The sequence below is a fragment of the Emys orbicularis genome, chromosome 1, assembly GCF_028017835.1.
Source record: "Emys orbicularis isolate rEmyOrb1 chromosome 1, rEmyOrb1.hap1, whole genome shotgun sequence".
NCBI classification, from domain to species: Eukaryota; Metazoa; Chordata; order Testudines; family Emydidae; genus Emys; species Emys orbicularis.
In genome coordinates, this window is record NC_088683.1 from 71080031 (window position 1) to 71224209 (window position 144179).

At 43.3% G+C, this 144179-nt stretch overlaps 1 protein-coding gene across 1 annotated transcript; it reads left to right on the forward strand.

The window, feature by feature from the left end:
* Window positions 1-2763: 2763 nt before the first annotated feature.
* TPH2 (tryptophan hydroxylase 2) lies at window positions 2764-74910 on the forward strand. Its single transcript, XM_065409335.1, has 11 exons — window positions 2764-2868; window positions 7795-7947; window positions 9600-9783; window positions 9881-9981; window positions 17734-17801; window positions 26162-26358; window positions 28475-28610; window positions 39758-39884; window positions 65337-65432; window positions 74510-74643; window positions 74736-74910. The coding sequence occupies exons 1-11, from the start codon at window positions 2764-2766 to the stop codon at window positions 74908-74910; spliced, it is 1476 nt and encodes a 491-aa protein (XP_065265407.1).
* Window positions 74911-144179: the final 69269 nt, after the last annotated feature.

The window sequence follows — 144179 nt, forward strand, 5'->3', positions numbered from 1 at the left end:
AACCTGCTCTTGAAAATCTCCAGTGATGGAGATTCCACAATGTCCCTAGGCAATTTATTCCGGTGCTTAACCACGCTGACAGGAAGTTTTTCCTAATTCCAACCTAAACCTCCCTTGCAGCAATTTAAGCCCATTGCTGCTTGTCCTATTCTCAGAGGTTAAGTACAACATTTTTTCTCCCTCTTCTTTGTAACAACCTTTTATGTACTTGAAAACTGTTATCATGTCCCCTCTGTATTCTCTTTTCCAGACTAAACAAACCCAATATTTTCAATCTTCCCTCATAGGTCATGTCTTCTAGACCTTTAATCACTTTTGTTGCTCTTCTCTGGACTTTCTCCACTTTGTCCACATCTTTCCTGAAATATGGCACCCAGAACTGGACACACTACTCCAGTTGAGGCCTAATCAGCGCAGAATAGAGCGGAAGAATTACTTCTCGTGTTTTGCTTACAACACTCCTGCTAATACATCCCAGAATGATGTTCACTTTTTTTGCAACGATGTTACACTGTTGACTCATATTTAGCTTGTGGTCCACTATGACCCCCAGATCCCTTTCCATAGTACTCCTTCCTAGGTAATCATATTGAATGTGATAATCTCAAACTCTCTTTGACAAAATTAATTAAAATGAGCTCCTTAAATCTATCAGGCAGTTTTTTTACAGTCCTGGAATAGTTTGTATGGCTCTTCTCTGAACCATCTTCAATTTTTCACATAAAAAGAAAAATTAAGTGAGTTTCCATGAAGAAAAACTTCTGCATCTTGAGTTTCTTTCTAAAAGAAAAAAAATCCCCATCTAAATCCCTGGCATAGAAATTTTCCATGGAGAAAATCCTCTATAGAAACTCTTTTGCACAGAAACTCATTGTGCAAAGGATTTTTCTGTATGTTGCCTACTTTAAAAAGTTTTCTGTTTGAGGGGTTTGATTGTGTGGGTCAATGTTTACTCCCTTTGGGACCAGCCTCATATGGTTTAATAATTCCAGCATAGTTTCTTACAGAATTCAGTTCTACTGGCTTTGTAAGTTCCTTAAATGGGGGCTATTTGACTCATGGAATTTACGCATGTCCTTGGGTGTGCCTGTACAGTTTGTGAGCTCATATAGCCCTGGTCTACATTGGGGGGGGATCGACCTAAAATACGCAACTTCAGCTACAAGAACAGCGTAGCTGAAGTCGACTTATTTAGGTCTACTTACCGTGGCATCTTCATGGCGCTGAGTCGACTGCTGCCGCTCCCCCATCGACTCCACTTGCGCCTCTCGCGGCGGTGGAGTACCGGAGTCGACGGGAGAGCGCTCGGGGATCGATTTTATCGTGTCTACACTAGACACGATAAATCGATCCCCAATAGATCAATCATTACCCGCCGATCTGGCAGGTAGTGTAGATGTACCCTTAATGTAGTTAGTGGCCTATAGACTTTAGGAGAGTCATGGGGATAATAGCAATAAACACAGCCCACAAGTTCTGCATAATCATCCCACAAACTTTGAGAGTATCAAGCCTTGCTTGTGATCCTACTTAGCAATGCCTGTGGACCTTGAAAGCTCTGTAGTGCTAAATGTGATCCTTATAGTGAGCAGGGTTAGGCCTAGTGTGTGGGTTGGACTGTAGCCATGGACCTTCTAGGGTGTGTAGAGAACACCTGAATGTTCAATAACAGATCTTTGGTCCCTGAAAGCTCGATAATGTTAATTTATTGTAGGGAATGATTATGCACGCTAGCTGGAGGATGAATTAGGATGAAACCTTTAAATCAAGATTGGATGGCTCTCTGAAAGATTTGATAGGTCTTTCCCATCTCTAACAACTGTGATTTTATGCACACTGGAAGTAAGTTGAGTACCATTCCTCTACAGCTCTAGTTTAAACACTACTGCTGGCATTAACTGAGGGAAACCTGGGAGATCATAAGTGCAGGGCTGCAGGCCACAACTCAGGCTGTTGTGCTGTGTTTTTAAAGTCTCTTCCCCCCCCCCCCCCCCCCATGTCAGTCTGAGTGAAGGAGGAACTACCTACCTGACTTGGGGCTGTGTTGTGCTGGCTTCTGTTCATGTTGCCTCAGGACGAGCATAATGTTAACTAACATTTAGTTCACTAATGTTTAGGTGCGTAGCCCAGTGAGGGGGACAAAACAGTGTTTTACAGAAGTAAATAGGGGTGAGGGAGGAAGTGACAGGACAGAAGTATTAGATTACCGGGCAGCCTGGCAGGGGGCTGGGCCCCACAGGTGTCAGGCAGCCCGGAGTGGGGCTGGGTCGCTGGGCTCCTTCCACAGCTTCCCCGGCTATCAGCCCAGATGTGAGCAGCTGCGGAACGTTTCCACACCACAAGCAGCCCCACTAGCTCCCGGACTGGGGCGGGGGTTCCTGGCACAAGTGGGACATGCACCAGCCGCGGCCTGGCAGTCACGCCGGCTCGGGCATTGCTGGGGCCCCTTTGCCCGCAGGTGAAGCCACCCCCCAGGATCGGTCTAAAAACCTAACCCAGCCGCTCCCCTGCTGGGCTCCTGCCGGCCGCTCCTCCGGGCTGGGACAGCGCAGCCAGCGCGTGAGCGAACCAGCTCCCGCCCCAGGGAACCTGCGCTGGCATCCGCCCGCCGCCACCAGCCACACGGGAGCCTCCCTATCAGCCTTCCATCAGCTGCCGGCCAGGCGCATAAAAGCCGCCGCCGCCGCCAGGGGAGAGCTCACAGCGCGCTGCCTGCAGCCGGTTCCCCCTGCTGTGGCGGAAGAAAACTACACACGGGTCCCCATGCAGCCCGCGATGATGATGTTCTCCAGTAAATACTGGGCCAGGAGAGGGCTCTCCCTCGACTCAGCCGTGCCCGGGGAGCACCAAGGACTCAGCAACCTGACAGTAAGTATCGCGGGCTGTCACGCTGCAGCTGCCCAGAGCATTCGTGTGATTGATAACGATTGACTCCGATTAACATACATTGTGCGTCCAAACTCTATCCATTACTGTTTGGAGTATGTACATATTCCCACGCGGTACTTACCGAGTGTAAACCTCTAATCCAATGATGTTATAGAGATATGCAGGGGGGAAAACAATAACATTGCATCGCTCTTGGGATGTGTTTTGTGCTCAGCTGGTGGGCTGGCATGTGCTCCGTATTTTAGGGCTTTTTAAATGCTTTTGCTTTTTAAATGCAAAAAGTAGCATCAAAGGTTCTGCCCGTTTTTAGTACGTGGTTTCCAAAGCAAGCAACAGAAGTTATTGAGAACTCTCGAAAGGAAAATTGTTGTAATCTTTGTTTCAATATTTAAGAATAGTAATTAAAAGACACTTGGTGATAGCAGCAAAAACAATAAAGAAAGCAAGCATACAAAGAAAATAACATAAGCACAAATATAGAGAGGAAAAGCAGATAATATTATTCTTAGATTCTTCTAAATAAGTCATTTTTATTCAGCTAGCTAATGCTACAAATAGTTTACAGATCTGGGGACCACCCTGAAAGCTACATATTGGTCTTGCTTTTTAATAATTAAAAATATCGAATGACATTCAGTTTATTTGTAACTAGGTTTGATCAATTCCTTCTAGTCCTAATCACCACTAGTACTTTTGTATAGTGTCTTCAGATAAAATATAGCAAAAAGCCTATTAAATTCCACAGGCAATATCAGAGCGAATCATCATATTTAGTACTCCTAAAATCAGTAGTAAATGAGTTTGGTCTCCATTCAGCTAGTTAGTAAGTGTGTGCCTAATGTTACCCGTGTGAGTAGTCCCAGCAAAGTCACTTGGACTAACTTGCACTCTCAGAGTTAGACATGTGCTTAAGTGTTTGGTTGAATCAGAGTCAATAAGAGGAAAGTCATTGTATAGACCCTGATCTTGCAATTGATGCTCCATGGACAGCGCAGTCTATCCTCACAGCGTCATTTGCAGGTTTGGGACCAATTATTTTGAGATCGTTTACAAATCAGATACATTTACACTGAATTGGTGAGTCCAGCATTTTAATACAGTGTGCAAATTTGGCTTTGAAATATTAGAGCTTTGATTCCTCGACTGGCAGAGCTGCAATATAATATAGAAAAATATGTAGCTAAAAATGTCTCCTCAGGTAAAAATACTATCGAAAGATGTAAACTAATCTTTGTAATCTGATCTGAAGACCCAGCAGATACTTTGGTATTTTCAAAGCGCTGTTACACCAACCGCTTCATGATTGTAAACAAATGTTATCTGTATATTTTTGTATTTATAATGCTAACATAATTCATACATATTAATAATCTACTTTGACACTTGAATAATTAATAGTAAAACAGAGAGAGACAGAGTTGTATATTTATAGTTGTAAAATATATCTCCTGTGGAAAATATGAGGCCAGTCCCTCAATTGGTATAAATCAGCATCACTTTATTGGATTCACTGGAGTTATGCCATTTTACACCAGCTGTGGATTTGACCCATTGTCTTTATAGTAAAGATGAAATATCCCCATTTGTTCTACTATCATATATGAATATTTAAGTGTTTACTCATCTCTACCTGTTTTATTGGCATTATTGATATCACTGGGAAATGGACTAAATGGAGTGAATCTGTTCTAATGCCTATATACGATGTTTTAGTGTTTCTCTCTTCACTAGGATTCTGCTTTAACTCTATGATTTCTTGAATATTTGCACTGGCTCCTGATAATATGTCGTCATCATTAGGAAAAAACATCTACAAGTCATTATTTAATCACATACAGTAGTAACCTGCATTGCTAATAAGGTTAATTCTCACAGTATCACAGCTTCTTCTATGATGTTCATAATGTTTAGCTCATCTAGTTTTCACAGGCTGAATTGTGGCTTTCAGCAGACACTTCAGATATTATCCATTTGACACAATTACAGGAACTCAGGGGGCTCAATCTTGGGAGGTGCTGAGTACCATCATTTCCCACTGAAGTCAATTGGTGCTGAGCACCTTTCAGGATTGGGAAGTTAATTAACATGCTTCTCTGTACTTTCCTTCTAAAAATGGACACACACAGACAAGTCTAGATAGAGTGCAAAATTAAAAATAGCATTTTTGTCAAAGCATATGTAGGCTGCATGCTTGACATATAAGCTATCTCCCAAATAATAATTGGAAAAAAATGTTTAAGTATAACAAAAAAAGATTAAAAACAAACATGTAAGGCTCCAATTCAGGAGCACATATTTCAAGTTAAGCATGCACTTGAGTGCTTTCCTGAATCAGGGCCTAAAAGAGGCTCACTAGCTAAAGACAATGGGGTGATCCATTTCATAAGTGCAAACTCATGCAGACCCTGTCTACACTTGACTTTTAATCATGTTATAAAACTGTTTTAACCATTGAGCGTGGACACAATCTAAACATAGTTCCAGCTGGATTGATTTCAGACAATCCTATCACCCAATATGGGGCGAAACATTGTTTAAAACTGTTTTTTTTTTTTTTTTTTTTTTTAAAGTTTGAGCATAAAATAGGGAACTAGGCCCACACATGGTTATTGAACCACTTGGCCCTTTCTACAAGTTCTAGATAAACTGGATTCAAACAAGTTTTGACTGGCCAAAAAAACTGTGTGCGAGCCTAGTTTCTTGCTAAACTGCACGCAGCACTGGTGCACCTGCACTTGTTGCTGACACTCAGACAAAGTCATCACTAGAGAAATTAAATTGGTTAAAGCCTCTAGGACAGTGGTGGGCAACCTGCGGTCCGTCAGGGTAATCTTCTGGCAGGCCTCCAGACCGTTTTTTTACATTTGCACCGCTGTCCACAGCTCCCATTGGCCGGGAGCAGCGAACCATGGCCACTGGGAGCTGCAGTCGGCCGTACAAATGTAAACAAACTGTCTGGTGTCCCACCAGTGGATTACCCTGGCAGGCCGCAGGTTGCTCATCACTGCTCTAGGATGTCTGTGTCCACACAGACAAAAACACCCCAGATGATTTACAAAAACTCTAATAAATGGTTAGAATAGGCTACAGTTTTTAATTGGTTTTGTAATGAGTTAAAGTTTAACTGGTTCAGCTTGTACTGCTTTAGCGCCAGTGTGGACTCAGAGAAGCTGAAACATGTCAGTTGTCATCTCTCTACCTTCCCACCATTTATGGTGGCTGTGTGAAATATTCCAGAATGCCTAGCTTCTGGGAACTGACCTGGGAATTGCAGGCTACTTACCCAGAGGATATTGTAACTTAAATGGTTTAGGACACTGCTAGTATGGACAGCCTAAGGGTAAAACTTAAATCAATTCTGCATGGTTAGTCTAGATGCACTGAACTGTCTGTACTGAAACTGTGTCAGTTACAGATTAGTCCTTGTTGTCAGCAATGGAGATTTGTTTTAGAAAGGATCTGATCCAATTTTAAAAGGATTTAGCATAAAATAAGTTTAAAATACTGTGCCTGGTCAATGAGGACTAGGCAGAATCTTATTAAATCTGCTTTTGAACACTGTGTTTGGGACTCAGGGCAGATCCTCAGTTGGAGTACATTGTCACAGCTCCACTGGAGGATCTGATGGAAACAAGGAGGTGATCTGCCTCAGGGTTCCCACCTATTCTTAAAAATAGTGGGGGGTTTTGGAACAGTTTGAACATGGCTTTAATGTTTCAAACCTTGTTAGCTGCCCTCCTGTATTGTTGGCTCCCCCCTCCCCAAATTGCTGGTTCATTGTTTTTATCTCAAGAACAGAATTTACCACTGAACAATAAAATCTGAAATGGACACAGTGGCCAAGATAGTCATGTTTTTTGGTTGCAAACATCTGAAACACTTTTAAAGGGGTCTGATTTTCATAAAGTGCAGAACACGTGCCCTCTGAAGATCTGTCTGCATTCAGGTATCTCAAGCACGACACCCAGTGCTAGTCACTTTGGAGAATCTTGGCCAGTATTACTAAAGCTCTTGATATAGATGGACGACTTAGGCATCTCAAAAAGACTTAAGCTGTGGATATTGTACTATTGGAAAATATAGAAGGAAATTCAGCGCAAAGAGAATCTTACAGGTGTGGGAAGCTCAACAGTGTAAAAATAAAAAAGGAAATGCTCCTTTGGGATAAATGGACTGTTCTCAGGAGGTCAGGCTTAGTTGGATGGAACAAATTTTTTAAAGGTTCAGTTAATTCAGATTTCTTCAATGGCTAGACAGAGCCTAAACATCTCTTCCTTTTTAATTTGTATAATCAGTGAATAGCTTTTAGTTCATTAGGAGCAATGAAAAATAGGTGGCAACGTTAAATCTAGTGCAACGGAGAATATGAAGTTTCTGCTTGTGGCTTTTACGGACAATTCAAATAATTTCAAAATTCTGGGCCAGATCATCAGCTGGTGTCAAGCGGCACAACTCCATTGCAGTCAGAGTTACAACAATTTAGCCAGGTGAGGAATTGGTCCATCCAGTCTTTGTTTATTACCTATAATAACATTGCTTTAACGTTGCATCTGAAGAAGTGAGGTTCTTACCCACTAAAGCTTATGCTCCCAATACTTCTGTTAGTCTTAAAGGTGCCACAGGACCCTCTGTTGCTTTTTACAGATTCAGACTAACACGGCTACCCCTCTGGTAATTGCTTTAATGGTGTCATGATATTTGTGTCATATTTCTGTATTGGTCTCTTATGTCTCTGACATTTGCCTGTTACCTTTTCTGATTTTGAATATGCTGCTTACCTTTTTTATAGTCTGGATCACTTTCATTCAGATGTTTTCTGACAAAAGCTGTCTGTGTGAAAGGAATGTTTGATATTTTTCAGAAATGCGCATTGGAAACTTGTGTTTTGTATCTACTTTCTTGTAGCCAAACACAGCCAATTCTGGTAAAAATGATGAGAAGAAATGGAATAAAGGAAACGGCAAAAGTGAATCAGTTTCTGAAAGCGGAAAGACAGCTGTAGTGTTTTCCTTGAAAAATGAAGTTGGTGGATTGGTGAAAGCTCTCCGACTCTTCCAGGTAAATATTACAAATCATTATAATTATTGGAAAGGTTAGGGACATTTGGGTCAATTGTCAGCTGGTGTAAACTGGTGTAGCTCCGCTGAAGTCAAAGAAGCATGTGAAATAACACTTTCCATTTGATTACTAACCAATCCAGCAAAGTATTTAAGCATGTGTTTGACTTTGGGCACATATGTAGTCCCCAGTAAGTGAATGGACTGCTTATGTGCTTAAAGTTCTAGCTGTCAAAGGTCCTGATCCAGCAAAGCACTAAAGCTTGAACTTAAGTTTTAAGCACATGAGTCATCTCATTGACTCTAATGTTGGTGTTGACTCCAGAAGGAATATCCATGTGCTTAAAGTTAAGCATGTGCTTAAGTGTGTTGCTGGATCAGGGTCTTAGGCAGTAAAATGGGAATTATGAAGTCTTAATACACATTGAGGCCCTGATACAGTTGATTGCATATGGGCAGAGTGCTAGTACAGCAGGCCATCCAGACGCTATCAGTTACAGGAGTGAGGCTGTGATGTGCCAGTAGGCATAGTGCCAGGGGAAACGCCAATAATGCAACTAGGTATGCATTCAATACCAGAATACATGTACCGAAATATCTTATTGAGTTTACAACAAGTAATCAGGGTGGAAATTTCTTTTATTGTGAACATAAGTATTAGATGCAAATGTATTAACCAAGGCCAGAGGGAAAACTGCATACCATTTAAGCCCCTGAAGGTGCATAGGGACTAGCAGAAACTTGTGCTTGGCCCTTTGCCCTGGGGTGAATTTTACCCAGAATGAAAATACATACAGTGTAGGGGCCAAGTGTAGATAGCAGCATAGATCTCTTCAGATTTGGCATCCTTTAATGGGTGGGGAGGAAGGTAGTCAAAAGTAATGGGTTGGTTGACAGGTTTGTGCCTCATGCATGCAAAAGTAGAAATCATTATGAATGCTTTGCAATCTCCTCTTAACACCCATTTACAGATCAGCAGTTGTGGTGGGAGAGTTCTACAATGGGAAGGCATCATTAATGTTTAAGCCATTTTGACACCCATATTCACTGAGGGTTGTAGATCTTGCCAGGGTCATTATTCTAGACAATCAGTTGGTCTGGACTTTTATTTTGTTACTCTTATTCCAAGTCATTCATAATTAGTACAAGAAGATAGATGAGAAATTAAATATAATTATCACAAAATAAATGTTCTTTTAGCTTGTCAAGAGAGATATTGAATAAATGCAGCTTCTTGTACCAATTGTGTTCTTAGTTGGAAAAACTAAAATATACTGAAATTAACACCAACAATGCACTGAATATTTTATATCTATCTTTGATATCAATGTAGCATTGTATTATCATTTTTAAAACAATGAACATACCATCCTTTGTAAAAGATGGTCTTGGTAAATCACATTTAAATCCCCTGTGAATATTATAGTTATCATAGTCATCTAATGAGAGAGAACAATTTTTACCTTAACCTAGCAGCATTTTTTTTTCTTTAACACACTACAAATCACTGGTTATGCATTTAGTTGTAGGCTGAGTATTTTTAATGTAAACTTCTATTACTTTTAAAATATATTTAACAGAAATTCATGCTACCGATTTTGTTTTCTAAATTAATTGTTTATGTATAGAGTCCAATGTTTCGTGTTCCCACAGGAGAAGCATGTGAGTATGGTTCACATTGAATCAAGAAAATCCAAGAGGAGGAGTTCAGAGGTAGAAATTTTTGTGGACTTTGACTGCAGTAAGAAAGAATTTAATGAACTAATTCAGTTGCTAAAGTTTCAGACTAACATCGTAACTCTTAATCCACCAGAAAACATCTGGACTGATGAAGACGGTAAAGCTGCTTTATTTAGAAATTAGTAAACATTTCATTTAGGAACCACACCAGTCTTACTCTCTAATATTTTCAATTTCTACTCTATCTTCCACAGAACTTGATTGTGTCCCTTGGTTCCCCAGGAAGATTGCTGAATTAGACAAATGCTCGCAGAGAGTTCTAATGTATGGCTCTGAGCTGGATGCAGATCACCCAGTAAGTGTGAAATAAAGTCATTATCTTATTTGGATTTTAAATCCTAGTTGCAGGGCAATTTGTTATCCACAACAGAATTTAAAAATAATTTTGTAGATAATTATTCATATTGTTTAACCAGTCAAGTTATAAGCACCATGGCAAAGATTTTCAAAATTGATTAGCGATATTGGGGGCCTCCATTTTTTTGGCACCTTAAAGGGACCTGATTTTCAGCAGGTGAGTGACCAGCACTTTACAAAAATCAGGTCCCTTTAAAGGGTGTCATTGAATGAATTCATTCAGTTTCTCAAGTTGGGAGACTCAAAAACTGAGGCATTCCAAAATCACTTTTGATCCCCATTTATACACTACATTCGTGTTTTTAAAATAGATGGAAGATAGAAGCTTTGATATTCTAAACAGTTTGGGTTATTATAAACCTAGGTTCTGCCACAAATCAAAGAATATGGACATTAAATAAAAATTCATATTAATGTGAGTGTAGGAGAACAAAGCATTTGAAAGAATGCTCGCCCTCAAACTAGGATAGTTACAAGGTACAATAGCACAGTACACTCAAATCTCAGCATGAATACAGTGCATGGATAGGTTTCTTACTGTGCTTTCTGAAATCAGTGCCAGTGTATAAGTCCCTATTTCGTACCTTGTGTAATGCCTAAATATTCCAAATCTAAAGCTGACTATGAGTCCTTAGTAATTATTTGTTTTAATTCAATCATGGTTTTCTTCAACATATGCCTAACCTAAGAGACCTTAAGAATGAACTATAATGATAGGCTGCTAGAAGAAACTCCTCTGTTTATATCATCTGCATTGTCGTTGCTCTAATAGATGGGTAATCATCCAAGTGAATGGAAACAATCAAAAACTTTCCACAACTGTTTCAGATGATTTGCTTCTATTTGATTTTCAGACTGGGGAGAGGGGCTATATAGAGCATTTGAATTTAGTAACTGGGCGGGGCGGGGGGGGTAAACATTCTGTAAGGTATATCACTCATATATATTTGAAGCATTTACAGATTGGAAAAATTACTGTTTCACATGTTACTACCTGTAGTTCAGAGTCATGTTATAAACTTGTCGTAGATTCCCCTCTGTATTGAGGCTGCTTTGCTTTGTGCTTCTGGTGCAAAGTGGCCCTATACTGTAGGGAGGATCACCTCAGCGTAGGGGATCTTATAAGGGTATAGTGCCAGCACATCAACTGCTTTGTCAGCCCCTCCCTATTACCTATGTTGGGGAAGAGGCTGAGGAATGGCCAGGCATTACCAGGGCTTCCCTGTGCCTTGCTGACCACTGGCTTCTGTATCAGTCCCTAGGAACTCTTGACACCTGGTTTAATTTACATTTGTGTAGTTCATAATAGCTGAAGGCTGCTGTATTGGATCATTCCCCAAGGGGGAGCACACCCCGAAATCCTGAGTCATTCTGTGCACTTCTTTATCATGGACAAGGGTAAGAGTCTGCATCTTCGGAAACTCTCAAATCTGCAGATTACTTTCAGCCACTAACAGTAACTTTTCTTCAAATAGAAGCATTTTAGCCTCACATGACCCATCACAATTATGAATTTAATAATGTTTTATATTTTGAGCTGGTGTCTACACTGAATACATAAGGTAGGTTTCTGCAGATCACCTTAGTTTTATAGACAACGAAAAAGACATTTGCATGACATGAAAGCAGAGTATGTGTTACACTTTAGAGAACTCGGATAGGCATAATTTACACTACATTTGTGATCCTACACAGAATGCTAGGTCTTAGAAATGGGAAAAAAACCTGCTGTTGGACACCAATAGATTATTTCTGGTCCCACCCCTCTGACCCCTCTGTGGAGTGTATAGGGGCCATACAGGAGTCATAAAGGGCCATGGAGAACTACCCTGATGCAGGGGCAGCACAAGGCCACCGTGGGTATGTCTACACTGCAGTGTAAGACCAGGGTTTTAACTCAGGCTCAAGTCTAATCCCACTTCTGTCTGCACACAAATCATGCTCACCTAGTGCTTGGACCTAGTGTCTCAGGACCACATGGAAGTGGAGGGTTTGAGCCTGAGTCAAGTCAGGACCCAGGGTTCAAGCCTATTGCTTTGCAGTGTAGACACTGGACTCACCCTACTGGACTCATGCATGAGAGTCCACAATCCCATGGACTAACTTTCTTTGTCCTCTGACAGTCAAGTTCAGTGGACAGTCAAGTTTTCCCACACTGCACCATGAACAAAGGGGTAGATCCGCCACATTTTGGGAGACCACTGGCAAGTCTCGACTATGAGTAGTGGGACTTGGACCTGCATAATGCAGTGTAGATGTTGGAGCCCCAGATTGGGACCCCAAATTCAAAAATTCTTAACCTGGGGTTACAAATGAGTGTAGGTGCTCAAGCACTGGGTTAACAAACCCAGTAGGGGTGTGAACAATGGGGGGGGCAAGTAGGGGCATGGGCCTCCCCAATAATCGTTGGGGGCACAGAACTCCTCCTCCCTGGGACCACGGACCAGGAGGAGCTCACTGTCCCCGCCACATGGGGAGGAGAGTGAGCTCCTGCTGGGGTGGGGGGAAGGGAGGGAGGGAAGAGTAAGCTCCTGCCGGAGCAGGAGCCAGGGCAGGGGCAGGGCCGGCTCTGGCTTTTTTGCCGCCCCAGGCAAAAAAGCCTCCGGCCGCCCCCCCCCTGTGGGGGGGTGGGGGGGAGGGCGGCCGGAGCCCCGGGGGGAGGGCGGCGAGCCCCGGCGGGGGCTCCGCTCTCCCCCCGGCGGCCAGAGCGCCAGGGGCAGGGCGGCGAGCCCCGGCCGGGGCTCCGCTCTCCCCCCGGCGGCCAGAGCGCAGGGGGCAGGGCGGCGAGAGGGCGAGCCCTCCCCCCCCAGCCGCCGGGGGGAGAGCGCCGGGGGGGGGGGGAGGGTGGCGAGCCCGGCCGTGGCCCCACTCTCCCCGGCGGCCGGAGCGCCGCGCCGCCCCCCTCCAGGTGCCGCCCCAAGCACAAGCTTGGTGGGCTGGTGCCTGGAGCCGGCCCTGGGCAGCGGGGAGGGAGGTAGGGAGGGAAGAGTGAGCTTCTACCAGAGCTGGGAGGAGGGGGGGAGTCAAAGTTAAATTTCTGCACACCCTGAAACCCTGGATCTGCTAACTCAAATTCTACTAATGCTAAGCTTACACTGTCACGTAGACCAGGGGAGGGGAACCTTTTTTCTATGAGGGGCCATTGACCCACAGAAAAAATCAGTCGCGGGCCACACACAACCCCGTGGGGGAGGGGGGGCGGAGGCTCAGGGCTTCCCCTTAGGCTCCAGGGTGGGGCCAGAAGTGGGTTCAGGGTTTGGGAGGGGGTTCTGGGCTGGGGCAGGGGGTTGCGGTGCAGAAAGGGTGAGGGCTCCAGCTGGGGATGCGGGTGTGACGGGTTGAACCCCCCTGTGATGTCACCTCGTGTGCTGGGACACCACTGAGGCAGATTATTCTGCCAGCCCTGGGCCCCCTTTTACCTGGTCTTGCTGGGCTTGGCTCCCCAGCCTTTTCCAGCCAAGCACACAGGCAGGGCCACAACCAGCTGCACAGAGACACAGAGAGACGGAGATCCGCTCTGAGAAGGCTCAGCTTAAGGGGCTTGCCACAGCACGCAGAGGTCCACCCCACCTTGGAGTACAAACCCAAAATTATATGAACTCTGCCTCTTCCCTCAATGTGGAGGAGGGTATGCCTCCCCCCCAAGTTAGAAATCACATAAATTGGGTTATATTGTAAACCAGAAATAAATTTATTAACTATAACAGGTGTATTTTAAGTAGCTAAGGAGGTAGCAGACAGAACAAGGCACATTACTAAGAAAATAAAACGGAGCACGCAAACTAAGCTTAATACACTAAAGAAACTGGTTACATGTAAATTCTCACCCTAAATGTGTTTCTAATAATCTTCTTCACAGGCCAGACACACTTCTAGCCTGGGTCCAGTTCTTTCCCCCAGTTCAGTCTTAGTTGTTTCCAGTAGTCATCTTGGGTAGGATAGCAGGCGAGAACTGATGACCTGGATTACCTCACTACCCACCAGGGCCGGCTCCAGGCACCCACTTCAGAGAGGGGCGGCACGTCCAGCTGTTCAGTGGCAATTTGGCAGACAGTCCCTCACTCCTGCTTGGAGCGAAGGACCTCCCGCTGAATTGCCGCCGCAGATCGCGATCACGGCTTTTTGTTTGGCTGCTTGGGGTGGCCAAAACCCTGGAGCCGGCCCTGCTACCCACCCTTAAATAGGATTTGCCTAAGGCGGGAGTCCTTTGTTTCCTAGTTTGACCCCCACCCCAGCTTCTTGTGGAAAAGTACAGAATTCAAGATGGGTTGCAGTATCAGGTGACTTGGTCACATGCCTCTGTAGGGCCTCTGTAGTCATTCTTCACAGGATGACCCACACATTCACAGGAAGACTAAGCTCTTTTACAGTCTATTGTCTCTTGCTGATGGGCCATCAGCACTGTCAGGATTTTTCATTGTTGTACCTGACGTGTTAGCAGGGGACATCACACAAAGTAACATAGTTGAAATATAGATACATAGTCAATATTCCTAATTTCAGATACAGAAATGATACATGCATACAAATAGGATAATCACATTCAGAAAATCACAACCTTTCCAATGATATTTCACGAGCCATCTTGCATAAAGTATATTGTAGTTATGTCAAACCATAAAAGCATATTTTCATAAAGAACATGGAATGACACATCACAGTGGGCTCTGGGGTGGGACTGGGGATGAGGGGGTTGGGGTGCAGGAGGGGGCTCTGGGCTGGGGCTAAGGGGTTTGGAATGTGGGAGCAGGCTCAGAACTGGGGCAGGGTGTTGGCATGCGGGTTGGGGTGCAGGGTGCAGACTCCGGGAGGAGGTTCAGAGCTGGGGCAAGGGGTTGGGTTGCGGGAGGGGGTGAGGGCTCTGGGAGGGAGTTGAGGTGTGGAAGGGGGTTCCAACCTGGGTCAGGGGGTTCAGGGTGTGGGCTCCAGCCGGGCGGCGCTTACCTCAGGCGGCTCCCAGTCAGCAGTGCAGCATGACTAAGTCAGGATCCCTGCCTGCCCTGGCTCAGCGCTGCTCCCGGAAGCAGCCGGCATGTCCCTGCGGCCCCTAGGCAGAGGTGTGGCCAGGTGCACGCTGCCCGCACCCGCAGGTGCTGCCCCTGCAGCTCCCATTTGCCGCGGTTCCCCGATCGCACCTGTGCCTAGAGGCCGCAGGGACATGCCAGCTGCTTGCGGGAGCTGCGCAGAGCCAACCGGACTTTTAATGGCCTGGCAACCGTAGCTTCCCCCTCCAGCGGGGTAAGCTGATGCTTGCAGCTCGAGCCCCATGGGGGGGCACCAAGTCTTGGGGCTTCTGGCCCGCGGCATGGAGACTTTCTGCAGGCCAGATGAAATTAGGCAGTGGGCTGGATCCGGCTCACGGGCCGTAGGTTCCCCACCCCAGTGTAGAAATATCCTCTGAGCTCTAGGACCAGTCCTGTTAACTGGTTAACAGGAACAGAATTTTGCTACATGTGACACACTCTTGAGTCACAACAAACCAGTTATACTGCCATCTGTCCCCTTCTACCTGGGCCTACAAAACCATTTGCCTCTCTTAAAAGAGGGAAAAGGTATTCCCCTACCCATTTATCTAAAGTCTGCAACTTATTAACTCAGCACTTGCTTCATAAAGGTTTTAAACAGTCAAGGTAACTCCAGTAAGGATCAACAACTTTATGCCTGTACAAAACCTTTTCCATAATTTTCCATATAATAAGTGATCTCTCTCCTGCCATCCATCTCCACCCTCTGACAAACAGAGGCTAGGGGCACCATTCCTTACCCATGTTCTTATGTTCTTTCTCTCTGTAGATGTACGCTAGATAAGTCATCCAAACATCTGAAGGATGTTGCAAGGCCTCTGCTGCCTTGGACTGTGCTTGAGAGTAGGAGGCTTGAATGCTTTCTCTCCTACATCCCCCAGAAGTACGTGTGTGTATACACACACACACATACGTGTGCATGCATGCACTTTATAGTGGCTGCTTCCTACCACTATGAGTGCATTAGTTGCTGCTGAGAGCCCCATGATAGTTACAAATCCAAAATTTTCTGGAAGCTTAGGCAAGCAAACAATATGCATTTTAATATGTAATTATATGCATCTAGGAACAAAGAATATAGGCCATACTTGCATAAGGGGGATCTATATCCTGGAAATCAGTGACTCTGAAAAAGGTGTGGGGATCATGATAGGTAATCAGCTGAACGTGAGCTCCCAGTGTGACGTTGGGGCCAAAAGAGCTAATGTGATCCTGGGAAGCATAAACGGGAATCTTGAGTAGGAGTAGAGAGGTTATTTTACCTCTGTATTTGGAACTGGTGCAAATACTGTTGGAATACTGTGTCCAGTTTTGGTGTCCACAATTCAAGAAGGACGTTGATAAACTGGAGAGGGTTCGGAGAAGAGCCATGAGATTGATCTAAAGGATTAAAAAACGTGCCTTATAGTGATAGACTCAAAGAGCTCAATCCATTTAGCTTAACAAAGAGGAGGTCAGAGGTGACCTGAGTACAATCAATAACTACCTATGTGGGAACAAATGTTCAATAATGGGCTCTTCAGTCTAGCAGAGAAAGTTATAACATGATCCAACGACTGGAAGTTGAAGCTAGACAAATTCAGACTAGAAATAAGGCGTAAATTTTTTTAGTGAAGATAATTAACCATTGGAACAATTTACCAAGGGTTAAGTAGGATTCTCCATCACTGACAATTTTAAAATCAAGATTGGAGGTTTTTCTAAAAGCTCCGCTCTAGAAATTGTTGTAGGGAAGTTCTCTAGCCTGTGCTATACAGGAGGTCAGAGTACATGATCACAAAGTGTCCCTCTGGCTATGAAATCTATGAATTGAAGCTGTGTGGACCAACAGCCATTTTTCTACCATTTTTGTGTTTTTGTCCATGCCTAGTGACGGAGGAGAGTGGTATTTTTTCTGGTTACACTACTGCCCAGTTGAGTGGGGCGAGTGCAAATATACTTTCTGGGCTGGTATGCCTGTTTGAAATGAAATTTAAACCCACTCCAATCTTGCCCTTGAAGTTGATACTTACTACTTAGCCTGAAAACTGAAGTGTGTCTGAGTATTTTGTGTATAAAGAAGAGATGTTGCATGTGGTTTAGAGTAACGGAAAGTAGTATAGCCCACAGGTGTTTACATTACACGTACCTCCCTCTGTGGCTGATCCTCAAAGAAAATAAGTCCATTACAGCCACAGTTACAGGACTTTAGCTCAAGCTGTAGCAACTCATGCTTTAGCTCTGGAGGTTTTTTCTTCAGTCCCCAGCATGACAGCCTAGATGGTGGCCATCACAGTAGTATTTTCAAAACAAGCTCTTCATGAATTCTGAGACACTTCAATTTTCAAGCCATGAAAGAAGTGTGATGCATGAACCTAGCACCCAGATTCTTGCCTGCTTGGGAGACTCCAGTCAGGTCATGGAGGTGTTTGGGTGGACTGAAGTTGAGTCATAGCCAGTTTTCCCATACTTAATATTTTTGGCTGTGTGATGGCACTAGTTCACAGCACCTCTCCTGGAAATGTTCCTTTTGGAGGAAGTGTGACACTAGTTTATTTTTCTCCACATTAAAATAGATGCTGTTAATCAGAAAGCAATATAATTAAACACTAAGTAAACACTTTAATGATTTATTTTAAAATTTTCTTTGTCTTTGTTATAAATTAATCTTGTCTTCCTTTCTTAAGGGATTTAAGGACAATGTATATCGACAGAGAAGAAAGTATTTTGTGGATGTTGCCATGAGTTATAAATAGTAAGTACTGGTATATTTCTTTTCTGTGCTGCTATGTTAGAAAAAATTCCACTCCACTTAATTCTGTTAGCATGAAGTTTTGGAAAAGACAAGTGACCAGTTTAGTATATGTTACAAATGACAAACCAAAAGCTTGAAATCATATAATTTTCAGTATAATTATAAGCAAGTGAGGCGTTTAGAGGCTAAGTGCTACATTTTTACCATTATGTTCCTGGCTAGTTTAATGTAAGGAGCTATTTTACAAATGTTTGCATATCCTCTAATGAAATGAATCCATGTGCCATAGACACAGACCCCTCCTATAATTGGCCTAGAACCCTGGTCTTTTAACACCAGAACACAGGCCTCTAGCACTTGAGCCAAAGAAGAATTCCCCCACTACAAATGGAAACCCTTGTCTCCCTCCGGAACAGCCACTAGAGGGCAGCATCATACGAAGTGTTTGCACTATTAGAGCCGATTGGGAATTTTCTGACTAAATATTTTTTTCATCAGAAAATGCTAAATTGTCCAAAATGAAATGTTTCATGGAAACATTTAGATTTCTATGAACTTCTGCTACAGGCAGACGTAGGCTGCATGGCAGGAAGTTTGGAAGCCCTGAGGCCCCCAGCAGGAGGTTCCAGCTGGGACTCCCAGAGCTGCTAGGAGCCTGGAAGTCCTGTTGTCCTTGACTCTGAAGCAGTCGGCATGATGGGGCTGCCTCAGGGCTGCAGACTCTGGAAGCCTTCAGTGCTCCAAGGCAGGCAGGCTTAAGATGGGGATCTCGGGCTTCCACATTCCCAGCCATGAAGCCAGGAGCTTGGCAACCCAGGAAGCTGTGGCGGCTTAACTGGAGTTGGGGCTCTCAGGGTTTATAGAAGGGATGGGGAACGTCCGGCCTGTGGCAAGTCTCCACACCGTGGGCCGAAAGCTCTTAGCCTCCGCGCCCCTCGCCCCCCATGGGGCTGGAGCCGCAAGCGCCTGCTCCCGCTGTGGGGGGAAACCCCGAGCCTCCATGCTTTCCCCCCACGGGACTGTGTGTGGCCCCTGCCTGATATTTTTCTGTGGGTCAGTGGCCCCTGATAGAAGAAAGGTTCCCCACCCCTGGTTTATAGACTCTCTGCTCCACAGTGGGGAATTCATGTAAACCTAGGGGATGCCCTGGGCTGTTCCCTGAGGAGTTGGTGGCAATGCAAGGAGTCTCTGAGTCAGGACTGCTGTTCGCTCTGTTTTTGTTTAGCAAAAATCAAATGAAAAGGCTTTGATTTTTCTGAAATGAAATATTTTTAGTATTTCCTCTCCCCTGGGAACTTTGAAATTTCGAGTTTTCATTCTGATTCAGAATGCAAACTTTTTTGTAATGTCGGAATGTCCTGTGGAAGGGAAATCACAAGTTTCAACCTGCTGTATGCACTATGTAATTGCTTAATTAGACAAACGTCATCCCTTTTACCTGGGATTCACAAGAGTTCAAACCCTACAACTGTCACAATTACAAAGTAAATCACGCTCACGTCTGCAGAGCTGGGAGTAGAATGCTGATTCTAGACGTAAGGATACTTATTTCACAAAACACTGCCTAGCACTTGAGCTAAAGGAGATCTCTGTTAGCTGGCAATAGGAGTAGCTGGTAGCAGGAGGGGCTGCAGAGATGGCACATGCCGTCCTTGGGCAAAGGGTAAGAGAAAGAGGAAGAAAAGCCTTACATTGCACCTCTAACCAATTAATGAGTGCCAGCCAGTCTGATGTATGGGGAAGAATGAGGCCTCAAAGGCAGGTAGAGGAAAACGGAGGGGATATGTATTGGGGGTAGGGTGATAGTTATGTGCCAGCCCCACAGAGAGAGAGAGAAAAAGAGAACCAACTTATAAGGCCAGAACATAGAGCAAAAGTGGGGAAATGGTCAGTTACAAATTAATTTAAAAAGACAGGATGAGGTTTGAGGCAGCTGATTGGGAAAAGAACTTCTAGAAAAGAATAAGGGTATGTGAGAATTATCAAAGAGGCAGCAGGAATCCCACCGGAGGGTAGCATTAAATCTCTGAGTTTCTTATCAGAACTGTGAAAGGGCAAAGCAAATAATTTAATCCACAGAAGTAAGGAAAAACATTAAAATCTATGGTACGAAGAAGGAAAACAAGCCATTTCAAAACTTATATTAACAGGAACCTGAAAGCGTCAGAGGAACAAGCAAGCCTAAACATGCTGAGCATTGCCCATAGATTTCTGTGTCTGCAGAGGAACATGATACACACTCACTGGAGTGCCTATGTCACTACCTAGGACTAAAACAAGCTGTTAGAAGTATTACCCTGTTCGCACATACACAGCTGAGAGAACATTCCTGAGGTACAGGAAATAGAATCATAAAATGTTTGTGAGGAAAAAGGCCTAGATCATTGATTCCAGCCATAGATAGCACATAAATAGGAGCATTAGAAATATCTTAAATCCTGCAGTGGCAAGATGATTTATTTAGTCCTCCGAGACAGGATGCTTCAGCTATTAGACATGTGATGGTTCTACAGGTAATGCATTTGTTTGCTTGCAGTGTGGGAGACAGCCAAATTCAAAGCTAATCTTGTAAGACCTATTTTACCCCTCTATAAAATGCAGAAAATGGTGGATCTGGCTTAGCAGGTGCATGCAAACATCAATTGCAGTAGTTTAGTACAAAGTTTTCACAGGTTAAAGTCAAGTAGTTGGGGCAAAGAATTCTTTGAGCCTGCTCAAAGTTACTTCAGTGCAAATTACAGTGAAGTCAATGGAATTATACCAATCTATAACCAGTGCACATGAGCTGGGCCCTTTTATAATCTCCTGTAGTTGATGATAACCAGTAGAATCCTGGTGGTTGGTTTTTTTACAAAAGTTCCCTAGGGCCAGATTCTGCTCCCATTGCTCACAAAGAAAGGTTCTCATACGAAAAGGCTCAGGCCTGCTTCTATTGAAGTCAATGGGAGTTTACTATTAACCTCAGTCAGGATTTAGCCTACAGTTTTATGTATATGCCTCATTCTGTTTTGTTCCAGATCAGTTAAAAATGTAGCATATTCCCTTTCACTTCTCTCTTGCTTCCTCATATTTTGGTGGAGTTTCCTCTCCCCATTCTCTGGTATTGGAAGCTAATGAGACCATTCTAGGCCTAATCTTAAGCAGTCCTTTTGGGGAATTTCCTAGGGTTCCAGATATTTGGCTCAAGCTTTTTCTGTATCAGGTATGTTACTCTGCAAATATTTTGTTGCTATCTGGACAGTTGAGTAAGTGAGATATTTCATAACTTGTCCCCCACCAACATGAAAAACTCATCAATAAATAAAATGCCTTTAAGCTGTTAGGATCAAGTGACCATGGTCTGATTAATATTTAAATCACTAGTTAATATCTTCAGCAGTGATTCACAAACTGCAATTCGTGGTATGCTTGGTGCTGGCTAGTTGCATTGTGCTGGCTCTCTTCCTTGTTTCCAGATGCTAAGTCATATTAAAACAAGATAAAAATCTATTAGCTATTTTCTTAGTATCAGAGGGGTAGCCGTGTTAGTCTGAATCTGTAAAAAGCAACAGAAGGTCCTGTGGCACCTTTAAGACTAACAGAAGTATTGGAGCATAAGCTTTCGTGGGTGAATGCCTTGCGTCTGATGAAGTGGGCATTCACCCACAAAAGCTTATGCTCCAATACTTCTGTTAGTCTTAAAGGTCTCACAGGACCCTCTGTATTTTCTTAGTGTTACTTTTCCATGTAGTTATCGTCACAAAGTTGTTGGGTTTTTGAATGGGTTTTTTTTTTGGTGTGAGCGTGTGTTTCACCAAACGCAGAGTAGGTGGTACATGCAATCCTGAATGGGGTGGGGGTGTGGGTGGGTGACAAGACCATTTCTTAATTATTAGAATGACATTATATGGAGAAAGAAGTGATTTGGGACTATTTAGAAAAGCTGGATGAGCAGAAGTCCACGGGGCTGGATGCACTGCATCCGAGGGTGCTAAAGGAGTTGGCTGATGTGATTGGAGAGCCATTGGCCATTATCTTTGAAAACTCATGGCGATCGGGGGAGGTCCCGGATGATTGAAAAAAGGCTAATATAGTGCCTATCTTTAAAAAAGGGAAGGAGGAGGATCCGGGGAACTGCGGGCCAGTCAGCCTCACCTCAGTCCCTGGAAAAATCATGGAGCAGGTCCTCAAGGAATCAATTTTGAAGCACTTCAAGGAGAGGAAAGTGATCAGGAACAGTCAGCATGGATTCACCAAGGGGAAGTCGTGCCTGACTAACTTAATTGCCTTCTATGATGAGATAACTGGCTCTGTGGATGAGGGGAAAGCAGTGGACGTGTTATTCCTTGACTTTAGCAAAGTTTTTGATACGGTCTCCCACAGTATTCTTGCCAGCAAGTTAAAGAAGTATGGGCTGGATGAATGGACTAAAAGGTGGATAGAAAGCTGGCTAGATCGTCGGGCTCAATGGGTAGTGATCAATGGCTCCATATCTAGTTGGCAGCCGGTATCAAGCGGAGTTCCCCAAGGGTTGGTCTTGGGGCCGGTTTTGTTCAATATCTTCATTAATGATCTTGAGGATGACGGGGATTGCACCCTCAGCAATTTTGCAGATGACACTAAACTGGGAGGAGTGGTAGATATGCTGGAGGGTAGGGATAGGATACAGAAGGACCTAGACAAATTAGAGGATTGGGCCAAAAGAAATCTGATGAGGTTCAACAAGGACAAGTGCAGAGTCCTACACTTAGGATGGAAGAATCCTATGCACTGCTACAGACTAGGAACCAAGTGGCTAGGCAGCAGTTCTGCAGAAAAGGACCTAAGGGTTACAGTGGACAAGAAGCTGAATATGAGTCAACAGTGTGCCCTTGTTGCCAAGAAGGCTAACAGCATTTTGGGCTGTATAAGTAGGAGCATTGCCAGCAGATCAAGGGACATGATCATTCCCCTCTAATTGACATTGGTGAGGCCTCATCTGGAGTACTCAGGGCCGTAGCAACAAAGAACGTGGCCCCCTCCGAACGGTGGCCCCCTCCGAACATATGTCCGGGCAGGGCCCCTTACAATGCAGAAACTGGAATGCGGTATTTATTTTGCCACTTTTAGGGGCCCCCTTCCTTGCGGGGCCCCCTCCGGTCGGAGGTACAGAGGGCCCTTGCTACGCCTCTGGGAGTACTGTGTCCAGTTTTGGGCCCCACACTACAAGAAAGATGTGGAAAAATTGGAAAGAGTCCAGCGGAGGGCAACAAAAATGATTAGGGGGCTGGAGCACATGATTTATGAGGAGATGCTGAGGGAACTGGGATTATTTAGTCTGCAGAAGAGAAGAATGAAGGGGGATTTGATAGCTGCTTTCAACTACCTAAAAGGGGGTTCCAAAGAGGATGGATCTAGACTGTTCTCAGTGGTAGCAGATGACAGAACAAGGAGTAATGGTCTCAAGTTACAGTGGGAGAGGTTTGGATATTAGGAAAAACTTTTTCACTAGGAGGATGGTGAAGCACTGGAATGGGTTACCTAGGGAGGTGGTGGAATCTCCTTCCTTAGAGGTTTTTAAGATCAGGCTTGACAAAGCCCTGGCTGGGATGATTTAGTTGGGAATTGGTCCTGCTTTGAGTAGGGGGTTGGACTAGATGACCTCCTGAGGTCCCTTCCAACCCTGATAGTCTATGATTCTATGATTATGGGACAGTCTGATCTCCTGTGTACATCAGATGTTTTTAGAATGGTCCTTGACTTTGTGTCCAGGCTCAATAGTAAATTAAGGATGGGTTCTTTCAAAAGGGCCCTAGTGTAGTCAGGTGCCCAGCCCCCTTTTGACTTTCTACCCCTCATTAGTCTCCACAGTGCCAATAGCCTTTCAGATGTACCTCTTAGTTAACCAAAGGCTGAAGTGCTAACTCTGTTTTTGCTCATTCTTTAGTCTCATTGATTTCAAATAAGTCAAGAGTGAATTAGCACTTCAGGATTTGGCCTGGTAATAGGAAAACTAAAGTTGGCCAAACTCTCCCTGTTGTTATCAAAGTTTTCCTTTCTTGTCATATGCTGTTTTGTTCTCTGCTTTTCTTATTCTGGAGATTGCAGAGTACCCTTATTAGTCTTGATTGATTTAGTGAATTTCTCTGGAGTTAATGGTATCTGTTCCTTCACATACAAATACAACACTTACATACTTCTAATTTTGTCTTGCCAAATCAAGCCTATATTTTGAATTCATTACCATCCCCAGGAGTTAGTAATTTTTCTGCGCTACCTACAAATACCTGCTGTGTTGTAATTTTCTTGTCACACAAGCTTCCAAGTCAAACTAATTTCAATCACATTCTAATTTTATTTGTAATAGGCCTAAGTCCTAGCACGTAGGGGAAGGCACATATTAATTTCATGTTCTTTTCAACTTTATGCATCCCTTTTTAGATTTTTCATTTTTCTTGTTTGTATCTACTTTGATTATTTAAGCAAAAAAAAAAAAATCAGTAGAAAAAAACAACTTGGCAGGAAAAAAAAACCCTTGAAAACAGCCTGTAAAAGTTATGGTGTTTTTCTATAAAGCTAATAACTATACAGTGAGGGAGGAGGGGAGGGCATTTGTATCTTGTGATTAGTTACAGAATACATTTTCTCTCTCCTGCTTACACTCTCGTTCACTGTTGCCTATTCACATTTTTTACATAGATATGAACCTGCCAAATGCTCTAGGTTGGTCTGACCTAGCCATCTGGGTGGGGTATATCTGCACTGCAGCTGGGAGATGTAATTCCCAGCTTGGATAGACATACACATGCTATCTCTGCCCAAGTTAGTCTGTTTACAAATACCAGTGTGACTGACTGTGGTGGCAGTGGCATAGGCTAGCCCTGCCCAAGTACAGCCCCATCCGAGATCCAAGGTATATATTTGGGTGGCTAGCCAGGAAAAAACCCTTAGCTTTGAACTTAGAGATGGATAAAATCTTGGTCATCCTTAGTCATCAGTTGGCGTAAAGCCTCCACTATAACTAAGGGTAGTAAAAGTTCAGCAACACATAATTCAGGTTTGGGGCTACACTGTTCATTGCACAGATTGCAGATTCATAATGCACCACCACTTTCCTTGTGGTGCAAGCAGCTTGTGGGCCTCAGAGCCTGTGGACAGAGATGCTGAAGTGGAAGATTGCAGTGAGATGGAATTATTTGTAGATGTGGCATGTGTAGACATGGTAGAGCAGGCTCGACTCAGAACTGGCTTCACTCATCCTTCAGCTGAGGAAATTGGTGTCATGATGAGATGGAAAGAGGGAGGAACAGGTAGAACAAACTCACATAGACAGGATGCACCTTCTGATAGGGAATTTAAAGGCGAATGAACTTTAATTCAGGGCCTAATGGATTAGTTGGGACAACAAGTAAATTACAAAACACCCAAGTTTAAAACGCCCCAAATTCTTGGCTTTGTTGCACCTCTCCAGTGACACAAAGCGGATATGAAGCCAGCTTACATGACCAGATGAGGCTTCCCTTTTTGCTGAGAATTTTCTAGTGATGTTGCTGGATCTGTGCCAACCTCTACCTCATGGTTCCCCAGCACAGAGTGTGGCGGAGGATATGGCCAGAGCATTGTGCTCTGGTGATCCTTGGCTGATAGAATGGCCCCACAGGTCCATTGCAGCTGACGCAACTTGGAGCAGCTGTTATGCTCTTCAGGATCAGACTGGCAGCCTGAGGATGGGTGGGGCATTAAGGTGGCTTACAGGCGTTTTAGTGGTGCCCTCCATCCTAAATTGAGCTGGGTGCCAGATGGCTAATTCTGAAGGTGTGGTCCAATATGATATGGACAAATTGACACAGCTTCTTTAAGGAGATGTGTCCCTCTCCAATCTATTAAAATTCTTTGGGCACCTCAACAAAAGAATGGATAAAGGAGAATTGGTAGATTTAATTGTTTGGACTTTAAGTGAGCGCTTGGCAAATTCCTCACAGGGGGCTACTAAGGAAAGTAGTCTAGGGTGACCGATACAATTCTGTCATGGATGAGAAAGAGAAAGCAAAGGGACTGAATCATGATATTCATGCAGCCAGGTATGAAAGGATAAGTGGCCTCACGTTCAGAAATACACAGTTTATGTGGTGCAAGGAGTCCTTCCTGATACCACAATATATTTATTATTAATATAGAACAAAAGCAACTCCAGGAAACAGCCCAATAATATTTGTATTTGTTTTAACAGAAGGCTTGATTTCAGGTTTTTATTATTTAGATAGGACCATTAATGCACACAGTTATTTACTGATGTAGAAATAAAAGATACATGGAAGTGACATTCCTGCTCTGAAGAATTTACTGTCTAAAATCAGTCTAGCAACTGTGATGTGTTTAAGAATATTTCTCCTTCTTTTTAGTGGTCAACCCATTCCCAGAGTGGAGTACACAGCCGAAGAAATTAAAACTTGGGGGACAGTATTCAGGGAACTCACTAAACTCTATCCCACTCATGCTTGTCGTGAATATTTAAAAAACTTCCCTTTGCTGACCAAGTACTGTGGATATAGAGAGGATAATGTACCCCAACTGGAAGATGTTTCTATTTTTCTTAAAGGTAAGGTTCATGTTTGATTTTTGAATAGCCATGATATCATGGAAAAATGTTGTCTTCTCTTAGGACCTGATCTAAAGTTCGCTGAATGGAAGAACCTCCATTGACGTCCGTGGATTTTAGATCAGGCCATTAGTCAACACACACTCTCTCATTGCAATGTTTTCCACAGGAGAGAAATAGTTGGAGTCAGTGATAGTTGTTTTAATAGGAATGTAGGAAGTTCAGAGAGGTGGCTGGGTAGCACACCTAAATGAGTTTGCATGCTACACATCACATAACATTATACTGGAGGTAGAGAAAGGTCTTGTGGTGTGACATGGATGGCGAGCATAGATAACTGCTGTTGTAATGAACACACTGAAGGAACACTGCTTCTCCTGTAGCTCCTCCTAGTGTGCAGGAAGAATGAAATGTTGAGATAGTAGAATTTAAAGATGGCATCCTCGTTCATTACATTTTCTGTATCTGTGCCAAGGGTTGCAGATGGTGGGAATGCACTTGTCCAGATGTGTTTGAATATTACCAAATGAACTTTGCAGGATTCTAGTACAATTTTGAAGTTCTGGATTTGGAGTGACAGACCCACTTTAACAGGTTTCAGAGTAGCAACCATGTTAGTCTGTATCCGCAAAAAGAACAGGAGTATTTGTGGCACCTTAGAGACTAACAAATTTATTTGAGCATAAGCTTTCGTGGGCTACAGCCCACTTCATCGGATGCATAGAATGGAACATATAGTGAGGAGATATATATACATACAGAGAACATGAAAAGGTGGGAGTTCCTGAGCTATTGTCAGCAGGAGAAAAAAATTTTTTGTAGTGATAATCAAGATAGCCCATTTAAGACAGTTTGACAAGAAGGTGTGAGGATACTTAACATGGGGAAATAGATTCAATGTGTGTAATGGCTCAGCCATTCCCAGTCTTTATTTAAGCCTAAGTTGATAGTATCTAGTTTGCATATTAATTCAAGTTCTGCAGTTTCTGGTTGGAGTCTGTTTTTGAAGCTTTTCTGTTGCAAAATTTCCACCTTTAAATCTGTTACTGAGTGGCCAGAGAGGTTGAAGTGTTCTCCTACTGGTTTTTGAATGTTATGATTCCTGATGTCAGATTTGTGTCCATTTATTCTTTTGCGTAGTGACTGTCCAGTTTGGCCAATGTACATGGCAGAGGGGCATTACTGGCACATGATGGCATATATCACATTGGTAGATGTGCAGGTGAAAGATCAAATCTAACTTAAAATAAATACACTGTTTGGTATGAAAGAATAACCTTACCCATTCCCTTCTTCCCTGCTACATGCTTACCTCTTGTTTATGGTCACCAGTATTCAGCAACAATTGGCTCATCGCTTTTTGAGTTTGGTCATATATTCCTAAGTCACTCCTATATTGTTCTCTTGGTCTGAGGGAATGGTACTGAAGCATCATGATTGTTTTTTTTCCTAATGAGAAGCTAAAAACAGCAACAGAGCTACAGAAATACACTTTCAGACCAGTCACAAGTTTTGTGGAAACTGAACTTGGAATATTTTCCTGTAAACACCTTGAAAACAGCCGCTAATGAGTAGAGAGAGAACTTGGGAAAGAACTGGCCTGTTCAAAGTCACCGAGAGTTTGAAATAACTCCCCTGTAGGACTAATCTGACGAAGGAATACATTATTAAATGTAAAAATGAGCATCTGATATATTCATGTCACCATATGTTTATTTAAATAATTTATAAGATAGTACTTTAAATGTATGATTTTTTTTATATAGTTTAATTTCAGTAAAGGTGATTTACATCGTATTTCACAGAATTCAGCTTCTGTGTTGGAAACTTCTATATTATTCTTGTTTGGTGCCATACATAAAAACAGATACTTCATGACGTTATTACTCACTATAGACTTGACTTCTTTTCTAGTAAAAGTTCTTAAGCTATGAATTACTTCAAGCTGTTTTAATTAAGAGTATTTTAGCAATGCAAGGTGGGTGTAAATAGTATAGCAGTTTTGGCCAAGGTTTTCAGTGCCTTGTTTTGGACAAAATAAATAACTACAAATCCTTGCTTGCTCTCAGGTGTTGATATATCCAATTTGGTCTTTTCACTATCTCCTCCACTTTAGAAAGGTCTGGCTTCACAGTAAGACCAGTTGCTGGATATCTGTCTCCTCGAGATTTTTTAGCAGGATTAGCCTATAGAGTTTTTCACTGCACTCAATATGTACGGCATGGCTCTGATCCTCTCTACACACCAGAACCGTAAGTATACCTTGTCCTGTTCATTTGTTGTTAAAATCAACTATAACTAAAACTTAATTTTCTAAATTTTTATGTTGATTCAGCCCTTTCAACAATCCAGGTTTTTTTGGTCTACAAATCAAATGCATGAAAACCAATTTCTTCCCCTCCCCAATGTTTGGCCAAAAACTGAAATCTTTTAATATAGCTATACCACCATGGTGCCTCATGGGAGTTGTAGTTTGGGTATCTCATGTCCCCGTTCTACTCTATGGGCTGGACTTCCCAGCCTGATTTAATTTCTCATACACCTCAGGCATGGTATTCCATGATGCATTGCCTCCCCTCACCAACAGAGGGGACTGTGGAGCAATATGGGAGATGTAATCTGATCAGAGAACCTCGGCCATAGAAGAGAACTGGAGTGTGAAGCTCTCAAACTATGACTCCGATGAGGCACCACACCAGCATTTTCATATTGAAATGTTTGGGTTTTGGATGAAATATATGGGGGGTTGATTTTTCACTGAAAACTCTTAATATCCTTAAAAAAATTCCAACTAGCTCCTCTAGATTTTTTTTTTTTTTTTTTTTTTGGTATTGAATGTTTCCTGTTCTATGCAAGTAAATAATAGAATAGTAATTCCATCAAGGGACACTGCTGTCTTCATAAACCATAAGGGCCATGTTTGAGCAGTTTATCAGTTACCAGATATCAAGCATGAAACGACGGCCTTTCTTTATTCAGTATGTACCATTTTGGTGTATTTTATTTTTGTATAATATAGAGCAACAAAAACCAAAGCCAAAGCTTACACAAATGAATTAATATCTGCGGCCCTAATCCTGCAAACACTTAAGCCCTGCATAACTTTGTTCACAAGAGCAGATCCACTGAAGCCCTGGGAAAACATCTTAAGATATAAATCCAATAACCTAGCTGCATTTTTTTTATTTTACAGTTAAAAGCTATATCTAAAAATAATTTAATGTACTATCATGGTGGGAATCCCCAATTAGCACTCTTATACATCATGCTAGAAGTTCTCTTTCTTACGGTGGGAGCTTTGTACAGCATTTGAAGAAATGCTGGATTGCTAGTTTTCTAATGCGGTATCTTTTGGGGGGAAGTTGTGGCAAGCGTCAAAAGAATTTGCTCTCTACCTAATCTCTCTAACGAGAGTCAGTTCTTGAGGCAGAGCTGCTGCAAAGAAACTGAGCATTGGTGTTTTGGTTGAGATTCCTGAAAAGGAGGATTGATTGCATGCTGGTTGACCACCTCTGTGTGTATATAGGGCATGTATACACTGCTGCACAGTTCAGACTATGGGGGTCATGAATAGCAGTGCGCACCAAAGTGCTCTGCTGTAACTCCCCCATATACCTACTGTGGGTGTGAACTAAAAGGTTCCTACTCTGCATTAATGTAATCCTGTGTGAAGAAGACTACGTTAATGAGAACTAGGAACCTTTTAGTTTGCACCTTCAGCATGCACACGAAGGGAGTCCCCCCCCCCAGTCTGAACTGCAGGGTAGTGTAGACGAACCCATAGCATAAATAAACAAGCTGCTCTAAGAAAATACAAGACTCTGCTACACTGATCTTTCCAATGGGAAGACAACCTGCCAAGCCCCAAAATCTGCTAACACTCAGCAGAGGAGTGATGATATTTATGAAATAAAAACAATCGGAGTATATTCTTATCCAATTCAAGGGGATTTATGAGTGTTATCCCAGTAAGTGCAAAGACCCTGAACCAGCAAACGCTTTAAGCATGTGTGTAACTTTGCTCACATGAGCTGTCCCTTTGGCTACTATATTTATGGTATCCATGCTTAGTTTGATACAGGCTCCGAACTGTGCAGCAAGTCTTCGGAATTAGGTCATAATATGTAATAACTAGGGTGGCCAGATGGAAAGTCCGGTCGAAAAGGGGACCTAATGGTGTCCAGTCAGATCAACTGACCAGACACCCGAAGTCCGGTTACTGCCAGCATGGGAGGCGGGCAGGCGCCAGGTCCTCTCTTGTGCCAGCCCTGTCTCAGACGGGGCAGCCCCCTACCTGCATCGGGCAACTGCAGCTCCCAGCCCCAGCTCCACAGGCTAGTCCCTCCCGACCCATGCAGGGAGGAGGGGAGAGGGGAAAAGCAGTGAGTGATGGAGGATGGGGGGAAAGAGGAGCGAACAGGGGGTGTTCAGGGGGTAGGGCAGGAGCGGGGCCTCAGGGAAAGAGGTGGGGGCAGCGGGTGAGACCTGGGCGGGAAGAGGCAGGGCAGGGGCGGGTCTTCAGGGGGAAGAGGAGGTTTTGGCACTCCTGCTCGAGTGTCCAGTTTTTAAATATTACAAAGTTGGCAACCCTAATAATAACAGGAATTCTTATGATAAACTGCCCATTCATGGTGTCCTAAGAGTCACTCTAATAATTCTAGTGAAATTAAAATTATTACTTTTGTTTCTGAATTTCATGGGAAATCCTTATTGCCTTGATGGCTCCAAGCATGAGAACTATATAAATTATATAGGTACAGTACTAGCATTTGAAACACTGATAAGAAGCTAATTATAAAAAAGGAACTTTATTCTTTTTGTGCAGATCTCTTTGCTCTAAATAATAAAATTTCAGAAAAATGAATAGCAAAAAATGGTAAATACCTTGTTAACTTTGTCTGATTTTCATAGGATTTTGCATACAGCAGATACTCTCGAAAACTGAGAATGAAATTCTGGCTCCATTAAAGTCAATGACAAAGCTCATATTGACTCCAATGGGGAGAGGATATTCACCCTTTTGCAGTACAGTAATTGCAGTGCCCTGCTCTCTCTTCTTTGATGTATGGAAACATATTGTGGTTTGTTGCAGGTGTCTAAGGCTGCATGTTGCATTTGAATACGATCAACCTGAGGAAATGACTCCCATTGATTTTAATGGGCTTTGGATCAGGCTTCCCACCCACACTGTAGAGCCAGATGCAAATTAGGGAATTCACTTTGCTTGATTTTTATCATCACTATCTGAATTTTAAAACGTTTTCTTTCCTGGTTTTATGATACAGTATTTCTACTACCTTCATAGAACTATATGGATTTCCTCTGCTGGCCAATTTGCTCGTACAAAAATCATTCACAGTGAAAACTGTATTACTGAAATCTTTTCCTCTCAATGTGTATGAATAAATTAAAGCCACTTAATTATTTTTCAAATAGCACAAAACAAAAGAATTGAGTCTGGTAGTTAAGAAAAGAGTTATATTGTTTAGACTTATCTATAAAGGACCAGACTTGCTGGGAAAACTATGAGACTGTTATGACAATTCCAAACATCGGTATATGATTCTGACGGCAGGATACTGTTTTTTTGTTTTGTTTTTTTTAAAGGCAAATCTCTGTAACATCACAGGTAAAAAAAAATAAAAAATTTCCCCCACAGAGAAATATATAAGCCAAAAGTGGGGTGGGGAGGAGGGGAACCTTCTGCCTCCTCTTGCTAATGTAGCAAATTGGACAGGGCTAGATTATGTCTACCCTTTTGTGGGTGTGCAAGGATGTAAAGAGTGCAAACAGCCTCTCATCAGACCTGTTGCCATATGCATGGCTAGTCCATGTGCAGGGCTAGTCCTTGTATTCTCTGGTAGTATAGACAACAGTATTAGCTTCTCCAGCGCGGGTGGAGAGGGCTAGAAAAGGGGTCAAGGTTCTGCACTGGCTGACAGGGCTAGACTGGTATGTTGGGGATAGGGCTAGACTTGTGCTGCTTCCTGAAATCAGTGACCCCTGGGCACAACAGTATCACTATGGGCTTCTGCTCATCACAGACCTTGGGTCTTTGGTGCCTCCCACAGACCTTCAGTAAGGATCTTGGCATGGCCCTCGATGTATTAGGATCTCTGATCAACCTTCAGAACCCTCATGAATCAGTTCGTCAGTGTCTCAATGCATCATTGAAATGGAGCAGCCCTTGACTCATCAGACAAGGTCTCAGTAGGCCTTTGATACTTTGGTGACTTGAGGCATCAGAGCTTTTGTGATGGTCAGGCCCTTGATAACTCTGGTGGTGTCCATTCCTCAGTACCTTTGAGAGGCCCTAGGTGAGTCATCATTATTCTGAAGTCTTAGAATCTTGATAAATTAATGCCTCAGACCATCAGCACACGAGGCCTCTGTGCATAGTTATCTTTGGTCAAAAAAGGCCATAGTAGGGCCTTGATGTGGCAGTAACTCAGTCTCACATTGCATTGGGATCCTAGCACCACTGTTGATGCCCTGGCCCTCAGCACATTAAGTTCTTCTTCCATAATAGCCTCAGCCTATCACCACAATGAAGTGGAGCTCAGCACAGCTCTGTATGCTCAGAATGGCCCTTGTGCGTCTACGGAGTCTTGGCACTTCACTGCCTATGTCGGGACACATCAGCACTTCAGAATAACCCCAACATCTCTATTAAGAGTTGGTACTTTGGGGCTTTAGAGAGCTCCGGGTGCTGAAGCTGCTCTGTTGCAGTTTAGTTTAACTATTTTGGCTTGGCATTTTGATAGGGTGACCATCTTTCCCTATGCTGAATACGGGACACCTGGTAAAATTACTCGTATTCAAGTGAGTTCAACGGCAATCAATCATACAAATATTCAAATTAACATCAAGTTGACTGAGCCCCCGTAGTTGGATTCTTTTTATTCATCTTCTTATTTTTAAGGCTTTAGGGTTTACACAGGGAGGGGTGACGCACACACACACCCGTACCCCTCTCTCACACAGGGGTGGTGACCAACCAACCCTCCCTGCCTGGCGTTCTCCATCCCCCATGCCTGGCTGGGCCCCGGGACGGACCCACCTCTCCTGACACCTGGCACCATGTCTTCCCAAGGCAACACGGGGGGGGGGGGGGGAGGGCACGCAGGGTCACATGCCCCCTTCCCCAGATTTTTGCCAGGCTTCACACCAGAATGTGGCCAGCAGCAGCCTTTCGGCACTGTGCAGGAGGGAAGGGATGGGAGCTGCTTCCAGCAGCAGGGGAGGAGGAGGGGGGAAGGGATGACCTGACCTGTGTCTTTGCAGAGCTCATCTTTTCTTCTCCCCACCCTCACCACTCCCGTGTGGCTGGAAGCAGCTTGTCCCTTCCTGCCTGCACAGTGTCGAAAGGCAGCTAACACCTCCAGGCTGCTGCTGGCCACTGACATAATCCCTAGCCACCTCCTGTCCCCTGGCTACAGCACGGGCAGGAGGGGGTTAAGCCCTAAGGATGCATTGTGCACCAGGACCCAGGGAACCTGACTGCAGGGACTTCAGCTACCCTGGCCAGAGAGGTGGCTTGGCAGAGGAGGGAGCCTAGGGGACAGAGCAGCCCCACGCTCCCAGGGGGCAGGACCTGCGTGTGTGGGGGTGGGTGGAGAGGGTGCTAAGCCCCTGCCCAGGGGGCTGCTGTGGAGCTTGCAGGTTTGCGGCGTGAACAGGCTGGAAATCGTTTTCCCTCCCCCCCCAACTCCAGAGCTTAGCTGAGGGGCAAAGAGGCTTCCCCATGCTAGCGCTGTGTGGGGCTTTGGCACATGCAGGGCTCGGCTCCTCCTGGTCAGTGTCCCGGGCCGGAGGGTCTTGGGGTTTTCTGGGGTGCCAGCCCAGCCAGAGGCAGTGGGGGAAGGAAGGAGCCTGCTGGCCAGGTTGCTAGTGAGCTGAGCACTCCGACCAGGGCTGGTTCAGTGCACAGTCCTGGGAGTGGGATGCGCCCCCTGGGGGGTGGGGGATGGAGGAGCTATGGGGCTGGGTGTGTGTGTGTGTGTGTGTGTGTGTGAAGGGGCAAAGCAGGGAGAGGACAACAAGAGGGGGCGCACGTCAGCAGAGCCAACATGTAACTGGCTGCCACCTGGCACCTGCCACCAGTCCCCAACTACCGCAGCTTGCAGCGCGCAGCCAGTGCCAGCTGGAAACGGGATGGGGGGCGGAGCCCTACTACCAGAGAGCCGGCACGCAGTGGGGGCTGTGCTAAAGGACCAGCAGGGGGAGCGGCAGGCCCTGCGCTCTGCAGCTTTGCCCCGCCACCAGCCTTGCACACCCACTCCCATTGTCACCGTTGGTGAGCGAGTGGCTGGAAAGCAGGCATCCAGCCAGCAGCAGGACCCACCAGTACTGATGAGCGGGGGGACAGAAAATATGGGACAACTTACCCGTTTTTAAGAAAAAGTTGGCACACCTGCAGGAGGGCTTAAATATGGGACTGTCCCATTAAAAATGGGATGTCTGGTCACCTTATATTTTGATGCTTCAGCATGGCTACAGCCCCCATGCCAAGGATTGGTACATCACAGCTTCAGAATGAGCTGGCATTGCTTCTGGGCCCAGCTTCACTGGCACCTCTGGAAGATTATGATGATTTGGAGCTTTCTTTAAGGCATGGCACTTTGGCACCTGGATGGAATTAGTAGTTCAGCACTTACTTTGGGACATGTTACTTCAGCAAATGGTTGTATCACCTCTATTGATTTGCATCGGTACATCCTTTGCAGGCAGGTTGCACTAGTTGAGGGGGGAAAAAGGGTGCCGGGTTGCTTTCTAGGGAGCTTAGCACTGAAGTTCTTCTTTTCAATAGAGGTACTGTGGGATATTGTCTTCCTTATGGAGTGCTCTCTCCTGGACATTGAGTTTCAGAGATTCCTGTGGGGTCTGTGCATTAGTGCCTCTGGCTGTGCTCATGGCCTCCCACTGGATCTGATAGTCTGTTCCTGACTCTAGAAATAGTAAGGGCCTCAATCCTGATGGTTGCTTCTGTGTATTCCATTACCTCTTCCATCCCTCATTGTTCGCTTGTTCATGCTGCAGCTGTCATCCGGGAAATGAGGTGGACAGACTTTGGTGCTTTAATCATGATGACCAGGGATATTGTAGGAAACAGAGGGAGATTAGGATTGCTAAAGCAGCAAATGTTCTGCTTTTGGGGGAGAATGAGTAACTGTGCATCTCAGACCTGGAATTCTCTTAATGGTGTAGCTCTACTTTACCTCATATTTACATTAGGGTAACGACTCTTCCAATGTCTCCTACTGCTTTTGGCCAGCTGTGTCGTAGGTGTTTTGTATCAGGGGGTAGCCGTGTTAGTCTGTATCCACAAAAACAACGAGTCCGGTAGCACCTTAAAGACTAACAGATTTAACCTGGACCAGTCCACACAAGCAATCCACTTCCTGGACACTACAGTGCAAATAGGTGATGGTCACATAAACACCACCCTATACCAAAACCTGCTGACCCCTATACTTACTTACATGCCTCCAGCTTCCATCCAGGACACATCACATGATCCATTGTCTACAACCAAACCCTAAGATACAACCGAATTTGTTCCAATCCCTCAGACAGAGACAAACACCTACAAGAACTTTATCAAGCATTCTTAAAACTACAATACCCACCTGGGGAAGTGAGGAAACAGATTGACAGAGTGAGATGGGTACCCAGAAATCACCTACTACAGGACAGGCCCAACAAGGAAAATAAAGAACACCGCTGGCCATCACGTACAGCCCCCAGCTAAAACCTCTCCAGCACATTATCAATGATCTACAACCTATCCTGGAAAACGATCCCTCACTCTCACAGACCTTGGGAGGCAGGCCAGTCCTTGCTTACAGACAGCCCACCAACCTGAAGCAAATACTCACCAGCAACTACACACCACACCACAGAAACACTAACCCAGGAACCAATCTCTGTAACAAACCTCGTTGCCTACTCTGGCCCCATATCTACTCTAGCGACACCATCAGAGGACCCGACCACATCAGCCACACCATCAAGGGCTCGTTCACCTGCATGTCTACTAATGTTATATATGCCATCATGTGCCAGCAATGCCCCTCTGCCATGTACGTTAGCCAAACCGGACAGTCCCTATGTAAAAGAATAAATGGACACAAATTGGACATCAGGAATGGTAACATACAAAAGCCAGTAGGTGAACACTTCAATCTCCCTGGACATTCTAGAACAGATTTAAAAGTAACTATTCTTGAACAAAAAAACTTCAGAAACAGACTTCAAAGAGAAACAGCAGAACTAAAATTCATTTGCAAATTTAACACCATTAATTTGGTCTTGAATAGGGACTGGGAGTGGCTGGCTCATTACAAAAGCAGCTTTGCCTCTCCTGGAATTGACACCTCCTCATCTATTATTGGGAGTGGACTACATTCACCCTGATCGAATTGGCCCTGTCAACACTGGTTCTCCACTTGTGAGCTACTCCCTTCTCTTCATGTGTCATTATATAATGCCTGCATCTGTAACTTTCACTCCATGCATCTGAAGAAGTGAGGTTTTTTACCCACGAAAGCTTATGCCCAAATAAATCTGTTAGTCTTTAAGGTGCCACCGGACTCCTTGTTGGTTTTGCATATGTGTTTTGTATTTGTAGAGCAGAAATGGCGGGCTGTCATTGTGGATTGAATGTATCCATGTTCCCTGCATAGAGATCACTTGACCTGGTGGTAATCTAGAAATCAGCTCAGTTCACAATCACAATCCAGAGTGTTGAAGTTATTGTGTTCATGTTCAGCTCCCCAATTTGCCAATTTCTTCTTTAGTGCTCAGAAGAAAGTAACATTTCAAGGCAATACTCAGTGCTGGAGGAGAATCTGGAACATTGTTCAGTTGGCCAGGAGACATCACCCAGGGCCGGCTCTAGGATTTTTGCCGCCCCAAGCAGAAACAATTTTGCCCCCCCCCCGTTTTTTCTTACCCCACCCCCAGCCCCGCCTCAGCTCTGCCCCTTCCCCAAATCCCCAGCCCTGCCTCCTCCCCACAGGCTCTCAAGCCTAGGAGGGAGGGGGAGAAGCGGTGCGCGTGCCGCGGCCACTCGGAGTCTACCCCTCCCTCCCAGGCTCTCAAGCCTGGGAGGGAGGGGGAGCAGCGGCGCGCGAATCAGCTGTTTCGCGCGCCGCGGCCACTCGGGATTTCCCCCTCCCTCCCAGGTTTGAGAGCCTGGGAGGGAGGGCGAGCAGCGGCACGCGAATCAGCTGTTCACAGCGCGCGAGCGGCAGCAGCGGAGGTGAGCTAGGGTGGCCGGGGCACATTTTTAGGGGCGGCATTCTGGCGTTGGCCATGCCGCCCCTAAAAATGTGCCGCCCCAAGCACCAGCTTGTTTTGCTGGTGCCTAGAGCCAGCCCTGACATCACCAGTCTGGTTTTGCAAGCTGTGAATGCTCAGACCAGGCTATGAATGTTGGGTATTAAGGCTGCAACTATATTGGTAATACCTAGGGCATATTTCCACGTTGTCATAGGAAAGTGTATACAAATAAAATAGACATAAAGAAAGTGAGATTCTAATTCTTTTGTATCATATAACTAGCCAGTCGTGTACATGCATAGCATTACAAAACTAGAGACCTAGGCTTGTCCCACTAGGAGCAATAGTGAGTGGGGCAGTGTGAATACAGCTTGTCCAGCCAATACTGAGTTATGCTGTTGTGACTGAGGACATCTGGGATAACAGGCCAGAAAATGCAACTGAATCAATGAACTCTTGGGGTGGAGGGGAGAGAGTAACAAAAATGTTAACATTATTTTGTGTGAAAACAGGAACTACTTTCTACCTTGGGACAGACACCACATATATCTTGGTGAAGAATAGTGCTTACGAATAGGAGCCTTTAAATTAAATAGAGAGGAGTTTTTTCTTTTTGTGATTTATCTGAAATGTCAGATTCTGTGTCATTTAGCACAAAACATACCTTATAAAAGACAAATGGGATGATTTTGGATAGAAAGCAAAAACCTGATGTTCTCTCACTGCCTTTAAAACATTTGTTTACAGCCACAATAAAAAAAGAAACATCTTTAAAGAGACAAAAGGAAAGGAAATGTCAGATTAGATTTTAAGTTGAACTTTATTACCAGGTCCATTATTTTTTGGAAGCAAATATACTGAACATTCTCAGATCTGTGTAAGAGCTTTTTTAGATGCTGTACATACTCTCTTTATTTGTGGATATGTTATTGGGTTTGTGGTGACTAACATTGTACCTACAGTTGTGTGGACTTCAAAAGATCCATGGCTGAGCAGACACCAAGCCTTTTTGAAACAGGCTAGATTCTCTGCTTTGGCTAAGCTGTGTTTAGTACAAAACTGAAGAAGGGTGCAAAAGTGAATTTAAGCCCCGAATCCTGAAGCCAACCCAGTGCCAGTACACTTCCCATCACAAAACAGAGCAGCCTGAAGCTATTTCAGCAGCTGAGGATCATCTAGGTGCAGGGACCTCCTGTGCTGCAGTGGAGACAGGAGGTGCTGTAGGAGTTGTGATGGCAGTTCTGTACTGCCTGAAGATTCCCTAGGGATGGGGGGTAGGGGGAGATCCTCAAATGGCCAGTTAAGATAGGTTTATGCCACTAGTGGCACAAAGCAGGCCGTGAATCTGGCCCATTATGTTTTATGGTCTAAATTTCAATATGGGATCTCAGGGGTGTGTGTGTGTGTGTGTGTGTGTGTGTGTTCAATCACTTTTGTGCCCAGCAAGAGGATCCAAACAGAAACAGGACAATTTCACAACCATATTTTTCAACCCCCAAATAACAAAACACAGAGCTCGAGAGCTGAATCCAAGAGAGCTGAGACTTTATTTATTTATCTATTTATTTATTTGTAGTGCCGGGTTCACTCCACTTGGGCAGAATTGGTGAAAATTGTATCAGTGGGTGGGCTTGATTTTCTTTTCTTTTGGGCAGTTAGGTCTTTGCTGCCCTCTTGGCCGAGTTACACAATGCTCAGACGCTTACTGACAACTTGATAGCGATTGGTGAGATTAAGGGGCAAGTGGAGATAATCGACACTTAGATTGTAAGCTCTTTGGAGTGGGGGACGTCTTTTCTCTATGTTTGTACAGCGCCTAGCACAATGGGGACCTGGTCCATGACGGGGGCTCCGAGGTGCAATGGTAGTATAACGAATAACTTAATCTATTTATTTGTAAAAGCAAATGCATTCATCTATATAGAGTTATATACATTTGAGTGTGTTGGTACTGCAATAGAAATATTTAATTGTAAGAATATTAATGGTACATGTACGTTTGAGGGGCAGTAACCGTGTATAGAATGGCTTGTATCAAACTGCTCTCAGTGATAATATATTAGCTAATGCTATTTCTATATGTGTAACATTCTCTTCTCCTTCTGATTCCTGTCAGAGATACGTGCCATGAACTCCTGGGGCATGTGCCTCTACTTGCTGATCCCAAGTTTGCCCAGTTTTCACAAGAAATAGGACTGGCCTCACTTGGAGCATCTGATGAAGAAGTTCAGAAACTAGCTACTGTGAGTCAACCGCTGCATCTTTTCCCTGACTTATGTTTCTCTTTGGTTACTAAAGTGAAGAGTTGTCTAATGGCTTCTAAAATGTATTCTTCAGTTTTCAGATGACGACTGTGCTATTACAATTACAAGGCCTTATATGGCTCCTATTGAAGTCATTGATATTTTCCCATTGTCTTTAATAGGAGCGGGAACAAGCATATGGTCACTGGATGCTTTGTAACACTCTGATATTTCTCTATTGTACCACCTAAGCTCAAGGTTTAGTTAACATTGATTATTCCTGTTTCAGGTTCTGGAAACAAAGCAACTAAGACATTTTTAGGGAAAATGTCTTCCTTTGTATGTGCGTGCAGCTCCAACTTCTCCTAACTGGGAGCTGTGTGTGTATATAGGGGAGCTGATGTGGCCCTTAGTGGTACCACTGTCTGTCTCCCTCTTTCTGATCTGTTTTGAAGGTGTGCAATATAATATAGTATATGATGGACTAATGAATTTAGAATGAATGTATTTTGCTGATACTCCCCCTAGGGCACGTCTAATAACAAGATGCTTTGATCCATTTTATAGTTTGGTTTTAATTTATTGTACCCTTCATTTTTTATCCCTGTAAAACAAATACTATAAATAATTTTGTAAAACATATTCTTCAGACAACTCAACAAACATGAATATTTTCAATATCTAAAAATTTCATATGCAGATGAACCTACAAGAGAACATTAAATAGGCAGAAGGTAAATGCCCAAGTTAGAATTTAGCCAGGCAACTGGAAATAACACCCTCATTCCTGTGAGATATGTAATGAGATTTTAATGGCCACAAAAGATCAGGACCTTGGCTTTAATCCTCTTGTGAAAGATGACACGTGAGAGGGAAGAGAGCCTAGTGAATCACCAGTACCATTTAGCAATCATTGCCTCTTTAGAAGCTGTCAGTCCTTCAACGTTTATGGAGAGAACAGAAAGCACTAGTCTCAAGGAGGACTCTTGGTGTCCAGGCTTGGATGCAAGTTCTCGTCATTGACGTCTTCCTTTGTTTTGTAGCATCACAGTAATAAGAAATGGGAAAGTGGTAGTACGATATAACACCAATATTGAATCGACTGAAGTCACAACAAAGTTTTCTTGCCATCGTTAAACCCCTAAGATTGTCACCAAGGGCTCAGTTATGGCAAACAAAAATAAAGAACGAACCTGCCGATGATGTGCTCCGTCTTCCACCAGTTGAGCGCATATCACCCAGTGCAGATCACTCCTGGATTATATAGTGTTGCCTTAATCGACTCCACACTAGAGTTGGTCAGTCTAGAGACTTGCTCATCAAGTGGGGCTACATCACTGGCCCCAATACCTAATACTGTGGCAGAGAGCCTCAAAATATGAACCATTTCCTCTGATACCAGCTGCTTGAGCATGAATGCTCTTCCAGTGACCTGCCATAGTGCCATGATTGAGTAGTCGCATCTGTACGGGAGTGGTGGGAAACAGTATGAGGACACGACAACAAGAAGACCAATACCACACTCTTTCTGCAGCTCCTAAAATTTGCCTTGTCATCTCCCATACAGGGAAAAATCCTACACATTATTATTAATTAATAATTATTAATTATTAATAACGTGTAGGATCAGGATGTGGGAGTCTACATGAGGGCAGGTGGAAAGAATAGGGCCTTCTACCACTTCTCAGCAGTCAGCATGGGGAGGCAAAGGGAACAGCTTTAATTCTATCCATTAAATCACATCCAAGTTGCTATTGATTGACATTTACAACAACATTTCCATCCTCGGTTAAACATATGAAAACAAAGTGAGCTGCAGAATATCAGCCAAAGATCTAAGACAGAAAACAGAATGAGATTCCAGCTAGGCAGCTTCAAAGTAAATACTGAAACAGATGAACTGACCTAGAGCATGCATACTAATGTGCCTGGAGTAACAGGCTGAATGAAGCAAGTAACCCCTTATCATGACCTTTTTCAAAAGATAATGAGATTAACAACTGAGACATCACTGAGAAGGAGAATGGCTTTAGGAAGAGAGGAAAAAACTCAGGAATTCAGACCAGAAATGGGGAAGTTTACTACAGGTGATTTTCTAATAGGTGTTTCCATGAACTTAAAGTGAGGTTCTGTTCTGAAAAGCAACTGTGTAAAAATGGCACCTTCTTACTCAGCAGATCATTCTGTGTGTATTACAGGCAAAAATAAGTTTATTGATTTTTTTTTTTTTTACTCCCATTCGTCCTGCAGCGCTAACACAGCTGAGAGAATGTGAGTGGGATTCTATTCCTTGTACATCAACAGAATTGTTCACTAAGTTCCAGTTAGTTACTCACCCGTCCATGCCCATTAAAGGCAGTGACACTGCACTGGTGTGATTGAGAGCATATTTTAAAGACTGATATTTTATAGGTGTCAGTGTGAAAATGGTTTCTCTGTTGAACCTCTATTAGTGGTGGTGCTGCATGAGAAGGCAAGGACTCAGCTTAACTCTCAGCTAGGGTGACCAGATGTCCTGATTTTATAGGGACAGTCCCGATTTTTTTTTTTTCTTATATAGGCTCCTATTACCCCCCACCTTCGTTCCGATTTTTCACATTTGCTGTCTGGTCATCCTATTCTCAGCTGGTATTTGAAGCTCTGGCTGCTAGAAAAAGCCTCTTTATTTGTAAGCTGAGCATATTTGTGTTATGAATCCTTGAGAGAAAATAAATATCAAAAGAGGCCCACAAGGTCATTTTTACAGTCATTTTTCAGAGTGGATTTTCTCTTTTAAGAAGTTCTAGGGAGGGAGGAAACCAATAAATTTTCCACAAAGAGAGAAGCAGTGTAGAAAGCAAGTTGCTAACACATAAAGCACCATAAAAATACAAACCACTAAAACAGACTATTTTACTGCTTGAAGCACTATGGCTTCATGTTTCTAATTTGCTGACCTAATTTTACTTTTATTTATTTATATATATATTACACACACACACACACACACAATATTTTGGATGGAAAGTGTTAACTGTGAGTACTCCAAAGTAGGCATAGTACATACAGATATTGCCACCCCTTTTCCTTAGATTTGTCAACAAATCTGTCTAGTTAAGGGCATGGCCATTAGAGACTAAGTGACACCATTAAGCTCTTTCCTGTTGTCTCGTACTTGAAGTTGCATTTAAACCTTGAAGTCTCCAGAGGTGAAAATCTGTCACCTTTCCCTCTTCCTCTGTAATATTTATTTTGACATTTTGATAGTAGAGCATAGTGGAAACCAAGCAATTTATCCTGTTTTTGCTGGTCTGTGTGCAGAAAACTTCTGCAATGAATTGCTTCTGAAACTGGAGGAATTTAATATGATGAGGTTTCATAAATTAATTTCAAGCTTGTTGTTATAAATGTAAATGATTTACTCTCCACTGAATAATAAATGAAGCCAGTGATGTAGTCAGTCTTTTTAAAGCAGACTATATTATTTGTCTATATATGTGTGTTAGATACATGTATATACAAAATACTGCATGTATGCATATTAAAAATGACCATTCAGAAATATCTTAGTAAGGATAGACTAAGTGGTCCATTGGGTTAGTCCATTTGCTTTTCCTCATTGAAGATCTACATTATTTGAATTGGTTGGCTTCATCCTAGCTCTTTTGTCCAGACTGAAGAGCAGACACCTAATTCAGGACAAATTGCCCACTGTAGCAGCTAAGGAGATAACCAGAACAAGAAAAATGGGTTGCAGATAAGGACTGGGTTGCCTTGTAACTGCTCTTTCAGTAGGCTTGCATAGTGTCTGCCGGAAGTATGTCTGCCTATAGGCAGAGCTGGCACATTACCTCAATTTCGGAGGATCCTCATTCACTCTGAGTTGTAAGAGAGGGTTAAAAGCTGGGCAGCTGTCTTTCATTATGAAACAATTAATTCAATGAACTAAAATTCCCATAGGCCTGTGGGACTGCTGTAGCCTTCAAAAAACTCCACTGATCAATGAAAGCAAGCTACTCTTAACATGTATTGCCAGGGATGAGCACAGTAAAAATATACAACACAATGAATAAGTGAAGTTGTTTCTTATAGAGTTCTTGCTTCCAAGAACACCTATAAATAGGGAAACTAGGAGTTGCAAGAAGAGTTTGAAGTAAATATGACTCAAACTCTACCTCTCTGCCAAACAAAATTTGACTGGCTCAGATGAGAAACCCATAATGAGCCAACTTGATAAAGGCTAGAGAGCGTGATTCTAGATATTTGGACAAAAGGAAAGGCCCAAGCACCTCCAATGATAAAAACTTATTAGGACAGTAGAGAGGAAACTGCCACACATGATGGGATACACTGCATAGGACATTGTCATACTACACCGCATGAGGCTGAAAATTCTAAGCATGATCCACAATGCCTGTCTGATTGAGAAGTACAAGAACACACCTGAGCTATTCTGTTCTGGCCAGGCATAAATGCTTCCAACTGGATTTATTTGGAAATGTATCCAAATGCAAAATCTGCAATAGATACAAGAAATGGAATACAAAAGAACTCCTGAAACCACATGAGATTTCCAGTCACTCCAAGGGTGGCATAGATCTCTTTGAATTAAAAGAGAAAGATAACCTCTTATTAGTGGGTTACTCTTGTTTTCTAAAGTGAGCTGTAGCACAGCACATCGAGTAGCAATCTAATAGCACATTGCAATGTGGAGTTTTCTCATTTTGGGATTCCAGTTGAGTTGTTAATATTCGCAGGTGGCTCATTTCAGCCAGCCTCTCAGCTAAATCAGTTGCAGCACATCATGTAAAGTCCTTCCTAAAGTATGCACAGGCAAATAAACTAGTAGAAAAGAACTAGTCTAAATGAAAAAGACCTGGTGGATTCAAGGAATCAGTGTTGCATTATTAGAATATTGCTACAATCCTTACAATGCTTTATCAAGGATGCTAGTTCAGAGATGCACGGGCAGAGAAACAAATGCTTAGTGGCAATATCTAACAAGCTTTGTGAGTCAAAAGCAATTAATCCTGAGGCAGTTATTTAAGAAAATCATACCAAGACACTAGAAAAAATACTATAGCAAGAACACCAAAGGTACTCTCATTGCAAGTGGTAGAGAATGTTACACTTCAAAGAAAATTTTGGGAAGCCCAGCCTGCTAAATTCCTCATTCTGGACAGGAGCAGGGTACAGTGTTGGGCTTTGATTAGGAAGTATCGAGCATTTAGAATTAGGAAAAGAAAGGAGAGTGAGAGATACAAAGGCTAAGACTGCAAACAAGAGAGTGAGCTACTGTAAACAAACCAATTCCAAAGTGGTTTGGGTTTTGATCACGAATGGTGTTGAGGGTTCAAGCCAGATTTTATTTTATTTGACTCGTACCGAGTTTAGAAGTGGGGTATCCCATAATCTCAAAAAGCCAAATCCTGCTCTCTCCTCTGGCTACAGAGGGCCCCCGGTGTAGTGGAACTGGCGTGATTCTGCTGGAGAGGGAAGAAATGGCTTCTGGATACTATGCAGGAGGCAAGCCTGGTGGATCAATTGCTGTGTGGCTCTGTCAGTCACCGATCCCTGTGGAATGGGTTCCTGTAGCTTCAGGGCAGCAGTAGGGACTTCAGAGCAGCTCTTCTGCTGCTCTGTGGTAGAGACGGAGAAATTATTCAACATGTGGTGAAATGACCTGTGCCAAGCCTTGCAACAGTGGTGGAGAATTGGGCCATTGCTGCTGCTGTTTTTATTATTTATAGGGTGCAGAGTAAATGTGTTTTGCAAAACACTTAAAAAGACAAGGTTCCTGCTTAGGTAGTTTATAAGCTAAGTAGGTCAGTCCTAGCAGGACATGCTTTGCACGTGGAAATAAAGCATTTATGCTTTCTAAAATATCATTCAAAAGTAAGAGAAGGAATAGAAGATTATTTATTGTTTTGAAGGTAAGCAGTAAAGATTTCTGTGAAGTGCTTAAGCAATTGTTCAGACTGATAGCCTGATGGTTGAATGGGCCTCCAGTTTTCAGGCACAATTCTGCACCCACAAATAATTACAGATTTTATAGATTGATCATGTGCATGAAATCATGTATACGTTTAGCTCCTTAGGCCCCAGGCCTGCAATCAGATTCATGTAGGTGTTGCAGGGATCCAACTGTAAGATGAAGGCATTGATTTGGTGTTGTAATCAGGTAGGTAGATGTATAAGAGGACTACTTGAAAATTAGTTACGGGTCACAATTTGGGGTGTCATTGTAGATATAAAATTGCTCCTGCAAAAATGAGATGCTGTTTATGAAAATCAGGCCCTAAATAGTTAAAAATGCAGAAAAAAATTTAGAAGGCTGAAAATGTACAGGCTATACAGAAACTTAGCAGTGTATTGTAATAATAGTCTAGACAGTGTTTATAGATCCGAAATAAAATTTGTCAAATAATAAAATAATTTGTAAAATAATAAAAATTGTCCAGTGAATTACTGAACTGCAAGTACAAATTTACAATCTCAAAAGTAATATATTTTGACATTACAAGATAATAAGAGAATGGTGTGGATTTGACAAAACATTTAAATGTTATGGCTACTTATTTTCAGGAGAAACATTCTTATAATTAAGAAAGTACAGATTTTGCAATCAGTCCTTGCTGGCAGTTCAGTAGCTAATACAGTGAGTTTGTGCTCTGCCAGAGTGGTAATAAAAAAAAGATACTCTAACAAAATAGCTCTGTGAGAATTTGTATAATTTAGGTGTGCACATAAATAATGAACATCTGCCGCTTCAGCATTGGTGTTAACTGGCGTAGATTGAAGTTCAGATTAGGTAAGAGGGGGCTAATGTATTTTGATAGAGTATTTTTTGTTTTGTTTTGTTTGCTTATTTTCTTTTTAGGTGTAAAGAGCAGGAATCATGCTAGCAAAGAAGCATGAAGGGTGTCTTTTGTAAACTCCATAGAATTCTGTAGAAAAAAGGGCACACAGCAAGAGCCACTGGTGAGCAGCAATTGCACAAGTGTCTATAGAAATTCCAGGCTCTAAACACAAAAATCACATAAATTAGAGGGTTAATGGCTTCCATAAAGAAAAAATTGTTTAACTGTTTTATTAATTGAAGGGTTCTAAATCTGTTGCTGTTTCTAAAATTATATATATATATTTATTGACTGCAAGGTTGAAATGAAGATCCCACCACGGCAGAGATTTAAAAAACTCAACTACCTTCATCAGAGTAAAATTCTCTCCTAGTAGTTCTGTGAGCCGCAAATATCCATGGGATTGAAGTTAGTGGGAACCACAAGAGAATATCAGAGTGGAATTTGACCCTTACAGTTAAAAATTGCATTTGCGCCCGATCTCTTCCATGCCTCTGCCTTATTATTATTATTAGTAGTAGTATTACAGTAGCACTTAGAGGCTCCAACAGAGATTGGGACCCCATTGTTTCAGGCACTGTATAAACACATAGTAATAGACAGTCCTTGTCTTGAACAGTCTAGATAGTAAAGTGTGGGAAGGGAAATGGGCACAGAGAAGGTTGAGCTCACACAGAAAGTCAATGGCAGAGCCGAGATTAGAATCCAGGTGCCCTGGATCCCAGCCCAGTGTTCCGAACACTAGACCAGGAGGCCCCTTCTTGCACAGTTTTAGAAAGGGAGATTTTTGCTGGGTAGACTTTGTATAATTAGACCAGCAGAGGCTCATCAAATACAGGGGACATATACTCCACATCTTACACACGTATCAGGCCAACAATGTAAAAAGAGGAAATGCCAGCAATGAGATTACTTGCCCAGGTAAACGGTAGCTAACTCTCATTAGTGGAAGGCCTGAACAAAGCAAAGCTCATTTTACCACGTTGTCTGACTGTGGTCAGTTGCAGGGTCAGATGGATTTCTGGCAGGAGTGATTTTCAGAGGTGGAACCCCTCCCCCTGTCTTCCTGAGCTCACCCGTGGGACTGACTTCTGAGAGTTTCTGCAAAGTTCATGTGCCATGCCATGGAGTAGTAGGTTTTTGAGTAAACTATATCCATTAAAGCAAGCAGCATGATACTGTTATACACCACAGTGAATTTCTTGAGTTTGACCCCGAAGTGAACAGGCAACCAGTGCAGAATGCTGACCTTACCTATTCTAGTTAGGGTGCACTGCATTGGCTGTAGCTTCCTTCTCTATGGAAAATGTATTACAGTCATCTGGTGTTGAGCTAACAGGGGCACAACTGGCCTGTATCTAAAGGAAAGGCTGTCTACTGGCTAATCTATGACCATCATCCAGTCAAAACAGCTCTCTTGTAGTCCAGGAGCAAAGAGGATTCTAGTAAGAATTTAAGATATGAAACAATTGATAGACCCTCAACTGAGGGAATGAGTATTGGGCTGGCTAGTTCTTCTTTACAACACTCCCTGCCCCGTCAACAAGAATCACTTCTGAATTTTTCAGCCTCTGCTAGATTTCATCTAGATTCTTATGCCTGTCAGCTGCTGGGAGAACAGAGAAATATTTCCACTTGGGCCTGATGAGGAGGAGGATGTTTAACTCCCCTTGTCCTTCACATATATGTTGAGAGGGAGAGAGAGAGAGAGAGCTCTGTGAATATGTAATACATGTTCACACTGCTACTTTTTTAAATTTTGCACTTAGTCACAGCGTTGTGCATGTTGAAATCAGTACTGTGGACGTCTAAGTCACTAAGACTTTATTTGTGTAACATATACTACAGTACATTTACCAGTACATTAAAAATTACTATCAGTTGAATCTATAGATGTCAAAGTAAGTGAGCAAAGTACATTTTGTGATGCAGCATACTTGCTTCTTTATTGTGTTTGCTAAATCTTACTTGCTAAATCTGCAAGATTCAGTTACTCACAACGGTCGTTAGCCGGAGTCATTAGTGCAAATAATTGAGGTCTTCCTGCAGCAGTGTGTAGGTATAAGGCAAAGTTGGAGATTAGGGAGATAGCAGCTCAGACTCCCTTTACTGTTAACACTGCAACATTTATTAACCATATCAACAACAGATCCGAGCCTACTTTTTCTATGCTTGTGTATATATACTATAAAAAGATTGCCTAAATGAAAGATGTGCCTCTCAATGTTCTACTCCAGCCACTCAGGAGGAAATCTATGCCTCCCCTGGGAAATAAAACCCTTTCATACATACTACTGCTACCTGGGCCTGCTCTGCTCATCCATAGATCAGCGCCAAGAATTTCTGTTCTAACTTTTTCTAAGGTATGGACTGAGTCAATAACGGGTAAAGGAAAGGTCTGCAAACCACACGGTAGCCTCGTTAATGTCTGGAATCTTTCAGTAAGTAATTGCTCCCAAAAGGAATAATCATAGTTGTGTCCACTAAAATTAGCACAAATGCCATCTTTTTGCGGAAAGATTCTGAAAATCCATGTTTCTACACAGCTGTGTCAGTAGGAGTTTTATCTTATTGCTGAAAGGAAAAAGTGCTCATTTTAGTATTCACAATTGTGCATTTGTTTAACCATTGTCTAGCCAGATTGGGCACAACAAAATGTACCAAACGGATTCTGTCACCCAGTATGTTGCTGGACATCATCTTTGCATGTGTAGATAAAATAAAGAAGTTCGACAAAATATGGTTGATATCTGTAAGGAGCTGACTGTGCCTGATACTTAACTACTTAGTGCTACAGCTTTTGAACTGGTTCTAATGTTTGTTGTCATCTTAGTATCAAATGGCACCAAAGTGCGGGATGAAATGTGCTCTTCCAGATTGTTAGTTGAGATCTTTTTAGGTGATCTACCATACTTAGCAGGTCCAATTCTGCCCCCATATAAATGAATGGGCGTTTTGCCAGTGACTTCACTGGGTTTGGATCTCTGCGCCAAATTCTGTTTTCACATCCAAGTGTGCAGCCCCATAACAGTCAGTGTGATTCCATACATGTATATGGGGATGGAATTTGACCCTGCATATTAACTTTAATCCATTGCTTACCAAAAACCATTGTAGGCATGTGGGTTTCTACAATGAATGAACTGAATATAGAGAAGTGGTGGCATAGTGCAAATCTTTCTCTCTTTTTCTAGCCAATGCATGATTTACCTTCCTTCACTTCTTTCTCTCTTCCATTGTTCTTATCCACCCACCAACTCTTTCCTTCCTTGCTGCTTGACTCTGCTGTTATTAGTCAGCTTCAGTTAGTACTAATTCAGCAGAGTCTGTGAGAGGAAAAGCAAACTTCTATGAATATCTGGGACAAGAGAAATCCATTACACCACTAATTAAACTGATGCAACCAGCAGGTCTTCGCACACTGCTCTGTAGGCATAACTGGCTGTAATGCATCCTTGTGGCATCCAGTAAGATTGTATTCAGTAATAACTCTATATCATTATGGTTTTTAACTAATTAGCCATTTTGAATTTCTCACTTTTTAATATTTTCCTACACTTAAACTTTCAACTTTGGGGGTTTGCAGTTTATAAACAATTTGTTATACTTTTGCAGTTAATTTGGGCAAATTACAGGACAGATCTTATCTACTTGTCTGTATCTGATGATTAGTGATGACTTCAGTGTGATTTTCATTTGGGTAGCTTACTATGCCTCTGTTACTAGATCCTAGGTATTGTATATTGTTCAGGCCATTTTGGCAACACAGTGAATTACTGTGATCTTTGTAATGGCAAGCACTTCCTCAGTATAACTTTCTTCCACTTTGTTGAGTATATTCAGATCATCTATAATACGTTTACAAACTTCTGGCAGGAAACTCAATGGTGACTCACCCAGCTAATCTGTATTTATGACAGATTTTTCTTATGTGCCCTTACTGCTGAAACTCATGCTGGGAGATGCTCAATGTAAATTTTTTTTTTTTAGAGGCTGTGAAAAACATTTCTTGTTTGGGTATATTTTTTAGCAACATAATTAATAGACACTTAAAATTCCCCAAGTTACTATTCTCCCTTGGTCTGTTCTTCAGCTAGAAACTGATACCTTTGCACTAATGTCTTCCATTTTTTTCTCTCAAAGGAGGCTAGACACATTCATCAAGAGCCACAGAAGGTCTCTGGGGTCCACATACGTTCACATAAAAATGGTAAAAAAAACATTGAGTTTCCAGTTTAACTACAACAGTAAAACTCCTTGGAATCTGAGATTTTTTAAAAAACAAGGAGGTACTGTCTGGCTCTTGAATTAGCTCTTAGTAATGTGACAGACCCAGACCAGTGGGATACAGGAGTCTGGTAGAGGGCAAATATACCGGTTACTGGATGAGTAGTTTTCTGTTCCCTGAGTGACCAGAGCAGGGGCTGCACTAGAGTAATCAGGAACCTGCTAGAACCAGTTAAGGCAGGCAGGCTAATTAGGACACCTGGGCCAATTAAGAAGAAGCTGCTAGAATCAATTATGGCAGGCTAATCAGGGCACATGGGTTTTAAAAAGGAGCTCACTTCAGTTTGTGGTGTGAGTGTGAGGAGCTGGGAGCAAGAGGTGCAAGGAGCTGAGAGTAAGAGGGTGTGCTGCTGGAGGACTGAGGAGCACAAGCGTTATCAGACACCAGGAGGAAGGTCCTGTGGTGAGAATAAGGAAGGTGTTTGGAGGAGGCCATGGGGAAGTAGCCCAGGGAGTTGTAGCTGTCATGCAGCTGTTACAGGAGGTACTATAGACAGCTGCAGTCCACAGGGCCCTGGGCTGGAACCCGGAGTAGAGGGCGGGCCCGGGTTCCCCCAAAACCTCCCAGTTGACCTGGACTGTGGGTTCTTCCAGAGGGGAAGATCTCTGGGCTGTTCCCCAGCCCACATGGTGAATCTGAGGCAAGAAAATCCGCCAATAAGCGCAGGACCCACCAAGATAGAGGAGGAACTTTGTCACAGTAAATAGATACAGTAGATCAATATGATTTTTTTTAAAAAAATATTTTAAATTTAAATTAAATTTTAAAATGGCTAATTAGTGCATGATTTATTATTATTTTATTAATTTAAATGTATTAGGAAATTAATAATATTTTTTGTAAACTGAGGTTTTTAATTTAGTAAAGGAAGATTACCACCAAAAATATTAAATGTTTTCCCCTGAAATGGGACACACAACCCAGAGAGGTTTGGTAGAGCGAAAGGTTCCCTTGTTTACTATATTGGGCTAACTTCTGCCTGGTTTTTGCCTCCACAGCTGCAGAGCCTGCAAAAATCCCATGATCCTCCCAGGCTCCACGGTCCATAGAGGCTGCTCATAATTCTGAGGAGGTGGTTTCTCCTCATTAGCAGATAAATTAGGCTTTTCTCTGCTGACCAAGCCAGATGTTCATGAATCCCATTAACCCGCAGCTAATATGTCAGGGGATGCACTCAGCAGGCTCAGTAACTCTCCTGACACTGTTCCCTAGAGTGCAATTGCTGTGGGTGGTAATTGGTCTGGCAGTTAGGTGGGGCACAGTCTGCCCTAGGGAATGACATCAGGGGGATCATCACATGCATCCCCTGAAATAACAGCAGGGAGAGGCTTGATCTCTGGCTGTACATTAGCCAAGCATCATTTTTAAAGGGCCCCACAGCCAGAAGTAATTTTGTCTTTGGGCTGACATAGGCCAGTGATTCAGAAAGCTCTCTTCACTACTGGGGTAAGTTGACCTAAGTTATACTACTCCATAACATAGCTGGAGGTGTTTTTGTTTTTGTTTTAAATTGGAAAACCCGGGAGGTGCCCGCCCACTTCTAAAGGCCCCTCCCCCAGCCTAGCTGGAGGGACCACTGGACCCAGGAACCAAATGAATACAGGGGACAGCTAATGAAAAACAGGGATCGGAGTGATGGTCACAGGTTCAAAATAAGGGGATTTGCTTATTTTAATAACATAGCTGGAGTTGACGTAGCTTAGGTCAACTTACACCAGTGTCTTCACTGTGCTGTGTCGACAGGAGACAGTCTCTGGTCGACTTCCCTTACTCTTATCAGAGAGCTGGAGTACCAGGGTTGACCGGAGAGTGCTCTGCTGTTGATTTAGCGGGTCTTCACTAGACCCGCTAAATCAGGGGTTCTCAAACTGGGGGTTGTGACCCCTCAGGGAGTCGCGAGGCTATGTGGGGGTTGCAAGTTGTCAGTCTCCACCCCCAAACTCCGCTTTGCCTCCAGCATTTATAATAGTGTTAAATATTTAAAAAGTGTTTTTAATTTATAAGGGGAGGTCACAAACATAGGCTTGCTGTGTGAAAGGGGTCACCAGTACAAAAGTTTGAGAACCACTGCACTAAATCGAAACCTGCTGCTCGATTGCAGCAGCACCAATCTCCCTGTAGTGAAGACTAGCCCTACGTAAGGAGGTTCTGCCATTTTCCTTTGGTAGCTGTGACTTTGCTTCTTGTGACTCTGTACAATCTTCCTAATGGTGACACAGGCTGGGCTATGGAATAACCTTCCAAGGGGACTAGGGGAAACTTTAACCTCAATTCTCTCCCCTGCTGTTGCTCCTTTATGACACTCCTGCAGTGTAAAGAGGCCAGAATGGCTCCTTGGCATTTAGGGACTTCTTTGGTGATCTAGGGCAGGTGGAGCAGCCCTACAGTGCCTCCTCACAGCCCCCATCTTAGGGTATATGCAGGAGTGTTAGAGGGGGTGGCCAGTGTGTGCTGTACTATTTTGGACAGTTGGGGTGGCCTACAGGTGACTGCAGGAAGCATCCATAATTCAGCACCCCTGCAGCTGCACGGGGTCAAGGGGAAAGAGGCCCAGAATCCAGGAGAAACAAAAGGCAACTTAAAGTCATCTGTGCCCACCCTCAGATTGTGCCTGTGTAGCTGCACTGTCTGAAAGGTGCAGCTCAGGATTGTGGTCACCATCTCCTGATCCATTACGCTACATAAACCACTAGAAATAGGGGAAATCCCAGCAGGCAATGGACTGCAAGGTGACCTCTCCGCTTTTCTAATCTTAGCATGCATATGTTCCAAATTCTGATCTCACTTAGACTGGTGCAATCCCATTGACACCAGAGTCCACAGCTCTCCGCTGTAAGTTTCAAGCTGCGCCATGCTGCAGTATGAATCCGAACATTGAGAGGCAATCCTGAGGTCCCACTCTAGGATTAGACTATATTCAATTATGAATGCTTTTGCTATGGAAGTTTTTGATGTCATGTCAAGTCACCATTCAAAACAGTGGCAGCTTACAGTCCTTGAAAAGAGGCATGTCAGAGCCCTAAAAACATTCACTGAATTTAGCCTCTGTGCTGCAAAGGATGATACTATATCAACTCTGGCATGCCAGGCAGCATAGGCTGTGGGAGGACAGAGATGACACATGTTTACCTGGCTTCTTTGTTTTCGCTTGACGTTCAGAGGGATCCCATCTCTTGGAGTCCCAGATAGGATGTCGAAAAGCCTGATTCTGCCTCCCTTGAGTGAACAGCGAGAGCTATGTCAGACAGCCAAAGCTGAAGCAAGAGCTTGAAAAACAAATGAGCACATGTTCCAGCTCCTGTCGAGAACCTTGGATATGAATTCACGTGACACATTGTAAAGTAAATTGGAAAGAATGCTGCTCCTTATTGCACATCATTCATTCTTAATAACGCCATAAAAATTAATAAACCTCAAGCCCCAAGTCTTGGGAGCTGCTATAGATAAGAGTCAAATGACAGGGAAGTGAAGCCAGGAAGAGCAAAGCCTTTGGGCTTAAGTGCGGCACTTCTAACAAATGCTCTAAGCAGCAGCTCATAGGAGATTTTCAGTGGTCTTATCTACTTGTCCTTACGTTGTGCGGCAGACCTGCCAGTTAATTAGAATGAAAAAATGTGAGGTTCTTTTCCTTACTATTCTGTAATACTCTAACTGCAGCTCAGGGCAGAGGTGAAAGTAAGCCGGTACGCCCCGGTACGGCGTACTGGTAAGAGCTGGTTTGCCGTACCGGGGCGGCCCGGCTTCCCCAGGGGGCAATTTAAAGGGCCTGGGGCTCCCAGCAGGGGCTGGGAGCCCCAGGCCCTTTAAATTGCCACCAGAGCCCCACTGCTGGAGCCCTGGGGTAGGGCTGTGGGGCTCAGGGGGCTATTTAAAAAGTCCGGGGCTCCCGCTGCTTCTATTGCCCCGGCCCTTTAAATAGCCGCCGGAGCCCCACCGCCACTACTCCAGGGCTCCGGCGGCTATTTAAAGGGCCGGGGTGGTAGAAGCAGGGGAGCCGCGGGCCCTTTAAATAGTCCCCAGAGCCCAGGGGTAGCGGGGGGGCTCCAGGGGCTATTTAAAGGGCCGGGGGCTCCAGCTGCTTCTGCCGCCCTGGTCCTTTAAATAGCCTCCGGAGCCCCACCGCTTCCCCAGGGCTCCCGTGGCTATTTATAGGTCTGGAGCGGTAGAAGCAGGGGAGCCCCGGGCCCTTTAAATAGCCCCCGGAGCCCCGGGCTGCTGCTGCTACCCCGGTGGGGGGGGGGCACTTACCTTATAGGGTGGGCTGGGGCTGGCTCTGACTCCCTCAGCCACGCCCCTTCCGCCCTAGGCCCCACCCCTTCCAGGGGCCAGAGCTGGCCCCAGCGTACTGGTAAGTCACTGGACTTACTTTCACCCCTGGCACAAGGTAACAGACGGGTGATGGTGTGGGCTTTTCCTAGTCTCCTGGGTGACATTGGAAACAATACTGAATGCTGGCCTGAACTTGATCATTTGAGGGCACTTCCTGTTTGCACGGTAGTAATCCTACCCTGTCTTAAATTAATGCCAAAGCTGTTTCTTTAGCCAGGGACATAGTAACTGCTGAATTAACCGGCAGCACCCTGTTATATTGAAATACCTAATGGCTAATTACAGAGGGTCTTAATTCTGCATCTTCAAGCTGTTGCACTGCAGTGAAGAGAGAATGGTGGTGAGGTGGAGACACAAGATGTAGTTTTCTGTGCTGAGCAGGACTGATTTAAAATCATTTGAGGCCTTAGGCACACCAACATATGGGTCCTCCCCTGGCTCCTGCCCTTTCCTTCCATAGAGGCCAGGGCAGCGGCATGGAGCTCCTTCTCTCCTCTCCCCCAAGAAATGGCAGTAGGGCCCCTTCAGGATCAGCAGGGGGTAGTAGCAGGGATTCACTCTCTTTCCCTCCCCCCCCCCTCCCGCTTCCCAAGAGGCAAGGATGGCAGTAGATCTCCTGGTACCTACTCCGGCAGCTGGGGGGTATCCACATGGCTGGGCTGGTTATGCTTGCTACAAACTTCTCTTCTGACCCCTCCGGTGCGGTCCCCTGTAGGTCTTGGAGCCAACATCCCATTGAGCTGTATGGTTCAGCTCACACCTCTCCGAGCTTATGTTTCTGGCTGGCTGTAGACTCAGGCAGATGCTGCAGTGGCAGCTTTGCTTGGTTTATTTTTTTCAAGCTTTTCTTCATAGTTATTTGGGGCTAGAAACTTTAAAAAACAGAAAGCTGAGATTCGGATGTAGCGACGTGATCAGGAGCAGGGGGCCTAGGGAGGGACTGTAGTGCTGTAGAATCGATGCCTTAATCCAGCCCTGGTGCTGAGCAGAAGTAAATCTGAAGCCTTTTGCACACCTCCCTTTATGCTCAATAGAGCAAAGTAGGATAAGGTCAGTGTGTGGATGGAGAATGGATATGTCTGAAAAGATGTGGACTTCAATGCAACCCTCAGTATGTCAATGAAATGCTTAGCTATGTGCTCCTCTCTTTGGCTTTATTCTTACTTCTAGAGAGGAGTAAGTTAGCAGCGATGGTTTCATCAGTGCAGGACTGGATCCCACTGTGTTCCCCGTCCTGGTCATCACTTTTCAGATCTTGTCCTTTTAATTACAATACTCTGAACCTGCACTGTGTAAGATCAAGCCATGACACGGAAGGATCTTGGATGGAAAAAGCTATCCTGGAAACGTTTGGAGGACACCGTTGAAGACAGCAGTGAACTAATTTTAATGCAGAACCCAGGCAACTGCATAGTGATTCCAAATGTTTGACTGGAAAAGAAACATGGTATTTCTAGGATTCTGAAAAGCAAAAATGGTCAATGCACTGGACTGCAAGCACAGTTCAAAATCTAAGAAGTCATATACTTACTTTGGTTATGATGACAGTTAGCCTTGTCTGTGTTGCCTCCGGAGGGATTGAAATACCTTCTATCTGGTTCTGTTTTATTCCTCCCCTACATGCTGAGACATCCAGGAGCACCATGTCTAGGAAGGCATTATGGGGAGAAGAAGTTCAGTGGGGGACACAGTGTCATTCTGGCAGCCAGTCAGTAAGGTGTGGCAGCTAAATAACAGCCCTACCTTTGGGTCAGCATAGACAGCAATGTTCATATTGTCACTGAGTATGACCCCTTCAAACACAGAATCAGGGATTTGCACGAAGTGATACGCTGTATCAAAGTGTGGATGTCTGCAAACAGAAGTGCAACCATTGTAAGTTCTGTGTGCTGCATTACTTCTATCCCACAATGCACCAATGCACAAGTGCCATACACGTTCAAGATTCTGTGTATAGACAGTCTCTTCTAAATAGGTTGACCAGACAGCAAGTGTGAAAAATCGGGACGGGGGTGGGGGGTAATAGGAGCCTATATAAGAAAAAGACCCAAAAAACGGGACTGTCCCTTAAAATCAGGACATCTGGTCACCCTACTTGCAACTACTCAGTCAGAAAAAGATATGAATGCAAAGCAGTAGGCTGATGAAGAAAAACAGAATAGTGTCATACAGCTATTCTTTGGAAGCCATGAAGGACGCTTCAACTCAATGAGCCCAAATGCATGTCAAGGTAGTGAGCTACACAATATGCTTCAATGAAGACTAATTAGAGTAAGCTAAGTTTTCTTATTTAGAAATGCTGTAGGCTATGAATAGGGTCACTCTTTTTTTTAGCAGAAGTGAGCAAATAATCCATAATGAATAATTTATTCATTGAATTTTGCCTCTCGTTCTGTTTGTGAACTATTCCTGAGCTCATCATGAAATTCTTTGATTTATTTGTTCAAAATTATGCATGAATTTCTAAGCAAAGATTTTTCCTATATAAAGTGCTGCCAAGGAGACTTGTATGCTTGATATTCAAATTCCAACACTTGTGCTATATTGGTTACTTACATAAGTCACATATTATATCTCTTTCCTACATAAGATGATTATTGTATGTAGCTAACACAGTGTGAATTTCACAAATTTAGAATATTTCAATCAAATGTGCAATTCAGAATTCACTGTTGGTGAATATTCAAGCCTTTGAGATAAACAATGGATTTTTGCAAACATTCATGCCAGCAAAGCTCAGTGGGGCAGAAAGCCAACAGGAAAGGGTCACAAACATGCCTGAATTAAAATGTATTTGAAATTCCAGCAATATTTGTAGGCAAATTGTTCAGATATTAAATTTTCTATAACTTCCAGGCTTAGACTGCACTGAAGTGATTTTTGTAAGTTTCCCCATTTCATATAACTATTTACCAATTATCTGAGCCATGCAGTCCTCAGGTCAACAGTTTTAGAGCTAAAAAATCAAAGCTTTCCTCCTCTTCCATGGAGAAGGCAAGAATTTTCCTTTGCATGTTTTGGGACATATCAGATATTCTGAGTTAAGAGTTGTGCATTAAAATACCCTCTCATGCAGTTGATCAAGTGGAAGAACCAACACAAGAAGGAAGCTTCCTAGGCCCTCATCCTGCAAACAGTTATACACATCAATAATTTGTCTTAAATGCGACTAAGCGTGTGTAAAGTTACTGACATGGGCCAGTGTGCGCAGGATTGGGCCCTAAAACATCATCTTAAACCATTCCTGAATAGGCATTTTTGGGGACTGCTAAAATCAAATGTCATGCACAATGTGGAAGACTGTTTATTAACATCAGTTTCTGAAGTGGTACCACTGGAAAACTACATTAGATAGAATGGGATAAAGAGATTTTCACATAAGTCAGCAGCTGAAATAGTGATTGAAGGACATAGCCAGCTGATGTGTGATCAGAGGGTAATGTGAAATGAATTGGTGGCCTCAGACCAGGTCCCAGCAGAGAGAGATTCATCAGCACATAACTGGTAGGGCACTGGGGGGAGGGAGGGGCAGGGGGGGAACATTGAAATGTTGTAAGAGGAGTTTTCAAAGGTATGAAGACCAGTTAGGTGCCCCACTCCTATGGAAAGTCAATGGGAATTGGGCATCCAACTCCCATTTTTGCCTTTGAAAAGCTTCCATTTCAATTTTAATGAAAAATCTTTTTCGACTAGCTCTAATTGGCATGTTTGTTGGCAGCCTAGGTGGCAAGGCAAAATATTGTGTATGGATAATGAACTACCCATTGACCTCTGCAGAGAGCGGTACCTCTACAACAAGCTCTGAGGTATATTGGCTGGAAGTTCTGCCAAATTTTGCTTCGCTGCTGTACCTGTCCTGTCAGTAAACAGAGGGTGCCAGTCTCTGGAGCCTTACACCTTTCATGTGCACTACTGTAAATGCTCTTCCATATTCTTAAGCCAAATGTACCAAAATAAATAATCTAAAAATAAATCCATGCTGACCTGTAGATCTGCTATATATTGGAGCTGCAGGCGCAGCCTTGAGCACCACCTCTGGCTCTTTGTTTTCTCATTTCTTTTAAACCCTTTAGGTTTTGACCCTTTGCTTCATCTTCTCACTTTGCTGATTTTGGTCAAAAGTGGAATTTCAAGCAAAGGCTTTTCAAGGACCAGCAGGGGGCTGCAGAAGGATAAACTTTCTGCTTCTGAGAGTCATCCCGCTGCTCCTGTGGCTTGCTGTTTGCATTGATCATTCCCCCAGGAAACCACAATCACAGTGCTCTAATAGAATAAACTCCCCGCCTGCCTATCTTGCATTCCAGGGCTTGTTCCAGCTCTCACTGAAGTCAATGGCAGTGTTTCCGATTATTTCAATGAGAGCTAGATCAGGTCCCTAATAGAGAGCATCTATCCCTGTGATCGCTAAGAGCTGCTGTATAACATTGTGTAATGTTAATATTTATCACTGCTACAGTAAACATATCCCGCAATGCTGTTGAATGGAGGCATTTGATCCTTATTCCTATTATATAGAATTAATCTTTTTTTGGAAGGGAAGGATAAGAGACAACTAAAGAGAAGGGGGAAAGGGATAGTGAAAGGGTGCATTGTTTACATGGAAGCTGATGAGATGTGTTTTATTTAGTGCATTTTTTGAGTTGTAATATTTTAAATACCTGTTTACAGTTTCAATGTATTTGCATTTCCTTTCATTGTAAATTATAACAGGTGGCAGTGGGAGCAGAGAGCACCAGAATGGAGATTGGGACTGTGACAGGTTGGATCACAGAAACCCTCTTGGGAGCTGCCACCTAATGTGCCAAGACTACTTCTACCCCTGCTTTCCCTGCCAGCTCGGGACCCCAGCACCCTGTCTTGCTGAGCCAGACACGCCAGTCTGCTCCAACACAGACCCAGGGTCTGAATTACTTGCCCCAAAGCTGCAGACTTAACTGAAAGCAGCTCACAGATGCCCAACTCCCAATGGGATCTAAACCCAAATAAATCCGTTTTACCCTGTATAAAGCTTATATAGGGTAAACTCATAAATTGTTCGCCCTCTATAACACTGATAGAGAGATTTACACAGTTGTTTGCTCCCCCAGGTATTAATACATACTCTGAGTTAATTAATAAGTTAAAAGTGATTTTATTAAATACAGAAAGTAGGATTTAAGTGGTTCCAGGTAGTAACGGACAGAACAAAATAAGTCACCAAGCAAAATAAAATAAAACGCGCAAATCTATGTCTAATCAAACTGAATACAGATAAGATCCTCACCAGTTCCAGAATGCTCCCTTTTACAGATTAATCTCCTTTTAGCATGGGTCCAGCAATCACTCACACCCCTTGCACACTGTCCTTTGTTTCAGTTTCTTTCAAGTATCCTGGGGGGTGGAGAGGCTCTCTCTTTAGCCAGCTGAAGACAAAATGGAGGGGTCTCACAGGGGTTTAAATAGACTTTCTCTTGTGGGTGGAGACCCCCTCCTCACTTCTATGCAAAGTCCAGCTCCAAGATGGAGTTTAGGAGTCATCTGGGCAAGTCACATGTCCATGCATGACTCACAGTTTTTACAGGTAGCATCCATTGTTTACATGCTACCTTGAACGTCCTCAGGTAGACTTCTTATGTGGATTGGAGCATTCCAAGATCCATTGTCCTTTAAGTGTTTCTTGATTAGGTACTTAATTTCAACATTCCTTTCTCCAGGAACTGACTAAATGCTCTACTAAAGTTTTTTAGAAATCAAGCCAGTACACAGCCAACATTCATAACATTTGTAACTTTGAATACAAAAATGATACATGCATACAAATAGGATTAATATATTCAGTAGATCATAACCTTTACGGAGATATGTTACATGGCATATGTAGCATAAAACACATTCTAAGCATATTTCCATAAAACCTTATGGGAGGTACCGTCACAGGGCAGTAGAAAGCAAACAGAAAGAGAGTGAGTGTTTTGAGGCAGGAATTAGAGGCGTGACATCACTGGGCATGTAGAAAGAACTAAGGCAGGCTATTCCAGGCAAAGAGGCTTGGGGTGGGGAGGAAGGCATGGAGATGGGAATGTAACATGGATACAAAGGGATAGTTAAGTAGAAGGGAGTGTGCAACAGCATAGGGCACAAGAGAGAGAGTCTCAAGAGACAAGATTTAGGCTGAAGCGGAACAGATTAGCTCGTCAAAGGTGAGGCTGATGATGTAGAGGGAGACAGGAAGCTAGTGGAGGAGCTTGAGGAAGGATTGACATGGTTGGAGCAGCGGGGCAGGAAGATAAATGTAGCTGCAGTGTTTTGGATAGACTGGAGAAATTGTAGGCCATCTCTTTGAAACCAGAGAACCAAAGCCTGCATGCTCACATTTGTGCCTGCAGTTACCATGCCTGCATGTGCAAATTGAATGATTTTGCACGGCAGGAGATTTTTTGTTCATTCAATAACTCAAACAGCATTTGCATTTATACCATTTGTGCAGTCATGGCAGTTAACCATACAGCTGTAGACATGCAATTGTGCACATATATTATGCCTCTGCTTTTTAATATGTGGCCCTATATGACTAATGTTTGGCTTCTTTATCAATATGCTTCATTATCTGTAGACTTGGTAGAACAGTTGTTCAAAGCCTGCAAGATGACAGATTATAATAATACACTGGATCTTCAGTAGTGGTGATAATGATGTACTGCTGACTAATGATCTGAAGATGGCAGCATTGTGTGAGCTATCTCATTTTCTTACTTAACAAAGCAGAGACCTCTTAAAAGTTCTATATTGATATATTGTAGCTATTGCATATGGCAAATGTATCCCAACATCAGCTTTTCATTTAAAGGGTTTTTCTTAATGTGTAACATTGCCATAAATTAGTAGTAGGCAGACACACATTATATTTTGCCATCTGGTCACTTTAGATATGTTTGATTTAAATAAGTTACACAGAGAATACAGGCTTTCCAAAGACTGCTATTCTAACAAAAATCTGTTCTTTCAGCATGTGCATGCTCATAAAAGTTATTCCTTTTATAATAATAATCTTTTTGCAGTTCTATAGTACCTGCCATGCAGGGATCTCAAATAGCTTTACAAATAAATATGGGTTAATTACATCTCTAAACATCCCTGTCAGAAAGGAAAATATTATTATCCCCATTTTACAAATGGGGAAACTAATAGTGAGATCAAGGGCTAGATTCTGCACATTTGCCTGCGCCCAATGTATGATTTCAAGCTGCCTAATTTGTGTGAACAATTCAAATATTTATTTATATTACGGTAGCACCTGGAGACACCAGCAAAGGAGACTGTGCTTGGTGCTGTGCAAATACATAGTGAGAGACAGTCAATGCCCCAAAGAGCTTACAGTCTGGTGTTCATGTTGCCTATGGGCAGCTATATGTGAATCAATTGACTTAAATGAAATCTGCACAACAGTTTCAAGAGATGAGCCTGGGAACTTAAATTCATAACTCTGCTAAACACTAAAAATAATGGTCTTAATAAAGACACTAGATTTATGGCTTATTACAACACTCTGTAACCCACTAACCCCCCACCCCCCTTTTTGTCCTCTGAGGACAGGGGTGTTAACGGGCCACTTCACCTTGAATGGTCCCTTAGAACAGTGGTTCTAAAACTAGGGCCGCCGCTTGTGCAGGGAAAGTCCCTGGCGGGCCAAACCAGTTTGTTTACCTGCCGCGTCTGCAGGTTTGGCCGATCGTGGCTCCCACTGGCCGTGGTTTGCCGCTCCAGGCCAATGGGGGCTGCAGGAAGCGGCGTGGGCCGAGGGACGTGCTGGCCGCCCTTCCTGCAGCCCCCATTGGCCTGGAGTGGCGAACCGCGGCCAGTGGGAGCCATGATTGGCTGAACCTGTGGACGCGGCAGGTAAACAAACTGGCCCGGCCCACCAGGGGCTTTCCCTGAACAAGTGGCGGCCCTAGTTTGAGAACCACTGCCTTAGAATATGTGCTAGATACTTATGCTAAACTATCTGTTCAATCTTGTATTTAGCTGTGACACTCTGAGTACCTATCCTAGAACAGACGAAGAACTCTGTGTAGCTGGAAAGCTTCTCTCTCTCTCTCTCTCTCCCCAACAGAAGTTGGTCCAGTAACAGATATTACCTCACCCACCTTGTCTAAACAATTGACTTGGCATTCATCTACTAGTGCATGTTAGCTGCTTGTGCCTAACTTTGAAAATCTGTCCGCAACTGAGTTGCACAAGCCAAAGACAAAGCTGTAACCATGCTTTCTTTTTGTGATTTCCAGTGCCTCTTGGCTGTTACAGTGGTACCTGATAAATTCCCCTCTGAAGTCAATGGAAAGACTCTCATTGATTTTAGTGGGCTTTGATTCAGGCTATAGGTGCATGTTTTCATTCAATTCTACTTTATATTTTTGCATAGTGCTGTAGTAAACAAATTAGTGGTCCCTCCTCAACTTTTATATAAGAAAAAGAAAATAAAAGATTTGATATTAATGAGTAGCTAGGTAAATATTGGTATGGGAGAAACAGTTTGGAAAAAAACCAACCATGCATTTCATTTGGAATTTGACATTTCTGGAGCCAAATTCCATATGAAACTCTATCATTTCTGAAATGTTTGGTTAACTTTTAAAAACTATTTTTCATTTCTGAGTTCTATTAGCTACCAGAAGTAGAAGAGCAGAACTGCCGAGAGAAACAGGCAGTACAAAAACTCTTGTGAGTGATCCAGACTCAAGAGGTTCAGATAAGCTACAAATAAGTATTAAATTCTGGATTGTTTTTCTCAAGAGAACTTTGAGCTCCAAGTACTTCCTTTATACAAATGCTGAATTTGGTCTAGTGTAAAATAAAGCAGTAGTGCATAATTACAAATATGAATGAAGTATTTCCATGGGTACTGGTAACCAGATTCCCAAAACCTTTATGTGTGGATATAGTTATTTACTACTCTAATTTGATGTGGATGCTTTATTTGGGGTGAGCAACAATATTTCCTTATTTTTACATGCTGATATATAAAGAAAAAGTCCTAATGTGTAATATCAAAAGCAAACAGACAACTTGTTAGGAGCAGAAGTGATTTGTCTTTTCTTTTCCAGTTAAGAGATATTGAAATATCTGTGTTTCCCAAAGGTTTCTGTAATATTTAACATAGTTTTATATAGTTAATGCAAATTAGATGTAGTTATTCTTATGCTAATATTTTTCACAGTTTCTCATCAGTAATATTGTTCAGACTACTAAATGCCCTTCTAGTTTTATGGGTTGAACACCGCAATGAACAATTGGAATGGATTGGTCCATTGAGCTTACTGGAGTGGCTGTAATTGTCTAATTTAGGAAGCAAGTGACATTTTTCTTCACTTATGGAAAAGTTAGTAAAATCTTATGAGGGCTAAGGAATTCAGGAACGTGCTTAAGCACATTTCCAGCTTTAATCCCTTCAGTCCTATTGAAGTCAATGGGTCTTAAGCATTTACTTACAATTAAGAATATGCTTAAATGGTGTCCTGAACTAGGACCCAAGGTTAAAATTTTCAGAGGTATTTAGGTGCCTAAAGAAGCAGACGTGCCCACTGGGATTTTCAAAAGTGCCCAACCAGATTAGGTGCCAAACTCCCATTGAAATCAGTAGGATTTAGGCACTTAAATAACTTTAAAAATCTAGACCTAAATGTCTTTAGGCATTTTTGAAAAGCCCACTCAGTGCCAATTTGTATCTTTAGGCACCTATATACCTTTAAAATCTGGCCCTCGGTGACTATGGGAAACCAGAAAAAAAGCAAAATCTTGCTGGTTTTTCCCTGTGTGTGCTATTTTTTTATACAGCTCTACTTTACTGCTAACATGACATTTAAAGTACGTAACAGTAGGTGTCTTTGATCTGAACTTATTTAAAAAACATGAAAATCTAAGGAAATGGGGCACTCAAGTGAAAATGGTACTGATTGGTGCTACTAAAGTGCTTGTCTACAGCTTCGCTATGTATATCTGTGTATGTATCTATTTTCACAGTGCTATTTTTTTACTATCGAATTTGGCCTTTGCAAGCAAGAGGGACAGCTACGTGCTTACGGGGCAGGACTCCTGTCTTCTATTGGCGAATTAAAGGTATGTGAGTGAATGTACCCTGCAGGCTGAAATACGTTTTTTAGAATGATGGAAAATTATAAACGAAGTGTGAATATTTTTACTTTAAAAAAACTGTCAGGTATTTTAGATTGAAGGTTTACTCCCAAAATTCAGCAGGCATTTGGCGTGTGAAACAAGTTGATAAGGACTGATGTGCTAGAACTGCCAGAAGTTGCAAAGCACTTTTTTGTTGTTGCTTGTTTGCTTGCTTGCTTTTAAAGTTTTGGTAACCAATGAGACACATGAATTTACTGCTAGTGAAGACATATTAATCCCTTTCTATTTATTGAGTAGGAGATTTCTTACATCACAGCTTCTGGGACCCTTAAGTTAAAAAAACACGTTTATTTGAATATGTAAAAAAAAATGTTTGCATAATATGGCAATATAAGGCCAAATCCTGCTTGCCCTATTTAAGTGAGTAATCCTGTGTACTGCAGTGGGGTTACTCTTCTGAGTAAAGTGAGTAGTGTTCAGACCACAATCTAGAAATAGTAAGGCCCTGATTTAGGAAAACATTTAAGCACGTGCTTATATCCCTCCTTGTTCAGGAAACCATGTAAGCACATGCTTAACTTTACGTATATGCTTAAATGACCTTCCTGAATAGGGCCCCAATCCTTCAGAAACAAAGGTATTTAAATTTACATATTGTGAGTAGTTCCACTGAAGTCAATTGGACTCTGTGTAAATTTAAGCATGTGGGTTCAATAAGTATTCACAGGATCACAGCAGAGCTGGTCAAAATGTTGAAAATAAAAAAAAATAAAAAAACAGGACAAATTTGCAAAATATTTGCCACATTTTTTTCTGTGTTTTCAACCAGCTCTAGTCAGGCACGGCCATGCTCTTCTGTACTGGGGCCTAGAAATGCTATTAGTGCTTTTATTAATAACTCGGTCTCTCTACTTTTTTGCCGATTCTGTATATTTAAATGTCCTAGCTGGAACTAGTTAGACTCATTACGTTCCTTATGTGAATAAGATGATGATGAGCAGTAAAAAAATAATATGAAAAAAGGGATAAGGAAAAAAATATTGATACTTTTATCATTGTTCTGAATACAATACAGGCTTTCAGTACAATCGCAATTTTACTCCTCACTGTATCAGAATAGTAGTATTTTACAGGGTTAAGGCTCAATCCATTAAAGTGCAGAGCACCTATGTCTCCCATCCCTTTGGTCCAACACCTTTGAGAATTGAGTCCTAAAAATCTATACAAGGTCCCATGGAAAAGCAGGCCCTTACTTTAAAATAACAGTCACTTATCACATGATTTGCAAATATAAGCACATATGTGCAACCATGTGGATAGTCAAGAACATTATAAACCTTATGCTGTCCATAAATGAACAGATTATTCTTATCAAATAAACTGAAATGCATATTTCATCACAAAACAATAATCTTAACTCTGACCCCAAATAAGTATTATTTGTTCAGCAGTAATCTCAAAATATGAACGCTCAACCCTCTCCAAAGCAACAATAAAAATGATGTATATGCATATAAATGACATCTATTGATCAGCTTCAAAGGTTAGTCTGCATGCCGTAATAATTTTGCCATAAATCAAATACTTTTCCTATTATGCTACATATGCAACAATATTTATATATCTCTAGCAATAGCAGAGGGGGACTAATTTGCAGCATGAGTCAAGTCACCAGGATTTGGCCTCTGTAAGGTGACTTGTTGGCACTCATTCCACAGAACATGTAAACATGAATTATTGTACAATCAATACACCGCCTAGTGTGGCCTTATTATGCAATGCTATCACTTCCAGCTGATTGGATCCATTCACTGCTCAACCCATCAGGCCCTCTTATTTCACCATGTATGTCAGTTTGGTTCCAGGGTTACATAATTTAATGTTATGTCAGTGAACATTTTATTAACTTGATTTATTAATGAACATTGTATATGAGAAAAAAATGGGGAACTTTTCTTTGAATAATTAAACTGTAAAAGTATTACATAAAATAAGTGCAGGAGAACAGCTCTGCAATGATACCTCTTATCAGAAAAGGATAAATGGATAATATTTTCAAAAGTGCCTAAGGGCCAGATTTGCAAACATATTTAGAATTATAGAATCAGAGAAATGTACGACTGGAAGAAACTTCGAGAAGTCATCAAGTCCAACCTCTGCGCTGAAGCAGGACCAAGTAAATGTAGACCATCCCTGACAGGTGTTCTTAAAAACCTCTAATGATGGGAATTCCACAACATCCCTTGGAAGACTATTCCAGAGCTTAACTACCTTTATAAGGAATTTTTTTCCTAATTTCTAAATTTCTTGCTGCAGATTAAGCTCATTACTTCTTGTCCTACCTCGAGTGGACATGAAGAACAATAGCTCACTGTACTATTTATAATACTCCTTCACATATTTGAAGACTGTTATCAGTCGTCTTTTCTCAAGCTTAAACATGTCCAGTTTTTTTTAACCTTTCTGTATACATCAGGTTGGCCAAACCTTTTATCAATTTTTGTGGCTGTCCTCTGGACTCTGTCAGATTTGTCCACATCTTTCCTTAAGTGTGATGCCCAGAATTGGACACAGTACTCCAGCTGAGGCTTCACCCCTGCCAAGTAGAGTGGGACAATTACCTCCCATGTCATATATATGGACACTCCTGTTAATACACCGCGGAATAATATTAGCCTGTTTTGCAACTGCCTCACATTGCTGACTCATATGCAATTTATGATCCAACTCCCAGATCATTTTTAGCAGTTCTTCCGACTAGTCAGTTATTGCCCATTTTGTTGTTGTGCATTTGATTTTTCCTTCCTAAATTAAGTACTTTGCGCTTGTCTTTATTGAATTACATCTTGTTGATTTCAAACCAATTCTCCAGTTTGTCAATGTCATTTTGAGTTCTAATCCTGTCCTCCAAAGTGCTTTCAACCTCTCCCAGCTTGGTGTCATCTCCAAATTTATAAGCATACTCTCCACTCCATTATCCAAGTCATTAATGAAAATATTGAATAGTATAGGCTGCAGCACTGAACCCTGCAGGACCCTGCTAGATATGCCCTCACACTTTGACAGCAAACCATTGATATCTACTCTTGGAGTATGGTCTTTCAACCAGTTTTGAACCCACTTTATAATAATTTCATCTAGACCACATTTCCCTAGTTTGCTTGTGAGAATGTCATGTGGGACTGTGTCAAAAGTCTTACTAAAATCAAAATATATCACATCTACTGCCTCCCCCCATCTTCTAGGCCAGTGCTCCTTTCAAAGAAGGAAATTAAATTGGTTTGGCATTATTCTTGACAAATCCATGCTCACTATTTTTTATAACTCTATTATCGTCTAGGTGCTTACAAATTGATTTAGGTGTCTAAAGATACAGATAGGCACCTAGTGGGATTTTCAGAAGTGCCTAAGTGAGTTAGGTATGTAAATACCACTATCAATGGGAGTTAGGCACCTAACCTGCTTTGGTGCTTTTGATACTCGCACTAGGTGCTTATCTGTAGCTTTAGGCACCTAAATACCTTTGTAAATCTGGCCTATAGGCATGTTTGAAAATAGGTCTTAGTCACCTATGTCACTTAAGTGTTTTTGAAAATTGTATCCACTACCTCATTCCCAGTTATATCACCAAATTGCATCAGCGCTGACATCCCTCTCAGCTATGGCACACCTATATACAAATAAATCTAGATCTCAAGTATATTTCTGAATAGTAAATATACGTATTTAATGGTCTTGTTTATAAGTATTTTAAAAGCTGGAAAAGTGTCAGGCAACACAAACTGTGAATAGTGAATTTGCTGGGTAATATTTTGGCATATATTCAAGCTCAACCAAACCTCATTATCTCTCTTTTTCTGTCTGACATGGCTCTTCTCTAGAAAATTGGTCAATGGCTTCAGCAGTGAGAAACTAAAAATCAGGGGAATGTAGGTACAAAGCAGCTTTTTTCCCCCAAAGATTTTTTCAATATTTAGAACTAGTCTGAATATCAGACACAACAAAATGCAGAAGAAAATGTGAAAAGGTGAAAAAATGCATTAAGCAGAAAATACAGAAAGCTCATACATGCAGACACACACAAAGGAGAAAGAGAGGATTAAAAGCTAAAACCAGTGTGGGAAAGGAACCAAAATTGTGAGTAGTTATAAAATGTTCAGCCCTAATAAAGTCAGGTTAACTCTAGATAAAGCTATTACACAATATACATTTGTGGTTTAGAAATCAGACTGAATACACAATTCAGTAAACACACTATTTCTACGAAGTAGTTATGATTCTAAAAAAGGCAGATCAAATGTGTTTAAAAAATATGTTGTCCATTCATTTAATATTATATTCTTGAGCCCTTTCATTAAGGGTCTGAATCAAAGAACTCTGATGTCAGTGGAAGTCTTCCCACTGACTTCATTGGACTGTACACCTAGTCTACTGTGCCACATTGCTGTATCTAATGGAGAAGCAGATTTCCAGTCCTGTAGTATGATACCTTTTTCAGTCAAAGATGCTCACAATAAAACATCTGATTATGAATAGATAAAACTAGTATGTCCCTGATTGTAACCTAAAAACTAAGAGCAGTGGATTTGACTACAACACTTTTTTTGTTGAGGGTGGAGATAATGGCTAAAACAACACCTGGATGTCCAGTACACATTTTACTACCTCTTACCACTACAGCATTTTTCTATTTGTCTAAACAATATATAAAATTCTATTGGTATCATAAAAAAGTTCTGGGAACATCAGCACACAATTTGGAAATGGCCCATTTGCAGATCAGCAGAAAAACATTTAGGAGCATGTTTTTCCTGGACTCTCTCATGTTCCCCCACAGAATAACAAGACAATAAAATCAAAATAGGGATGCGGATAATTTCTTCTCACCCAAGGGTCTGATTCTGGCCCACAGAGAGTACAGCATTTATAACCCATCTCAAGTTTCTCCTCTTGCTATTGGAAGGTTTTTTGCCTGTGTTTTTGTAAACCTTAATAAGTGTGTGTTAAATGATTACAACCAAGTCTTTACACTCAAATGAGCAAGCATACAACAAAACTCATTTTTAATATGGCAATGATAGGTTGTCTCTCCCACCCTTTGCTAGCAGGGCTGGAAATGCTGTGGAGGTATTATGCTTGTTCCGAGCAAAAAGGAGCATATCCTATCACTCTTGAGCAGCCCTGTTGTCAAATACTGCTACCTTTTATAGGTATCAGCAAGGATTGAACTTGGAACCCATTGCTCCATAAAATACCAACTCTCCCAGCTTGAGCTAATGGAAAATCCCCATTGACTGTACTAGAGCAACAGTTTATTTCCTGGGTGAATAAGCCTCTAGAGGTGGCTGCTACCACAAGCCCTTGAGATGGCGTGTCATTCCATTCAACTGCAGGCTGTGGTACACATACATATTAGCAATTACATTCCATGAAGACAGATAAAGGAAGAGGATGAGGGTAGGGAAATATGTACTAGATACTTACACATCTTGGTTGACTGAAAACATATGGGCAAACAACATATGCAAAGCAAATGGTGGGTAGCCAATATAACTGCACATGTTGTGGGTTTTTTTTACTGCTTACAACATTACATAAATAGCTAATGTCCATAAAGAAACCAGGATGTGACATTCTGATTACACCTCCAAATAAAATGGTCCGGACTCACCAATTTAATAGTTTTTCTGCTCTGAGATTCTGCACTCCCTACTGAGCACATCCCTGAGCACTCCCTACAGAACGTTCGCTGAGTGCATGAGCATACAGAACATTCCCTACAGAGCAAGCAGACTTTGACATTCATAGCGCTAGGATCCACCTGAAAAATTAACCAGATGTCCCACAACCTTTCTGATGTTCTTGTTGTTCCACTTTGCTTTAAGACAGCATAGGGAGGGGCCCAGGAGGTCTGGCTGTGGGCTCTCTGTCAAGCTCTGCCACTGCCAATTTCAGAATTTGCATACTCCATTGTTCACAGTGCATTTTATGGGTACATTGCTTCAGAATTAAAAAATGTAGGGCCAAATCCACAAAAGGACTTTGGTGGCTAACTGCCACTTTAGGTGCCTAACTCCAACATTTAGGAACCACTGAGATCCTCAAAACCCTAACTCAGCTGCTGCCTAACCCTTCAGGTACCTAAAGTCCCTTGATGATTATATTGCCACTGTAAAAGTACCCTAAGCACCCATGTTTGGTATGCACACAGCTGCCTCAGTCTTGACCTTGCCCCAGAGCTCAGTGCCTTTCACACGTCTAAACCCCAAATTAGGTGTTGCCCCACCTATATTGCCTGTCAGACCCAATGTAGTAGGTGTGCTCAGAGCATGCCTAACTCCACACAAAACATCTGGGAAGAGAAGGAAAAGAAGAAAGCAGCCTACTTCATAACAGTTATCCCAGTGGTTAGAGCTGGGACATGGGAGACCCTATTTCAATTCCCCCATCTGCCTGGTAAGGAGAAGGGATTTGAACATGGGTTTTCTCTCTCTCAGGTAAGTGCCCTAACTACTGGACTAGACTAGAGTCATTCTCTGGACTACTGGACTAGAGTCATTCTCGCTTGCTCTTTGGCCCAATGAATACAGAAATACAGAGTAGCTCAGCTTCACCAGGAAAGACTGTGAAAGACCCACTCCAGAATCTCCCAGTGCTTAAGACACTCACTTGCAAGTGGGTGACTTATCTACAGATCCCAGCTCCCCAGCTCCTGAACCTGGGCCACCTGCATCCCGGGTGAGTGTCTTAACCATGGGGCTATAGGCTGCCATGGCCATTTTGTGTGTAGATAGTCATGTCCCGCTGCAGAAGCCTGGTTCCAGGAGAGAGTTCACGGCTGTGAGACCCAGCTGAAAACAGGGCCTCCCTCAAGCCTGGATTTAGGCACCAAACTCCCTGAGAGGGGCAGGGCTTAGGACCCACCCCTCTCCTTGGCAGCTGCATCTGCTATTGGCTAGCTTAGCCAGCTCCCCACCTAGTGCTCTGGCTTTTGTGGATTCCATTCTTAGGCACCTCTCTCTCCTCATGGCTTGTACAAGAAGCCTAGGCACCTAACTAATGGGTTGTGGATTCCATTGGCTGGCAAAGTTCCTAAAAGTTAGGCACTGCAACACTGAGCATTGCAGTGTCTAAAGTCCCTTTATGGATTTAGCCCTGGTCTACACTGGGGGCTGGGAGGGTTTGATCTAAGTTACGCAACTTCAGCTACGTGAATAACATAGCTGAAGTCGACGTACTTAGATCGACGTACCGTGGAGTCTTCACCGTGGTAAGTTGACTGCTGCCGCTCCCCCGTCGACTCTGCCTGTGCCTCTCGCCAAGCTGGAGTACAGGAGTCGACGGGAGAGTGCTCGGGGATCAATTTATCACGTCTAGACTAGATGCGATAAATCGATCCCTGCTGGATCGATCGCTGCCCACCAATCCGGCCGGTAGTGAAGACATACCCTTAGACAATTGTGGCACCAGGGCCCAAAAGAAAATGTGACAAACCTGCTGGTACAATTGCTAATGCCACTTTAAAGGTAGAGGGTATCCAAAGGGATCTGCAAGGGAGGCATGGCTTGCCAGGTGCAGGCAGGGCCACCCAGAGGATTCAGGGGGCCTGGGGTCTTCAGCGGCAGGTCCCGGAGCGAGTGAAGGACCCACCACCGAATTGCTGCCAAAAACTCTCGTGGGGGGCCCTGAAAACTCTCGTGGGGGCCCCTGCGGGGTCCTGGGCCTGGGGCAAATTGCCCCACTTGCCCCCCCTCTGGGCGGCCCGGGGTGCAGGAAGGGTTCAGACTATTCAAGGAATGTCAAGTGGTATTGGAATGCAGTTATCGTTTAAAATGGGTACTGGCTAAGGCAGATCAGTTAGGTCAACATGGTCCTTTTTATCGGTTTATGTTGTATTTAAATTTATGGCTATCCATAAATATACATGCACATATTCTACCTGAATAATTGAATTAGCATGTGCTTAGTGTTGTGATACTCTGAAGAGTCTGTTTAAAAAAAAAAAAAAAAAAAGAGGAACCTTTGTACTCAGTAGACCTGTTCCCTGTGTGTAATTTATCTGTCTAAGGTTTATGTATAACATCTTTCAATGCAGATAGATAGATCAAGGACTTGCACTACTGAAAACAAATGCACTTGCCTTCAGTTCTGGTACCTCAATGCAGAGCACTGAGAATAAATATACTTGTCCTTAGTCCTCTAAGGTATAAGACAGATACAGGAGCTAGCAGAGGTATTGTAAATAAAAAGTGAAGGAGTGGAAGGTGAACTGCCTCAAAATTTTGCAATAGCTAGTTCTCAGCATTGAAATCCAGAGTCTTTGTTCCTAGTGGCCACGTGTCAATCATGTGAGGAGGAACACTGCTCTAATAGCTATTCTCCAAGTAATCACACTTGTTTTCCTTGTCTTTCTAATGTCTGTTTGGTACATAAATATGCCTGTTTCTTCTTGTTTCCATGCAATATTTATTTGGTGCATTATTGCTCAAGTGTACTTGGTAGAAAGGTAATGTATTTCATCAGTACACACTAAGTGAACATTATGTAATGGTCTTCAGATATATAGCTCCAGTCTTAAACTCATTGTAATGAAAATGGCATGCACATATGGCCTGAAAATGGATGGCACAGATTATGTGAATGATTTAGTCAGACTCTATTTACCTGCAGATGTAATGAACAATTCTGCCATTTAAGAGAGATTTTTGGGATACAGATGAGTGTAGTTGTATAGGTTATTTTTCTGGAATACATATTTTATTACTTTCTCCTCTTCCAGCTGAAGATTGTCGTTTCTATACTTATGGGGTAGATACATATCTGAACTGCCCTTGATTATTTAAAGTAATAACTTTGGGTGGAAAAAAAGACAGTAGCTAATAGATTGAATTATTTTGTTCATGATGAAAGATCCATTGTGTGTAGAACATGAGAGATTAGCTATTGACTGGGAGTGTACAATAACCGTGATATAAAAGCTGGGTGTATACAGAAAACACTGCTTAGGCATTCAGGGGTCTCATAACACAGTTTAACAGATTGTGTTGTGTATTTTGCAGCATGCTTTGTCTGACAAGGCCAGTGTGAGAACATTTGATCCAAAGACTACTTGCTTGCAAGAATGCCTTATCACCACTTTTCAGGAAGCTTACTTTGTCTCAGAAAGTTTTGAAGAAGCCAAAGAAAAGATGAGGTAAATTATTTCCCTTGACTCTTAAAAACGAAATCTTATTTTCCCTTCTCTGGATGTGGCAGAAATAGGTGTTAATTTTCTTTTTCTTTCAGGGACTTTGCAAAATCAATCAATCGTCCCTTTTCAGTGTATTTCAACCCATACACGCAAAGCATTGAAATTCTGAAAGACACCAGAAGTATAGAAAACGTTGTCCAGGACCTTCGGAGTGATCTGAACACGGTGTGTGATGCTTTAAGCAAAATGAACAGATATTTGGGCATTTGATGTCTGTGGCACTGCAGCTTTGCTGTCCACTGCTTCTTCTATGGCTATGCTAGCAACATCATGTGCTCCAGTTTTAGAGCCATCCATCTTCCCTCTGCAGCTTGGTCAGTGACTTGCATCATTGTGTAGCTCTAATTGTAACTTGCAGACGAAACAAGGCGATGCTAACTTGAAAACTCAACAAGAAATGTGGTGGCATATAACCAGCAATTCCATAAGAGAATGTCATGTACAAATACACTATTAAAAGCTTACCTGGCAATGATTTTGTTTACTTAAAGAGACTGTTCACTTAAAAGCAACATATAAGAAATGGCTTATGATTTCATTAGGAGTCTAAACACACAGATTAGTTTTTACAACCTCTTGTCCGTGTTAGACTCTGAAAAAACATTTTCCAAGTTTTCTTTTTCCCTTGTATGGATCCATATTTCTCTCTCTACTGGTGAGGACAACTTTTCCTTTTATGCCTCTGTAGTTGAGTGTCTCCTGTGTCTGAACAATAGAATTTATATAATACTGAGAAGGGAGGGAAGGACATACATTGTTGTTAAAAGAGCTTTTGAGTTGTATTTGCTGAATAATTGCAAACAATTTACAACTTTTGACAATTCAAATAGGAGGATATTTTTACTTAACACCTGCTGCTACTTGTGGATGCCACAGAAATACCAACTGACCTGTGACATAATTCCAAAAATCCTTCCCTTGAAAAGTGGAAATAATAGTGAGGATCCTGATATCACTCCATGTAGTTAGGTGTCAATGTAAAACCTTCTGTGATTACTATGTGCCTTCTGCATTCCCCTATTCAGAAATATTTTCAGAGGGATTTAATATTTCTATGATTCTGTGTTATTAAGTGGCACTCATTTTATGTTGAAATTACTAGCAACATTTAGAGCATCTGCAAAGCTATTTTAAACACGTATTGAAACCACTCTCTCAGCTGAAATATCTATGCAGATGCTCTAAATGTTGCTAGCAATTTCAACATAAAATGAGTGCCACTTGATAACACAGAATCATAAAAATGTAGGGCTGGAAGGGACCTTGAAAGGTCATCAAGTCCAGCCTCCTGTGCTGAGGCAGGACCAAATATACCTAGACCAGGTGTTTCTCTAACCTGTTCTTAATAACCTCTATGATGGAGATTCCACAACCTCTCTTGGAAGACTATTCCAATTCTTAGCTAGCCTTATAATGAGAACATTTTCCTAATAACCTGCAGCAAGGGACATTTAGGCTAGCTAAGCCAAGTACTTCTTCTCCTACCTTCAGTGGAAATTGATCATTGTCCTCTTTATAACAGCCCTTAACAAATTTGAGGTTTCAAAATTTCTTTTTGATGAGACCTTTTGAAATTATTTTGGAAAAACATGATAAGAGCAACCAACTGCACAATAGCCTGTGAGAAACCCAGGTTCCAGTCTCTGCTCCATACTCATCTGGGATGTGAGACCCAGGTACAACCCCCTGCTCTGCCTGATATGGAGTGGGGACTTGGTCTCCCACATCCCCGATGAGTGTCCTAACTATGGGGCTATTGGCTATTCTGCTCTCTCTCTCTCTCCCTCCACCCCCATCCTGGACCTGAGAAATCATCCTGACAAAAATTTCATTGAAACAATTACCTTTCTGCAAAACATTTTGGTTTTGATGGGGAAAAAAGGGTTCTTGGAATATTTTTCAACCACTTCTTAGACCCATTTTGTTTGAAAGGCCTGATCTTCACTGGGCTTTGGATCAGGCCCCAAATGAATTCGAGAATACAACATATTGTGTTAATGCCTGCTGCACTCCCCTCCAGCCTGAATAGAGGAAATGAAACAACGTGAACTATGTCTTTGTTTGCTAATGAAACTTTGGATTTGCTGCAGTGTCTCAGATTGCTGTTTTTCATGTTAGATTCTGCATGCTGGTAAATGCTGAAATGCTTTACGTTCATTAAGATTAGGCCCATTTACTCTGTGCAAGCAAAGCAAGTACATATATCTCAGACCCATAAAGCATCAGTCTGGAATTACACAGCAAATAAATGAGTCTAAGCCAGAAGTCCAGATTCCAGATCACGAAAGCTTAAAAACACCTTAGATAAATGAGATCTATTTTAAATGAAACATTTGTGTAATTTGACAACTGTCAATAATTCCCTCATTATGCCAAATGAGCTTGTCATCCATGGAGATGGATGGATGGCTGATCTTAATTTGCTAATAAAAACTGCAAAGAGAAATTTCTGCTAAGATGAAACTATCTGATTCTTAAAAACCCACTGGTCCACTTTCTAACATGTCCTTCCTTGAGGCCTGGAGTCTGACTGGCTGAGGCCCCTAGACAATTTTTTTCTCTAACCCTATCAGAATGCAGCTTTACAATATGAGAACAGTGAGCAATTGTCTCTCTAAATCACCATTATCCCCTCAATCTATTATATTTAATTTATTTTTAATCATGGTGTATAATAGAAATAAAATCATTGGATTAAGCATATATCTAACAGTGGAAGCCCATTATCCTTTGACAATGTTCTGTTTCATTGACATTATATCTTCATCATAGACAGTTTCTTTGCCATCATTAGTCCTAAAATGGCTATTGGATTTCAAGAGTTTCTCCCTAATCCATAATAAGATTTACTTGTTAACTGTACAAAACAAAACAGAGATGTGCTTCTATTGTTTTACTGCTGCAGAAGCCTTCTTTTGAGCTATTCAGAACAGTTGAGAATAAATCCAGACAATATAAATATTAAGTGCTTCTCTGCATGATTCTATAACAAGGAAGAAACCTCAGTACCTTTGTGAATGTTGCTTATGTGTTTCTCACAATGGCTTAATGTTACCTAAATGAGCAGTGATGATTCCTTTGTTAGATTACCTGACTCCTGAACCAAGTGGAATCTGTGACTCCTGTTCTAGTGATTTTCAGACCCATCAAAGGAAGCCCGGGTAAGGTACATTTTCTCTACAAAGCACTGAAAGAGGTTATCAGACTCCACTTGAAAGAGGAGAAGGAGAGTCAGAAAAACTTCGGTGCAGGGTCACGAGCAAACTCTCCAGTGATAAATGCCAGTTAATGGAGTCAGCACTAACATGAGTAAATAAAGAACTCCTTCAGCATACTGATTCCTTGGGGATAAGCCAACAGCTTCTCCTTTGCACCAATGGCAGTCACAGTTAAATCTAATACTGGATTTTTCCTCACCTTGTAGAATGAAGCACCTCAAATTTTTGTGTGAAACTGAATTGTTGTTTCCCTAATTTTTATTGCCTGTTGTTATGAATCTTTTTGTCGCCTCACCTACAGTGGGGGAGGATGGGGAAGAGTACAAAGGTTCCAATTTGTCTGAGTCTTCATTGGGAAGCTTCTCTTTTACAGTGGATTTGCAAAAAAGTTTCACATGGTCCGAGGGGACTGGCTGCCTGAAAGGACTGAAAATGAGGTAAAGCTTTCACTCTAGGTTGCTAGTTCAAATTCAGTCCAGCTCAATAGTTCCCGAAAGCTGTTACCTTCTGGTGGCAATATGGCTTATATATGGTGAGTTTGTGAGTTTAATCCAGCTGCAGTGGTGTTCATATATGTATAGATAAAAAATGCATAATCCCAATTAGACACTACTGTGGAACTTTAAAAGTCTGGCTATACCACTCTCTTCTTTTGGTCTCTGAATCACCCCAGGTAACTGGCTCTTTGCCACTCCACCTTCTGATGGGAGGATCCCATGATTTGAGTGCACTATCAAGACCATTTGTCCTGACAGGACCCTGTGTGTTCATGGAGGGGTGGGTGGATACCTCCTTGTTACTTCTCATCGGAGGCAGAAGACTGTCTGAATTCTCCAGACAGCCAGCAGTTCTCTTTTTATAATCGAGGTTAGTTTAAAGATGAAAAAAAACAACAACAACCCATAAGCGTTAAAGGCATGGCTGATCACACTGAAATCTGTGCTTTATTTCACTACAAGTGATTAGCTAAGGGAATATAGCCTAAGTGCCTGACAAGAACTGAATCAACTCATTCTCTTAAAAAGTCAGCTCCTCCCCCCACCCCACTCACAGCTGTCTTTCCTGCAGCCTTCCTAGCCTGGGCAAGAGGCTATGGCCTTGTCTTCACTGCATAAAAAGGTGTGGGTATGTGTTTTCTTCTGGATAACTAATGTGCGTGAACTATCCTGAGGTAAAACCACGGTGAAGAGAAGGCGCTTTCGTTTTACTGTGAGATCAGCTAGGCAAGGTCAACCCCAGGTAGGGGTATAATACTACTCCACCTAGTTACCTCATGGTCAAGCTAAAGTGTCATGTTTTCACCTCAGGATAGCTCACACACGTTAGTTACCTCCAGGTAAAAAAAAAAAAAAAAAAACTTTTTTTTTTTTTAGCAGTGAAGACACTGGCTATATCTTTCCAAACATATAGCAGATTCCCTGTTAGCTCAGTGGGAATCCATTACAATATTGCCCAATAGTTTCTTTGTTACAATAGTATCTCCAGGGAGGTAAGCACTGCTTGCCTCAACCTGTTTTTCTAGTACTTACCAGCTTGGACCTGGACCATCAAGGGAAATGATCCTAGTTTTGTTTTATAATGGCTCTTATCCATAACCCTGAATACTTCATTTCTGGAAGTAGTCCAGAGGCATTTTCCCTCCTTCTCAATGAGGGATTGGTTGATAGCAACAGATTCTCCACTGTAGCTTTAAAATACACGAGCCAGGGGACACAGATAGTATTTTGGTAATGCTTCCAAACAATAATTATTGTCATAATCATGGTGAAGGTTCCATAGATAGAATAGGCATCCTTATTGGCAGCCTCCTGTAAATGAAACCTCCCTGGAGACTAAACTACTTCCCCATCCCTAGATAAGGACCCTCCAGGTTGAAGTACACTGGGAAGCTTGCACTGTCTCAGTTTGTAGCTGATGTGTGGATAAAATAAATAAATACAAATTCAGTGTTGTCAGTCCAGAGCTTTTCACAACCACTAAATTCACTTAACACAAAATACCCTCCACAAAACACGATTTCCTCAAATAAAAAATTCACATCTTGGCCAACTGCTGAGATTTAATGCTACAATTGAAAATAGGTCCTGAAAGCTACCTGGAATTTGGCCTGAAGTGGATGGTTCAGGTGAACGGAATGTGACATGGATAACACAGTCACATGCTTTCAAAATGCAACCGATTTTTTTTTTTATAACGCATACATTTCATACTGCAAAAAAATCACTGGGGAGGAAAGTTGCTGTTGCCACCCACCATGTTTACAGGTTGAGTTAGCATAGCAGCAAGAGGTGGATTTCAGTCCCTGTTAAGAGGGAAAATAGCTCAATATGTAAACCAAACATCTGCATCTTTGGCTGCTGCATACAGCATTAGCCAGATCAGGTGGGATAACTGAACAACAACAAACCACCCCAAAACCAAACAGCCTTGCCATCCACCGGAGGCAAAGTGTGTTTTGGGAGCAGCCTGGCTCAACTCAAATCACACTTTCATTTTCTATTAAAACAAGTCTATATAAAATAGAACTCGGATGTTATGTTTTTGCTGTAAAGGTTCTGAAGAGAAATACTAATTCTGGAAAGATGGATGTTCTTAGCAGTTCTCTCCCTCAAGCCATTCTTGTTGCTGCCTAACTTTCTCCCCACTCTTGCTAATTTACATGAAACTAAAGAAGTGCTGAATCAGTGGCATTATTGCCCAGGGCTTGCAAACTGGTGAGTACATCTAATATGCAACCCGTCCCCCCCCCCCCATTGTAGTGAATAGCTAACTTCATAGACATTAATGAGGCCAATTATTGGTAAATGAGTGTAAGGTTATGAACACAGTAGATTTGCCGCCCCAGCAGAATTTATTCTTGAGGATCAATTTGGATGAATTCCCTTTTGATAATTACACCTGATTGATCATTATATGTGGAACTAGGAAAGAGCAAGCTTCTCAAATCAGACGTGCTTAGATGTAAAATCTCAACCTTGCAAGGACAGCACATGTTCTACTAGGCATTTTATTGCCAGAGCCAATCAATTAAATAGAATTAGCTCAAAACAGCAGGGTTAGGTTCTGTAGCTGCTGCTGAGTTGGACTCAATGGGCCAGATTTTTCAGCTGGGCATCAACCTGGCCTCTGTTTTATGGTGTATATTTGTGGCTGCAAAAACAGGAGCGGCTTCTGACAGGTTGGCCCACAATGTCCAAAATTCTGGGGGTTTTGCTTTTCCAGAAATAAATACATTAAAAAAAATCTTTATAACCAAACCAAGTGCAAACATCAGCACAAAAGATTGAACCACACTCTACTTTTCAAAAGCCATGTCTCAAAGAGCCAGTTGATTTCTGCAAGAGTTGATCAGCGCAGTTAATACAGCGGAGGGAGGAAGCTTTTAGGCCCATAGTGCAGTAAGAGAACATTATGTCCTGACTATATTGTATAACAAGGAGCAACATTAGAAAACCACTTCTGTCTCAGAATGGAACACCCACTCTCATTCACTGAGGCTTCTGCAACCTCAAATAGCTGCTACTTGGTTTCCTTCTGTGACTTGCGCTTCACAGCAGAGCTCTTCCTATAATCAAGTTTTTGTGTGGGTGGGTTAGGTGCATATGTATGTCAGGTAGGATGCTTTTAACATGCAGCTTCATGACAAACCAGATGTTCCTACTTGAAACCCTTCCTTCTTACCAAGGATTGCTTCTGCTTGAAAAAACACAGGTCTGCTCTCAGTGACATCTTTCTCTGTATCAGGCCTGGATGATAGGGCCTCTGTAAGGACAAGAACTTGCACCCACTTCTAGGGGTGCTGGAACAGTTTTTATAGTGGGGATGCCGAGAGCCATTGAACCAAACTGTAAACCCCGTATATAATGGAAACCCCTTGAAGCCAGAGGGTGCAGCAGCACCCCTAGTTCCAGCACCTATGCCCACTTCAGAGCAACTTGCTGGCCAAATAATCCACTAGAAACCAGGATTTTAGCAATTCTACATCATCCAGTAAGAGTATATACCAATCCTCCTCCTCTGGGGCCAATACCATCATCTCTCCGGTTCTCTTGCAGGGCTTAGGAAGCAACAGATCCACCTTTAGGGTTCTCAGCTATGCCAAGATACTATTCTTAACCCTTATTTTAAAGATGGAATGGGTTAAGTAGCTTACTTAGGAAGACTAGTACTAGAAGCCATTAAGTCAACAGTTCCCACAAGGCTCTTCTAAGTATAAGGGAAAAGTGTGGTATTCTCAGATACTCCGGTATAGTGCCTTTTGACACATACTGAATGTTTTAATGAGGCGTAGTCACTGTGTATACAGCCATGGTATGTACCCACTGTAAAACTCAGGAGAATCAGAACAATGGAACAGGCTCAGGGGATACCATATGATACTGTGCGTTTTCCCTAGCGTAACCTCGCTTACAAAGGAGAGAGAGTTCTGTATTCACAAACATTATGTGCTCCATTAGTGCTCCATTTCATAGAGCAATAGCTCAGGTTTGTCTGAGTTTCAAATGAAAACCTGGTCAGAGAGAGTAAATTAAGTCTAGAATGTAAATGTCCCTGATGTGCAGAAAGAAAAGGGGAAGTGGTAAGTGAATATAGGAAATTGGAATATTATGTGTTGGGAGCACAATTCTTCCATCCTTGTAGCTAATGGACTGAACAAAAAGTGAACAATTTGTTTCATATGATGATTCACTGACAATCTAACTGACAAGGTTTCCATTTCTGAGTCCTGTTTCATATTCAGCTCCTTGTGTTGTAGTGCAATAGTGCAATTATCTATCTATTAAATTTCATAAACAGGGACGGCTGCGATGGATGAGAAGAATAAAAATAGCTATATAAATCCTTGCTGGTAAAGGCTGGAGGAAGGGGAAATGAGGAAAATGTTATCTTTCAAATGCTTTATTGTAGCACTTTGGTAAATTAAACTAGATTTCCAGATAGAGCAGAACAGAGAACTGACCCAGCCTTGAAAAGATAGACCCAAAGGGGAAAGTGTGGCTGGGAGGTGGGTCTCAGTTTTCAGTCTCTATTTACAGTTTAATGCTATCTCTACCCAGCCTGTGAAAGGAAATCACAAAATGCTTCCTGGTTGAGTTCCTTCATCAAATGTTTCAGATGAGCTGACAATACACACACCAGGGGAAAATGGATGCTTCTCCCAAAGGGCTCTAGTACACAGTGCTTAGACTGCTTTGCAAGAATGAATGGTATCCGGATTCTGTATTACTACCGACTTTCTTGAGCATAGATATCACCCGGAAGAATAAGAATTTCAGTTTTTAATCGGAAAATGTTTGTGCGCCTGCTCCAATGGTTTACATATATTGTTAATGGAAATCAGTGTCGTCAAATTGCTTGCATGAGGGGGAAAAATAGGAATTGATATTTATTATTTGTTTTACTGTAGTGCCTGTGAGGCCACATTGTGCATGGTGCTGTACAAACACATAGTAAAATGATAGCCCTTGCCCAGAAAACTTTACCGTTTAAATTAAGACACACCAGTGGCTATAAAAACCAATAGGAAGAATAAGGGGAAGGAAGATGAGGGAAATGGCAATAAGAACATACGCTAACAAGGCACAGCTAGAGCATTTTGATTATATTAAATTATAAACTATATAAACACATAAAAGATAAATAGGGGACATTCCTGCCAGTGATCTACCTTCCAAGGTCCCCTCCCCTATGTTCCGATGAGACTGGCTGTTCATGGCAGACCTGAATTAAGCTCACCTTAAAGATGATGCTGAAGTTGCGCTTAGCCTGACAGCAATTTAAACTGAAGTCAACAACAAAGCCAACAGAGCTGCTGAGATCCAAGATTTTGCACAAAATGAAACTTTGGGGATTGCAGGGGCCAAGATGATATCAATACTACACAGTTAGTGGCTTTAGAAACAGGAAAACCTAAGGTACGGACAGCAGCAAAATGGTTACACAGTGCTACAGTGGCCCTCTGATGCATGTACACAACTGCAATTGACTTGAATGGGAGCCCTGCATGTACATCTCCAAGCAGAATTTATTTTTAAGTGGTTCATTTCTATAAAGCATTATACAAAGGAAAGAGAAAGCTGCAAAGGACGTTTTCCTTCAAGATCAACAGCGTGGCTAAAAGAGAAGAGACGGAGAGATCCAAAATAGCAGTTTAACCAACAATGTCTGTTCTGACAGTTTGTCAGAAACCATACAATGGCAGCAGAGCATCTCTTCACACTGTACAGGGAAGATCTCATGTAGACCAAATGTAGCCAGTTCTTACAGTACCCCATTCAAAGGCTTTGATATAGAGGGTATGTGGAGCAGTGGGTGGCTTCTGGCCAGAGAACTTCTGGGCTCTAGTGATTCCTGGCTGTTAGCTGGCCCCTTGGGGGGGTCATAGCCAGCTGGTGTACATTACAGTGACCCCCAAGGCTGCGCAGAAAGATGCCTGCAATCAAGGAGTCACAACTGCCTCCTTTGTGGTGTATTCACTTCTGCTGTGCCCAGTGGATACTGGGTTCAACAGACATTCTGGTCTGCCAGCCTTGAGTCTGAGGGAAAATGAAGGGAAAAAACAATTGATATTTTTTCCAATCAGTGACTGTTCCCCACTTTGCCAGTGCAGAAGGACATTTCATTCACTTCCCTTTACAGCAGTTTAAGTTCAAGGTGTACGCTCCAGTTCCAGCCTATGGGGGCACTATAACTCACCCCCCCGGCTGCCCCAGTAAGTAGTTGTTTTAGACAGCACTTATGTTGCTCCCTATGGCATCTTTATTTGCTGTTGCCTGGGGCACTACAGCACAGAGTGAATGATAATTTGTGTTTCTCTTTTAGAAGTTGGCTTCATCTTTGCAACTGCAGGGAGGACTTTTGTTTCTCTTCTCTGTTTGAAAAATGTTTTGTGATAGACCCAGCAGTCAGCACATCTACTTTCACTCACTTGCCTCGCTGCATAAAGTTCCCACATGCCATTCACCAAGAGTGACATATCCCATCCCAGGGAATGGTAATGCTTGGAACCAAGCCTCGCTCAGATCTCCTAGACTGCTTTGCAACTAAGCTTTGATTCTTTTAGATGATTTCTCATTGTCCTTGTTGTCTCCTTTGTTCAAATGACCTGTTTGCCTTAATTCAGCTCCCAGGTACGGTGAGGCTGTTGAGCTTTTATTGATTGGTATGTATATGTGTTTAATTTAAAAAAAAAAAAGCCAATTTATTTTCCCGGCAGATATTTCCATGGTCTCCTAGCTATAATTCCAGCCCAAGGTTCTATAATGTTGCATGTGGGGTTCTCAAGCAGAAAGCAGAGTTGCTATTACATAACTAACCCATATTGACTACTGGATGCCTTGAAGTGTATAAGGCTTGTGGTGAGTTACTAACTAAATGTGTTTTCTTAGCTCCTTATACTATCTCTGGCTTTTGATGTTTCCCCTTTGATACACTGTGACCTTGCTGCAAATCAATCCATTTTGCTCAGTGTTTACATGGACAGATGGACAATGGCTTCAGCAAGGGACCTTTATATCCAGTACATTAGATTCATTCACTCATCATTCCTCGGAAGAATGATAACTGATAAGCTATAGCTAATGGCTTTAGACAAACGCTAACAGGACTTAAAAAATACAGTCTCTGCATTACGGCAGTCTTTCTATAGATATTTAAAACTTTGCTTCTTTGCCAGATGCAGCCTCCTTGTTTTTTATTTTATTTATTATAGTATTTCAATAGCTGATCACATCTCATAATTACAATTACTTGTCCTAGTGCAAGGAGAAGCTCAGTTCATTTGTCCAAATATTGATTAACTGATTAACAGGGATAATCAGGATTACTTTACTTCACAGAGGATGGATAACCATTAATAACACTGTAATTACAGCACAGATACTATGGTGATGTACTTAGATAGGTAAGTACTTAGATAGGTAGGTAGATAGACATTATTTTTATATCCTCGAGAAAAAATACATCTATTCCATTAAGGATGAAGTTATTGATCCAAGAAAACCACTGACAATCATGAGCAATACCAGCCCTCTTGATGCACACATGTAACTACTGCGGGTAAGAACCAAAGCTACAGCTCCCTCTTTTAGTGCAAAGACAATAAAATATTTGCCTGACGTGTTATGTTAGAACATTCTGCATGTCAGGTACTGAATTTGTACCACAAGCTGATCACAGTCTTTCAGATGCATTGATACCATGTGCAAGTAATTCAGGGTATTCCTTTGGAAGACAGTTCCTAAAGTGACATTGTACATAATAGTAACAGAAAAAGCATTATCGTGGCCTTCTAAAACAGATTTAGATGATGTTGCAGACCCTGGACATCAGGGGTAAGATAAATAATAGTGTCTGGTTAATGTTTTCTTTTGCGATGCACCTTTTTCATTTAATATGTGTCTGAATGAGCTTCCAGACTCAGATTAAGATCTCGCTTAATCTCCCTAAAGTGGACTCAGAAACAAACACACACACACAGGTGTATGTCTCTGAAAAAAATGCATACTCTAGTCTTTCATTTAGGCTTTGTGATGGTAGCTTGTTGCTGGGGCTATTTGAACTTGAAGGCATTTTGCATGGCTACCCTGAGATGCACATTCTAGGCATCTTTTGGGATAGAACCTAATAGTCAGTGAGTTAGGGAAAGATCACTGACTGTAGCAGTCGTGAGGGGAGGTGGTCTCAGGACTTGAAAACCACATCTCAGGGTTGAGTATGTGTGGTGGGGAGAAATAGGGATACTGTCTCAAAATTGTTTGAGGTGGTAAAGGAGATTGAGAAGTAAAGCAAGGATTCCTGGTTATTCTAAACTACCTTGCAGCCTGATAGCCCTCAGTGGATCCTCTCATTAATGAGAATGATCAGAAAAGACAAATTTTCTTTGTTGGAAGATAAACCCTCAAGTCAGATGCTGGTCCCTGCTCTGACCCCTTTGCACTGCTCTGGGGAAGCTGTGAGTTCCCTATGTGCAGGGGAACTCCCAGACAACATAAAGCTGCTTGAACTGGTTCTACACTAGATACCTCCATACACCTTGTGTATGGGGTAGGGTGGAGGGCATACCAGGGGTGTGGCTTTGGGAAGGGTACCGGAGTACTGGGAGCTTTTACCAGAATAAACAGGTTAGCAGAACCCTTGGGTTCTTATAACTTGCACTGGCAACCTCATGGCTCAAGGAATCACAAAGATAGCAAACAGTCACCTTTGTATTCCTCCCCCAGGGCCTGTATCATACAGAGCTTGGGTGAACTCAAGGATCTGGCCCAGAATCTGTCTTCTGGCTCAAAAAGAAAAAAAGAGTGGCTGGTTAAACTTCTGGTGATTGTAGATACACTATCGACAAATTATCATTCCTATTTGAAAGAAATTGCTTTTGATGTTTCATGTGTGTGTATACATACATCCACATGTGTTCAGCCTGTTCTTCTATTATGCATGTAGTTCACAGATTTATCTCAACCCCTGTACTCTTGGGCATATTTTACCTATAGTTCAAGGTTAAATATAATAAACATCTATGATTCATTCTCCCTCACTGCATGCATAAGTAACAATAGTATAGGAGGGAACAAAGACTTTTACCATGAATTGTGCTTGAAATGTTCCACTGTATCATCCTAGAGGGATCAAGATGATAGCCCCTAACCATACATTTTATTTCCAAACAAGATAAGGCTTAATTTGGTTCTAGGTGAATAGCTTTTAATTTTCCCTCTTGAGGAATAAAACTACCAAAATTCACTTGATATACTCAGGCCTTGGAGTCTGCAAGGAAATGGCCGTGACAAACTTTGGTGGCAGGTGCATTAGGCTATTGGAGCATAAATCAGGTAAAGGGTTCCTAAAATGTTGATGTGCTGCCCAAAGAAGAATGAATCAAATTCAAACTACAGTGGGGTTGTTTTTACAGCCTGGGTCATTTGGGCATTTCTTGTGAACTATGTCGGCAGTTTGTTGTCAAAATAGCAGGTCCTTAGTTATTTGTAAATAAAATCTGTAGGGCTCACATGGTCCCCTGAGAAAAGCTGGGTGGCTGGCCAGCCAGCCAGGGTCTTTACCTTTGTTTAATTATTTCAGTTTATGACACAGGTCTCTCTTTTCTCTTCCCCTCCCCCCATCTCCCCCCTCATAAAGAAAAGTGACTATCCAGCACTCTTGCTGCCTTTGACACATATTCAACAGCTCAGTCATGAAACAATGCAACCACCAAAGTCCTCTTTCCTTAAAGCTAGGAAATACTAACTAAAGAATAACAAAATGGAGGCAAACAATAACTCACCCTAGCTGCAAATCCCAGCCTTTATTGCTTCCAACGTGCCCAGCCTGGGGGAGTAGAGAGCTTTTACAGCATGCCTGGGAAGGTCAAAGTTCAGAGTATTTTGGACTAAGTCAGATAATAAATTTTCAAGTTTAGAGCCCATCACAGCAAACTTCTTGTCAGCAGCTCCTTCTCTCACGGTGTGTCTGTACAACTGCTGGGAAGGTGGGTAGACAGACAAATGCTAGCTCTGCTTGAGCTAGCCCACTAGAGATAGCAGTGTGGCCATGGCAGCATGGGTGCTGGCTCTGACTAGCCGCCCAAGCCCACAGGACCTGCTGGGTATGTACTTCAGCGGCTAGCCTGAGCCACTGCCTGTGCTGACACAGCCACACGGCTATTTTTAATGCACTGACTTGAACAGAGCTAGTGCATGTCTGTCTACCCACACTGGGAAGCACTCTTCCAGCTGCTGTGTAGACGTACCCTGTAAGAGCACTGCTCTGGCTTGAGCACATGCCCGAGTGCAGCAGTGGCAATATGATAGCCTGGGAAAAGAGGGAGTCTCTCAGATAGGCAGGTCCCAAGCCCTTTAGATAATTATAGGTCAAAGCTAACACTTTGTCTCTGAGATCCCCAAGGGCATCTGCTCACAGCAGGAAAACCCACATAACAAATGACTGTTGCATTCTGCACCGGCTTCAGATGAATTCAAGGCAAAGCCCTATGTAGCGCATGTGGCAAGTAGATCAATCAGGAGGTGATAAAGATTAGGGACAGTAGTATTGCAAACTGCTGGCCAGATGTAGATGAAAAAAGTCATTTTGGCTCCTGCACAACAGGACGTGTCCCTTCCCCAATTAAATAAAGTAGTAACTGTTCTGAGAGGAATTCCTGTGAGACCAGCACAACTCAGTGCTGCTCTGACGGGAACCTTGCATGCACACAAATGGCAGCCTTAGTACTGTGGAGCAGCTAAAGTTTTGTTTTACCCTGTAGCCAGTAGGCTATGTATCTAGGGTTACCATATTTAAAAAATAAAAAAAGAGGACACACCACGGGGCCCTGGCCCCGCCCCTTCCCCACCCACGGCCCCGCCCCAACTCCGCCCATTCCCCGCCCCTTCCCCAAAGTCCCTGCCCTAACTCCCCCTCCTCCCTCCCAGCCATGCGAAAAGGGCTGCCCCAGCGCTACCGGCTTCGGGCAGCCCCCCTTGCCTCCCGACCCTAGCCGCCGGCCGGGCACTTCTCCTCCCCAGCTCCAGCTGCCTCTGTTCCTCCCCTCTCAGACTTCGGCTCTGTTTAAGAGACAAGCTGCCTGAGCCAGCGCTACCGGCTTCGGGCGGCCCCCCTTGCCTCCGGACCCCAGCCGCCGGAGCAGAGCAGCTGGAGCCGGGGAGGAGAAGTGCCCAGCCGGCGGCTCGGGGTCCGGAGGCAAGGGGGGCTGCCCGAAGCCGGTAGCGCTGGCTCGGGCAGCTTGGCTCTTAAACAGAGCCGAAGTCTGAGAGGGGAGGAGCAGAGCAGCCGCGGGAGGGGAAGTGCCCGGACGGTATTTTTCCCGGACATGTTCGGCTTTTTGGCAATTCCCCCCGGACGGAGGTTTGATTGCCGAAAAGTCGGACATGTCCGGGAAAAACTGGACGTATGGTAACCCTAATGTATCACCAGTCTGAGCAGGTTATGATGTTATAATGGGAACTGTGATAGATATGACAATGTCCTGGACAAACCTTATTGAATTAAGTTTAAGTATTTTAGGAGTTCATCATATTAAACATGCAAATGTTTATGTGGTATTGAAGGACTGTATGTATTTCCAATGCGGGGAGGTGGGACCACAGCCCTCCAGGAACTAAGAACAATGGGGGATGGTTCAGCAAATTCCGGTTGTAATAGCTCCAGAGAGCAACCACTACCTGAGAGAGGCTATTATCCAGGGACCAACAGACAAAGAAAAGATTTTTGGTTAAATAGCCTGAGTTCAAAGTAACTCAAAGTTGTCTTCCTGGTCCAGCAAATGGACAGGACCTCTGCCTGAAGGGGGGCCCAGTCCTTAGGGAGGGATTGGAGGATCTCCGGCCCACTCGGGCCCCATAACACTTGGGGTGCTTGTTCTGAGCAGAATCTGTGATGAACTTGTTACCACAGGAAAAACCCATGTGTAGTGTTGGAAGGACTGATCACCAACCAGAGCCTATATTAGAGTTAGGGGGTGATCTGTGGTAAGCGTAATAGCATGCACATAGGTTTTTATCATTTTTAATATGTTTTCTCTGTAACACTTTTTACCTTAAGAATAAAAGTGCTTGCTTAGAAGGGGCTGTGTGGTAACGTAAGGGTGGCAATTACACTATCTGAGGAGAGAAGCGAAGCAGGCCTGCTGAGGCAGTCTGTCTTTTCGGGAATAACACAGTGTAGGCGGGGAACTGTTCAGCGAGGCAATGCCCTGGTCAGAAGGGGGAGAGATGAAAGTCTCCTCTCAAGAAGTCTGGGAAACCTGGAGCCTAGAGTGGGTGCCCTTGGTGGGCCATAGAGGGGGAATACAGGTCCCGTTGTCTTGAACTATGCCAGAGACCCATGCTAGAATCAGTAATATCTTACCCTACCAGTAAAAGGAAACATTTCAAACTGGGGCCACTCTATTAGTGCAGTACTGTAGAGGTTGGCTGAGTCCAGCCTGTGAACAGAGCGATGAGGCAGGTGAGGTGTCTTACTGCTCTGATGAGCAGAACGGGGAGCTATAAATCTGTGAATGCAGCAGGGCCCATAGTGCTAGTATAACCAGATGGCTTAGTGAGCATGTTTAGTAGCCCTATGGCAGCAGCAGTCAGTGCTGTTATCACGATATTCCCATGATTATAGATGCAGGGATAAAGTGCAGCTCCACTCTGAAAAATGACTGTATAAAAATGGCACCTTTTTACTGAAAAAAAAATATATTCCCTGTGTCATATTTGCTTATTTTACTGACTAAAATAATGTGACATCACTCTTTGCTCCTATAGAGCCCCACAGCTATGGAGGAGGAGGATGGATTGTAGTTTGGCTGGATGGAAACCACAGACATATCTAAGACAAGTAGATCACTAGAACTGTTGAATACCTTTCAGATCCTCATTGCTGGCAATTCCTGAGCTAGGGAATAATCCAAAAAAATAAAACAAAACAAAACAAAAAACAACCAACGATCTTTCTGGAGATTTAGATTCCAGGTAGAGTTTGCAGGACAGGCAGCTGGGAAAAAGAAACAACATCTCTTTACTTGTAAACTGAACAGGGTTGATCTGGAAGTCACTGAGAAACAATAAATATGGACCCTCACGGTGACATTTTTTTTGCGGAGTCAGTGTTCAGAGTAACACTGTCCCTTAAGTTAATGCAACCGTATAAAGAGGGGGAACAGGAATCTGAGCTGCCTTTGGAAAAGTTCTATATTTCTTGAGAGACATTTCAGATGCTTGCTCTATAGTGAGGGGTCATATACCTAGATTTTGGATCAGATTCCGCCTGTTGGATTTATGAGGCCAACATGACTGATTCAGATTGTGCAGCATTTAAGCTTATATTTTTTACAGCATTTAAGCTTATATTTTTTTAAAAGAATAAGTTTTCACCTTTCATGCTTGTGAAGAAAACTTTGGAAATACGAACTGAGTGTAATTGATGCAGTGGTGTCTGCCTGAGTCTCCAGACAGTCTGAAACGATGACTCAGAGATGCAAAATTCTTCAACCTCATTCTCACTGGTGTGTCTACTCTAAAGTCCACTGATGACACTTCAGTGCCTCCATGAACTATTTCATTACTGATCATTTTACCAAAAGGAATGGGGAAGAGGTGAAAGTGAAGCCAGGGGGCATGGGAACAGGGAGTTGCTGCAAAGAAGAAAATGCAGAGGAAAGAGCAGAGGAGATACACAAAGAAAGGGAAGAGGGAGAAACAAAGAAAATTTGGGGAAGAGTAATGGGGGACAGAAACAGTGGTGATCCTAAAGATGAGAATGTTCTCACTGAGAGAAGTTGATTGGAAATAAACAAATAAAACAAATGGTTAGTTTCTACATAAAGGACATGTTCTACCCTTAATTTTTGTGTAAGTCTTCCCACTGATGGCAATGGGAGAACAGCTGTGGAATGAAGGGGTGTATGATTCTAAATTTATATCCCATTTTACAGATCATAATTAAAAAATGGAAATTGGCTTTCTCCACTCAGTGAGTTTGATATTCTTCTTTTTTGGGATCCTTGAAAAGTTAAGGGGGTACAGAGTGTATTGCATGTAGAAACACCTGGCATTATTTGGCTTTTTGCATTTACTTGTGGGTGAATAGGGCATAGAGTTTAGAAACATTCCTGTGCACTACAGTAACTCCTCACTTAAAGTCGTCCCGGTTAACGTTGTTACGTTGCTGATCAATTAGGGAACATGCTCGTTTAAAGTTGTGCAATGCTCCCTTCTAACGTCGTTTGGCAGCCGCCTGCTTTGTCTACTGCTTGCAGGAAGAGCAGCCCGTTGCAGCTAGCTGGTGGGGGCTTGGAACCAGGGTGGACCAGCAGCCCCCTTTCTGCTCTCCCTATCAGCTCCCCGCTCCCCTAAGTTCCCTGTGCTGCAGCCACCCAGCAGGCTAGCAATTGCAGCTGTCCCTCTCCCCACTCTGCTGCTCCTGCCCTCTGCCTTGGAGCTGCTCCCCGAGCCTCCTGCTTGCTTTGCAGGGGGGAGGGAAGGAAGGGGGGGGGTAATGTCAGGGTGTCCCCCTGCTCCTGCACCCCGCTTATTCCATCTTCCATAGAGCAGGGGACACACACCAGGGCTCAGGACGGAGGGAGCTTGCAGCAGCTAGTCTCAGCAAGCTGATCTAATTAACAAGGCAGTGTACTTAAAGGGGAAATGCGCATCTCTCTCTCTCACACATACCCCCTCCCTCCATTCCTGCTGCCTTGTAGAGTGAGAGAGTTAACCCTTGAAGGCTCAGCCAATTGCTAGTTCATCATTTAGCAGTAAGGGAAATATCCCACCCTCTGACTCCTCCACCTCAACCAAGCTTCACAATCATCATCACTGTGTACCAGTATTAAATTGTTTGTTTAAAACTTACACTGTGTGTGTGTGTGTGTGTGTGTGTGTGTATATATATATATTTATATTCTTTTGTCTGGTGAAAAACATTTCCCTGGAACCTAACCCCCTCATTTACATTAATTCTTATGGGGAAATTGGATTCGCTTAACATCGTTTCGCTTAAAGTCGCATTTTTCAAGAACATAACTACAGTGTTAAGTGAGGAGTTACTGTATTTGAAATTTACAATAGAGGACTTAAGTGAGTTATGGGTGGTAAGGAGTATTTCCAGTAAAAGTCTTACTACTGCGGGCATTCTGTGCCAAAAAAATTCTGTGCACAATATTTTAAAATTCTGCACATTTTATTTGTCAAATAAATGTGGAGGCTCCAGCATGGCATTGGGAAGCACAGGCCACTGGCTGCACAGAGGTGGAAGATCACTGTGCAGCTCCTGCACCCTTGGACGTGGACTCAGTGGTGAGGCTGCACCCAACCCTGACACAGCAAAAGGACCGGGCCTGCTCCAGAAACACCCTAGGGCCCTGCCCCTCCATGCCAGGTGCACCAGGTGTGGGCAGGCAGGCTCAGCAAGGCAGGATCCAAGTGTGGAGAGGCTTAGTGTGGGGGGGATCCAGGTGTGGGTGGCTCAGTGCGGGATCCGGATGCAGGAGGGATCTGGATGCACAGGGGCTTGTTGGGGGGTTCTGGGTGCAATGGTAATGGGACTCTGCAAGGGGTCCAGGTGAAGGTGGTTGGGGGTCTGGGTGTGGTGGGGATAGAGCTCAGCAGGGGGATCTGGGTGTAGGGAGCTCAGTGGGGAGTCCAGATGCTGGGGGAGTGGGGCTCAGTGGGGTAGGGATCCAGGTGCAGCTGGTTGGGGCTCGGTAGGCTCGGGATCTGGGTGTGGATGGCTTGTTTGGGTGGTCCAGGTGCTGACGGAGTGGGGCTTGTTAGGGGTTCTGGGTTTGGGGGGAGTGAGGCTCGTCGGGAGGGCCTAAGTATGAGGAGGTCTGGATGAACGAGAGTTGGGTGGATGGGGGAGCAGCTCCCTGTACAGTGATCCCTCCCCCTGCAGCTGAGGAGCGATGGGTGCAGAAACTGTGTGCGGGGGGAGTTTGCAGAGCTTCCTACAGCCGGGGGAGAAACCTGGGGGTGGGTCTGACACAGCCCCAGATGCCATGCAGGGCATGAGGAAGTCCCATCCTCCCCAGCCCAGCTGGGAATAGCAGCTGAGCCCAGCACAGGATAGGAGCCAACAGTTCCGCCTCCTGCCCCACAGTGATTTACCTCTCTGCCAGCTGCCCTGGGCACCCAAAACATACTGCTGGGGAGGGTTGCATGATCGCTCTTGTGGCTTCCCTTTACTTCCCCATCAGAAAGTAATTTTTCTGCAGGGAAGCAAAGAAATCTGCGGGGAACATAAATTCTGCGCATGGGCAGTGGCGCAGAATTCCCCCAGGATTAAACTCTAAAACAAAGAAAATGGTGAATGCAGTGTGGGCAGTACAGTCAAGGAGTAGGGAAAGTGCCACACAATGGTGAAAGTCTACAGGAATGAATGTAGATTTAGATATTAATAAATGCCAATTCAGTTGGTTAAATAGACTGGAAATCCAGGAGTTCGAGTCCTAGTGGTTTGCAGGGTGGGGGTGGGGAGGCAGAGAGAGGAGTTGGTGGTTCATCAATTCAACTTGAGTTGGAGGAGATGCAGTTGTTGCTAACCCCTTATCTAAGAATACTAACTTCTTGGTTGTTCGCAATGGATATCCAGTGTATTTTCCTCATATCTGAATGAATTAAAGATATTAAAAGTAATATTTCTACAGAATAGGCCCATTATACTGCAAGATAAAATATTTTATCTGGGGAATTGCAGCTTTTTATTGGTATACATAGTACTGTACTTCACTATGATAATGCTGGTCACTTACACATAGACTTCTGGTGGAGTTTTATATGCAATGATAATGTTGAGCTAAGTTTGTAATATTCAAACCTATGCATAGAGGGACCCTCTATTGCAGCTGTATCTTTCCTTGTCAATGTCACTCTATTTTATCACAAGTCTCTGCACAGCAATTGCTTATCCAGGTTATTTTTCCCAACTTCTGCTTTACTCTTCTCTGTTTTCCTGAAAACTTTGGAGAATAAATATGTTCAAAAGAATCTGAGACCCTTTGAGTATAAATGTCGACATTAATTATCTACTTTACCCCTCTAAAAATGCATTTCATTGGGGGTTAAAGTCTTGTTCTCTCTCCCCAGTTCACTTATTAATAGGTTTTACAAGATTGGAATCCTGCTCTTAGCTTGATTTGCTGCTATCTTCAGCCACTTACTGCTCTGTCTCCTTCACAGCTGCTCCTTTCTCAGGCAGGTGCTTTTGAAGATGACCCCATTTGCTCTTCTCTCTCTGCTTCTTCCCTAATCTTTTTCCATTGGGTCTTCCAGATGCTGTATTCAGCTGCTCTTCTCCACACTGGCTTGATGGGATTCTCCCTTCTGGTTAACAGTTGCCATGAGACTCTTGCATTAGGATGAAGTAAAGTTGTCTTTTAGTTTTGTAGGTATTGCTCTTTTAATGTCCTTATCCCTAGAGTTTCTGGTGTTAATAGTTCAGCTTTCAGTTTCCCTCATCTACTATTTCAACAAACCCAGGAATAGCTGGGCTCTGATTCCAGTCACCTCCTCTTCACTTGGTGTAAGACAGTGAAAAATTCAAGGCAATGCTGCAAAATGAGGGTGGGTAAGGATGGTTGGTTTTATTTTGTTTTGAACAAAACTGGCCAAAAATGTGTACACCCCCCCCACACACCCCCCCACACACCGCCTCCCAGTTCTGTAGTTTTTTCCCCACACGTCCCCTCTTAAAGACCACTTTAGAGTAATGAAATATAGTCTACATTCTTTGGAAAAGAAGCAGTTAAGAAGGAGATTTCACTGGAGTGTATATAATTCTGAAAGGACTACAGAGCATTTGAATGATAGCTTCTGCATTGCTGTTTGAGATGGTGCTGAGCCCAAGGAAAAGGGACATCAGTTTAAGTACAAGGTAAGGGTCTAAGGGAATTTTGGTGGAGTACCTCTGCAGAGTGTAGTTACAATACAGAATAAACAGAAAATTGTAGCTATAGACCAACCATCATAAATAATCGTATGAGGAGATAGATAAGCATTTAAAAGAGAATATTTTTTTAGTGTGAGGTGTAACTGCAAATTGAGGATGAGAAAAATCTAGATGGGTTTCCTTGCCATCTTCTGTCTTCTATTTAGCTACAGCTTGCTTATGAAAGAAGCAATCAACAGTAGTTTATGATGCTAAGACATTTCTTATGACTTGCACTCAGTGAAAATCATTGATGTTTCTGCTTTAACTAGATTTAGCTACTTGTAGTTGAAAGCACTGCACTGCCTGAAATCCTATTTTATTAAATCTGGCAGTGAGTAAAATCACAGATTTCCTAAAAAATAATAATAATAAAATCTATCCCAGACTTGAAGGGGAACTATTAATTATGTTGGCAATTAGCAGTAAAGCTCTTAAAAAAACAGTAGTTCCCTTCTGATTCTGCATGTCACAGCTAGTCTCTGTACCTAATCACAAGGTGCTATTCATAATGCACCATGTGGACTGTCACCATTTAATTCATGTTGTGGGGAACTGTGATTATGTGTTGCTGCAAAATACTCTGAGAGCAGAGCCATAAATATTTCATTCAGCTTGTCTCTGTACCATCCCCAGGACTCCACTCTTCTTGCCACTTTCTACAACACAGCAAAACCCTTAAAACACAATTTGGGTTTTACTTTGGTAGAGCTGGCCCTTATGTGCCCCCCCGACCTTCCCCCCCCCAAAAAAAAGTTACCTTGGGAACAGAGATAAGTGATAGGCCTATGGACTCTGATTTGTTTTTTAAATTTATGATGAAAATGTAATATGTTGGGATTGGTTTACCGTAACATATGCCAACAGAAGCATGCCAAAAATAACAATCTGAAGCAACACATGGTATGTAACGCTTGCATACTTCTCGGAGAGTTAAAGAGATCATTGAAACAACACATGTCAGATGCTATTACTGTCACATCGTTGAGGCCATCTGTTATAACCCAAGACCAAGACCTGCTGCTTTCACTGAAACTGCAGCTCCACAGAGGACAGTGGCAAATAAGACTAAATAGGCTTTGATATGAAGAATTTATCTGAAGGATTTTCATTGCTTATTTTTTTTCAAGGTCTCCAGGGGGATAAAACCAACCGCATATACTTGATAAGATGACATAACTGAAGCTTATTAATTTTTTTTTAGAAAGTACAACTGACACAAACTAAAGGCTAGATTGTCAAGTTGAAGTGTGCACAGTTAGGTTGTCTGCCTGGCCAGATGCACACACAGCCACACAAACATGAGTTGTGCATGCATCTTGGGAATACACACTAAAAAATAAGGCTTGTGCAAATTTATGCATGCAATTACTTGCATCTAATTTTGACAATCTGGCCCCAAATTGCTGATGTATATAATATTATGTTAATGCAATTGACCGCTCCCCCTGTCCTCCTATAAATATGCTGGGTAAGATTTTCAATGACATCTAAGGTATTTGGATGCCCTGTTCCATGGGAATTAGGTGTCTAAATCCTCTACGTGGATCTCAGTCATAATGTGAGTGGGTATGCTTGTATGTGTATATATAAGGTGAAATCCTAGAGCTGCTGAAATCAATGAAAGTTTTGCCATTGACGTCAATGGGGCCAGGATTTCACTCATGCAGTAGAAATATGTGTGTGTCTGTGTAATTGGCATACATTTTATTAATACACTTTCATAGCAGTTTTACAAAAGATGACATTGGAAATAGTGCAAGAACTGAAATATATTTGGTACTGAGGAGGGAGAAAAATTTTATTGTGAAGAGGCACAAGGATATAATTCATTGAGGTCTCAGTGATTTTCAAACATGCATCAGTTATACCATATTTCTGGGTTTTTGTTTTGTTTTTGCTGTTATTACTTCCTTATATTTATGTATTAAAAGCATGTAATCAAAATTCTTATTAAATGATCATTTCATAGATTCATAGATTCTAGGACTGGAAGGGACCTCGAGAGGTCATCGAGTCCAGTCCCCTGCCCGCATGGCAGGACCAAATACGGTCTAGACCATCCCTGATAGACATTTATCTAACCTACTCTTAAATATCTCCAGAGATTTCAAGTAACGTTCCTGTTGTTGCAGCAAAGAGTCCTGTGGCACCTTATAGACTAACAGACGTATAGGAGCATGAGCTTTCGTGGGTGAATACCCACTTCTTCAGATCACCCACGAAAGCTCATGCTCCTATACGTCTGTTAGTCTATAAGGTGCCACAGGACTCTTTGCTGCTTTTACAGATCCAGACTAACACGGCTACCCCTCTGATACTTTCCTGTTGTCATATTTCAATGGGTGGCTAGCCCTTAGGAAACTAGCTAACTTCCAGGACAATGTTATGTGCTTTGGGGCGGCTGCTGGCTGGAGTTGTGCCAAGGAAGATGGAGGATGTGTAGCTGCAGGGAGGCTGAGCCACCTCAGGAATCTTGCACATGTCCCTACTGGCCCTAGCTCCCCACCCAAGGAATCTTCCCTGACTTACACTCTTACTGTGAGTCACTGCCTCTTCCTGCTCCATCCCCTACATAGAAACCAACTAGGGCTTACCATCATGAACCAATAGCAGATAGCAGGAGCACAGGGAGGTTGACATGAAGAAGAGGTGATTGGTGCCTGAGATAGAGAAGGTGGAGATTTTAATCTGCTTAGAGGAGGTGGGCTATTTTAAAGCCCTCAGGAGGATGTATATATTCATCTAGATGACACTTGAGGCCCTTTTAACACTAGGGTTCTAAGATTCTGTGATCTGGACTACCTCACTGCAAAATTGGAACAGTCAAGCAAGATTCAGAGGTTGGCAGGAGGAAGGAAATGGGACTCTGGAGGCGATAGAAGGAGAAGCAGTAGTGCTCTACCTCCTTGCTCTGAAAGGGATGAGGGAGAGGTGGCAGCTTAGGGAAAAGGATAAAGGACTATTGGGGACACACCATTGGAGTCAGTTGTATCCAAGTGCCATTTGTCTGGCACCCATGGGAGTGTAGCAGTAATTAGCATATGTTAATATGAAAGCCTGAGCGATGCATAATTTTTGAAAATTGCCTTACCAGGAAATCACACAGCATAAGGGAGCCAGCACTAGGATTTATAGCACAGTAATTGATTCACCAAGCTAAGGTACATACATTGCCCTGTTACCATAGCATCTAAGCACCTCACAATCTTTAATGAGTTCATCCTCCCACTAGCCCAAGCGAGGTAGAGAAGTGTCATTATACCCATTTTACAAATGAGGAACTGAGGCACAGAGAGATGAAGGCCTGGATCCTCAAAGGCATTTATTTGTATGGCAGTTAGTTGCCTAGAAACCTTTGAGGATCTGGGCCTAAGTGACCAGCATAGAAATCCTGTGGTCCTTGAACCCAGGTTTCTTAAGGCCCCGACCAGTGCCTTAACCACTGGACCATCCTTATGCCCTGCTACCATGTTATACTAGGTATAAGAAGTCCTTCTTTTGTGCTGTCCTGCCTGCAGCTCTTCATGTAGATTGAAAGGGCTATGCCCCTGTATAAAGCCAGTTGAGCACAAGAGCAGGAGGAAGAATGGAGGGTCCCTTGACCTCTCACCTGAGGGCCCAGAGGCCAGACATCTGATGAGTGCTGCCACATTTGGGGCTCCAAGAGGCAAGTGCCTCATTTTTAATGCCTGACTCGTTTGACTGTGGTGGACCTGAGGCTGTGGTGAGCACTTGGGCCCAAGTTATGGCTCGTGCTGACGCACTAAAAATAACTGGTGATATCGTGGCTTGGGCTCTGAAACCCACCCTTGTAGGCCTCAGAGCCCAAGCGCCAACTTGAGCTGCAGCATTTACACAGCTGTATTTAGCATGAGCCCTGTGAGCATGAGTCTGTTGACCATGCTGCAGGCTATGTACACATACCCTAAGGGTACGTCTTCACTTACATCCGGGTCCGGATGTAAGCAATCGATTTTCTGAGTTCGATTTATCGCGTCTGGTTAAGACGCGATAAATCGATCCCGGATCGATCCCGGAAGTGCCCCGGATCGATCCCGGAAGTGCTCGCCTTCGACGCTGGTACTCCAGCTCGGCGAGCGGAGTACGCAGCATCGACGGGGGAGCCTTCCTGCCGCGTCTGGACCGCGGTAACTTCGGACTAAGGTACTTCGAATTCAGCTACGTTATTAACGTAGCTGAATTTGCGTACCTTAGTCCGAAGTGGGGGGGTTAGTGTAGACCAGCCCTTAATGACTTTCTTCTCCCTCAGCCTTAGGTTTCCATCCCTGACAATCCAGAGCTGACCTAGTGAGGGCCAAGCTCCAGAGACAGCAGGCTCCTGTGGGCAGCTGTCTCCTGCCACACGCATTGTAATAGTCCCCTCAAGGACTCTATAGGTTCACAGGCTTATGGGGGAGGTACAACAAATGAGTGTTGGATTGCAGTGGCAGGGTAATATTTTATTTTTATTAATGGGTAGGAGTAGGCTGGGGGGCAGTAGCTGAACGTAGTGAATACACCTCTCTGTGTTCACTGTAATTTTGAGCTCTGTTCACATTCTTCTCTCTGTTGTCGCTTACAGGGATCTGCAGTCTGGTAGATGCTGCTTTGGATGACACCAACCCAGTCCCCCGCTAGAGTAAATAAATATAATAGTGTGGGGCTAGTAACAGTTGTATAGTGTAAACCTGTTCAAGACCCCTTTCTCTATTTATGTCTCTTGCGAAGCAGTAAACCCATCAGATTTTCACCACCCTCAGCTGTGTTTACTTGTTGCAGTGTTTGATGGGAATGATTGAAATGCATTATTATAGCCTTATTTTGTTTAAATTCATTGTGTCAAAACTAATCCAAAAGAGCTGAGACTGACCAAGTGACATATCAGCCACTCTTGAGTCTGCCAGGTCCTCAGAGGAAGGACATGAAGCAGAGCTGAGAGATGCTGTGGCTGTTTTGGGGGCTGTTGGGATCAGGGAGAGAGAGGGGTATAGTGCCACAGAAATAGCAGGCACTAAAGCAGTGTGGCACTCTAGACTCCTTTCAAAATTCCTGCACTCTAGGTGAACAAATTCTCTGTGTGTTTACTCTTCTGGTTTAATTTACTGCATGTGCCCATATGGCTTTTGAAAATAGGTTCCCTTTTGGTGGCATAGAAAAGAACTACTCATTTCTAGACAATCTGGCCAACATTCAGGTAATTCCTACACATTTCTTAGCAAGCGATTATAGAAAACTTTCATACGGAAACCCTAAAGCAGCCAAAACATTGCATGTTCCATGGATTAGATCAAAGGCCAAAACACCCTGTCTGTTGTTCACAAGAGTTCAAGTCTAGGGACTGTCAACAGGAGTGCCTTGTCAGATCTCTTCTGTAATGATGAGGAATAGAAAGAATGTTATTTGTCCAGTTGCCTGTCAGATTTGTAACATTACAGTATGGTAGAGTTACAAGCAATAGATGTGAGAACGGTTGGTAGCACTTAATGCTGCTAGCCTTAAGTGATTCCCTCCTGGGAGAGGTTTGTGCTGTCCCAGCAGGAAAATATGCCGTCACAATGTAAGAACTGTCCAATTATGTGGATTTTCTGAAAATGCTGAAATACATTTTTTCCATTTAATCAGGTTTTATGTTGTTCTTTAGTTATAGATAGACTTAGTTCTGCATTGCTTCTTTGTGGTGCTTAATGATTCGGTAATTTTTTTAAGATCTGGTAATGTCAATGAGGATCAAAAATCCAGTTTAAAGGATGACAGAGTTTGTTTTCATTTCTGTGTTTAAGCAGTTGGGCCTTCTGATGGGGGATTAAGCTAAACCTTTCTGCAGGGCAAAAGCCAAACAGTTTTTCTCAGTGTAGGGGAAATGTACACTTAGATACATTTTGACTATTGTTTATCAAAGACTAATTCTTGAGGGAATAGGTATGGGAGGAGATGGAGTTGGAGGTATTTTTTTCCCAGGGGAATTTGCTAAACACTTCATTGATTTCTTTTTGATTATTTCCTGATGGAAAAAGTTCTATAGAATTTCAGAGGGATAAAACCAATGGGAATGCTATCAAAATTATAGAAGTTTCTTTGGCTTTTTAGGAATAAAATTTAATAGGGAATGGTTTCCTTTCCACAGAATTTATAAGCCAATTGGTAGAATTTAGCAGAAATTATCTCTCTGCTGCTGAATGCTATAGGATGGTTTAAAAACTCGATAGAAAGTTTATTGTTCTTGATTAAATTCTCTAAGGATGTAGAAGAGATAGGGAGAGGACATTGTTTGTCTGGGGTCACTAGAATTCCTCCACCAAGATAGAGTCAATAGAGACAACTTCAGAACAGGTTCTTTATAGTTTATTGTTGCCTGCAGTGCCTTCCAGGGCTCCCTGACAGATAATCATGATGGCCCCTTCTGGCCTTAAAGTCTATGAGATACACAGGGGAGACTGTCCGCTGCTATACCTCTTCACAGGCACTGCTGGCTGATGCAGTATGGAGTTTGCACTCACTTCCACTATCTGTCCTATTCTTTTTGGTGTGGCTAGTGATGCAGTCCTTGAATCCAGAAAAGTGCAAGGACTACAACTGCACTCAGTCCCTGTATATATTATAGCTTGGCCTGGTATATATTATTTTGCCTGTATTCAACCTATTTTAATATAGGACATGTAGGTGCTTTTAGTTCTGCCAAAAGCCTTGTGTATCCCTAGAGAGATTGTAGTCTCTGGGCGTTTTAGAGATCCCTAGTCAAGATGGAACCTGTTCGTTCAGTTTTATTTGCTGCCGTCATTCTGGAGCTAGTCCAAATCTGGAGAATGGATTTCAGGAAATAATAGACATTTCCGTGTTGGTTCTGTTTCACAGTGTTTCAAATTGAACCCTTTTTCATAAAAAAATGTTTCCATTATATTTTTTTAATCTACAGATTTACAGAAATAATTTTTGAATATTTTTATTTGCTGAAAAAATGATATACAGTAAGAAAAAAAACCCAGTTTTGAAGTAACTGACAAAGTTTAATATTTGTTTTGAAAATTATTTTTATAAAAAAAAGTTGGTATAAACTTTGGAAATTTTAATAAAAATGGAGACTTTCAATATAAAAATATTTTTTGAGAAAAGACCAGTGGGTTGATAAGTTTTTTTCCTATGAAAATTTTTGACCAGCTCCACACCATTCCATACTGATGATGATGATGGCGGCAAGAAGAACATCTGGACAGGTGTATTATCTATATGATTGGAGAGGTGAAAGTCAGATATTCATTCAGACATTTTATTTTTCATACTAACCATCCAGGTTAGTGGATTATGATCTGTGCTTAACCTTCATCCAATGTTGAGAAAAAAAAGTTACATTAACTTTTGTCTCCCAATGCATTCAGAAACTAAGAATAATTCTTTAAAGTTTTAGGTTGAAAAAATCTTTATTTAACTACCAAATTGAAAGAACTAGCAGGAATCTCATCGGTGTGAGGCTATATGCAATTTTCACACATCCCTAGAGTATCTTCTGTCTTAGTGTGACTGTATGCAGCAATGACTGTCACTGCAATGCGTTATCAATTAGCATATGCAATGTTCTAAAACAACATAATTGGATGGCCACTAGTGCATGAGTTATTACAACATATATGCACATGGGGTACAACATTACCCTGCCAATGCATTATCAATTAGCATATGCAAATTCCATTTATGTAAAAAAAAACCAGCTTGCTTAGTGAAGAAGACATAGTTACCTCTATTACAATACAAGATAGTCGCACTAGAAGCAAATGTGTGTACATAGAACACTTAAAAATACAGGATGACTGTGCAATACATTTGAAGTATATTTGTACCCCACATACTTTTTTGATATAGAAAAAAAATTTAAGCTAAATTATTATTTTTTTTTTTTGCTGAATTGTGTATATGTGCCTAGATGACAATGTCCTAGAACAGCATAGTGCCACTGGTTCATATGTTATCACAATATATATGCTTGAGGGGTACAAGGTTAGCTCATGAATGTGCATGAGGGTTGAATTCTTGTTGTAACGTTGCACTCTATATGATTTTATGAAAGTATGCTGAGGAGTGTGAATATAATGTAACTAAAATATGCTTCATGCAAAAGGTCTCTTGTAAGGTATCATTATAAAGCTTATAATCTACTGAATGTGTTCATCCTATTTGTATCAATGTATCATTCTTGTATCTGAAACTAGAAATATGAAATATAACTCTGAGTTGAGGGCCTATTGTAATTATGCAAAGTGTGGGCCATTAATGGTGGTTTGGAATCTTGATGCTTCCCATTAACCAGGACAATCGACTGTAGATGGCTCTGTTTTACTTGTAAGTCTTCCTGTATATGTGTGTGCTGGCAAGTGTGCAATGAAGGCTTACAGTGACATGTGATCATGTCACCTGAACTGGAATCCATCTTTAATCTGGTGCTTTTCCATTTAAAAGGAGGGGTGGGAACACAGAGCGGGACAAAGGATTTCCACCTTATGCAAAAGATATATAAGTGGGTGGAACAGAACAAAAGGGGCGGTAGTCATGAGAAATCCCCTAGCTACCACCTGAGCTGGAACAAGGGCTGTACCAGGGGAAAAGGATTGTGCCCAAACTAGGAAGGCGTCCAGTCTGCGAAAGAAACTTATTGAAACATCTGAGGGTGAGATTTTATCTGTATTCAGTTTTATTACTGTACTAGGCTTAGATTTGCGTGCTTTATTTTATTTTACTTGGTAATTCAGTTTGTTCTGTTTGTTACTACTTGGAACCACTTAAATCCTATTTTCTGTATTTAATAAAATCACCTTTTACTTATTAATTAACCCAGAGTATGTATTAATACCTGGGGGGAGGGGGCAAACAGCTGTGCATATCTCTCTATCAGTATTATAGAGGGTGAACAATTTATGAGTTTACCCTGTATAAGCTTTATACAGGGTAAAATGGATTAAATTGGGGTTTGGACCCCATTGGGAGTTGGGCATCTGAGTGCTAAACAGGAACACTTCTTAAGTTGCTTTCAGTTAAGTCTGTAGCTTTGGGGCACGTGGTTCAGACCCTGGGTCTGTATTGGAGCAGACTGGCGTGTCTGGCTCAACAGGACAGGGTGCTGGAGTTCCAAGCTGGCAGGGAAAGCAGGGGCAGAAGTAATCTTGGCACATCGGTTGGCAGTTCCCAAGGGGGTTTCTGTGATCCAACCCGTCACACTTGTATTAGAAGAAAATGTAATCTCTGAACAGCTTATTTAATAATTAGGCAATTCTACTGTGGAGCATTTTTGTTCTTCTGGGAACAGCTTTTTACTCATAGATGGTTAAGGTGTTTGCAGTCCTTCAGATTCGTCACTCAGCTCTGCTTCTACTCTCACTTTAGGGGCATCTGTTTGTGGAATAAATGATTTCTCAAAACCTGGTCTGTGTAAAATAAGAGAACAACAACATTTTCTTCATTGTCTGCTTGTTCACATTCTACAGCCCACGGAATTCTTTTTGACTAGTCCTCAGTTAGAGTCATACTTTCCAAGGCCAGAAGGGATGACTGTGACCATCTAGACTGAACACCTGCATAACACAGGCTATAGAACTCCCCCCAGCACAAATTCCTTTTGAACTAGAGCATATCTTTTAAAAACATCCACTCTTGATTTAAAAATGGCCAGTGATGGAGAATCCCACATAACCCTTAGTAAATTGTTCCAATAGTTAATTACCCTCACTGTTAAAAATCTATGCCCTATTTCCAGTCTAAATTTTTCCAGCTCCAAATGCTAGCCATTGAATCTTGTTATACCTTTGTCTGCTAGATCGAAGAGCCCATTATTAAATATTTGTTCCCCATGTAGTTTCATATAGACTGAAGTCTATTCATGGAGGAACAATTTCAGAGAAATTATAGATAAACCTACTATAACATCTGCCTTATTAAATTTTTTACTTCTGCCTTGGTGGTAGGGACTTCTCTAGTAGTTCTTTGACCCTGTCTTGTACATGTTTCACATATTTTTCAGGTCTATTCCTCAAAATAAATCAAGACTTTTATTTCTCTATAGTCCAAAGAGCATTAGGTTAATAGTTAAATCTGTGGTTCCCAACGCTTAGACTACTCCTTGTAGGTGTGTGATGGGGCATCTACCCCAGACGGGCCAGTAAGGGGTTAATAGAGATGTTGGGAGGCTGCGCAAAAAGCAGCCAATAGGAGAGGGGCTGTGAGGAACAGCCAAGCAGGCCCATATAAAAAGAGCCTCAGGGCAGAGCAAGGTCAGTAGCTACCTGGAGCTTGAGGAGGGAGAACTGTGTCTGGAGTAGGCTGTAACCCTGCAGCACCTTGGACAGAGCAGTGCAGGCAAAAGCCTGGGAAGAAGATAAGGAGCTCCAGACAGGCTGCTGAGATTGAGGAGGGTATTGTGGCTATAGGGAAGTAGCCCAGGGAAATGCAGCGATAGTAGAGGCAAAGGAATGCAGTAAGTGACTATGGTTTGGAAGGTCCCTGGGCTGGGACCCAGAGTAGGGAGCAGGCCCGGTCCCCCCAAAAACTTCCTCGGCTCTGGGGAAGTAGCAGGACAATTGACTGCAGTCGTCACTGGGAAAGTGGATGTATTAGGAGGGGGAAGGGGGAACACAGATAGTGACACGGCCGGGGGGCCGAGCCATGAAGAGGATGCTGTGGTTCCTGACACTGCACCAGGGGTTGCAGGCGGACAGCAGAGAATGAGTGATGGGCTGCAGCCCACGGATGGGGGCATTGGCCTCGAGCTAATCTCCAGAACAACGAGGAGGAGAAGCCAGTCCGGGGGTGAATGATGTGCCCCATGACAAGAGGCACCAGATATTTCTCCCAAATCTGGCTAGCATCGCCACATAGGAAGGAGGAATAGCTCAGTGGTTTGAGCATTGGCCTGCTAAAGCCAGGGTTGTGAGTTCAATCCTTGAGGGGGCCACTTAGGGATCTGGGGCAAAAACAGTACTTGGTCCTGCTAGTGAAGGCAGGGGGCTGGACTCAATGACCTTGCAAGGTCCCTTTCAGTTATAGAGATAGGATATCTCCATTATTTTATTTATTTATTTATCATCAAGGCATGCAGCACAGTTCCTATAGGTGTGTCTACACTGCAGTTGGGAGTGTGCTTCCCAGCCCAGGTAGACAGATCTGTGCTAGTTCTGCTCAAGCTTTTTTTTATTGGACTGGTCAGGTGTCTATTTCAGGAATAGGTGAGGTTCTGTGGCCTCAATGTGCAGGAGGTCAAACTAGATGATCACGATGGTCCCGTCTGACCTTAAAGTCGGAGTGCTTCTACCCCTCAGTCTATGGGTGCATTAGTCTTTCAGAAATCATTACTGTGTCTTGAGGGTAGGTAAGAACATTTGCTGAAATCTTTAATCTAATTCAGTAGTGTGCCCATCTATGCCAGGGAATGTTTGGTGTTCCTGTAACTGCTTCTTTTGTAAACACATAACATGAGCCTGATCCAGATATCCTCCCTTATGTGAGTCGTCCTATTGACATTGCTGACACCCTAGCATGTGCCAGGACTGTTTGTATCAAGAAAGTTTGTGGGATCTGTTCCACACGCCACAGCACACCAGGGGAATAAAGGTTAGAAAAAGTCACATTACAGTTAGAGACAGTGCCACATATATTTACATCAGAATGTACAGATATTGTGTAAGGAAAAAAACCTGAACCCTAAAAGAAGGAGTAGGACAAGTTCATAACTGAACTGTACATAAGTAAATGATAGAAGACAATTTAGTGCTGGAAGCTCTTGGTTTTATTGTTTTCTCCTGAGTTAAACAAAACAATGTAATAAAAAAAGACAAACAAGAAAGGACCAAAATAGGCATATGAATTACAGCACATGCTCAATCACACCATTGCCAATAAAAATCCAGCACTTAAATAAGAAACTGGGGGGAATATATGCTAGTTGCTTGGGATAGGACCAGTAAATATACAGATCCTTTGTGCCAAATCTAGGTTCTCAGTTCATTATTTTCCATATTATAGCTGAAAATAAGGATATAAAGATAAATAAAACACAGAAGAGGAACAATATATATGCCCATGAGAACATTGTACAATCCAAACCAAATGTCACTCCAGGGAAGTTCAGAAATAATTTTTGCGTCATAGATATATCTTTATATCAGGGGAATACAGTAGATATAATGTACAATGGTTGGTCTCGCATTTCCTTTCTTCTGGGTTTAGTTTACTTTTTTTGGTAGAGTTCAGGCTTGATCTTCTGAGGTGTTGAGTTGGTGTGAGTATATGGCTACATTGGGACTTTCGATGGAGCAAGAACATCTTAATTAGATTGTTAATCACCTATTGAGCTATGATCTAATTCCCACTCAAAAAAATTCATTATCTGGGAAATGAGTTTGTTCAAGTGTATTGTCTCACAACACCACAAACACTAAAATGAAAAGAAATCCTAAATTAAGGCAACATATATACTTAGTACAATAACAGTCCCCAAACATTAGCCCACTCTGACACCAAACACTAATGCCCCTCTTTGACACGCCCTTTCAGTTCAACAATACTATCCCCCTCAATGCACACATCCAAGAGCTGAAAATCCTGCTGCGGTGCACAGCTTTAAATCTCTCCTTGTGGTATTTAAAATGTTTAATGACAAATAGGATATTGAGATTAGAGTTTTAGCATACCATACAAAGGAGAGAAAATAGTAAACGTTGATAATTTATTCTGAATTTTTTCCTTATCTAAAACACTTTATGACTTTTCAAAAATCAGGTGGCCAATACATGGGGTTAAACAAAATCATACATTAATATTATGATGTACATATTCAGACACACTGTTTCATATGTATACTCTATATCGGAACCAGATAAGTACCTATTGCCAGAATATGGGAGCATCTTGCCAACAATATGATATCTATCCTTGCAACAGCTCTGAGAGGTGGGGAAGTATATTTTACCAATGAAGAACTGAGGCACTGACAGACACAGTGTCTATGGTAAAGCCAGGAACCAACTCCACCATCTCCTTCCCTGGGCCACTTTCTCATAGTCCCAGCACCTCTCCTCTGCCCTTGTATGAGGGTCTCACTCTAGCAGCCGTCAGCTTCCTCTACTCTGCCAATCCTGCCCAGCACTGCTCTGTCCATGGTGCTCCAGCCCTCTAAGCAGCCAGTTCTCCTCCCTCGAACTCCAGGGAGTGACTGCCTCTTCCTTGCTCAGCAGCCCTTTCTTATATGGACAAGCCTGGCCCCGATTGGCTCCTCCAATAAACCTTCCCCTAATTGGCTGGCACTACAAGCCTTTTCCTTATTAGCTGCCTTCTGCACAGCCTCCCCAGGGTTGCTTTAACCCTTTATATACCAGTGAGGGGCATCCACCCCATCACACACCCTCCCCCTTAAGACCACGCACCTGGGGGAGTAAAGGGTTTTCTATCTTCCCAGCTTCCCTCGCAGCTGGGCCCACAGAGTGTCTCTCTCCTGCCTCAGGCTCTCCACCAAGAGGAGCAGCCTGTCTCCCTCTTCCAGGGTCTGGGTGCCCAGCATAGCCTCTCCCGCTCCTGTGTGGGTTCCCCTGTCTGTCTGGGTCTCCACCGTAGCTTATCCTACTCCCGTGTGGGTTCCCCTGTTTCTCTGAGTCCTCTCTGCCTTTTTTTCACTTACTTAATTGGCCTCTCAGAGTTGGTAAGACAACTCCCACCTGTTCATGCTCTCTGTATGTGTGTATATATATCTCCTCAATATATGTTCCATTCTATATGCATCTGAAGAAGTGGGCTGTAGCCCATGAAAGCTTATGCTCTAATACATTTGTTAGTCTCTAAGGTGCCACAAGTACTCCTGTTCTTTTTGCGGATACAGACTAACACGGCTGCTACTCTGAAACCTCTCTGCCTGACTCATCTTATCTATCACCTCCCTACCTCCCCCTGCTGGGTGTGGGAGATGGCTGTCAGGACCTCGGTTCTCACTGCCCACTCGCTCTGAGCATTCTCCAACTGAGCCCAGTGCTCAGACATCCCCCCTCTTCTCCTCTGGGGGCAATGCCTTTTTACATCGCCCTTCTCATGGCATTGGACGCATGTCTGTTGTCTCCTCGTGGCCATGGCCCTGTCATGGTCCTTCTCCTTTTGCTCAGCCCCGTCCCCTGGGCTAGCCTTACCTCTACAAACCAGAGGGCACTGCCTCCACACATGTCCCTGTTGCCCACAGGTCCAGCATGCCCAGTGCCTCCCTGTTCTCTTCACAAAATGTCTCTCTTGGGCTCTTTTGCTTTCCTATTCTCCAGGTTGGGCCTCCATTCCCCATCCTGGTAGGGGCACTCCCTCTTAACGTGTCCCAGCCGCCCACAGGCAAAACATTCTCTCTGCCTCCTGGTCCTGGTGCTTGGCTTCCCCTCTCACCCACTGTGATTCTCACAGACTCCCCTTCGCAGCAACTTAAACAGGCACAGCTCCTGTTTTGCTAACCTGGCCATATAGGCCTGCAGGTGTTCCTGTACCTCCCACTGTCTCTGCTGGGTGGCGAGCGCCTGCTGTAGCAGAGTCTGAAGCTGCCCTTGTGGCCTGTCGTTCCCTTGCTGCAGGGGCACTGCCTTCAGAGTCCAGTTTGGGAAGACCCCAGAACCCTCCGCAAAGAAGGGCTCAGTATACCCCAATTCCATTCTCCACCTTACATATCCCTTGGTCTCTCAAATAGGCAATAGTCCCCAGAGTCTTCTATCTTGCCCTTGTATTGGGGTGACCGTGTGCCAACATTCTCCATCACGTGTAATGGGGCATTCGACTCATCACCGCAGCGCCTCCTCCTGGCCGTCCTGGGAATTAGCTCAGGGTTGCCCCCTCCTCAGGTGGTGTCTTGCCCATCGTCACTTCTGTCTCCACCTCCAGGACCCGTGTCACTCCCTGGACTGCGTTGTCCTCTTTTGGACACAATCATCCAGCTGTGCCCCACTCAATTCTTTCCCCCCTTCTGGGGGACTGACAGTCCTCAGTCCAACCACTTGCCTCAGTGGTTCTAGCCCAGTGGTTCTCAAACTTTTGTACTGGTGACCCCTTTCATATAGCAAGCCACTGAATGTGACCCCCCCTTATAAATTAAAAACACTTTTTAATATATTTAACACCATTATAAATACTGGAGGCAAAACAGGGTTTGGGGTGGAGGCTGACATCTCACGACCCCCCCGTGACCCTCTGAGGGGTCCCAACCCCCAGTTTGAGAACCCCTGTTCTTGCCACTTGTCTCAGTGGCAAACTGCAGTCCATACACTGGCCACTCCCCTCAGTTGAAAGTGGTGGCAAAGGCAGGCAGACCTGGGCCTGCCTGCTACTCCGGGTCCCGACCCAGGGACCCTGTAACTGGCAGCCATGTGCTGCCCCTCCTCCAACTCCGCCATCTTCTTCCCTGGGCCACTTCCCCACAGCCCCAGAACCTCTCCTCTGCCTTTGTATCAGGGCCTCAGTCCGTCAGCCTCGATCTTCCTCATACTCTGCCGACCCTGCCCAGCACTGCTCTGTTTATGGTCCTCTTCCCTCAAACTGCAGGGAGTGACTGCCTCTGCTTTGTTCAGCAGCCCCTTCTTATATGGGCCATCCTGGCCCCGACTGGCCCCTCCAATAAACCTTCCCCTAATTGGCTGGCACTACAAGCCTTTTCCTTATTCACTGCCTTCCGTGCAGCCTCCCAAGGGTTACTTTAACCCCTTATATACCAGTGCGGGGCAGCTGCCCCATCACACACGTTAATAAACTTAAAAAGTAGCCTATACATTAATTTGATTTTGATGCAAACTAGAAGTGAGTCAATTTTCAAATCTCAAAAATCTGGAATTTATTTGCTAGCCTGAGTGGAAACAAAAGTTAGACTCACAAAAATATTTTTAAGGGCACATGTTAAATGACTATGTTATAAACTAGCTAACAGATACAAATACTCAGAAAATGCATTCTGTATTTTGTGTATGTGCTGTAAATTTGGGAAGCACTGTATTATCCATACAAATTACAAAGCTTTAATTTAATTTTTTAGTGCAAATCTCAATGCATCCTTAATTATGGAATGGCTATAGTGCCTGTAAAATTCAATGTTGTTTATTTCTTTGTCTAAGTAATTAGTGACCTGATCATAGTCCTTATGCTTTTTAGCAGTATAACTAATGATTTCTTCCCTTATTCATGTCTTAAATGCACCCCAGACTGTGCCAAATGGGAATACACTTGTTTCATTTAATTCAAAAAGTTCAATAATAGCGTTTCCCAGCTTTTCACAGAATTGATCCTCACGCTGGGGAATTAAGCCTCTGTTTTCTACTTGTTACATAGTTTTTTAAGTTGCTAAGAATGTGAAAAATGAAGATTTCAGTGGAAGTGCCAGAATAAAAAACAACCATTTGATGAATCTTTACTCTGCATTCAGTGGTTGGTTGGTTTTTAAATACACATCTTTTATAGTTCCTGACCAAGGCTTTCAACTTATTTTTAGCGTTGGTGAGTGATGCTAGAATATTAGCATTGGAAGCCCAGCTCTTCTGTTTATCCACAAAAGGATGTACACCATGCACAATGGTATTGCAACCCAGTTCAGAAATGGAACTTAAGCACATGATTAAGTCCTATTTGAATCTGTGCCTGGCTGCATAAGTGAGCTTCCCTTCTGTTCTTGAGTGACCCATCATTCAATGTGAGGATGTAGTTGGTTCGTGTCCATTAAAGCTTTGGCCTGTGTTTTTGAAACTACCCATTGATGCCTGCTGTGATAATGTTAAATAGCTGCCTATACAAAGCTGCACTGATCCCACCATCTTGGGTAGGTAAACAGTGCTTCTGATGGTAACGTTCTGGGCAAGAGTCTAATTCGTTACCTAGAATAACAGGCTGTCTAGGATATTACCAATCTCCTGAACCATCCAGCCCTTTGCAAACTATTTATAAACATGAAAATCCAACCACATTTTTGCCTTGAGCTCAAACAGAGCTTGAACCTTTGTTTTTAGGTTTGAGTTGGCTGAGCTCAGGCCCCCACCCCCAGCCTAGCCTATTGGTCCTACTCACTGAGCCAGATTTTCCATTCTGCTGCATCTCCTTTAAACTGCACCCGAAACTCATGCTGATATAAGCTTCGTCAGTACACCATTATTTAGTCCATATATATCTCTATAAAACTATGTTAATAGAGCATTAAGATTGCTTGGTTAAGCACTCAAAAGACAGGAAAGGACAAAGTTATGATTGCATATGCAACCTTAACTCTGCCCCTTTGTGTACATGCATTACAACAGCTTTCAATTACGTGATCATATAATATTTCTTAAACAACACAATATAATTTCAGAATTTTTTTCTGTAACCTTAATACACATTAGTGGCAGCTTGAAATACTACCAAAATTATTTTCTGCTGTCACTAATTTCACTGGGGTAATAGTCCAATTGGTCTTAATAAATGGAGGATGAGATTTTGAAAAGCCCTGAGTGAGTTAGAAACACAACTCCTACTGAAATACACTTTCAGTGTTTTTCAGTGGAGCTTCCAGTTTCTTTCAATGGAAACTGTGCTCCAAACACACTTAGGATTTTCAAAAGTGTGATTTTCCTATCCGTGGACTTTTATATAAGTTTTCTTCTCTCTAAGGTACCTATATGGATAATGTTGGCTGAAGTTTATAGGCATATTTTTGAAGAAATTGTGGTGTACTTCTAGCAAATATGTAGTTCAGATATGCTAATTAATATACCTGTCACTTAGGATATAACATCATTTAACTACTAGGTGAAGCATAAATAGGTCTAACCCCCACAGTAATGTTATTTTCCTTTGACAATTTCATCAAAGAAAAGAAACGAAGAGTATGTCTACACTGCATTTAAACACTGAGGCTGGCCCATGTTAGCTGACTCAGGCTCACAGGGCTCGGGCTAAGGGGCTGTTTAATTGCAATGCAGACATTCAGGCTTGGGCTGGAGCCTGGGCTCTGGGACCCCACAAGAGGGGCGGGTCCCAAAGCCCAGGCTCCCGCCCAAGCCCAAGCATTTACACTGCAAGTAAACAGCCCCTCAGCCCGAGTCCCGTGAACCTGAGTCAGCTGACGCAGGCCAGCCATGGGGGTTTAATTGCAGTGGAGGCATTCCCCCCCCCAAAATTTGTTAAACTGAAGTTTAAGTTGAGAAAAAATATCAGTCACAAAAAAGTAAAAAAAATGTACTTGTATTCTGTACTGTTTTAAATAGTCAGCTGTCCCAGATGCCTGTAACTGTACCGTGAATACATGGCCAACCTATGCTGAGAACAGGTGATTGTGTTTTTATATCACTCCTCTAACTCTACCACCTCTAAAAGGGGTACTGACTGACATCACAACCATATACAATGCTTCATGAATCTATAATGTCCTCTCAAAACATTCCTTTTAAGAGTGGAACTTAAAGGTAATGCCAGTCTTCAATTTTGTGATCCGTCAGGTGATTAAATGCCTAATTAACCAGCAGGGAGAGAATTATAAGGGTTCGTTGCTGTGGAAGTTGATTTTTTTCAATGCTTGGGATGAGATAATAAATACAGATTTATCTTGGACGGTGTTAGAATTGGCAAATCATTAATTTCATTGATCTTGATAGTAGTGACATTTATCATGCTGAAATCCATTAGTATTAGAAAAAATGTTATATGTGATGCCATAGGAATTTCAATTATTCATGTCCTCTTGTTTTTATCCTCTGAGCATCATCTTTTCTTTTTAAGCTTTCTTATGTTCAGAGTAGAGGAGTATGAAGCCCTCTTCTGCCTTCCTCATAATGAACTAAAGTGCAGTTCATGTCAAACTTGCAGATATGCTAAGTACAGTGGGTAGAAAATGCTTGCTAGTCTTTTTTACCTATTCAGAGAGACACAGAGGATGGAGGTTGGGATCCATGAAGGGACTTAGGCATTACAATGCTGAGCACCACAGCACCTAACTTTTAGGTGCCTAGAAAATCACAAGAACGACACTGTGAGCCACAAAACTGAGTTAAATATGTAGGCTCCTGTGATGGGGCGTCTGCCCTACACTCGCCCATAAGGGGTTAATAGAGTCCTAGGGAAGCTGCGCAGGAGGCAGCCAATTAGAGAGGGGCTGTGAGGAGCAGCCAATCAGGGCTGGGCTGGCCCATATAAGAAGGGTTGCAGAGCAGAGCAGAGCAGCTTTAGTAACAGGCTTGAGGGGAGAAGTCCAGGCTCTGAGCAGGAGGAAGGAGTGTCAGCACCTGGGATAGATCAGTGCTGCAAGCAGGGACTGGGGGAGCTAGAGAGAGCTTCTGGCTGGCTGCTAGGGCCTGCAGGCTGAGGCCCTGAAGTAAGGCTGGAAGTGGGTGCTAGAGCTGCATGGGAAGTGGCCCCAGGACAATGGACTGCAGTTGCCACTGAGGGAATGGCTGGACCAAGATTGCAGGTTCCCTGGAAGGGTGGGGACACAGAATGTGGCACAGCCAAAGAACATTGTTACTGGAACAAAAGTGATGGTGGCGAGGCACCACCAGAAGAAGGTGCTCTAGCAAGCAGAGCTAATTCCCATGACAGCTGGCAGGAGGAGCTGCAGTGGTGAGTTGCATCCTGTCACAGCTCCCTATACAGTGAATGGGGAGAAATAGATGCCTTAAAGTGTGAGCCACAAAAGTCACATAGGGAGCTGCCTAAACTAGCCAATGGGAGTTGCCAATGAGAGGAGTATGTCCTAAGCGCCACCCCCTCTTAGAGATAGGCGCCTAAGTCTGGGTGGCAGGGAGGTGCCTATCTCTGCTTAGCAATCCACACCGGGGAACTTGCCAACTAGAATAATTTCTTATGGGAATGAGTTAGGTGCCTGCCTCATTCCATACAAAATGTCAGGCCAGGGTGTGTGTGTGTATGTGTCATCCCCTACTGTATAACTTTTAGGCCAGTGGTTAGAGCACTTGCCTGGATGTGGAACACCCAGGTTCAATTCCTATCTCTCTCCCCCAGAGGTGAGGAAAAGATTTGAACAGTGGTCTACCACCCTTTAGGAGAGGGTGTGAACCACTGAGCAATGGGATAATCTACCATGGGGCACCCTCAGACTCTCCTGTTGAAGCTGATCCACTATGGATAAATAATGAAAGAGTGATTGGAACAGCGGGACAGGACCCAGGGTTTCCCACCTCCCAGGTGAGTGCTCTAACTTCTAGATTACAGAGAAACACCTACTCTGGCTTGTTTCCTCCCTTCCCCTCCAATGACTATTTAAATATTTCTCCACCATGGAACTGTTACTCTGGAAATTTAGGTTGGTTTTGGCAGGAGTTTTGTGGACAGCAGTGGAGCCAAAACTGGGACGTAGGCATCTACGTACCTTGTTGAACCTGGGCCTAAGGATGCAGTTGAGCCCCTGGCAGAACCACTTAAACCCTCATTTGGTCTTATGGAAGAAGGTATAGTCCTTGTGCTAGTTCTGTGGCTGGAGAGAGAATTTCATCCTCAGCCCTTGGCTGCAGAGGGGAAAGGCTCCCTGCTGCTCCAGCTTGCATCTCTTATTCCTGAAGGGCTAGATCTTCAGCTAGCACAAATCAGTGTAGCTCCTGGTCAGGTTCTGGCTCTTAATATTCAGTTCCTCTGCTGAGGCCTGAGATTGAATGGGAGAGCAGATATTGAAAGCCATTGGGGCTCCTCAAAAAGTGGGGGGGAAAACCCACTTGATTAGAGTTCTGTTGCTGATCCTCCTCACCAAGTTATGTCCAAGTGCTAGCCTGCTAATTAATGACTGCTCATGAAAGGCCATGTGTCAGCAATGAATCAGCTACTTTTCTTGCACTTTAGTAGTATGTGGCTAATGAGCAAGGACAATGCATATAATTAAAACCTAAAATAGCTCTGGCTGTGGAACACAGTCAAATGTTTATACCTTGCTGCTGTGGGTGGGCCAGATTAAAATATTTCCTCCTTGCTAGTTTAGCAAAAAAAGAGGATTTAAAAAATGGGTCACACTAAACACTTTTGCTGCTTTTTACATGGGAAAATTTTTAATCTTAAAAAAAAAGAAAAAGAAAAAGAAAAGTAATATCCTCCAATCACCCTACTTTTGACCCTCTAACCTTCACACCTGCCATTATTATTTTTTTCTGTTTTCCCCTGTAAGTATTTGAGTCCTGGGCTCAGTGGATCCTCCCCATAGGCTGGGGGAGGGTCCTTTAGCTGTGGGTGGGATTATGCCCGCCCACCTCCCCAGAACCCAATAGGACCAATTTCTGAGGTAAAGTTAAAATTGTACCTATATTAATTGTTGCCTCATGGGCCTCCAGAAAAGGAGCCTAATGCAAAGTCTTCATTAAACCAGCTGCTGTGTAGTCTTCAATCACAGGCAATTATGAAACCAAAGAAGGGGTTAGTGAGAAGCAGAATCAGGATTATTTTGCGTGTGTGTAGGAAGCTGTACATCTATCACATTTTGGATGATTCACAATTTAAACAGCAAATACTGCAATTACAACAGTATTTCTCCTGGCTGAAATGGTCAGAGCTTGCATTAAGCTATGTAGACAGTTGGGATCTTGTGTTTTCATAATCTACTTTATTTTTTAATCAAGTATTGAAATGTTCGGGAAATAACACCAATCTTCCTGAAAACACTAGATCATTTCCTTGCACCCTGTATAACTTTCCCCCTTGTGTTATTAAACATCACATGCTGCCACTTGTTTCCCTAAGAGGAAAAAAATAAAAAAGTTTATATATTCCTAAATAGCAGATATTATCCAATTCACCAACAGGCTAATTGTAACATTCACTACAGCCATGAGGCAAAACCTCACAGATACAGTAGTAGGAGAATTAAATCGAGATCTACTCTCACTAGTGGTGCCACTGTATCTAATTAGAATTATGATTATGAGTGTCGGGGGGGAATCAAGATAGTTTGTAGTGAAAAGAAAATCGCAAATAGAGCTTGATTAAAAAAACTGGGTTTATTTACTTCATGGGAAAAATTGGTTATCAGATTATATATTTCAGTTTTCAGGTGTTGAGTTTTTAATGACAAGTCAACATTTTCCACAAAGAGCAGATACTTCTCATGAAAAATTCCATCCTGTTGAAACCCAACTTTCTGTCAGAAAACAGTTTTGACAGAAAATATTGACTATCCCTAACAGTAAAGACAGGATATTTCATCGGTGGGGGAAGTCCAAACTTATTTTTATTGGGACAGATTCTAACCTTTCTCAGGATGATGGGAACCCTACCTCACAAGTAGTCCCCTCCCAAGTGCTACTCAGTCTGAATATAAGGGTATTGCCATCTGGCCCGTTGTTATTAGCAAAACAGATGAATTTTCAGGCTTTTTGTAGAATTCAGCGGGCGTTGATTCAGGCCCTTTGTGTTTGTCCAAATGAGCTATTTTAAAAATTCCTTGAAATAAAGGGCTTTCCTGGGGTGACTGCTATGAGCTCTCAGAAAGGATTCATGAGGACTCTTCAATGATCTCATGGCAATGCATTCGTGCTCTGCAATGTAATGAGATTGCTGAACATATATTTTCATAGCCATGTTCTCAAACACTCAGCTCAAATAGGGTGAACCCCTCTGTTGAAAAAGGCTGCAGTGTCCCCACCTGCTCTCACTGTGAAGTTAAGCCACACAGACAGATGTGCTGCCTGCAAGTTATCCCTTTTTACAATCCTTCTGTGATTTCTAATGACATCATGACACTGGACAGTTCAATAATGACAAACTGGGGAATAATTCCTCTTGTAGACATCTGCTCTTCTGCGTCTTGCTGTTTTTGTTTTGTTTAGCTGTGAGAACTCTTAGTTTGCATTGACTGGGCTATGGCTGACCATCTCTCATCTGAGCCGTGAGATTGTGATGGTAGCCCTTAGACTCAGTTAATTTAAATTTTTCACTCTCTCTTGAAGTCCCTTTGGGCTAGGAGAGAAGTCAAGGTTTAGTATCACTGCAGAATGTTGACAAGAATAGGAGTGTGAGATTGTAAGAGCATCTGCAAAATGGGCACTTTGAGTTGTTAAAAAAGATACACTGTAGTGGAACAGAAGCATAGTGTATGTCATTAACATTATTGTCATAGAACAGCCTCTAAATTACAGATTTGTGGGGAAATATTGATGTGAAAATGTAAACACAAAGAAATGAAAACCATAATAAAAGCTTTCTTTGTAAGAAATATAATCTACAATTAAATAGGAAGGCTAAACTGAAATAATGAAGTTGTGACACATTTCCTAATTCAAAATTAGGGCTGGTGCTGTCTTTAACCCTCAAAGTCTTCAGCAAAAAGCAAAATGGTGTGACGTGAAGATGCCAGGTCAGACTTCACCCTGCATTTAGGACTTGGGGTGATTTGTCACTCAGAGCCTTGCTGCTCATTAGTCAGAGAGGCTTCATTAGTTGTTTATTTAGAAAGTCATGTTAGTAGTGCAGCATCTCCACTGAATTTCTTAATTGAAATAGGAAACAACAGACCTTTACTGGGGAAGCTGTGAATTGTACTCTATTATTTTGATTTCTACAGTCATTCAGTAAAGAGCATCATCTATCCTCTGCAGCCAGGGCCGGCTCCAAGCACCAGATGAGAAAGCACGTGCCTGGGGCGGCACATTGTAAGGGGCGGCATTCCAGCCAATCTTGGGGCGGCACATTCCGGACGCCCTGCCGTGGTTCTTTTTTTTTTTTTTTGCTTTGGCAGCCCGGTCCACAGCTCCAGAGCCCCTGGCCGGCTCCCCACGCTCCGCCAGTTCCAGCCCAGCCCTGCAGGGGCACGGACCCTGGCCTGGGGGGGCAGGAACTAGCGATCCCCGCCGCTCACCGTGCCGCCGGGCTCCCCGGGACGTGCCTTCCCCGCCGCCTGCACCGGCCTCCACCTCCCGTGCCACTCTGAGCCCAGCCCAGCCGAGCCACCTTTAAAGGAGCGGCTGAGCCAGCACTTCCTGCAGCCCCCGGGGGCTTCGCCTGCCCGGCTGGGAGAGGCACCCGAAGGCTGGAGGGGGGAGCCCCTCTTGCCCGGCTGCGAGGTGCCACCCTTCACCCCCTTGCGAGCCACCTTGACCGCCCTCCACGCGCTCCCTGCGGCTGCCGGGTTTTTTTTTTTTTTTTTGCTTGGGGCAAAAAGCTAGAGCCGGCCCTGTCTGCAGCAGATGCTCCTCGACACATTTTTAAAATATAGTTATAAAAATTGACCAAACCCTTTACCTCAACATGTTAATCAACATATATAATAACTCAGCCCCTAATATATGTAAGAATGTTGTGATATTCATAGAATCATACATCTGGAAGGAACCTCAAGAGGTCAACTAGTCCATCACCCCATGCTGAGGCAGGATTAACTATACCTGGACCATCCAATGACAGAGGACTCAACAACCTCCCTAGATAAACTGTTCCAGTGCTTAACTAGCCTTATAGTTAGCAAGTTTTCCCTATTATCCTTACTGCAAACTAAGCCAACTATTTCCTGTCCTATCCTTGGTGGACATGGAAAACAATTGATCATTGCCCTCTTTATAATAGACTTTTACATATTTGAAGACTTTTTATCATGTCCTCCCTCAGCCTTCTCTTCTTTAGATTAAACCTGTCCAATTCTGTGAGGAAAGGTTGAAAGATTTTTTTTCTAAACCTTTTATCATTCTCCCCCCGCCCCATCTTCTCTGGACTCTTTCTCCAATTTGTTCACATCTCTTTTAAACGATAGTCCCCAACTAAACACAGTACTCCAGCTGAGGCCTCACCAGTGCCAAGTAGAGTGGGACCATTACCTCCCGTGTCTTACATATGGACGCTTCTGTTAATACACACCAGAAAGACATTTGCCCTTTTCACAACAGAATCACATTGCTGACTTTCATTCCATTTGTGATCTGCACTAACATTCAGATGCTTTTCTGTAGTACTATAATCTAACCAGTTATTCCCCATTTTACATTTGAGAGGGGAAAAAAAAATCAACTGCACAAGTGCAGCACTTTGCACTTGTCTTTGTTGAATTTCATGTAACTGATTTCAGACTAGTTCCCCAATGTATCAAGATCATTTCAAATTCTAAACCTGTCTGTCACAGGGTGGTTGGCCCCTTTAAATGAAGCTGGTCCAGAGCCCCTGTGCCAGTACAGGTGCTCCCCATTTGACCCAGTAAAAGGGCGGGGCACCAGCTGGAGCTATGAGGGCTCAGGGAAAAGTAGAGGGAGAGAGGTCCCTGAAGGAAGGCTGAAAGCAGCAGTGTAGCAAAGGTCTTTACTGGCTGATCTCCCCAAGCTGCAGAGCAATGGCTGAAGATAGGAGAGCAGCAGAGGGAGTTGCCAGCTGATTTCTGAGCTAGAGTCAGAGGCTGGAGAGCAGAAAAGGGACTTATGCGCTTGCCTGCATGAGGTGAGAGGTTAATAGAACAGGGGAGTGATGGATGCTCCCCTGGTGAGGATGAGCTCCAAGCAGAGACACTCTGGGGGTGCCCACTTGGAAGAGCAGGTTTGAACTCCAACTGGGGTGGCTGTCCTGGTAGAAGGACAGAAGGGGACCGAAGAAGAGCCTGAGTGTGATGAGAGATGCCAGAGCGTAATATGTGCTATGTCAATGAATTAGCTAGCATGGGCTTTTAGTAACTATATGCACTGGAGGAGATAAATGGACTGTGATTTGGGACTTCTGTTACGGATTATTTGCATGATGTTTGTAATAAACTAGCCCCAAGGAGGGGTATTAGTGAGGCCAGAGAGCCTCTTGTGGAACCCTTCGAGGGTTCCCCAAGGCCTGGTCTACACTACGACTTTAATTCGGATTTAGCTGCCTTAATTCGAATTAACGCTTGACCTGTCCACACAACGAAGTCATTTAATTCGAATTAAAGGGCCCTTTAATTCGATTTCTGTACTCCTCCTCGACGAGAGGAGTAGCGTCAAAATCGGTATTGTTAATCCGAATTAAGGTTAGTGTGGCCGCAATTCGATGTTATTGGCCTCCAGGAGCTATCCCACAGTGCACCATTGTGACCGCTCTGGACAGCAATCTGAACTCGCATGCACTGGCCAGGTGGACAGGAAAAGCCCCGGGAACATTTGAATTTCATTTCCTGTTTGCACAGCGTGGAGAGCACAGGTGACCACAGAGAGCTCATCAGCACAGGTAACCATGCAGGCTGATAATCGAAAAAGAGCACCAGCATGGACCGTACAGGAGGTACTGGATTTGATCTCTATATGGGGAGAGGATTCAGTGCTAGCAGAACTGCGTTCGAAAAGACGAAATGCCAAAACTTATGAAAAAATTTCCAAGGGCATGATGGAGAGAGGCCACAATAGGGACACAGATCAATGCCGCGTGAAAGTCAAGGAGCTCAGACAAGCCTATCAAAAAGCAAAGGAGGCAAACGGTCGCTCCGGGTCAGAGCTGCGGACATGCCGCTTCTACGCTGAGCTAAATGCATTTCTAGGGGGGGCCGCCACCACTACCCCACCTCTGACTGTGGATTCCGAGATGGGGATAATCTCATCAGGTACACCTGATGATTCCGTGGAAGGGGAAGAGGAGGAGGAGGAGGACGAGCTGGCAGAGAGCACCCAGCTCTCCGTTCTCCCCAACAGCCAGGATCTGTTTCTCACCCTGACTGAAGTACCCTCCCAAGCCTCCCAAGCCAGCACCCAAGACCATGACCCCATGGAAGGGACCTCAGGTGAGTTTACCTTTTAAAATATAAAACATGTTTTAAAAGCAAGCATTTTTAATGATTAATTTGCCCTGAGCACTTGGGATGCATTCGCAGCCAGTACAGCTACTGGAAAAGTCTGTTAACATGTCTGGGGATGGAGCGGAAATCCTCCAGGGACATCTCCATGAAGCTCTCCTGGAGGTACTCCAAAAGCCTTGCCACAAGGTTTCTGGGCAGTGCAGCCTTATTCCGGCCTCCATGGTAGGACACTTGACCACGCCATGCTAGTAGCAAGTAATCTGGTATCATTGCCTGACAGAGCCTGGCAGCGTATGGTCCCGGTGTTTGCTGGCATTCAAGCAACATCCGTTCTTTATCTTGCTGTGTAATCCTCAGGAGAGTGATATCGCTTAGGGTAACCTGGTTGAAATAAGGGAATTTAATTAAGGGGACAGAGGTGGCCATTCCTACTGGGCTGTTTGCCTGTGGCTGAAAAGAAATCCTTCCCTGCATTTAGCCAAGTGCAAAGGGGGGGGGAGGATTGGCCCAGAGCTTTTCGCGTTTTGCTAGCAGGGATCTTCCCTGATACCAGCCACGCGGTGGGGGGAGGGAGAAAGCACTCATCCCAGAGAATTCATGGCGGGTGGGGGGGGGTGTTAGTTTGGTTCCTGCAGGGATCTTCCCTGATACCAGCCACGCGGTGGGGGGAGGGAGAAAGCACTCATCCCAGAGAATTCATGGTGGGTGGGGGGGGGGGGTGTTAGTTTGGTTCCTGCAGGGATCTTCCCTGATACCAGCCACGCGGTGGGGGAAGGGAGAAAGCACTCATCCCAGAGAATTCATGGCGGGTGGGGGGGTGTTAACCTTCAGCAGCAGAAAACAAGCTAACAGGAAAACTGCAGCACAACGGGCTTTGCTTGGTATGTGGGAAAGCAGGGCGCAGAAGCCTAAAGACAGTGGCTTACCATGGCAGCATGCAAGGTGAATTCTGTTGCCCGGACCTGCGTCTGTGATCTCTAGCAGCAAAGCCACAGGCACTCAATATTAAGAGGCAAAATGCGACCTTGCACAGAAATCACATGTGCTATGTAATGTGAATAGTATACACCGTGAAAGAGTATAAGCATTGTTCTGAAAAATGTATCTTTTAAAAAAATTCTCTTTTTTTCACTCCCTCCAGCAGGTGCAAATGTTTCAAGCCTCCCTACTCCTTCCCGAAGGCTATCCCAGATAAGGCGTCGTAAAAAAAAGACAAGAGAAGAGATGTTTGCCGAAATCATGCAATCCACTAGGAGTGAAAGAGCTCATCTGAATGAGTGGAAGGAGACGGTTTGCAAGTATAGGAAAGAAGCCAGTGACCGTGAGGACATGAGGGACCAACGTGAGGACAGGAGAGACGCTCGAGATGAGAGGTGGCGGCAGGAAGATCAGAGGAGTCGGGAAGCAACGCTGGGGCTGCTGCGTGAGCAAACAGACATGCTCCGGCGTCTGGTGGAGCTTCAGGAATGGCTGCTGGAGAACAGAGTGCCGCTACAGCCCCTGTATAACCCCCCTACCTCCTCACCATGTTCCATAGCCTCCTCACCCAGATGTTTAAGAACACGGGGGGGGGGAGGCTCCGTACACCCTCCCATTCCACCCCAGTGGACAGCCCAAGCAAAAGGCTGCCATATTTTTAACCTTTTTTTACTGGGCTTTTCTTTCCCGCTGATCCTCCTCCCAAACCCCACTCAGGTTCTGTGCCGCTACAGCCCCTGTATAACCCCCCCTACCTCCTCACCATGTTCCATAGCCTCCTCACCCAGACGTTTAAGAACACGGGGGGGGGGGGGAGGCTCCGTACACCCTCCCATTCCACCCCAGTGGACAGCCCAAGCAAAAGGCTGCCATATTTTTAACCTTTTTTTACTGGGCTTTTCTTTCCCGCTGATCCTCCTCCCAAACCCCACTCAGGTTCTCTCCCTCTTTTTATAATCAATTAATAAAGAATAAATGATTTTTAAACAATGGTGACTTTATTTCCTTTGAAAGCAAGCTGGGGGAGGTTGGGTTCCTTACAGAGAATGAGTCAATAAAGGGGGCGGGTTTTCAGGAAGGATAAACAAACATAAATTTCACACTGTAGCCTGGCCAGTCATGAAACTGGTTTTCAAAGCTTCCCTAATGCGCAGCGCTTCATCGTGTGCTCTTCTAATTGCCCTGGTGTCTGGCTGCGAGTAATCAGCAGCCAGGCGATTTGCCTCAGCCTCCCACCCTGCCATAAAGGTCTCCCCCTTGCTCTCACAGAGATTGTGAAGCACACAGCAAGCAATAATAACAATGGGGATATTGGTTTGGCTGAGATCTGAGCGAGTCAATAAGGATCGCCAGCGACCTTTTAAACGGCCAAATGCACATTCTACCACCATTCTGCACTTGCTCAGCCTGTAGTTGAACAACTCCTGACTCCTGTCCAGGCTGCCTGTGTATGGCTTCATGAGCCATGGCATTAAGGGGTAGGCTGGGTCCCCAAGAATAACAATTGGCATTTCAACATCCCCCACGGTTATTTTCTGGTCCAGAAAGTAAGTCCCTTGCTGCAGCCGTTTAAACAGGTTGGTGTTCCTGAAGACGCGAGCGTCATGAACCCTTCCCGGCCAGTCCACATGGATGTTGGTGAAACGTCCCTTGTGATCCACAAGTGCTTGCAGCACCATTGAGAAGTACCCCTTGCGGTTTATGTACTGGGTACCCTGGTGCTCTGGTGCCAAGATAGGAATATGGGTTCCATCTATCGCCCCACCACAGTTAGGGAATCCCATTGCAGCAAAGCCATCCACTATGACCTGCACATTTCCCAGAGTCACTACCTTTCGTAGCAGCACCTCCGTGATTGCTTTGGCTACTTGCATCACAGCAGCCCCCACAGTAGATTTGCCCACTCCAAATTGATTCCCGACTGACCGGTAGCTGTCTGGCATTGCAAGCTTCCACAGGGCTATCGCCACTCGCTTCTCAACTGTGAGGGCTGCTCTCATCTTGGTATTCTGGCGCTTCCGGGCAGGGGAAAGCAAGTCACAAAGTTCCATGAAAGTGCCCTTACGCATGCGAAAGTTTCTCAGCCACTGGGAATCGTCCCACACCTGCAACACTATGCGGTCCCACCAGTCTGTGCTTGTTTCCCGGGCCCAGAATCGGCGTTCCAAGCCTATAACTTGGCCCATTAACATCATAATCTCCAAAGCACCGGGGCCCGCGGTCTCAGAGAATTCTGTGTCCGTGTCCATGTCCTCATCACGCTGGTCGCTGCGCTGCAATCGCCGCCTCCTCCTCCTCGCCTCTTTTTTCTGGTCCTGGGTAAGCATAAACTCCACGAGAACGCGCGAGGTGTTTATAATGTTCAAGACTGCGTTCTGGAGCACAACGGGATCCATGCTTGCTGCGGAATGGAGTCTGCAGAGTTCACTCAGGAAAAAAGGCGCGAAATGGTTGTCTGCCGTTGCTTTCAGGGAGGGAGGGGGAGGCTGTACCCAGAACTACCTGCGACAATGTTTTTTGCCCCATCATGCACTGGGGTCTCAACCCAGAATTCCAAGGGGGGTGGAGACTGCGGGAACTATGGGATAGCTATGGAAAAGCTACCCACAATGCAACGCTCTGGAAATCGATGCTACTACGGTAGCTTGGACGCACACCACCGAATTAATGGAGCCTAGTGTGGCCGAATACATTCGAATTTATAAAATCGGTTTCCTAAATTCGAATTATATAAATTCGGATTAATCCTGTAGTGTAGACATACCCCAAGAGGGGAATTGGGGCAGTGACCTTGGTAGTAGGACATCCGGATGTACTTGGGGTGGGTGCTTGGAGATGAGGGAGAATTGTTCACCCTGTCCTTCAGAGTGCTTTCAAATGCACCGAGCTTGGTGTCCTCTGCAAATGTTATAGTACTTTAGATGTTCTTTTCCAAGGTGTTTCTGAAAATACTGGCTAGTACCAGACCCAGGACTGACCCCTGTGGGACCCCACTTGATATGTCTGTCCAGTTTGACACCATTGATAACTACTCCTTGTGAGCAATCATTCAAACAGTTATGCACCCACCTTATAATAATTTCATTTTGACCATATTTCTCTAGTCTGTTTATGGAAATGTCATGTGGAACTGTTTCAAAAGCCTTACTAAAGTGTAGATACATCATGTCTACTGCTTCCTCCTATCCACTTGGCTGTTTACCCTGTCAAAGAAGGAAATTCCAAAAGTCCTCCCAATCTCTCTCAGATCGTAAACAGCAGCAGACCGTGAAGGTCAATAAATTAAGAGTGTTTCAGGCTGAGGGGTGGCAGAGCAAGTTCCAACGTTCAGGGAATGCCACCGAGGATGCTCGCATGCTCCCCCAGCAGTTGTTTTCTGGAATTGAGCCTGTCTACCTAACAGACCATCTCCATCTGTATCTATGACTGCTATGTTCCTGAGGAACATTGATACTGTTGACCAAAATGGGGAGCCTTATGAGCATGAGACCCCTTGGCTCCTATAAAGGTTCTAAAACTGGGGAACTTGCTGCCAAATGAAAGTTTCAGCGCTAAAGAGAAAACAAACCTCTTCACCCTCTGGTAATATTACCCTCAATCTTACAGATTCAGTTAGAGTGTGTTGCATCTGACGAAGTGGGTATTCACCCATGGAAAGCTTATGCTCCAATACGTCTGTTAGTCTATAAGGTGCCACAGGACTCTTTGTTGCTTTTTAGTTAGAGAGAGTGCGAGAGTAAGCATTTGTCATCATTTTTAACTCAGGGGTGCACTGAGATACTTATGAAGCCTTCATTATTGTAGTATCTAGATGGATGGATTTAAAAATAATCAAACACTTTCCAGGTTATGCCAAAATACAAAATTTAAAATAGCCCATGTGTTTGTTTTTTAAAACAGATGATTGAAGCTAGATGCTTCCTTCTTGTACTTGTATAGCTATAATGAATGAAACTGAAGATGATTTTAAAATTAAGGAGGACTTTGGAGTTGCTTGTGTAACAGAACATGCTAATGGCAATACTGTATGTGGATGAGCCTGTGTTCCTTGGGCACCTGAAACTCCCACTGACTACTAGATACAATAGATACGTGAGGGGACTTCATGCAGGAGAGTAAGGGAGCAGCCACTTTACTCTCCTTTGTGAGCTACCTGACTCTTTGGAGCCTGCACAGGGAAGAAGCAGCTGCTGCCAAGCTGCTACCCTGCTACAGTGCAGGTGAGTGGGATGTGGGTGGAGTCTTGGCTTAGCCCCTCGTCATCACATCAGAGTTGGAGCAGAGGGGAAAGTAATCTGCACCAACAAAATGAATGGCATAGACTATTTCTCCCCGGGAGGCAGGGCATGAGCAGGCACCAGATTGTGACTGTCCAAGGTTATAACCCAGATCATGGTGATGAGTTCATTTCAGTGCCATAGATAGATATTGCACAGACATCAGTGTGAGTTTGGGGTGTGCAAAGAATGCAGGGTACTCCACCAGAACAAAAAGCGTAAGGTAAGTCGATGGGAGAGTTTCTCCCATCAACCCAGCTCAGTGTAGACACTGCAGTAAGTCTACCTAAGTTACATCGACTCCAGATACGTTATTCACATAGCTGGAGTTACATAACTTAGGCCGACTCACCCCCGTAGTGTAGACCAGGCTTCAATTGCTTCACCTGGATTCCAATGGCTTTTATTCCCTTGCCCCCACAATGTTTCTTAATTTATCTTCCCCTCCCCCTCAAAGTTACAATTTGAGCCAAGTGGCTTTGTCCTGATCCTGGGATTTCTTAAATTCTTATCCTTTAGTAAATATAGATTTAGTGCTGCAAAAGCCAGTACATCATGTACTCTGGCGATTTGTTGCAAAACTGTATTTAAAGAAGGAAAGTAATCTTTTAAATACAAGGGAGTTTCCTCTGAAACAAACCCTTTCAGCTCTGCTCACAAAGATCTACATCACATTCAGCACAACTAATCCTTTTTTATTTAACATCAGTAAGGTATATACAAACATTATTAGCTTTTGACTGTGCTAATTACAGTTTTAACCAGTCCTTGATTAATTTTTTTAAATACCTGATTGTTAATTTCCAGTACTTGGGTGTGTTAAATCAAGGTTAGGCAGGCGCTAACTTAAGTGTAGTGAAAAGAATGATGCTTTCCTGTGTTTTAATTGGAGGGTAAGTGAAAGTTCCAGTCACTGGTAAGAAATTGATGTGAAATACCAGCTGACATATTTGTAGCAGCATTTAATTATTTAATCAAGTTAATAACAGAATATTTAAGCCAGCACCAAAAAAATCACTGGGCATAACCAATTCAATCTATAAATCAGACATTTTGCTCTTCTGTTTTCATTCTTCAATTACATTCTGAGAACTAATTGGAAACACTTGATGAGAATTTAAGATGTAGACAGACTATAACAGGTGGAGGAATTAGATCTTCACAAGTAAATTAATTTATACACGCTGTGTGTGTGTGTGTCTCTGACACACACTATCACACAGCCAAGCAAACATCAATAACAGTATAGGTAATTGTGATCATGGCCAAGTGTTACAAAACACACTTGCTGTTTCGTGAAACCCAAAGGAATAGTGGCTGCTTTCATTCTTTTGTTATAGTTGATTTTCTTTGACTTAATCCTCGTGGGATCTTTAGGGGGGAGGTTTTGTTTTTGCTTTTTGACTGGTTAACAAAATATTTGTATCTTAGCCAAGCAGTCATAATGTCTTTTGAACTTCATGAAAACAGCTATGTTGATCTTTGAATTGCATATAAACTGTGTCAGAATGAGTTATAGTGACTTTCCTGAGACACATTGAGATGATATGATTAAAAAATAGGAAAGGTTTAAGAATATCCTGTCAGTATCAAACTTCGGATGCCATGTAGCTTCTTTTCATAAAGCTCAAATTGTTACTTTAAAAAGAGGTGGAAAAATTCTCAACCTGGGGTAATTCGGTAGGTGTAAAGATTACACTCCTCTGTTGCTCTAAAGCCTCCAGATGCTCCTTTAAACACATTGTGCATCCTCCTACTGGGTCATTCTGGCACTAACTGGGACTGGGTGTTCTTACACAGACTGGAACTCTTGGAGCAGAAGTCAGTCTGTCAGATACTGGGGTTGGGAGAGTTCAGGTGGCTGAGAAGAAGCCTTTTCCAAAAAGGGAAACGTTAACTGAAGTTCTCTTTTGGACAGCTGCTGAAATTGGCATATGAAAGCCTGTGTTACATAGAAGGGGCCCTATAGAGTATTCTCCTTAATTAGTTGAGTGGAGAGTTGTAAGTAATGCAAAAACAGCTTTTAATTTCCCATCTTAAAAAAAACTTTAGGAACAGAGAGATTAGTTCAGATACCTTGAGGGTGAATTCTGTAACTGCTTTGTGCCTGGAATTCAGTAGGAGGCCCAGTTGCAGAGCAGCTGTGCAGCATACACGTAGGCTAAAATAGTTAAATGCATCTTTACTAAATAAGAGCTACATCCTCCCCTGTACTGCACTTGGTAGATGGGGGCAGATGGGGGAGTATTACTAGGACAGACTCTCTTCCTAAAATTCAAGACAACTCAGAAGACTGCAGAGTTAATGCATTCACCTGCGCACCTGAGCCTTAAAGGGGTGTGAGCTGCTGGCTAGGGGATGTGTCCTGTTTTAGGCCTTGTCTAAACTACAAAATTAAGTTGATTTAAGTTACGTCGGCCTTCAGCCACTACAGTAATTAAATTGCTGTTGCATGTCCATACTGTGCTCCTTGTGTTGCCAGTGCATGTCCACAGTAGCAGCCCTGGCATCGACGCCAAGAGCAGTGCACCATGGGTAGCTATCCCACTGTGCAACTCGCCACCATCTAGTGTGGGGTGTTTTGGGAAGAGTTTGCAATGCCTCATGGGCACAAAGGAGTCATGCAGGGGTGGCTGGAAACAAGGGTTCGGCATCCCAGAATGCAGTTTTTTCCATCCCATCATTCCAGGGGTATCCTATTATGTTTTGCGCTGCTTTTCAAGAGCCCTGCTAACAGGGCCGGCTCCAGGCACCAGCGCAGCAAGCAGGTGCTTGGGGCGGCCAACGGAAAGGGGCGGCATGTCCAGCTCTTTGGCAGCAATTCGGCAGCGGGTCCCTCAGTTCCTCCGAAGAAGCGGCAGTGGTGGAGCTGCCGCCGAAGTGCCGCTGATCACTGCTTTTTTTTTTTTTTTTTTTTTTAAACCGCTTGGGGCGGCAAAAACACTGGAGCCGGCCCTGCCTGCTAACCTGTGGGTCCACCGTCTCTGTGATGAGCATGAATCCTGCACTGCTCTTCAATAGTGCACTGAGTGTTATGAACACAACATGCCTGATCCGGCAGTATTTCTTGAGCTGCAAATATGATGATGATGATGCCTTGGTGGCTGCCTTACTGTGCGCCATGGAAAAAACAATTAAAGATTGCTGTTGGCATTCACGAAGCAACTGCACACAGTGGACTGCAGGTTCTGGTCCTGAGAAACAAGCAATGACTGGTGGGATTGCATTATTGGGCAGGTATGATGATCTGTGGCTGCAGAACTTTTGGATGCTCAAGGCCACATTCCTGTGTGCGGAGCTTGCCCCAGCCCTCTGACGCAGCTATACGAAAATGAGAGCTGCACTCATGATGGAGAAGCAAGTGGTAATCGCTGTGTGGAAGCTGGCAACACCAGATTGCTACTGATCAGTAGCAAGGAATCAGTTTGGAGTTGATAAATCCACCGTGGGGGTTGCTGTGATGCAAATGTGCAGGGCCATTAATCGCATTCTGCTACAAAGGACTGTGACTCTGGGCAATGTGCAGGAAATAGTGGACGGTTTTGCAGCAATGCTGTTCCAAAACTGCGGTGGGGTGATAGATGGCAGGCATATCCCTATTTTGGCACCAGACCACCTTGCGACAGAGTACATCAACAGAAAGGGCTACTTTTTTACCGTGTTGCAAGTGCTGGTGGATCACCGGGGTTGTTTCACCAACATCAGTGCAGGCTGGTCAGGGAAGGTGCATGACACATGCATCTTTAGGAACACAGGCCTGTACAGAAATCTGCAAGCAGGGACTTTCTTTGCAGACCAGAGGATTACCACTGGGGGTGTTGAAATGCCAATAGTGATCCACAGAGACCTTACCTACCCCTTACTCCCATGGCTCATAAAGCCATACACCAGCCCCCTGGACCACATCAAGGAGCACTACAATAGGTGCAGCAGGTGCAGAATTATTGTTGAATGTGCCTTTGGCTGTTTGAAGGTTTGCTGGTGCTGTCTACTCACAAGATTAGACTTCAGTGAAGAAAATATCCCCACGGTCATAGCGGCTTGCTGTGCACTTCGTAATATCTGTGAAACAAAGGGGGAGAAGTTTCCACAGGGGTGGAGCGCAGCGGTGTATCAGCTGTCCACTGATTTTGAGCAGCCAGATATGGGGGTGATAAGAATTGCTCAGTGGGGAGCTATTCAGCTCAGGGAGGCTTTGAAGGAACATTTTAACAATGAGCCAGAGTAATGTGTTTTGCTGTAGTGTACTGTGCTTGGCATTGTTTTTGCACCACGCTATGAACCTTATAATGAGTGCTGTATGTGCACTAATATAACAATGCAAATGCATCTATTATTATCTTTGAATGTTGGATGCAGCCACCATATGTTGGAGACCAATAAAGATGAATTAACTTTCCAAAAAAGAGACTTGTATTCCACACCCATGCAAACCTACCTATTTAAAGCTGAAATAAACTTCATACATACAGGGAAAAGTATTTTTAAAGGGGAAGGAACAGGGAATTCACAGGAACATATACCAACGAGGCTCTCACAGTTGCATGTATGTGGTATATCTGCAGCTTTCATTTTGTGTACTCTCCTGCTGCAGCCCTGGAAGCTATGTGGAATGTGGTGGTGGGGGAGTGTAGAGAAGTTGCAGAATGCAGTTCTCTCTGGGCTGCAGGGGGAGGCGAGCACAGATGTGTTCATCCTGAAGTTCAATCAGAGACCGCAGCATGTCTGTTTGTTCCCTGAGCAGCGCTATCCTTTCTTGCCGCTTGTTTCTCTTATCCTCACTATCCTTGTGCATTTTGTCATTGATCATCACCCTCCAAGCTCTCTGCTCACAAGCTATCTTATGTCGATCTAACTCGGTCGTATAGACAGGTGTGTTACTGCAAATGACAGTTTCCAAAAAGCTGGTTGGCATACACAAACCACGCCTGCTGTGCTCCTGATTAAAAGAGAAGCAAACAGCACCCAGAAGCACTTTGTGCCAACCTACTGTGCTCCACCCTGCAACTGTAAAAAAACTACACTTTTTGTGTAGGATGCACACCTGGCATTGTTTTGCTGTTACTTCCCTTACACTAAGGTGAAAGCAGGATTTTCCTTGTGGTATACTTTCCCTATAGCAGCTATACAGAGTAGGAAGGCTCAGGGCAGGACAAGGCAATACTGCCAGGTGCACTTTGCTTCTATATTAAGCTGAAGCAGCATGTCTCTTGGCTACTGCATGCTGCTGATTGCATCATACAAACTAGCCAGCTGTGGAGCTTGGAGCCATCATGGCTAGGCTACCGTACTAGTCAGATGCCCCTCCTCTTGCTCTCTTGAAACTGAAGGAGAGAACCTTCTTTTCTTCTGCATATGGTTGTGGAAGAAGCCACTGCACCCTTAGGTTACATCTACACGGCCATGCATCCCCAGGTACTTGTCCATGTACTGCTGGCATATGTATCCTTCACTGAGTATCCACATGTGTTGGCCATGGATATACAATGGGCACAGGCATATATCCACATCCACACTTCCCCTTTTGGTATGCAATGGCAGCACTACTATTTCAGGGGTGGCATCCCAGACTCCTGTGCTTTGCAGGAAACACTCTGGGAGCTGCCTCGCTGTGTTTCTGGTACTGTACGCTACCTTCACACATTTGGTGAAGCCAGCTCCCTCTCTCTTCTGCCAAACTGAGTGGAAGACATGGAGCACATCTACGATGATGTGGTTCTGCTCCTGCGAATGCATGTGACAAATGTTCAAGCAGTGCATTCCTAGATACTAGACAGAATTGGTCAAGAAATATTAGCCATGCTGGACATCATTTGGAGAACAAAGCAGTTTTAAAGGTACCAGAATGGAAAAGAGGTGTCTTTCCAGTCCTTTGGAGAAGATCCAGCAATCTATGCCAGAAAGATGTTTCTGTTAATGGACACCCCTCTACATATTGCTGAGTTGAGGGGGTGTGGTGAGCTACAAAAGTGGAACAAGTACATTTGCCCTGCTGTTAAACCTGAAGAACCAGCTTGAATTTCTGCTACACCAAACATTTGCTGAATTACACTTAATTAAGAGGGCTGGCCATATCCTTGGCACTGAGAAGCCCCACTGTCAGACATCTCTACTGGATTATTTATAAGAGATGTTTCTACACTGAGCTGGAGATATAAATTCTAGCTTGAGGAGTACAGGGTATAGCTACACTTTGAGATGGAGGTGTAAATTCTGCCTGGAGGAGAAATACCTGCTCCAGCGCTGATCAAAGTAGGATGCTAAGAATAGCAGTATAGCTGTGGCAGTGAGAGCAGCAGGAGGGGCTAGCCATCCTGAGTACTTGCCTACCATCTCAGACAGGTATGTACTCGCGTGGTTAGCTGCTCACACCACCACAGCTACACTCTCTAGCATGCAATGTCTGCTTGAGCTGGAATTTCCACCTCCAGCTCAAAGTGTAGACATACTCTTAAGGGCTGGATTGGGACCTGTTGAGGGTGGGTCACCCAGAATGCTACTAGACACCTAGAGACTGGTGTATCACAGTCACTCCCTGCAGTGGAGTCAGTTACACTATCTACTATATATGAATATACAAAATAGCTCTTAGAAATTCTGTTTACTAATTCCCTGTTGGCATGACTGGGAATGGTATCCCGATGGAAGCTTCTCTTTTAATGATATAGCGCAACCAGAGATCCAGTCTGATGATACAGAACCGGGTTCAGGAAGCAGAGAGCTATTTAGATATAAGGGGAAAACATGATGTAAGGCAAACACTGTGTTTTCTCATGGAGACATTACTCTTTTTTTCTCCTTATTTTTCATTAATTTGAAATTGATGCAGAGGCTGAAAACACATGGCTACTCTTTGTGTAACCCTTTGGCCAGCTGTTGCTAGTAGTGAAAACAGCCGAGTTCAATATTCTAGGGGTTTCCTTACAGACTTAACTAGCACTGGCTCAAGAAACCTGGGAAACTGTACACACCATCCTGGGCACCCTGATGGGCAATTCCTTTCCCTTTGCAAACACTGAATCATGGGTTACAACAAAGAGAATTTTTGGAGGGTGGGTAGTGAGAGAAGAAGGAAGACAGTAGCATGAATTTGGGAAGACCAGCAACTAACAAATTCTATGATGTCAGACTCCCTTTTCCCCCATGCTGTCCCAACCTCAGTCCTCTTTTGGCCACTGAGAGTGGCCCATGTGTTCTGGCCACTTCCCTCCTCCCCTGCTCCCCACTCATGGTTAGCTATCCTCGGTTGGAGAAGCCCCAGGCTTCAGTGCTGCCTGGGTTGCTGTGGGGGTTCTGCTACCCACCCTTGCAGGGGTGATTTCAGTTTTAATTGCTGGGTAGGGCAGCCCACACCAGAGTCCCGGGGTAGGCTGCTTCTCTCTCTCTCTCTCTCTCTCTCTCTGTGGCTTCAGCCCTAGCTGCCTAGTTCTGCCACTGTTCTGAGCCACCTGTCCCCTTGACACCACCAACGCTCTAAGCCGGCCATCTCCTTGAAATCACCACCACCACCCTGAGCAGCCTGCAAGCTACTGCTAGTGATGCTCTGTGCCACTCATTGCCACCAAGCTGCCGCTATGGTCTCAAAGCTGCCACCATTCTGCACTGCCCAGCATGCTCGGCTTCTAGGGAGGAATCAGTGGTATTTACGACCATTGGCAGAATCCTCATCACTAGAGAGAGAATCCAACTCACAGACAGGAATCTTTTCTCCTCCCCCCGCCCCCCGAGCTGCTGTGTCTGGGCTTCCTTAACCAACGGCACCTGACAACAGTCTCTGCCAACTGACCCCAGGCTCATTTGCTGTTGATGTTTTGTCCTTGTATTTCCCAACAAGGTCAATTGCATTTCATGGCCCCCAAACTCAAAACATAACTGAATTTTAACCAAGATGCCCCAAACTGTCACAAAACTGAAGTACAAATGAGGCCTGGCCCACTCAGTCAAACTCTTTTTGCTCTCCAACAGATGCATGCAGCTCTTAAACAGCTCTCTTCTCTCCTTTCACCAGCAGAGGGCAGTAGTGAGCTCCTTTCGCTCAGGCCCCACAGGGTTCTCATTTGTGTATCATGGCAAATTCCTAATGAAAATTTTCCTTACAATAAATTTTAAGTCTCCTGTTTCACATACTCAAATGGAATCTGCGACCTGTGCATCCTAAGCTATATCACCACACTGTCAAGATGCCTTTAACTTACTCTTGTTTGTTATATTTTGGATAATTAATATTTTTAGTGATTTAGAGAGAGATTTTAAAGACCGAACCACCTCTCTTTTGCATGAGCAAATTGCAAGCACAATGGGCATTTAAACATAGAAATGACATAATGCTGTAGGTGCAAAAAGTGAAAGCCTTGTTATGTTGGGCCTGAAAAATCGGGCCATTAATCTTTGTACTCAGATATCATTATTAGAATCTGTTGAATAAATTTCAGTTTCCCTTCAGACTAGTTTTATGCTGAATGAGCACACTCATCACAGTATGAATACGTATTATAATGGGTTATGGTTAAAAAAAATCCCTTTTCCACTATAACAATTAAGAGATTCTTTAATGACTTATGATTCAATGTGGAACAGGAAACTTTGGGAGCTCAGTCACTGAGGAAGAGAAGTGTATATTCCAACCGAAGAGGAGATAAAGGAGATAAAATGGACATTTTGATTTTGAGGCTAAGACTTCTATAGATTTATTTAGAAGAGCAAGTTAAATAATATCTTGTACAAAAGCATAACACATCTAACAGAAGCAGGCTAAATACTGAAAAATCATTTTATTTTTCAATGGTAAAGAAATGAGAGAAGACTCGTAGATCTTGGTGACAAGCGCGTAGTGATAACTATAAAAGATCTTATTGGAATGGATCGCTCCACATTCAAGTGACTGGCTTTAATCCAAGTCTTTATTTCTAAGTCTTAAAAATGATGTGTGTCTAAACATCATCAAAAGGTTTGTTTTGTTTTGCTTTGTTTTTTAGTGGAAATTGCTGTAACTAAGCTCAGTTATGATTGGAATTTGGAAGGGAACATTTATCACTACTAAACAGGATGGCTTTTACTTCCAGTTCTTAAAAAAAGTATCAGGCATTGAAAATTTTAAACTTGTAACCAATCAGCAACATTATTAGCTCAGAAAATATGAAAGAGAAGCCCCTCTCAGCCACTCTGTCTTTCTGTCTTATAAATACACTTTGGAAATTTTATGTAGTGCATGGAAAGCCAGACACATGAGTGTCTAACCATCTCAGTTCATTCAGTATTTGATTTTTGGCACTGTGCTTCAGTGTGTATCATATTAAATGAACAACGGAGACATGCAAAAACTTTCCTAAACCCCATGTTGGTGTACAACATAGTAAAAGAGCATGTATAAAACAGTAAGAAATATTTATGCATTTAATACATATTGTACATATGCGTGGAATAACTAGCGACTTAATGCTGAAGCATTTTCCATCACACACAGATTATTTTGGGCTACCGTGGCCTGTCTGCTTTGAAAGCAAGATTATTTTCTTCTAATAAAAGTGAATGCTTTAAGATTTACATTTGCATGGGGTAGCAGAAGGTTATTGTCGCTGACAAAAACGAGGTATGTTATATAATATACTGTCTTCCGAATCCATATATTCATATCAACCTATAATTGTCATTCTTAGCAAGTGAAGAAAAAAAATTAAACACAAAACTAGGTTCTTTGCACTGTTTACTGGACTTGCCCTGGTTCTTAATCTATCAACCTAAGCTTCAAGATAGGAACTGTGTTGCACTTCAGAAAATAAAAGCTCTACAACCTTCCTTTTTGAATGGAAAATAAAGAAGGTTTTGAGAGATAAGTCTGGGGGCTATAATTATAGAAATGTATAAATGAAACTGTTGAATAGTCCCTTTGAAGATAGTTTTTAACATGTATTTCAGAAAAGGAGCAATTCGTATGATGCCAACCACAATTAATTGAAATTTCTGTGCCTTTGCTTTGATAAATTTGCTTCAGTTACTTGATCCTTTAACTTTCTGATTAAATGGTTTGTACTTGTTAGGAAGATGACATAGAGTACGTGATCTATATGTGAAGCGTTTCCTGTAGTTTATCTTTGGTGATGAAAAGAAAGAAGGTATCCATTTGTTTTATGGCACAGATGACATGTGACCCCTTTTCGGCAGGGGAGGGGGATTAGCGAAAAAGTGATTTGGTCATTCTATTCATATAGGGCTCAGCCCTACAAGGTTCTGAGCAGTCTGACCTAAAGTCAACAAAGTATTTAAGCACATTAGTGAGTCTGGTGGCATCTCTAGTGCGGAAAGATAAGCATGTGCTTTGCAGTATCAGGAAAAGTGGGCTGAGCACCTTGCAGGATTGAGCTCATGGACGGACACACACAGAGTATTCAGATGGGGGTGTGGCCAGCAAACAGCCAGACAATACGTGTTGATGCACATTAAAACAATTACTCTTGACAAATTACATTTTGGGGAGATTGTTCTCCTATTTTAAAACACAGACACCGATTGACCAAAAATGTTTTATTTTGTTTGTTTTTGAGTGTGATCAGAGAGAAAAGGCAGATGGACAAGTACTCACTACTTTAAATGTTATATATGGAAGGTGGAAGTTTTCATATTCTTCAGAAAAACAGTTCCTTGTCTAGGAGGCATTTGCTGCTCTTAGTTTCTGCAAGAGCAGACAGAAGAAATACTGTAGGTTCCGTATAACTTTCTAAAAATACTGTACTTGTGTGAAATCACACTCAGTGTCATTGCCAGTTTAATTAACATTCAGGAAGCAGCAATGCACTTCAAAATTCACAATTTGTGTAACAAAGAGGCTTTTACATTTGAATGTTGGTTCTAAAAAAACCAACAGCCACAAATTCCATAAGTACAGTTAGTGGAGGGGGGCAAGGAACAGCCGTCCCGGATGAGAGTACTTCTGCTCCCCCAGGAAATCTTTGTGCCTGCTGCTAATCTCATATGGGTTTGGGATTAGATTTCACATTTCTCAAGGTAAATAGAAGATGACTCAAAGGTGAATCAAGACACTTTTTGAGGAAATCTGCCACGAAATCAGAAATTATACTGAAGAGAAGCTTAGGGGCTTTATCATTGCAACACAGAATGATCATTAGTGACCTGTGAGTGAGTGGCAGATGAGACAGATAAGAATAATGGCCTTGATCCTATGTATAAATGGCGTAAGGTCACCTTTCAATTTTCCTCAATCTTGGGCATGGTTTTTAAAAGTATATTGAAATTTAAAAGTATATTGAAATTAGAGAACGGTTGGAAAATGGTAAGTATTTTTCATCAACATTTTTGACTGAAATTAGTCTTTTTTTTAATTAAAAAAATTATGGAAATGCACTGGTTTTTGGAAGAAAAACTGAATGTCTGGTTCTGGTTTTCAACAACAGAACTTTTGTCAGTTTTCAATATTGTTGAAAAACTGGAGCTTGGTTTTAAAAATTAATTTTGTTTAAAGATTTTTTTTTTTTTTTTTTTTTTTTGGAATGACAAATCATGACCAGCTATCATTCAAAATGTGGGTGCAGTGTCATGCTTACAAATTAGCTCAAGGTTCAAATGATAGCTCTTCCATGTCTATTTAGCCCATTTGCAGTCACAGTTAGGTAAATTGACATTACCCACTGAATTGGAAATTATATTTTGAAGTCAGGCCAAATTTCATTGGGAACTATGTAGGAATCTGTGGAGGGATAAAATAGATTAAATGCAGTTTGGGGGATAAATCTGAGGCAAATTTATGGTAATTAAAATGGTGAAAAACTCATCGGGTTTTGTTTGATATTTAAAATTCAGACTAGTTTTGCTAGAAGATCTGCTAAGATTCAGGACCTTTCCAATAAATATTGGGCTAGATTAGAGTGAACCTTGATAATTTCACATGATCCTTGGTAATTTTCTTTTCTCGTCAAAATTGTGCGAAATTTGTATTTTCACATCATTTCAATGTATGAAGCTAAGTGAAATTCATTAATTTGGATTGAGGTTACCTGAAACCCACAGTGAAACTCAGAGGAGTTGAGGGGGTCCAAACCCACTTGCCTGAAACCAAATATTTGTATGTACCACCATTAAGCAAAATCAACCAGTCAAAAGCAATTAAACCTTTCAAATTAGAGTTGGTGAGGTGTTTGAGATAATCAAATGAAAGGTGGTGTTATTAACACAAAATTAGGAGATCATGGGATAGGTTTAAAAAAAAATTGAGTTTGCAGAATTTTGGCTAGATCTTTTTCAAACTGTTGAATCCGTCTGATCATGGCTTTTGACTTGTACACGGACTAGAAATACTGTTTGAAGTGGAGTTCCAAAGAATTCATAAGATGTGTAATAAAGCTTCAATTTTCCTAATCTTAAAAGCTTGGAGTTTAGTAGGTCCTTCCAAGGGATTGGCCTGTTCACCCTACCCCAAATAGCAGAGGCATATATATAAATAACGTTAGTCTAGGCACTGATGCCAATTTATCTGGCAGTTTCCATCCCCTGTTGCAGATTTTTCAGGGTTCTCTATGAATGGGAAGAGGTGTAGTTATTTAGATGGCCTAACAGGGTCTCTTCCATCCTGTTAAACTAATAAAGACTTTCTTTGTCATTCTAGCTGAGGGAAAATTTATAGTGCTATTTAAAATGAGTGTGGTTGATTATGCAACCTGTATTTAGGCTGCTGAGCACTTATTCACAGGAGTTGTCCAGTAATTTCAATTGCTTTGTGTGAGCAAGTTTTCCCAGTGTGAGTAAGATATACTTTGAGTATATCAGTCCCTTCCCATTTCAATGAACAGTAGCTTTCAGGTACCTTTCTTCACTTATGCATTCTTCCTTTGTTACAAAAAATGAATAGATCAAGAATAAAAAAAAAAAGGAGTGATCCCCTTATAGACCGGGCTGGTGTTGGGAATAAGATGTATTTATCTTTAAATGGGCTGGCCACACTATGATCTGGTACTTGAGTGAGTATTTGGCAGTTCAGCCCAAGGCTTCTAAATGCCAGGCCCAGCTGAGCTGCATTTGGTGCAGCATTTGAGGGAGATGGGGGACAGGTAGTCTAAGGGCATGTCTACACTAGCGCGGGAAGGTATAAATTCCCAGCTTGAGGAAAAAATACCTGTGCTACCTCTGACTGTGCTAGTGTGCTAAAAATAGAGTGTAGCTGCAGTTATGCAAGCCTATGGGTATGACCGGTTATGAACTCGGGGCAGCTAGCCCCTCCCATTGTTCCTGCCACCAGGGCTATCCTCTGTTTTAAGCACACTAGGTCAATCAGAGCTAGTTCTGATCTGTCTTTTACACGTGATCAAGGGTTAAAGGCCAGTTAGGCATATTCACTGCTCCGAGGTGGTAATTATATAGTTACTTGTCAGCCACAGAGGGTCGGACTAAAGAAGGATCAGGTGATAACTCAGCAGATACCTGGGTCTTAGAAATAGGTTGAGAGAGTTCTTTCTGGGATGGGGTGAGATGCCGGAGTGAGGGAGCATGTTCACTGGCTTGCTCCTGTGAAGACCTGAAGTGCCAGAAACTGTTGGAGGCCGAAGGCCTTGGGAAGACCTAGGTTGGTAGGCCCATGCTGGAGACCAGAGCTAGGGAAAGGCAGTGGAACCCCAGGAAAGTGTTGTGCACAGGGCCCAGAGGATAGGTTGATTCTTTGGGACTTTCAGCTGTACCTGAACATTTTGTTACCTTGGAAGGTGTTTGGACTAGCTGCTTCTCAACTGGAGGGCTGCATGGTGTGCAAAGATAGACGGCCTACAGGGACACCAGACATGAAAACCCCTGCAATGTCATACCCTCACACTGGCAGTGAGTGAGCATCTTTACGCTCCCCACTTCCTCCCCTCTCCTGCTGCATAGTCTTTCTCTCCTTACACCTTAAGGGTGGAGAGCAGGTGGCTGTGTGTGCCAGCTCTGCCTTTGGAGAATCCCCTTACACCAGAGGAGTCCCTTGCTGCCAGACCTAGGCCCTGGCTCAGCAAGTTAGTTATGCACATGCCTAGATTTAAGCAAATGAGTTGCTCCAATGATTTCATGTGATTTATGTTAAAGCACATGCATAGGTACCTTGCCAAATTAGGACCCATCCTATACAATGCTGAGCATCCCCTCCTTTCACTGACATCAATTGGGGATTGAAGGTGCTCAGTATAATACAGGATTGGGCTCATAACTGTTCCATGATTTAGTGTTCACATGACTTGTTGAAAATGCAACTCAGACATAACCATGCACTTACCCCAGTGCTACATTTATGAAGGTGACATACACTTATAGGGTTAATAAGTGTATAACTTACATTAGTTATTACATGCTTGTTTGTCTCTGGAAAATAATTAGACCCTCATTAAGAGTGAAATCCAAGAACCAACTACCCAGCCTGAGTAGCAGCTGTGGAGCTGCTCCATGGAGACTTTAAACCCATGGGTGAAGAAACTCTCTGCCGCCATGCTGTCCTGGAAGATCCATAGTGCCCGAACCTCCCTCTGCAAGGTCATACAGGGGTCGCCTTCTGAGCTGGGCAATTGCTGTGCCTGCACCTGTGTCCACTCATGTCAATAGCCAATGGCCAATTGAGTTTAGTGGTGCAGGATCAGATCTGCTCTGTAGGATGTGTGCAGCCCCTCTGCATTCCCCTCCCTCTTCCTGCCCCCTTCCCCAGACAGGGAAACCACACTGATTCTGCTACCGTGGCTGCCAAGCAGGGCCGGCTCTAGCTTTTTTGCTGCCCCAAGCAAAAACAACAACAAAAAAACGGCAGCCGCAGGGAGCGCGTGGAGGGCGGTCAAGGCGGCTCGCAGGGGGGTGAAGGGCAGCGCCTCGCAGCCAGGCAAGAGGGGCTCCCCACTCCGGCCTTGGGGTGCCTCTCCCAGCCGGGCAAGCGGAGCCCCCGGGGGCTGCAGGAGGTGCTGGCTCAGCCGCTCCTTTAAAGGTGGCTCGGCTGGGCCAGGCTCAGAGCGGCACGGGAGGTGGAGGCCGGTGCAGGCGGTGGGGAGTGGCGCGTCCCGGGGAGCCCGGCGGCACGGTGAGCGGCGGGGATCGCTAGTTCTTGCCCCCCTGGGCCGGGGTCCGTGCCCCTGCAGGGCTGGGCTGGGACTGGCGGAGCGTGGGGAGCCGGCCGGGGGCTCTGGAGCTGCGGACAGGGCTGCCAAAGCAAAAAAAAAAGAACCACGGCAGGGCGGCCGGAATGTGCCACCCCAGATTAGCCGGAATGCCGCCCCTTACAATGTGCCGCCCCAGGCACGTGGTTTCTCGTCTGGTGCTTGGAGCCGGCCTTGCTGCCAAGGCATGACTAGATTTTTCAAAGGGGACCTGTAAATTAAATACAAAGTCAGGTTTGTACCTCTTTATACTGTATGAGCAAGGCCTAAAGGTTTTATTAACAGAATAAATTCTCTCTGCATTTTATGCTGGCAATATCAGGAATGTCTGGTCTGGTCTTCCCTGGTTTTGCGGGTGAACTTCTCAGGGAAATTCATTGGGAACTCTCTCAGTTGTTAATTAAAGGTGTTGGATCTTTAAAAAGACTTCTTTTCTCCCAAGTATTTGGAAGGTGTTTGTGGTAGGTAGGTATTATCAATGCCAACATCAACAAAAAGCAACAGATTTTAAACAGTGTATAAAAATCACTTTCTGTCTCAGTGAATAAGGTTTCACTTGCTTGCTACGGTAATATAAATAATACCATGACTTCAGTAACTCATAGAATTTTCCAGAAAAGACAAAACCTGAAGCAGCAATAAATCCCTTTGAAAAAATAAAGTTAAAAGCCCCCAAGACTTTTCAGTCCTTTATACATTGTAAAGAAGCAAAAAGGCACAAACATAACTTTCCCCCCTTTTTCAGATTGCCTTTAAGACTGATTGCATAAATTATTAGAGTTAATGTAAACAGTTATTG

What these genes read in the sequence shown, in the direction of transcription:
- TPH2 (XM_065409335.1), top strand. Translation starts at nt 2,764, where the DNA reads ATGCAGCCCGCGATGATGATGTTCTCCAGTAAATACTGGGCCAGGAGA. An exon ending in AAGGACTCAGCAACCTGACA is followed by an intron (nt 2,869 to 7,794) that starts GTAAGTATCGCG and finishes ACTTTCTTGTAG; the next exon opens with CCAAACACAGCCAATTCTGG. An exon ending in AAGTTCAGAAACTAGCTACT is followed by an intron (nt 39,885 to 65,336) that starts GTGAGTCAACCG and finishes CTATTTTCACAG; the next exon opens with TGCTATTTTTTTACTATCGA.